Source organism: Coffea arabica, chromosome 7c, assembly GCF_036785885.1.
Source record: "Coffea arabica cultivar ET-39 chromosome 7c, Coffea Arabica ET-39 HiFi, whole genome shotgun sequence".
NCBI classification, from domain to species: Eukaryota; Viridiplantae; Streptophyta; class Magnoliopsida; order Gentianales; family Rubiaceae; genus Coffea; species Coffea arabica.
In genome coordinates, this window is record NC_092322.1 from 35,565,412 (window position 1) to 35,709,590 (window position 144,179).

The window sequence follows — 144,179 nt, forward strand, 5'->3', positions numbered from 1 at the left end:
CCCAGTTCATATAACCTGGTTCCAACTATTATGCTAATCAACCGTACTGAATTCAAATGACCATATCTCAGTCTACCAAGGTCCATTTGAGACGTTCTTGGTAGCGTTGAAAAGCTAAGACAAGGTAATAAAACTTTCATGTTTTGGAAAAAGGCTAAATCAGTACGGATCCTAGTGAATAAACATGATAAACTGGATAAACTGACCAAACGGACTATTGGAAAAAACCTTAAAATAGTGAGGGTATTTTGGTCTTTTCACAGGCTACATTGCTCCGATTGATCTGAAATTTTATAGGCACCTATAAAATATCATTCTCTACAACTTTCATGTTTTATGCCAAGCCCAATTCGGCCTCTAACATGGTGCAACAAAAACGGACAGAAGTGAAACATGAAATTCCAGAAATCTGGAAATTTTGGTTTTCAATTGAACTCTCTTCAATTCCTTGTTCCAATCACTACCAAAGCCCCTTGTATAATCTTATTTTCAACATATAGTAACCATATAGCAAGTTTGGGCAGAAATGTATCAAATCCTAACTCACTTATATCATCTAAAAAACATCACAACAACTTGTATAACTTGTAATCTAACCCAAAACATGAACTATTTAACATCTTAAACAAGAGTAAAATGATCAAAGCCATAGATCAGATTTTATACCTCAAAAAAGAAGGCTTGCAAGAGTGATCCTCTACTATTTCTTGAAGTTTTTGGTTCCCTTAGCTTCCCAAGCTTCCAAACTTACAATCAATCGGTTTAGAATTCGATTTTAGCACTTGGTTGGTGTAAATCAAGAAGAAATTTGTTTTCTCTTGCTCTCCCTTTCTCCCTCTCTTGCTCAGCCAAGATGAAGAATAAAATGAAGGAGATTAAGCTAAGTTTGTCTTATAAGAAGGTAGGAGAGATAAGGTTTAATTTAGGCCACATGTTGGCCAACACTTGGCTCAACCTCAACCACACAATTTTCTCTTTCTTTCCTTGCATTTTGGGCCACATATTTTGGTCAATAGGTAATCATGAGAGGGAAGATATTTTGCTCAATTAGTGATAAGCTTGTATGGCAAGAAAGTGGTGGTCAAGTGGTGGTTAAATCGGTAGTACCCGGTACACGTCGGTTCGCACTGTTTTTCCTTAAATCCCCCGTACTAGGATTTTTACTTCCTATTCACCAACTTTATATCATTGCTCCTAATCACATATTATTTCTGACTTAAAAGTCACTTTTAATCACCAAATTTAGTCCTTGCTTCGTACCAAAAATTCATCCGGCTGAAAATCGCGAAAACCCTAATTTTGCTCCAACTTGAAAACGAAAAGTGAAACCCTACTTTCTAGGTTCATTTGCACTTATTAAGGGATGATTGGATAGTAGGGCCATATTAAATGAATAATTTCCAAATAAAAAGAATTTTAAGAAAAATGTGATGAATTTCACAATTCCATAGAATAAAATTAGGGTTTTGAGTCAATTATGAGGGATTTAAACATAGTCACAAGTAAACCAGGGTTTTTGATTAAAATTTTAGGGTTTCTAGTCTGTTAAAACAAAATAAGGTTTTAAATCAAACCCAAAGAAATAACTTTAGTATCTTCCTTGAAACAAAATAATATTTTAAAATAAAATGAACTAAAGAAACCGTAAAACAATAGCATCTCAAAAGTTGGGGTGTCACACAATGTCTTGATCAAATTCCACTCCGTCAACCATATAAGTATCAAATCTATAGAAATACCACTTTCTTCAAATCCCGTCACCGTTACACCCCCTTACCGGGCCTGCTCATCAAGGTTTTGATATTACTCGAGTATATCATGACAATACTATGAGAGTATGCCAAACAAAATCTCTCCAATAGATCAAGCTTTACGAATATCTCATGGTTTACTAAGCTCCTCGACCAAGCCCATGCTGGCTCGATTCGCAGAGTTAGCCAACGAGTTTGGGCATCTCCCGAATACGAATATAAGTCGAGGAGGTTCACTCCACTCGACAACACAACATACATAACAATTATGAGTATAATAGTCAATGAGATTCACTCCAATCGACTTTAAAACCAAGTTTAATACAAGTTGAGTTCGAATAATCACATAACAAGTCAAGTAGCAAGTTGAGTAAAGGAGAGCAAGTGCGGTAAAGTAAACACTCATCTCATCAAATAATATTCACGTATTTAAGCAAGGTAAATCAAGTAGACACAATGATTCATGCAATTGACACTCACCAAGTCAAAAGTGAGCAAGTGATCAAACAGGCTTTTAGGCGTCCGCTCCGAGATTCTCTTGAAGATCCTCTTAAGCGCCTGAGCAAATAACGAGTAACTTTTACTCATAACCATGCGTTAATCAAGAAAGAGTGTACATGTTTTTAGACTAAGTCAATGCCTTAAAAGAGAACCTTAATCTCTTAAAAATCGAGATTCAAAAGTGAAGAGTTAAAGTCCCAAAAGAAACTTGCCTCTTCCACGAAATCAAGTTTAAAACGGTCTATCGATATCAAAAGAAAGTAATGAATTCTTAAAACTCATTCCCTAAGAAATCGGGAAATTTCAGATTTGTGTGACAATCTTTGGAAAATCAAATCTTGAGTTTCGCATGCTCAAAAATAGAAAACTCTATATCGTTGAAAACCAGGTTCGAAGTACTAAAAGTTCTTAGAAGACACTTTTCCAAGATTCTAGACAGAACGCACTCATTTTTCAGCTCAAAATTTCAGTTCCAAGAAGACAGATTTGAACTAGTCTTGGTTTTTCAGTCATCTTTGGAAATTCGGCATAATTCACAGAAAGTGAATCAGCCCTTGAAATTCATAACGCAACAAAAGTTCTAAACAAGATTTCAAACACAATAAACGAAACTAAATTCAGAGTTTTGAGCATCAAGATATAGTAGTTTAAAGTTGGCTGACTTTTGTACACTGATAAAAAATTTCCAGATTTGAAGAGCAAACTTTGGGACGTTATTTGAGTATTGAAACGGTGTTGAATTTACACCAAATTTAGTACATTTAAACTTATATATGTGTACTACCACTCTATCAATTTATACACAAAAACTTATGTGGTAAGACAGTTAACAAAACTACCAAAATTCCGGAAATTCTCAAGGCTAATCTGTTACTCGCCCCTTTCTTTCCTTTCAAAAGTTTGGTACAATGAAAACAGCCCCAAATCGATTCATTTTTGAAACCAAGGGTTCAGAAACATTTAATAAGCAATTGAAACCAAAATTTCAAAACAAAACATCCCAAAACAACCCTGACCATTCGGCTAGCAAGAAGGGAAAAACTTTCCAGTTTTCCAGCTTTGTTGCACTTTCGAAATCAGACCACATCTCACTCAGTATAAACTAAAATTGAAAATGGTTTGTGGCATTGGAAACTAGGTTCAAAATAATACATTTCATTAGAAAGAGTCATTTTCAAAATCAGTTCACAAGTAAGAGAAAATCAAGCCACAAGATGCAGCTTCTCCATTTCTCTCAAACAGACAGTCACAACAGGTCAGTCAAATGTGTTAAATCACAACGGTTCACTCAGTCTAAACTAATAGGTGATTTTTATACCATTAGAAAGCTACGAATGTCTAGTTTTGAATGCCACTAATGGCACTCAATTTTGACTTTTGTACAAAGAGTTATGTTCAAACAAAGAGCTACTGTCCGGACCTCCTGATCACAAATTCCAGATTTTTTCCATTTTCGAAAACTCTAGTTTTGAGCAACCAAATCAAATGATTTTCACAAGGCACTTTGTACACCCAATATACAACATATATCCATCCATTTCATAGTCAAATAACTAACAAAAATTCGAAATACAACCAAGATAATAACAGGACTGTTTCAGCCAGCTCTAACCTCACACCTTTCTCAACTTTCTCACCATATTTTAACCATAATCCTCTCATACAATATATAAACAACCATAATCAAACAATTACACCCCATGTCAGCTACCTACAATCCACCTCAAGACCGCTAGCCTAGAGATAATTGCAAGAAAAGATATTGCTCAAGTCCTCTAACCTATTTCATGCTTAGGGTTTCAAACCCATGCAAAACCAACTACTAAACTTTGATTAAATGGAAGATTTAGAGGAGATGAGGGTTACCTCTTGAACCCTAGATGAAACCAAAAATTTTCACCACAAAACCTCCAAGAAATTCCACAAGATGAAGCCTTTCCCCTAGCTATAACTAATCTCCAAGTCGTATGTGATTTGGGTAAAGATTTGTAAGGGAAATGGAACAAGTTTTGGAGCAAGACGAAGAGCTTTCTTCCTTCCTTTTTTGAGAGAGAGAGTCGGCCGAGAGAGGTATGAGAGAGGGAAGGGTTTGTGTGTTGTGAATCTTGTCTTGGAAGCTTGAAGAATTTGTGGCCAAAAGCTTTGCAAAAGTCAACTCTAAATAGTGCTCGAATAGTATCCCGTACTATCACTTTTCTCTTTTGTTTGTTTCACTTGTGCACTAATCCTCAAATGTAATTTCTTTAACACTGTATTTACTCACTCTTACAAGTCTAGTATAACTTTCTCAAATTTTCACTTAGCCGTTCCTACATGAGATACGCAAACTTCCGATTCGCGCGTGATAAAGTGAAATTTACGAGCAATTCATGTAACGATAATATAATTAACTAATACTAGGGTAAATAATTATAAAAATAATTATTTTAAGAATAAAAAATATGAGTCCTCACAGAGAAATTACGCGAAAAAGATATCACCCTTGTCACATGAGCTCTAACTCTCCATCTTTGCTCTTCAATTCTTCATCCAAATCTAGCTACAAATACAAGAAGAATAAACTACTCTACCTATACTATACTAATGAACTAGCCATCCAAAGTTATGAAAATTGTCTCCAAAGGTTGCAATTTATAGAGAATTCAAGAGCCAAATGAGTTGTTTCTAGTTGTTATTTTTGACTTTTGAAATTCTTTTGATTTATCTTTCCAACTTTCCAGCCTTTTCTTGGTCAAATACAGCCAGAATTGCTAGCTAGAATTGAGTTGAAAATATTGGGTGAAAGCAGGACAAGTTGATGAGCAAGTTGTAGAAAACGGAAGAGAATACGCGACCTTCTGGTCACATATTGCATGGTCGCATATTGAGTTCTACACACTTCAACTGCCATTTTCGCAATGATATAGGCCGAACTAACTCTTGTTCAAAACATGAAGGTTGTAGCCCTTTGAGTTAGCTTTCCAATGCCTTAATAATCATTCAATTTAGTGCTCTGTGGACCGAGATATGATCAACATAATGCAGACTGGTCAAAGCTCTGTTTCTAGCTTTCGACCAATCAAATAATTTTATTGTATTTCGACTTTTTGACTAGGAAAATGGTTAAATTGGACTTTGATGTCTTCACACCAAATGTAGATACATCTCTTAATTTCAAAATGGTTTAGGAAACATCTCAATCCAATATATGTAACTCAAGATATAGCCAAAATACCACAAGTTTCCAAAGCTGACTTTTCTTGCATTCTTTTGTCCTTAAATTGCATTTTCTCTTTTACACTTCATATTTTATTTTCATCGCTTTAAATCATCATCAATCATCCAATTATCTTTTCAATGCACTCCATTTGATGACTGAATCATTAAATCTATAAAAACATGAAATTTTTACCATAAAAATCAATAGAAATGCAATTTTCACACTTTAAACCATAAAATGGGTATTTTCACTAGAATCCTAGTTAATTAGCTATAAAACTAAATAAAACACACCAAGATTAACCAATAGAGTACACTAAAAATACGTAAAATATATTCTTATTAAACACCCCACACTTGAACCATTGCTTGTTCTCAAACAATACGAAATACAAACCAACAATGATCCAAAGTTTGAAAATAAACATATGTGCACCATTCAACTTCATTTCCTCAAAACAAAGTGAGTAACAATTATACAATCATTCAATTAACCTCAGGTACTCATACTATCAAGTAAAGGAGAGCCAATTATACCGCCATTATAACAAATTCAAATCAATTTTTTATCCTTACCCAATTTCACAAGCAAGTAACTCATATGGTCAATAATAATGCTTCCTAAACTCATGATCATCTTCTTATTCCAATTTAAAGAGGGATTTATTCATATAATATAGCTAAATATTAGTTAAGTTGTGAAAGTACCTTTTTACGTGAAGATCGATATTTCTAAATGAAGATCGCCTGTTACTCAACACTTCACATATTCAACTTGCTTTGCATACTCTTAATTCAAGTACTGTTTTACGTGAAAGTCAACATCGGTAGATGAAGACTCGCGGTTACTTAGTGCAAGAACTATTGGAGTAGAGCAATTTTTATTCTTTTTTTTATTTTTTCTCTTTTCTTTTATTTTTCTTTTTTCAGTGAAGAAATAATAAAAATTCCCTCTAAAGAATAATCATGAGAAAAGTATTGCACTTATTGACCATATTTATCACTTAACTTATAAATTTATATAAAGAGAAGAAATTTCATCAAATATGCAAAAAAATAGGCATAATTTTCTCCACTTTAAAACATATACTTTCCTACAAATGCAAAATTATAATCACATAATAGTCATTTCCAAGTTAAATAAGAAAAGAAATTTCCAAATCACATATATTTATCTCAAATATGGAAGGAATTTGAAATACTAACGGTATGGAACTTGTTACCTCTTGGATAAAATTGAAAATTTTGAAACTTTTTCGGGTAATTTTGCAATTTTAGACAAGATGTTGAAAAAATTCTGAATTTTTAACACAAGTCCAATATTTGCAACCAACAAGTCAATCACATACAATGTATATAATCTCAATTCTCTCTCCACACTTAACATGCACATTGTTCTCAATATGTAAAAAAGGAAATCAAGATAAAGAAAGTAATACTCCCCTATGTTGCGATTGAAATGCCAAAGCATGAAGTTCACAATCCATTGTTCGCTTATCCCCAATGCTTCATGCGTTCCATTTGATAACCATTAGTATTATTAACCTAAAGATGGAAAATGAGAAACAAAGGTGATAACAAAGGCTTAATAAAACAAAAAGGCAATCCGTAACTTCAAGCCTTTGTTTTGGTGATATACATATATAAAATACACAATAAGCAACTCAAGGTACAAGGAAATAGATGAGAAAAAGAAGAAGAATGAAGAACGAATGCCGCGTATTCCATTTTTATTGTTGATGAACCAATACGCCACCAGAATATGCGACTACCAGATTGCGTATTCTTGGTCGCGTGTTCTTCTTTGTGGCTACGCATTGTAATATGCAACCACATGATACGCGGCCTTGAGGTCCCGTATTCATGGTCACGTTCAATGCTTTGGGGGTGCAAAATGTAATACATGACCTTCAATACGATACCTTGTGGTCGTGTATTGTGGTCGCGTATTGTGTGTTTTTGCAGTTTTCTGCGTAAATTCATACTTAACCATATTTTTTACTACTATCCCAAGTACTCAAAATGCATTTTACATCACTCTTTTGCTAATTTTAACATTGCACGTACATGTAAAATGATAAACACATTCATTTTACCCCTTTAAATAGATAAAATACACCTTTAAAGCAAATCAAAGGTTTGAGTTTTTTTTTTATCAAACTTTGCCTTTTTCATCTCATTTGGTCACTTTTGCTTCCATTTCCAAACCTACAAATGAAAAATAACAAAATAATTCAAACACATAATTTAAACATAAAATCACACCAAAATAACGTAAATAACCATAACGTTGATTTGCCTCTTAATAAGCGCTTTTGTTTATAGTCGTTGGCTCGACTAATTGGCCTCATTTTTCAAGGAGGCTTTGTTAATGAACAATCCACCATTTTTTGTCGTGGTGGATCATTAAAAGGTGACTTAATAGCAAAAGCCACATATTCTAATGATGTAAGAGATGGAAGTGGCTTACCTATCTCAAGTATTTTTATAAATATTACCTTAAAAATGCACCACCTGAAAACTTACCAAAGGAAATGCTATGAGGGTTTCTTGAGCAACAATACCTTCAAAACCTATGCTTTCAATACACTCCTCAAGAGGGGTGAAAAATGAGTTATTAAAACTCACCTCTTGAGGTTTAAAGTTAGCTTCAAATGTATTATCATGTGAAATGGATATTTGGTCATTGAAACACAATTGAGATTCATCATTTTCATCAAAATACAATCCATTTTCACATACAACACCCCCACCATTCTTGTTAGGGTCATTTCGAATATCAGTAGAAGAAATAATTTCACACAATGCATGCAATTGCTCTTGTATTCTACCAAAGTGAGAAGTTAATTCATCTATTCTTTCCTTAATCCTATCAAAACGGTCGGAAGTTGCATTAGCTAATTTTTCTAAAACTAACTCCCAAGATGGTTTGGTATCATTAGTTACCATTTCTATTGCCAACTCCCAAGATGGTTTTGATTCATATTGGACACATTCGGATTAGTAATCAAAAGAACGTTAAGAACCACTATATGTACATTGATTATCCCAACCATAAGCATATGAATTACTCCAATTATGTCCATATTGATCAAAAAAAGGATTGTAATGCCCTAATTCATCATAATAATCTATATTTTGTGCTTGTCTACATGTATTAGTAGCATGATAGTCTCCACGCAAATCACAAATCATATGATAAGAATTATAAGCATTAACATTTTTCCTTTGCTCAATTTCATGCATAATTGTGTCCATTTGAATTTGTAACATTATGACATCAAATTTAGCTTTTAAGCACTTCAAACCATTTTCAAAAGATATACCTACGATAATTTCTTGATTACCTCTATTGAAGGAGTTTTGCATGTAGTAACCATCCCTTGCCGATCTTCCACTTCTCAAGCATTGTCATCCCATATTTTCTACTCTCCTTGATTCCCTAAACATGTCTTCAAAGTTGCCCAAAAACAAGTTTAGTCAAGAAGAATAAATGACTCTGAACATACGAAAAACATGAACAAAAACTCAAAAAGACACTAAAAACAACGTTTAAGACACTAGACACAACAAACACTGTGACGACCCCACCTCCCCCTAAGGCGTACCAAAGGGTTTGGCGGACTGCCTGCCCAACTCTCGCCAAGACTCACTCACTCGTATCACGTGCATTCATTCATAGACCATAAATAACATCGCAATTCAAGTTTAGAATTTACATTGATGAAAATCAAGGTACAAAGCCTCAATATACCCAAACTGGTTCAAAGCGGATACAATCCAAATACAAAACATTCTATTCGAAGAATAGCGCGAGTACAAGACAAAAGTCAAAAGTCAAACAACTAGACTACGCTAGTCTTTACACATCTCACGCCTCGCTTGTACCCCCTGTAAGGAAAACAAATATCGTGGAATGAGTTAAAAATCCAGTGAGGTTCCAAATAACAAATTGACCATATTAAAAGTAGCAAAAGATAGCAAGCTTAACAAGTCCAGGAAGGTGAACACCAACACTTCAAGTAGCAAATTTCCAAATGAACTAGCGTAAAATGCTTTTGGTTTTCAAAAGAAACAACAATCCGATAAGCAATAATCATTTTCAAGTATAAGGATACGGAAGGCTCTCAGGAGCCAAATTCCCATTGCATCTCCAGAGCTTGATCAAGTAACAGTTGACACTCCGTCAACTTTCAAGTAAGTAACCAATCCAGTAGAACACCACTTAAACGACTCTCCGTCCACCGTTCAACCCCCAGCTGGGCCCAAAATCCTCAAGAACACGGGTGGTAATACTCGAGTATACCGTTTAGTCGAGGAGATAGCACTCCACTCGACATTACTAGTGACCCAGGGTTCGTTATCTAATCGACCAGGCCCTTGCCGGCTCGACTCAATTAACTAGCCACGGGGTTTCTGGAATTCCAGGAAGTGCGCGCATCATAACAAGTATGTCAAGTCAATTGCAACAATAAACAAGTATATATCATGTAAGGGCAAGTGCGATAAAGTACACTCTTACCCTAACAATTCACGCATGTGGCATGTAATCATATTGGTCACGTATCAAGTACAAGTATCAAGTTCAATTCAGTATTTGAAAGCACTCACCAAAAGATATAGTACCTTTACTGGTCACTTTCAGGTTATACTCCGGGTTCGGAGTCTAAATCTGCGATAAAACTCAGTTTGAGAACTTTGAAACATGACTAGAATTCGAAACTTATACGTTTCGTTCAATAAGAATCAAGAAATGGAAATTCACTTGGAGAATACTCGTGAAATACTCGCTCACTTTTTAAACGATAAAACTTTGTGACATTTATACTTGAAATGGTCATGCGAGTCGAAAGTACAAGGAAAACGTACTTCGAGCAATCATTATTTCATTTCTCAAGGGTATAAGTTCGGCCAAGTCCTTATTTATATACCTTGGAACAAGAAGACTTAAGTACCCTAGACGGTTCAAGTAATAATCACTCTTAACTCTTACTCAAGTTGCAAGTATAGTTGTCTAGTCTTCGAGCGTAAATTTGGGCAGCATGCCCTTTGTGTTTACCTAATTTCCAGCCATTTAGGCTTCAATCCTTACTCAATCCAACCCAACATCATCCATAACATAATTTCAGTTCATTAGCCATTCCATAGGCTCAAAACAACATAAGAACAAAAATCAAAGTAATAACAAGTGCGGAAAGATAACCTAGCAAAAGACAGATTTGCCGGGTTTTTGCGGAACGGCCACATCTGAAGCTACACTTATCGGATTGAAGCGCAACTTATACCAATTCGAAGCTAAGACAAAAGCCTACAGTTTTCATGAAGAGAACTCAATCAAATTTTCAGTGTAACCTGATCAAATTCCCAACTCACATAACCTGGTTTCAACTATTCGGCTAATCAACCGCACTGTACTCAAATGACCATATCTCAGTCTACCGAAGTCCGTTTAAGACGTTCTTGAAGGCGTTACAAAGCTAAGACAGGGCACTAAAACTTTCACATTTTAACAAATGGCTAATTCTAAACGGATTATAGTGAATAAATGCAATCAAATAGACTAAACTGTCCACGCGGAACTCTGGAAAGTGACCTAAATCAGCGAGGGTATTTTCATCTTTTCACAAGCTACGTTGCTCCGATTGAGCTGAAATTTTGTCAGCAACTATAAAATACTATTCTCTACAACTTTCATGTTTTGACCTAAGGCCAATTCGGCCTCTAACATGAAGCTACAAAACCGGACAGAAAAGGGGGGAAAATTTTCCAGAGTCTGGAATTTTTGTTCTTCAATGAAACTTTCTCAAATTTCTTGTTCCAATCACTACCAAAGCCCCTTATATAAACTTATATTCAACATGTGCAACTATACAACAAGTGTAGACAGAAATTAATCAAACCCTAACTTGTTTATTTCATCCAATAATCATCACAACCACTTGCACATCTTGAAATCAAGCCAAAACTTAAACTAAATAACATCTTAAACCAAAATTTAAATGGACAACAACCATGATCAGATTCCATACCTCAAAACAAAGCTTGGAAGAATGATACTCCACCTCCTTTGGAAATTTTTGTTTGCCCTAGCTTCTTAAGACCACAACTAGTACTTTAATCGGTTTGGAAGTTGATTTTCCCACTTGGATAGCTAAAATTAAGAAGAAGGAAATTGTTTTCTTGCTCTCACTTTCTCTCTCTCTTTGGTCGGCTCTTCAGCAGAAAAATGAAGAGAAAAGGTGCAATTTGGGGGATAAGAAGGAAGACTAATGTCTTGGTCAAGAAACCCTTAGGTGGCGACACTTGGCGCCACCACCTCCTCTTATTTTTCTCTTTCTTTTTCTTGCTATTTTGAGCCCTAAATTTCGGTCAAAATAGCTGGCAAATGGAAGATATTTTGCTCAAGTATTAATGAGCTTGTATGGTAAGAAAGTGGTGGTCAAGTGGTGCGTTCAATCGGTATTGCGCGGGACCCGCCGGTTCGCGCCGTTTTTCTTAAAACACACGTACTAGGGTTTTTTTCTTCCTATTCACCAACCTTATCTCATTGCTCCTAATCATATTTTATTTCTCACTTAAAAGTCACTTTTAATCACCAAATATGATCCTTGCTCAGTACCGAAAATTCATCCGGCGGAAAACGCGAAAACCCTAATTTTGCTCAAATCTTGAAACCGAAGAGTAAAACCCTACTTTCTAGGTCCATTTGCACTTATTGTGGAATAGTTGGATATTAGGGCTTTAATAAATAATAATTTTCAAATAAAAGAAAATTTTTAAGAAAACGTGAGGGATTTTACAATTCCAATGATTAAAATTAGGGTTTCAATTAAAATGCGAAAGATTTAAGAAAACCGATTAGTCACAAGTAAACTAGAGTTTTTGACTACAATATTAGGGTTTCTAGTCTTTTAAAACAAAATAAGGTTTTAATCAAACCCAAAGAAATACACTTTAGTATCTTCTTTACCAACAACCTCCTTATTTTATTTTTTTTTTCCGGGGTGTTACAAACACAAGAAAAACAAGTAAAAATGTTTAAACTAATAAAGTCGCTCTTCATGCCGATATTGCCAAATCTTCCCCGGCAATGGCGCCAAAAACTTGATGTGCGCGGGGTATGCATATACAATAAGTTCATCCACAATCAAATTTTATTTTTATAAATTCTAAATACCCCGTACGCGATTTATCGCAAGTATGCAAATCGTTAGCAAGTATTGGATATTAAAAGTCGATCTCACAGGGAAGATTTCCAATTGCAATTACCGGTGATTTTCGAACTCCATTATTATCTAGACTACCATAAACATAATACTACTAAAAATAATACTAGAAATCTCCTAGAGATGTTTGGATCCCTTGTTTTTGGGGCTGTTTTTGAAAAACTGTTTTTCACATTCCAAATGCTACAGTAAATGTGTATTTCCAAAACAACTCCAAAAACACCATATCCAAACATTATATCAAAAACAACTACATATGTATATTTCAATTATGTATATTTTATATATATATTAATATAAATTGAAATATACAAATTGAAAATTATATATATTATATATTATATAAATTAATATTATACATAATATAATATAATATACATAATATGTAATATTGTATACATAAATGTGTAAATATTTATACATAATATATTATGTACATTATATTATAATATATACATTATTAATGTATAATATTATTATGTACATTATTGTGTATAATAATGTATAATAATGTTGTGTATAATATATAATATACATAATATGTAATAATGTAATAATGTATATTATGTATAATATATTATATTATGTATATTATATTATATATATACAATATTATGTATATTATACAAAGTTAAAATTATATATTATATATTTATATATTATATATTATATGAATATTTATATAATGAAATATACAATAAATATTACAAATTGAAATATTATATAAATACCATATTTATAATATTATAATATTTATAATTAATATTAATGTATATTATATATATTAAATATTTATATATTTATTTATACATATTATAAATATTTTTATATATTTATATGAATATTATATATTATATAAATTATATATAATATAACATATATTATATATTATATATATTATACATTTATAAAAATGTACATATATACATAATATATATATTAATGTATATTTATAATATACATTTATATTATGTATTATATATAATATAATACATTTATACATTTATATTAATATACATAATATTAATTTTATATTTATACATAATATTAATACATTTGTACATTTATATTAATTATATTAATACTTTTATACTTAATATTAATATATATTAATAAAATTATAATTTATACATTTATATAATATTCATTTGTAATCCAAACGTAGCCTATAACTTTTGCCTGAGTTCTTGAGTATTCGAGTAGTGGAGCTGTATGTCAATTTCAAGAGGACGATTAGATGCAGTAATAACTCTCGGGGAAGAATAAATGACGAATTTATTTGAGAATAATATTTGTATGTGTTTCGTAGGCTCGTAGCTAAGAATAGGGTCTAATGTATTGTACTAACATCGTATGATAACTTAAGATTTTGTTACATTGGTTAATAATAGGCTAATGGGATCTGATTGGAAAAAATGATGAAGGGTTCCGGCATTCAAGTATGGAGTTATCGAAGAATTAAGTGGGCATGTACATTATCTCTATTTAAACAGAAACTAATTATTGTGATCACTAAAGAATAGATTTGCCGGTCTTGATTGACCGAAAGAAAACGGTCTGAGCCACAGACCCTTGTAGTTGGTGGGATCCACCAGTCAGAAAACGGGAAGGTGAGAACCGAGGAGATGAAATAGTTTCAACACTTTCAAGTCGTCCCCCCTCCACAACACAACCCACCAAAAGTGCGAGAGGAGTAAGAATTTAAGAAGCTGGGAGGGAGAGGGAATTTAAACCCAAAATCATATGTAATTTCGAGTCTTCCATTTGCAGATATATTTTTTGTCCAAGTTATTTATATTAAAATGATTCACATGTGTGTCAGTGTCCAAAAATTTTGAAACCACCACTTCACCCTAAATTTATTAAACTGCCAAAACCTAAAAGGGCCAAAAAGAAAGAGAAGAAAATGTTATCCTACACAATCGTAGGTATTTGCTAGATAAACTCCATGAAGGGATGCTGACGAATGTATACATACGGCCAAAAAGTACATGTTATGCCAGTAGAAAACAACAGTTTCAACAACTCTGGTCAAAGGTCCATGTCCGGCCTGGCCACAAAACAGTGCTGAGGATGAGGGAGATGAAATTCTCCGTAAATGGACCACTGATTCACAGGTTTTCAATGTTATCCTTATCTTAGCCTTGGATAAATAGAACCTGAAAAGCAATGACATAAATTAACAAAACAAGAAATTGCTCTCTCCAGCTGAATACATTAAGGAGGGACATGTTAGCTTAATCCAAATAGAATAAGGGAAGGAAAAAGGAATGGAAATATTACCTCCAACTGAATAAATAACCGAATAAATTCAAAACGGAAAAGCTCGGCACCATTGCAATAAATTAAGAGAGACAAAATGAAGACCACCATATGCACTTATCCTAAAAGTTACTAACATATTCTAGCCTCTAGAATGATAACATGCAATACTGGAAAGTCTTCGGCTCAAAGACATGAGAATTACAAAATAATTCATATGATTAATTAAACATGAGGCTTGTAGATTGATTGATACGTTTTAAGCATAGTCCATCAATCCAAAATTGTGTTACTCATCTAGTCCCAAAGGTCTTTATGCTTTTCCATGTTATGGATAATAGTGGTTTTAAAGCAACTTAATCTAAGTTCACAAAATCCACAAATGGAAAAGCCAGAGCCAAGAATAAATCCAGCATTGTTATTTGAAACGAGAAAAGTTCTACAAACCATCTCAACAATCAGATGACCAAATCAGGAATGCAAACCCACAAATGTCAGAAGGATCAAGTAGTCCAAGCAGTTAAATTCAAGTTCCCCATGGTGTTAGAATGGGAATTGAATAATAACTAATCCTATGTCATCTCCAGGCAGTCCCAAAAAACTAACTCTCTAAGAATCCAAAAACCACACCCTGAGAATACCAATGAAGATCACAAAGACCGAAGAATTATGCATATTAGAAACACATAAGACTTGCATATACTATCTATCTGTAAATTATGCATAACGGCTTTGAATTCAACCACACCCTGAGAACTTTATTTCTAATTTGAACAAACCCTCTTCTGATGTATAAAACCTCTGCCCTAACCAAAAACAATTGCACCAAGATTCATCCTTCTCAACACACTACTTGATGAAATTTAACAAAGACAATACATACTTCAACCTAGACTTCTTAATCAAGCACAGAAAAATAAAGGGCTCTAATCAGATAAAACCCAAAACTGCAAGTTTTACATATGAAACCATCTACAAACAAGACATGCAACAACAAAATAACAAATTAAAAGACAAAAACCAACCCAATTAGTCAGGGAACCACCAACTCAAAGACTTTAGGAAAAAAAAAAACACAGAACATGATTAATAAATTTTGAGCCACTTCGGATACCAAAAAATAAAAGCCAAAAGCTATAAAAAACACAACCCAACCTAACAGTAAAATACTCACCTTCAGAAAACAACCACCAAGAACAAATGCAAAAATTAACTCAATTAGAACAGCCCACAACTCCCAACCCCAATTACAACTACTACCACAAAATAATCAGTCCAATCAGGAAACAAATAAGTGGACCAAATCAATGGAACTCAATTAGAATCTCAATTGCAAACTCCCAGCTCTAGTATAGGTAAGATTCACACGGTAAAACTTTAAGCAAGTACACTCACCCTTGATAATCTCTTTCTTGATCAGCTTATCCAAGAAGCACAGTACCAATCTTGTTTGATGAGACGTATCCTGAAAAAGATAAATTCAAACATTATCGAGTTCACCAACTCTCAAAGGAAGGGAAGAGAGCTTAAAAAAATAGACACAGTAAATAAGTAAATGATCACCGTGGCTGTGGATGGCAAACAGCTTCTTATGAAATTCCGAATGCATTCAGGTGGGGGTGTAAAACGTTGCAAACGCTTATCGATCATATCTGGATTAACAAGCCTGGTCAATTGCCTAGATTTAGACAATTTTGTCACATTAGCATAGACAACTTCAGGTTCTAATTTTCATATGATGAGATGAATTTAAACCATACTCTCCCATGCCGGGGAATTCTGCAAGCTTAAAGAGAAGGTCAAATGCTTTTTCAGGATCACCATCCTGCAATAGATTATATAAGAAACACGATGTGAAGAGCTAATTATACACATATAAGGGATAGACGAAAAGGTGGAAATACATTAGATAGTTGAGTAAGGACCTTGATGCCTTCCCAGAAAGTTGAACCACGTTTTATCCACGGCTTTAATAATCCAAGTTTAGGTTGTTTAACAGCTTTAGGAAGCTTGTTAACCATTTCTGTCAAGTTAGAGTTCACATCCATACCAGCATGGTAATGATGATTTTGTTTTGGACCATTTCTATCAAGTTAGAGTTCACATCTATACCAGCATGGTAATGATGATTTTATTTTGGATCCAAAACAAAACAACCTAAAGCTGTTAACTCTAACTGGTATGGATGTGAACTCTAACTTGATAGAAACGGTTAACAAGCTTCCTAAAGCTGTTAAACAACCTAAACTTGGATTATTAAAGCCATGGATAAAACGTGGTTCAACTTTCTGGGAAGACATCAAGGTCCTTACTCAACTATCTAATGTATTTACACATTTTCCTCTATTCCTTATATGTGTATAATTAGCTCTTCACATCGTGTTTCTTATATAATCTGTTGCAGGATGGTGATCCTGAAACAGCATTTGACCTTCTCTTTAAGCTTGCAGAATTCCCCGGCATGGGAGAGTATGGTTTAAATTCATCTCATCATATGAAAATTAGAACCTGAAGTTGTCTATGCTAATGTGACAAAATTGTCTAAATCTAGGCGAAGTTGTCTATACCATAAAGAACAGCATAATACCTGCATTCCAAAACAGAAAATTAATTTTATAAGCATGGTAAAATTTTCAAACAAACCATGAACATACTCCGAAATTTTAGGTAACTCAAACTTAATGAGAACTTCAACAGCAAGGTTAGGATAATCTTCACCAGTTCCTGATAACAAATAGAAAAGCTCTTAGGTAGAAAAAAAAACAGAAGACATTAATAGGCCCATAAAACAACATACTAGCAGATATCCTTTTGGCAGCTAGTCTTTTAGCTCATTTGCTGTCAACCCCAATAAGATTTGCTGGATAACAGTACGGATATGAAGTTTTAGCAATCACTTGCCACAGCATATAATAGTTTTCAATTTTAAACACCACATAAATTGATAAAACAGTATAAACACCTTTTCTTCAGCAGGTTAAAGAGGCCCCTTCAAACCTTAGCAATCAAATCCTCAACAGTTGAAACTTTAGTATTGTAGTGAAGCTGGTCCAGAGTCATTTGAACCTACTAAAGTTTCAACTGTTGACTTCACTACAATACTGCTGCCCCAGCTGCTCTCTAGGAGGAAAAGTCTGACAAATTCATATTAGGACATATTAGTTGAGAAAATGTAAAGTCTGATGTTATGATAAAATACGACTCACGTGTGATGAAGGATCAAAGTTTCTTATGTAGTCTGCAGTAGACAATTTCAGGAACTGCATCAAAAAAAGCCAACAGAAAAATTATTTAAGCCTAGAATAAAAAATAAACACTCCATGGATAACTAGAGGATGATGATATTTCAATAGATGGATTAGCTCCAGTTGCACAGTCAATGCACAGATCTTCAATTGTCCAAATAGAGGAACGAAATATTTGTCCAAGAAAAAAGAAAAAAGCAGGGGAAAAAAAACAAAAGAAACTGTAAGGGATATTCCTCTCAACAGAGGAGGAATTTTCTGCTTTGCATCGCTTAATAAAAAGCATTTGTAGGAGGAAGATCTACAAAATTGATATGATATGCTTGAAGTATGTGCAGGCAATAAACCATTTGTCGCTACAGGGGTAGCTAGAGACTTTTAGTCTCTTCTCACATGAGCTTGTAAGTTGGCGTGGACAATGCCAAAGATTACAAAAAATCTAAGCTAAAACAAGAAAAGAGAGAAGAAATACAATTGAAACACTTCCCAATTTTATCTTATGTGGGTAACAGCAAGAGAGAGAGAGAGAGAGAGAGAGAAGGGGGGGGGGAGAGAGTCATTGTTCAGAGTATCACTTATTTATTCCCTCTAAAAACATGAACAGTTCTAAATCATCATCCACGCTAAACACATCCACTGTGCTACTTGTTTGTTGAAATCATCATCCTGAGTGCAAAAAAGTTCCCTAAGGCTCTATTTGATTAGCAGGAAATTTATGGGAAACTAAAATGAAGGAAAGTAAAGAGAAACCACTTTCTTGTGCAAGTTTGTTTAACAAGAAAAACTTTTAGAGAAAACGGGCAGTTAATGAGGAGTTATTGAGAATATTCTGTGCAACCAACTTTTTTCCTGCAAATTTTGAGGGACACGAGATCCAGGAATGCAAGAATTCAATAACCGCCTCATCTAAAAAGTGTACCCATAAAAACCAGCCAGTAATCTGTTCTTTTTTTTTTCTTAATGTACTTCAACTGCTTCTGGTCAACCTACTAAATCAATACCTTATGCTTCTGACTGTCCAACAAAGACAAATATGCTACAAGTTTTAGGCAGATTTTCCTAAAATATACGTTTGCCAACACCCTAGATTTAAATGAAAAATACACTCTAAATGTGGCTGGAACAGACAATTTATAGTCCAAAATTTCCAAATAACCTAGAATTTGAAGCATTAGAAGCCAGAAAAGCCACTAGCACATGCCTTCCTATATCAACTTGAGCAATAATGATTAGAAGCTGACAAAGACAGAATCATTAGAGCTTCTCAACCCCATAAAGCTAGACACACAAGTTGGATCCTTAAGCAATACCTCTGCTGCATTTGTAGAGCTGGTGGAGCCTAACTACTGAAGAATAAAACCTCTTTCAAAATTTTCAGCTTCTTCATTGGATGCTGCCTACAAACCCACAATAGCAGGAGGAAATATGAAAGTCAACCATCACCAATAACATTCCATAGCAGACAGTTATTGAAACAGTCAAAAGTTCTGCAGCATTAAATGGATAACAAAAATGTCATATCAGAAAATATAAACATCTCTCTTAACGCAAATTTCCAATTTATTGTCTCTTCTCTGTTTGCTTTTCTTTCAGTGTACGGGGAAAGGGGGAACCAGATACAAGTCCAGCAACTACACATCCATTTTATACTAAACTTAGTATATAAACCATATGTGATAATGCAAGATGAGATATCACAAGCCAACACGAGAAAGGTCATGTTAAGCCTCAGAAATTCACAAAGGCCAACATCACATAGCCTATATGAGAGGATTTGTTACTATTAATTTGTCAACAATTTCTTATTCTAGAAGCAAAAATAGGTTTTGAAAAGCAGTCTTTCCTACAGTAATGAATAGGCCTCCAGATCAGGTTCATGTTATTATGTAAATTCACCAGACTATCAGTGTTTCATACAGCAGACAGTCCAATGACTCTTAGCACTCCATAAAAAACGTTAATTGAAATACTACTGTCAGCTTTTCTACAATCGCTGAATAAAAAAGTAAAAAATGCATTTGATGTGCACACTGCACAGCTGAACCATCTTACATAGTGCATGATTATTAAAAATTGACCATTAAAAGAGCATAAACAAATCCCTGAGAATAAAAAATACAATGAGGAGAAGACATGTGCATACTTACTTCCACAAGCAGAGAAATGCGCGGGTGCAAACTAGTCTGCTGGGAAGAATATGCCTGGTGGAGAATTGCAAATCCAACCAGATGTTCTGTTGGACTAAGGTCTATATTCTGCAATAACAGAACATGCAACCATTGATGATTAGAATTCCCCATATTAAGAGAATAAAAACTGCTAGGAGAAGAAAAATTTAACCTTCTTATTTTCGTTTTTATTCACAAGCAAAAAGAGTACTGAGAGTAAATATATTGCTAAATTATAAAATCATCAACTATAGCACACATAAACAAACAAAGAGTTAGAAGACATTTTATCTATTCCACTGAATTTATTCTCAAAGTCAACTTCCATTGCCCCAAACTTTGAACTGCTTATCCAATCACCAATTACTTGATTACCTTCATGATGGCAACAACTTCCACTAACAGACTCCTGACTGTCAATGTTGCATGAATTAAACGCAAATTAGCAATGAGCTTTCTAGACTGTACACATGAATGCGTTCCAAGACAATAGTTTTCATCAGAATGTCAACTCCTAATTTCACAAAATATCCATCCTCACATAAATCGTAACTGAAAACAGTGACATGCGAAAAAGATCAAACAGAACTCCAACAATCTGGCCACAGAAAGCAAAAGCAAATGTAATCATCCATTTACCTACTGAATAAGATCCTAATTGGCAATCAAATGTCTATCAATCACAATTCACCAGATATTTGAGCATACAAAGAGCTAATAAAAAAATAGTGCAAAATTTTCTAAATAAATCCTATCGAACTAACTCTTCATTAAAATCATTAAAACTGAATTCCTTTTTCCCAACTACGAAGCTTACTATACCACTACTCTCAATTTTGCTTATAGAAAACCAAATCAATAACACGGCCAATTACCAGATTTGACCGGCTCTTAACGAACAAGGAAAAAAATGAAAAGAATAAACCGAATTGAGAAAGAGATTAGGAACAAAGAAAAACTTGCCCCGGTGAGAAGAACAGCGATGCCGGCGCAGGAATCGAAGATGTGAGAAGGCTGGACTTTGGACATGAATTCGGAGATGAGTTCATCAAACGGCCGCGAATTGCCTCGGCGCAGTAATTCCGCCTCTAGAACTGCTTCCTCGATTACTAACATTCTTTTTCCTCTTCGATTCCTTTTGGCTTTCTACTCTGCGTTGAGTTGATCTGGCGACGAACGAGAGAAGATATGAGAGAAATTAGGGTTCTTAGTAGGAGGATTTGGTTCTTGATTATGAGTTGGTAACTTGAAAAGCAAGAATTATGCGAATGAATATGGAGAGAAAAGGAAATGAAATTATATAATTCATCAACTGCCTATGTCTATTCTGTTACAAATTGGATGTTCGTAAAAGGAATAATTAGTTTTGGGATTAGATAGAGGTAAAATGGCCAATTTAGTTTCTAAACTTTTTTTTTATTATCAATTTAGTTTTTATTTAATTTTTTTGATTAATTTAATCTTTATATTTATTTATCGATTTCAATTGAGCAACGTTGCGGCAACACCTTATAATTTTAATCAAGTTTCTAATTGAGCACTTAAATAGGGATATTTTGGATACTTTACTGATGGGGCAGTAAGATAAAAAGTAAAATAGAAGAAAAACACAAATCCAGTGGAAAAAGCCGGTGAGTTTGGAGCCGAAACAACATTCACCTTCGACCTTGTATAGAAATTGTCAGGCTGCTAAGTATAAGGACTGCAGCATAATAAAGGTTCAATTTGAGCATTAGGCTGCTAATTCAATAGAATTGTATAAACGATGCTGTTTTGGTCTTGCTTAAGTACTAGTAAACGATGTCGTTTCATGTAATGAGCCATTAGTTAGGTAATTCAGTTGTAATCGTCTGACACAAACCGTTAGAATTGGTTATATTAAGCGGGGCCCACATGAATGAGAATAACATAAAAGATTTGATCATTTCTTCCACTTCCTCTCTTCTGAATCCTCTTCCTTCTCTCTCTCTACCTTCAATTCCCTGCTCCTTCTCCATTTCCCCCAACTTCTACCAATTCATCCTGGATCAATCAACATAATTCCAGAAACAACCTTGAGTTCGTGACAAAGTGGCATCAGAGCAGTAGATCCTTGGAATTTGCAACACAATCATGGCAGAGAGCACAAGATTTCGCACCATCGAAGAGCAAGTCAGGAAACAAGAAATCAAGCTACAGGAATTGATAGAATCCCTACACACTTCCAAATCTGAACACCAGCAAATCAAGAAAGACTTGAGGGTGGAGCTTGAAGAGAACAACAGGCGGATGGAAGGCCTGTTATCAGGAATGGAGCAGAACTTCACTCAGATGTTTGAGCAGAAATTCAATGATCTGCTATTGAAGCTGAACTCTGGCAGGGAACAAGCAAACGAGGGGAGTGGCAGAATGATAGACCAGCCGCCACTCCTACCAACTCCACCAGCTCATCAGAGGTTAACCACAGACTGCGAGGCTCAGAGATCCTTCAGGAAGGATTGGAGTAAGTTTCACATTCCAAATCCTCCTAAGATTGATTTACAGATGTTTGCTGGAGAAAATCCTAGAGAATGGTTACGTAAATGCAACAAATATTTTTTGAACTATCAAGTTCCAGAAGAACATAAAGTAGATGTTATTGAAATGTATTTAGAAGGCAGGGCTGATAAATGGTTCCAGGGAGTAAAAATTGAGAAACCTAAGCTGAGTTGGGAAGAATTTGCGAATCTGCTATGCTGCAGGTTTAATGATAGGACCTGTCGAGATATAGTGGAAGAATTTAATAAACTACAGCAGATAGGCAATGTTGAAGAATATCAGGAGAAGTTTGAGGAGTTAAAGGCCTTGATGATGATAAGAAATCGAAATCTGGATGAGACTTATTTCATTTCTAGTTTCATAAGTGGACTGAAAGAAGAGATCAAACCTATGATCAAGATGTTGAAACCTGCTACTCTGGCTGAAGCATTTGAACTGTCTCAGTGGCAAGAGTATGCATTGAAACTGCAGAATAAGAGTTCTAAGGAGAATGTCAAACCACTAGGAGAAAACAGGCTTGGATTGTCAAGAAACACTAGTACAGCATTGGGGATTAACTCGTATAGGATTCCAAACCCCTGCAGCCTCCAATTTACTACAGGAAAGAAACAGGATATCCAATTGCATCAGAGACAACCTGGCCAAGGCTCAGCAAAGGATGAAATATTTTGCTGATCAACACAGAAGTGAGAGGGAATTTTCAGTAGGGGATTGGGTTTTTCTGAAACTTCAACCATATAGGCAACAAACAGTGGCAGTAAGGAAGTGCCTCAAGCTGTCTGCCAAATATTATGGACCCTTCCAGATAGAGGAGAAAGTCGGTTCAGTGGCTTATAAACTGAAGTTGCCAGCAGACACTAGAATACATCCTGTGTTCCATGTTTCGCTACTTAAGAAGAAACTGGGACTGGTGCAAGGAAGTTCTACTAAGTTACCAGAATTTGACGCACAGGACCAATGTCCATTACAACCAGAGTCAGTCATGCGCAGAAGAGTCATCTTGAGAAATGGACAACCTGTTATTCAGTTCTTGATCAAGTGGAATCAACTAAAGCCTGAGGAAGCTTCTTGGGAGGACAAGTCTTTCATTGAACGACAATTTCCTGCTTTTCAGACTTGAGGACAAGTCTTTTGTTAAGAGGAGGGGATTGTCAGGCTGCTAAGTATAAGGACTGCAGCATAATAAAGGTTCAATTTGAGCATTAGGCTGCTAATTCAATAGAATTGTATAAACGATGCTGTTTTGGTCTTGCTTAAGTACTAGTAAACGATGTCGTTTCATGTAATGAGCCATTAGTTAGGTAATTCAGTTGTAATCGTCTGACACAAACCGTTAGAATTGGTTATATTAAGCGGGGCCCACATGAATGAGAATAACATAAAAGATTTGATCATTTCTTCCACTTCCTCTCTTCTGAATCCTCTTCCTTCTCTCTCTCTACCTTCAATTCCCTGCTCCTTCTCCATTTCCCCCAACTTCTACCAATTCATCCTGGATCAATCAACATAATTCCAGAAACAACCTTGAGTTCGTGACAAAGTGGCATCAGAGCAGTAGATCCTTGGAATTTGCAACACAATCATGGCAGAGAGCACAAGATTTCGCACCATCGAAGAGCAAGTCAGGAAACAAGAAATCAAGCTACAGGAATTGATAGAATCCCTACACACTTCCAAATCTGAACACCAGCAAATCAAGAAAGACTTGAGGGTGGAGCTTGAAGAGAACAACAGGCGGATGGAAGGCCTGTTATCAGGAATGGAGCAGAACTTCACTCAGATGTTTGAGCAGAAATTCAATGATCTGCTATTGAAGCTGAACTCTGGCAGGGAACAAGCAAACGAGGGGAGTGGCAGAATGATAGACCAGCCGCCACTCCTACCAACTCCACCAGCTCATCAGAGGTTAACCACAGACTGCGAGGCTCAGAGATCCTTCAGGAAGGATTGGAGTAAGTTTCACATTCCAAATCCTCCTAAGATTGATTTACAGATGTTTGCTGGAGAAAATCCTAGAGAATGGTTACGTAAATGCAACAAATATTTTTTGAACTATCAAGTTCCAGAAGAACATAAAGTAGATGTTATTGAAATGTATTTAGAAGGCAGGGCTGATAAATGGTTCCAGGGAGTAAAAATTGAGAAACCTAAGCTGAGTTGGGAAGAATTTGCGAATCTGCTATGCTGCAGGTTTAATGATAGGACCTGTCGAGATATAGTGGAAGAATTTAATAAACTACAGCAGATAGGCAATGTTGAAGAATATCAGGAGAAGTTTGAGGAGTTAAAGGCCTTGATGATGATAAGAAATCGAAATCTGGATGAGACTTATTTCATTTCTAGTTTCATAAGTGGACTGAAAGAAGAGATCAAACCTATGATCAAGATGTTGAAACCTGCTACTCTGGCTGAAGCATTTGAACTGTCTCAGTGGCAAGAGTATGCATTGAAACTGCAGAATAAGAGTTCTAAGGAGAATGTCAAACCACTAGGAGAAAACAGGCTTGGATTGTCAAGAAACACTAGTACAGCATTGGGGATTAACTCGTATAGGATTCCAAACCCCTGCAGCCTCCAATTTACTACAGGAAAGAAACAGGATATCCAATTGCATCAGAGACAACCTGGCCAAGGCTCAGCAAAGGATGAAATATTTTGCTGATCAACACAGAAGTGAGAGGGAATTTTCAGTAGGGGATTGGGTTTTTCTGAAACTTCAACCATATAGGCAACAAACAGTGGCAGTAAGGAAGTGCCTCAAGCTGTCTGCCAAATATTATGGACCCTTCCAGATAGAGGAGAAAGTCGGTTCAGTGGCTTATAAACTGAAGTTGCCAGCAGACACTAGAATACATCCTGTGTTCCATGTTTCGCTACTTAAGAAGAAACTGGGACTGGTGCAAGGAAGTTCTACTAAGTTACCAGAATTTGACGCACAGGACCAATGTCCATTACAACCAGAGTCAGTCATGCGCAGAAGAGTCATCTTGAGAAATGGACAACCTGTTATTCAGTTCTTGATCAAGTGGAATCAACTAAAGCCTGAGGAAGCTTCTTGGGAGGACAAGTCTTTCATTGAACGACAATTTCCTGCTTTTCAGACTTGAGGACAAGTCTTTTGTTAAGAGGAGGGGATTGTCAGGCTGCTAAGTATAAGGACTGCAGCATAATAAAGGTTCAATTTGAGCATTAGGCTGCTAATTCAATAGAATTGTATAAACGATGCTGTTTTGGTCTTGCTTAAGTACTAGTAAACGATGTCGTTTCATGTAATGAGCCATTAGTTAGGTAATTCAGTTGTAATCGTCTGACACAAGCTGTTAGAATTGGTTATATTAAGCGGGGCCCACATGAATGAGAATAACAGAAAAGATTTGATCATTTCTTCCACTTCCTCTCTTCTGAATCCTCTTCCTTCTCTCTCTCTACCTTCAATTCCCTGCTCCTTCTCCATTTCCCCCAACTTCTACCAATTCATCCTGGATCAATCAACATAATTCCAGAAACAACCTTGAGTTCGTGACAAACCCGTCCAATGCCAACAAGAAAAAGTCCGAGCAGAAACAACAAAAACCATCTCCCAAGAAACGCAAAACCACTACCCCCACCATCACTTCCCAAAATTCTGCTCCGATTTCAATGAATGAACCTAATTCAGCTCAAATTAAAGAAGCCCAGTTGGAAAAAGATATGAAAAATGACTATTCGAGCAAGATTAAGGATGCCTACCTGGGGAAAAGTGAGGAAGCAGTGGTTAAGAAACCTAAGGTGTTAATTACTCCTGAGGAGGGTCTTCTTGAGTTGAAGGATAAGCCGGCAAGTTTTGATCCCAAGAAAGCGGCATATTGGGGAAAGGGACAAAGGGTGCCGTTTATGTTTGTAGCGAAGGAGTTGGATGCTATTTGTAAAGAATCAGGGCGGATAGCGATAACTGCAATTGTTTGTAACATGTTGAGGACTATGATGGAAATGACGCCAGAAGATTTGGTGGCTGTTGTTTACCTTTTGGCGAACCGGATTGCTCCAACTCATGAAGGATTGGAGCTTGAGATTGGGGATGCTTCGATTATTAAGGCTCTGTCCGAGGCATGCGGAACAAAAGAAGCACAAATTAAGAAGCAGTACAAGGTGAAACTCTACTAATTCCAGTCACTCGTGTTTATCAAATCTTGGGTGTGGTTTAGAAATGATTGAATTTCTTTTCTTAACTCTGAAGTTGGCTTTTCTTATCTCCACCACCTATCCCTTAATATTATAATTCACCACCACCTCCGCCACCAAACTCACCCCCACCTCCACCACCAGTGTACATTTACTCATCGCCGCCCCTCACTACTTGTACACTCGCCACCTCCACCGCCAGTTGTACACTCCCCGCCTCCACCTCATTCACCTTCACCACCACCTTGTATAGAACCCGTCCACCACCATCATTACCGCCTTGTACAGAACCCCCTGATCACCACCTCTTGATTAAATCTCTTTGATTTGTTATGTTAATAGGTTAACGAAGTTCGGTGGGTTTTTTTCACTATAAAAATGTGTTGGTAAATTTTCCCTCCTATTTTACTTTTTATCTTACTGCTCCATCAGTAAAGTACCTGAAATACCCTGTTGAAGTGCCCAATTAGAAGTTTGATCGAAATTACAAGGTGACGCTGCCGCGACGTTCCTTAATTGAACCGATACATAAGTATAGGGATTAAATTGGCCAAAGAAATTAAGTGAGAACTAAATTGACATTAAAAAAAAGTTTAGGAACTAAATTGGTCGTTTTTCCTTAGATAATTGTATTAGAATTGTCATTGTCGTGAAGTAGAATTGCGTTACTTGTTGGTATGGAGCATATGTAATCGTCCAATTTCTATTCAAGAGTTTCTTGGATAGCTTTGATAAAATTGTAATACATGGCCATATGCCAATCGTGGCAGCATGAAAATTAGATGATAAGACTAATTCTATTGATCAAATCCAGAATTAGAGCTTAATTCTTGATACAGATATGATTAATTTTGGCCATAGATGCATTCTAATCACTTTCCAATAGAAGTTTCTTCAATGTAAGTTTCACCTATGCTACTTTTGCAAGATACATGCTACTCTAAGCTTTAACATTTCTTTGAAAGGGCATCTCATGGACTGACTGATTAATATGGTTCTAAGGTAAACCTAAAACATGAAATTGATCAGATTTTAAAAAAAAAATTCAAATAAAAGTAAGGATTTTTCAACTACATGGCTTTACTTAATAATAGGATTCTCAAGAGTGAAATTCAAAACCAACAACAACAAATATATGATCAACTTATGGTAGAGAAAATACAAATTTCTATGAATACTCTCTTTTACAAAAAAAAAAAACTAATTTAATTATTACTACATATATTTGTATCTTCATTGCTATGGAGGAAAGAACTACGTGGAGGCCATAGTCCCCAATTCTCCAGATGACTAAGTAATTAGTGTATAAGGGAAAAACTGAAAACAAGATAAAAGTACCAATTTGGACAATAAGATGTAGTTAGCAAAATAGAACTACTTTAAGTTAGTATAAGCACAAATTTAAATGGAAGAAACATACAATTGCAAGAGTCTAACCCGTGAAAGATTGTCAAAGTTTAAAGATTGCAAAGAGAGGTTGCTAACAGGAGCATAAGATTGCAAGAGGACCAATATATATTTTATAATTGATCATATCAACAAGTTTTGCTAGAAGCACGTGTATCTTCCAAGTTTAATTCAACTTAATAGTCTGTTTTTAAGAGAAGGTGTTAAGATACGAGCTATTAAAATGAAGTGATAGTTCTCAATCAATTGGTATTAATTGATGATATTAAGGAATTTTTTTTAAAAAAAATGCACTTATTTTCTTTCCCATTGCTTAGATGTTAATATTTAGTTGATAATTATGCTTTTTTGGAGTGTAATTTATTTGAATGAATAATGAGATTTTACATTCTTTGTTGTTCAAAAATACCAATATATATTTTATAATTCAATAATACTAGATTTACGTAATCATTTGCTAAGTTTATTTGTTGCATCTTAGTTATAAGTTCATTCCAATGCCTTAAATTTAAAAGAAAGGATTAGAATGGTTTCTATTCAGGTAAGTAAAAATAAATAAATAATTTGAGATGCAACAATTAAAAATAGTAATTATGCACATTATTGAATCATTCTTTATTAACCAAATTAGGTTCAAAGATTTAAGGAGACATGTTCAATGTAATTTTTTTTTTATGTACAATGGTGCTTGAATCATCTTCTCCAATCTACATATAATAATCATTCATTGGTTATGAAAATATGTGCTTTTTAGAATAGTAATCTTTCAATAAAAGAATCTTTAATATTTACAATATGTTACCTTCCTTCGCTTTATAACTCTTGATTTACTTCTTGTCTATTTTTCTTTGTGAGTACTCTTAGGAACCTGCTAATGTGAAATTCTAATAGGTTGATAAAATTTTCAATAGATAAAAATAAAATAAGACAATCATGATAACTAGTGTATTAACAAACCTTTTCTCATGCCTTTAATTTTGTCTTTCTCACTATTTCATTAACCTTAAACTATTTTTCCTAATTTTGTTGAAAGCCTTATTGTAATATATGTCAAATACATAATCAATGATAGAAACTGCGATTGCAGTTTTTATAGTTTGGCATTGGTCTACAACTATGGCCATTAGAGTTTGTCCTAGTATGTCCAACCCCATGCCTCAAATTGCCGAGTTTGTGGTTTTGTGTTGCTACATTTTTTTCATTAAACAAGAAATTTTCATGCTAGTAGCTTCTACCATACAAGAATGAAAACTCTTATTTAAAGTTAGCATTCTCATTGTTCTCTTTGGGTATAAGAGTCTAATATTTTATTAAATCTGGAATGTCATAATTTTTTTTGGATTCAAATCATGATTGTGCTCTAAGCACACATGGGTGATCACCAAAAGTTTTATTACGTTGAATTGTCATATTAATCTTGGATGGTCTTGGATAGAAAGGATTTCTTGAAGTAGATATCATCCAGCCATTTTTGGGGCATCCAAAAGAAAAGTACTTATATTTTCTATCATTTTTAGTCTTTCATTCATTCTGAAAATGCCGAATTCAACGCTTTGAGCAGTGGAATTACATAATTTGTGAACTTATTCTTCAGATGAAAAAATCGTTCTAACCTCAAGAATCTTCTTAGTTTCTACAACACTTGATGATCTTTTAAAAACTTGTTTGGTGCTTCATGTATACTTACTACAACTTTCTTTGTGACATTGCCCATCCTTTCACTTCTAGGTTTAAAATTACATAAATTTTTAAATATTCAATAGATATAAAATTGGGTTAAAAATAATAATATTTGCAAATCTCAAATTTTGGGTTAGTAAAACAAAAAGTTAAGTAAAAAAAGATTGATAAACATTACAAACATATGCGGGTCTTTTGTACTTAAGAAATAAAAAATCACATCTGTAAAGAAGATGAACGATGTAAGGGATTTTCTCATCACTTGATGATCAATTGCGAATTTTACCTTTCCCAAAGAATCAAAGTTCTGCTCAACCATTTTACTACACAAGAAGCAAAGGTGAAAGCGAAAAGGACCCCGTGCTCTTTTCATGTGGGGCTAAAAATTTGATGTCAAAATTTTGTTAGGCAATATTAGATTAGTTTGAAAAAAATATATATATTAGATTAGTTTTCCAGACCTTTGAAAGGGATATTTGTGCTTAGCCTATTTTTAAAAAACTGGGTGTCCTCAAAATGTAATCTTTTATTTTATTTTATTTTTTACAATAAAATAAGGTGCTGACAAGCCCCCACTCCTCGGAGGCCTTTGCTCAAGGAAGAAGTTGATAATTCCTTATGTTCTTTGATGCAGATTAGATATGAACAATGTAAGAGTCTCTGTACTTGATGAGATTAAAATTCAATATAGGTCGGTGAATCAGTCACTTGCACTGCATAAAATGACTATACTTTAATTGTTAAATTTTTTTATTTATTGTCATATGAAATGTATCATATATATATATATATATATATATATATATATGATACATTCATATACATTTCTTAAAAGTTGTTCACTTCTAGACATTGCTCTCATTCACAAAGCTGCACAATTTTTGTACAATTACTCATGACAGATTCAATTAGGAAATTTCCTTTTTTTTTTTGGTCATGATTGGTGCATTAATTTAATCTCCTCAATAGTTAGTCATCATTGGCGCATTTATTCTTCAATTAGTTTTCCTAACAAAACTAGACATTGTTAATTTCGGTAAGTCTTCAACCAACTTTCTTTCACAATTGGATTGGCATTTCTTTTATTTTTTTTTACCATGATCGGTGAATTAATTTTATGTCCCTGATAATTTTTTTGCAAGTTTTCAATTAGCTTTTCTACCAAAACTACATAGTCACTCATATTTTTAGTTCCACAATAATTTCGGTAAGTCTTCAATTAGCTTTATTTGATCCCCAATATTGTTTCTTTTTTTTTTTTTAATGATTGGTGCATTAAGATACAAATATATTCCATAATGAAATTACCCTTTCAAATATCCTTCCATAATGAAATTATCCTATCACAAAATGCCCCAGATAAACTCATATATATAGCCATCTCAAATATGTCAGTTTCCTAGGTATGCTTTGATCCCCAAGTAGAGGTATGCATTGTTCATATGTTTTATATATTTTACTCTTTTTTAGCATTATTAAAGTATACAAAATATTTTTACATATGTGTAAGAGATAAGTTTCATGTATTTCATATTGTTCATACCATTCATTGAAATTTATATTAGCAACAAGAAGTTTCTTTATTAAAAAAAAAGTTTGATAAAATGATATAATCTCCACTAGCAATTGTTTCCAAACTATTTGACTGCAATGAGAATTTTTGCTTTTTTTTTTTTTTGGCGTGGGGAGGTGAAAGATTACCTCTAATAATACTACTTCTGCAAAATGAGTTGTGGCAAACTTTTGTAACTTCTCTCGCTTCTCTCTGCAAGAATGATTACTAGTATCAACAATTACTTTGGTTGGACAAAATAAAGATGGTGCATTAATTTCCTAAGACATCTACAAATCTGCATCTTTAACTTACCAAGCACGATTCTTCATCCGGGATATGTTTGAAATCCGTTGTATGGGGTTTTGCTTTATTTTGATGAAGAACGTATGGATTTAATCAAATTGATTTGGGCCAGTTGATTGAAATCATACTAAGGACTTGTTTGATCATAGTTATTAAACCTGATCCAAGGAAGAACCCGGTAAAAGAGGTGGGTCAATGGGTCATTGGTTTAATCAAAAGATGAGTGGTTCAATTTGTGGATCACTAAATATATTTAAATATTATATCTCGTAATTTTTTATATGATTGAAACTATAATAAACTTGCTATAGTAAATGCTCAATTAGTCCAATTTATTATAGAATTATTAATTCTTATAAAAATTAACAAAATCCAAATTTAATTAGTAATCCACCAAATTTCAAGTATAAAATTTTATCTAAGTGTAATTATGTAGTTTATTTATGAATTTTAAGTGCAAAAGGTTATTAAGAATTATATTTGCCTTTAAAATGAATAGTGTAATATGTTATTTTTTAAATCCATTTCATAACTTATAGAATTTGGGGAATAATAAATTATTAAAAGATTCCAAACAAATTTTGTTTTGGAGAAATAAAATAAGAATCAAAGTCTAATATATAATATAAAAAGGATCAAACAGGCACCTAATGGATTGTTGGTCCAGTAGTGATTATACTTTACTTCTATATGTGAGGTTCCAAGTTCAAATTAGCACTTCAACATCTTCTAAAAATTTAAACCGGGTTCCTTACAAAATGGTCCAATTCAGCTGAGCTGACCAGTTGAACTGCTAGTCCGTTGACAAGTCAACAGGTTAATTTGTCAAACGATCCAATTAGCAACCTAGCCCGGTTTCATGGCCAGTTTATCGGGTTGACTAGTTGAACTGTCAAGCTGGGCTAGGTTTAATAACAATGTGTTTGATAGCCTAATTCAACATTTAAATTTAATGGATTCAAATCCGTTGACGAGCCAACGAGTTTAGTGGTGAAACGATCCAATTAATAACCCAGTCCGGTTTCATGGCCGATTCACGGGGTTGATCAATTGAATCGTCGGGTTTAGGGCTGGAGCTGAACCAAGTAGCTCGGCTTGAGCTCGCGAGCTACTTGGTCAACAGCTCGAGCTCGAGCTCGGTTGACCAAGCTCGAGCTCGAGCTCGAGCTGCTCGTTAGAGCTATCGAGTCGAGCTCGAGTTTGGAAATATAATACTCTAGAGCTCGACGAGTTCTATCGAGCTTTCTATAATATATTTTTTTATTTTTATTATTGTGAAATGTCATTAATATCCTTTATTTAAAATTATATATAAAATATTAATTTTTATTACTTGAACTTGATTAGGCTTGATTGAGCTCGAATAAGCTCGATTGAGCTTGATTTGAATTAATTACATTTAATTAAACTCGAGTTCGAGTTCGAGCTCGAGCTCCATAAATTGATGTCGAGCTCGAGCTCGAGCTCGAATTTTAAAAGCTTGACGAGCTCGAGCTCGAGCTCGAGCCTAGTTATTTTGCCTCGAGTCGAGCTCGAGTAGTGCACTACTCGAGCTCGACTCGACTCGATATCACCCCTAGTCGGGTTAGGTTGGGTTTAATAACAATGTGTTTGATAACCCAATTCAATATTTAAATTTAATAGATTCAAATCTTAACATATTCGGATGCATTTGATAACCAAAAATTAAACATCTAAATTAATTAAGTACCATTGAATTTTCTAGACAAAACTTGCTCCTAAAAATAAGTAATAAGCTATACAATTATTACTGAATGTGATATACACTTAAATTATTTGATTTAATACTTAACAATCCAATAATTTAATAAATTTAGACTTCGTATTTCAGTTTTTTTATTTCAATTTTATCAGATGCAACCTAAGTATTTTTCTTGTTATGTTATATCAGTCGGAACAAGTGGCGAACTTTGCTGATTTGACTTACTTCCATGATATTTACAAGTTACTCAACACTGCAGTCGTTACGGAACTTTCGGGTTTTTCGAGAGCTTATTGGTAGGTGCGCTGATTTTTTCTTTTGTTAGTTTGTTGTTTTTTCTCCTCAACCACTAAATTGTCATTTTAAATAAGGACTTTTTTTTAGCTTTTCTCTTTTTGGGCCAAAGAAAAATAAGCAAAATTGAAGAATTTCACTTATACTTTATATAGATTAAAAATTAATTGCAATGGTATACCTTTTATAATTTAATAGGTAGCCAACATTCAAGTTTATTTTGGCAAATAGCAACCAATGATTCCTCCCATGATGCTTGCAATAACAGAGTCTCAGGTACCACTAATACTAAAGCATAAAATGGATGCACTTTGTTAAGCATAATTTGTCTATTTCCGTTCAGGTAATGGGTTTTTAAAAGAGTGTGTGTGTATACATACATATATATATATATATATATATTATGCTTGACTTTAATGAATTAAAATAATGGAAAAACATAAAAAATGCATCTTTTCTTTTTCATTGTATTAATTTTAGAGTGATGACATTTTTTTTTTCTTTTACTGCTAATTAATGTAGTTTGCTAACATGGTTATGACTAAATTTAAGACAGGTAAAAGTGTACTTATCACAACTGGATATATCAATAATCACAGATCAACTTATATAGAGAGGGAGAAAATCCTCCAAGTGAAAATTTTAGTCAAAAAGAAAAAGAGAAAGTAGTTTAGAGAAAAGGGGAAGGAAGATTAATTAAAGCAAAATACTAATTAATATGACAAATTGAGAGGTCAATTAAAAAGGGGAAGGAAGGCCAGTTAAAGCAAAATACTAATTAATATGACAGATTGAAAGGTTAATTATATTAATCTTGACTTTTATAATATGGATCCCATTGACAATATTAAAATAAAGTATTGAGGTCAAACGAAAAAACTTCTCAAATTGCAGAATGGGTCAAAACAAGAAAAAAAATGTAAAACTAAGGAACTAAGTTGCAATTAAAAAAAAATTCATCTTCTTTGTCTAACCAAATACTGACTGCATCAACGTCTCTGTTGGCTGGCTAGTGGCGTTGGATCACCCTCCCTACAAGACATACATACCAATACCCATAGAATAAAATAACCACCAGCCTTTGGCCGGTAACCACCACCTAGCTTGGTGGGGTGGGAGGCAAGGGTTATGAAAATGCCACATTTAAGTGATTTGGTTCAAAAAAATTTAGGCGGGCGTGCTGTGCATCCGTTTGGTCCGGTGGTGGTTCAGTCCCCTTCGGATTATCCCTGGGCCTCCTTAGGTCCGCCCCCTCCCCCTTAGTGTAGAATAAATTAGGTTATACAATTGTTGTCGTCTCCGGAAAAAAAATACCCATAGAATAAAACACTGACAAATGTGAGGAGGAGGGGAAAGGGAATTATTTTCGTCTTGATTTATTCTCAATTTATGCATTTTTATAAACACCTAGAGGCATTTACAGAATCAAAAGTTTCATGTTTTGATTTAACATACTTGAACATAAAGTTGTTTATATTAACAACATAAGATTCACAAAAATGTCAACGAGACTGGACCCAGAATTTCAACACAATGCCCAGAATTTCGACATATGTATATGCATAAAGAAACAAATATACATTTTCATAGATTTTAGCCTTTATCTTTCTCAACAAGATTAGCTTGCAGCAAAGGGAAAGCTGGCAATGTGTCACTAGTGGACCACAATCTCAAGCAAAAAATTTTGCCTCATAACATGTTACACTGATATCAGTGGGCAAGGCCGGTGCAAAGCAGCACGCTCAGACCCAATTTCTAGTCAATTTCCTCCAATGTCATCTCATCTCCAGCCAATCTTGTCTGTGGCAAGAAGGCAAGAAGATTGGTGCTGCTTTTTTCGATGCCCTTGTACCATTTGCAAGTCTTGCATCCTCCAAAAGCGGTGTTTGAAAGATTAGGGAAGATTTGTAATGGTTTCTTATGGGATCCAAACACTGAGAAGGGGATCCCTTGGGCTTGCTGGGAGAAACTGCGTTTTCCTTTGCAAGAAGGAGGTCTTGGTTTTCATAAGTTTGAGGATATATATAAAGCATTTTCATGTACATTGTGGTGGAAATTGCGAGCTAAAGATAGTATTTGGGCTAAGTTTATGCATGCGAAATATGTCAAGGGGTTTCATCTGACTGGAGTCTCAGTTATGAGACCCCCAGTAGCATGGAGAAGATTGGAAAATATTAGGGATTTTGCTGAATCATGGATTAGATGGTGCATTGGCAGAAGCTTTGTTGATTTTTGGTGGGATAAGTGGCTGTTGGATGTTCCATTGGCAGACTTTTTGGGTCTAGTTGATCTGCCTCAAATGCTTGTAGTGGAGTTTTGCACTTCTTTAGCTTGGAATGTACATCGTTTACGGAGTATCTTCCTAACAATTTGGTAGGAAAAGTCTTTGACATAGAGTTGGATCCTTCAGCTCTCGATCGAGTAGTGTGATTGCCATCGTCTTCTAGTTCATTCTCGGTAAAATCTGCTTGGATGGAACTAAGACATAGGAGGAAGATTTCTTTGGTGGATAGGACTAATTGGTCTCCTATTCTACCTCTCAAAATTTCCTTCTTTGTTTGGCAGCTGCTTAGAAATTTTCTTCCTTTGGATGAGACTCCAAAGTGTAAAGGGTTTATAAGTCATTGCACCATCTATTTTTGAGTGGTCTGATTGGCCTTCAGGTATGGTCTCATTTTGCAAGACAATTTGGATTGTTGCAACTTATGCAATCTTCTGTATCTGTCGTGGTCAGCTCCTGGCTATTGTCAATTCCATCTAATTCTCTTGATCATATTCGAGCAGTCTTGCCCGTGATTGTAATTTAGTTTTTAAGGATGGCAACAGGGGTGGGTGCCCGCGCGGGGCTATTGGAGCACTCGTTTAGAAAAAAGAGAGATATATATATATATATATGTACATAATTATATATATAATGATATTATAATTATACTACTAATTATATATGTTTATTAGTAAAATTATTAATTATTTATACTAAATTTATTAATGCATTTATATTAAATTCCTAACTACACTTAATACAATAACACTTTTTTCTAAAAAAAACACAATAATAATTTAATGATTGTATTTGTATCAAAAGTAAAAACTTGATTGGTTTAGTTATATTTGTTTAATCACATTAGATTGTATTCAAATAACTTTTGTTTAATTATTTTTATGAGTTTTAATTGTGAAGTTACAATGAATAATAATGTGGTGATGTATTGATATTTTAATATTTGATTATTTGCTCAAATTTAATTATAATAAAATTATATAATAAATTCTTTTAACCCCATGGGTGCCCCCAGGGGAAGCATGGCGGGGCGGGGCAAGCCGGGGGCAATGGACGGGATGGGGGCGGAGGGAATTAATAGGCAACGGCGCGGAAGCGGTGGGGGAGGGGTCCCCTGCCCCACCCCTAGTTTTTATGGAAGTCTAGAAATAATGCACGATTTGGAGGAGAGGAGCTTAATGCGACAAGGGTAATCTTCTTGGTGAACAACTTTTTGGACCAACTTGGTGGTGCGAAAGTATTTAGGAAGTTGCATTTTAGGGGAGATTCAGATTGTATATGGGGGCTTGTATGTTGGTGGATCAGCCGCGTTCCATTCGTTGGCGTCCTGTCAGATATGGATAAATCCAGTCTTCTCTCAGCTTAAATTAAACACAGATGCGAGTGTTCATAATGGCCGAGCATTTGGTGGTGGGATTTTTCGCGATCATGAAGGGCAAATGGTCTTTGTCAATCGAGGAGTGTTTATCGCTACTTCACGGACTTCAGTTATGCCTCGCGAGAAAGTTGGAGTGTTAATCATAATCAATTAAACCTCATCATCATAACCCTTATGATTTAATTGAATAGATTTATTCTAAGAACTTTATCATACAAATATAAGGAGTTTATTTCCACAATAACCTCATTCTTTAAAACTATTCCCAAACTAACTAATGCACTTTCAAAATATATTCCCTTGTTAACTTACTTGTTGCCATGTGGACTTTGAGTATGGAAAGTATTCACATTTTCATCTTATATTAAGAGGTAGAATCCACATCAATGGATTTTTAATAACGTTTCAATAGTTCAAATTTTGCTACTTATGTACAATCTTAAAGATAAATAAAAATATTTCTCTATCTATTATTGAGTTAATTAGTGTTTCTCACATTAAATTGGCTCATATAGTGTGTTAATTTTGATACTATTACTGACTTAGTTATATTTTCTCTCTCCTATTTTTTTGGAATGTATTCTCTTTTGATAAGTCAAAAAATGCAAGAGAATTTCTTTTCGAATTTTCTTTCCCCTTATAGTGGAATTTTTATAGTTCGCGTAAACTATGTTCATTATGTATCTTGAAATGTTTACTTGGACTTCAAACAATTTGAGTTTTTGAAAACTTCTTAAAATTTTCAAAGTTAGGAGACTACTATATATAAAATTGCAAGTAACAAGAAAAAAAGAAAGGAACTTGTGATTTAATAATCAAGAATAAAGCTAGGGAGAAATAATGGCAGCAAAAAAAAAAAAAGGTTCTTCGGCAAAATCATTGCAATTTGGAGGGTGATCAACAATTTTAAAAACACTAATTATGGATCCACTTTCCCTTTTTAATTTGTTTACAGAATGTCCTTGAGGCACTAAATAAAGAAAAACTATGTAATATCTAAACAAAAGTTTTACAAGTAATTTTTTTCCGTTGATGGAGAGTCTACGTGGCAATAACTAGATTAATAAGGGAATAAAAACTGAAAGAGCATTACTTTGGAATTATTTTTTGAAAAGTAGATTATTTTAGCCAAAAACTCCAAATATAAGCATATAAACAATCAATATGATAAAGATGTCATTTATTCTACTATAAATAGCTCGAGTATATATTAAACCCAAAAATGTTGATTGACTTTGGGGCATATATACTTTCAGTTACGTCTCAGTGGCATTCCTTATGCTAGTCCGCTTCCGCATCTCCTCATTTTAGGTGAATTTTGACGCCTCTGTCTCTAGCCGCAGTAAAAGCTTGGAAATTGGGGTGGTCATCCATGATCATGAAGGTCCTTTCATTGCTGGTTTTGTGAAGAGTGTTACAGGCACAAAAGTGCGGAATTAGCTAAAGCTTGTGCTGCTAGAGAAGCTGTTAGACTTGCTAAGGTTCTACTGATACCAAGTTTTTTCTTGGAGGGAGACGCACTCAATTATCAAGCTTCTATGTTATACAGAGGACATTCTTTTAGACATAGGTCCGATAATAGGGGTTGTTCGTCTCGCTTTATTAGACCAAATTTGTGTTAATATTAGTTGGATTCCTAGAGATACAAATAAGGTTGCACGCAACTTAGTTCACTATGCTAAAACTATCAACTTTGATGAATGTCTTTGGAGCTCCCCTCTAAATTTTGTAAAGCAAATCATGCTATACGTATTTCCAACGACTATATTAATAAATCTTGCTTTTATTCCAAATTAAAAAAAAATCAGCCTTTCCTACACAAATCTAGCAAAACATGGGATTACCGGATTAGGCTTCTTAATGGAATTATGGTAATAGCACTGCGATGACATAATAACCAAAATGGGATCTAACGAGATAAATAATTATATCCCACCTAGTACAACGCATCAATAGCATTTCTTACAAACAGGCAATTGTTAAATGTGAAATTCATTTCTATTGCAGATAAAGATTTCCACCTACTAGTTCCCACATCTACAAAGATTTCGTTCAAGGTGGAGTCGGAATTGTCATAAGGAATCTTGGTGCTTTGCTAGTTTAAAGATGTTCTGTCTGTTTATTCCTTATTTATTTATTATTGGTCCTTAGTTAAATTTAGAAAAAATCGTTCAAAATGTCTCACATTTTATAAAATGACTTTTTTCGTCCCTCACTTTTAAAAGTATAATTTTACGTCCCTTATAAATCCATATTGGTCAAATTTGGTCTCTAACTAGGTTTTCGACTAGTTTTTTGCCAAAATCCACCACATGTTTTGCACGTGATCATTTTTAAGGGCAAATTTGTCAAATCAAATTTCACATAATTTGATTTTTTTCGTCCCCCACATTTTATAAAATGAATTTTTTCATCTCTCATATTTCAAAAAATGAATTTTTCCATCTCTCAAATTTCACAAAATGAATTTTTGCATCTCTCATTGATCATGTGTATGAATAGTTTCGTTTTTTTTAACTCATGTATATATCTATTTGATTTCACCTAAACAAAACGAATAACATGTAATATATCTGTATTTGATTTCATCTACAACTATAATTAGCTTATTCAGGTGAAATTAAATAAAGATATATTACATGCAATTTGTACTGTTCAGGTGAAATCAAATAAACATATATATGAGTTTTCAAAAATAAGAAAAGACTGTCGCACATATGATCAATGAGGGATGAAAATTTTTATTTTGCAAATGTGAGGAATGAAAAAAAATTTATTTTGTGAAATGTGAGAGTCGAAAAATTTTTTTTTTTGAAATGTGAGAGACTATGAATCAGAATATGTGAAATGTGTTTGACAATTTTACCCTTAAAAATGATCATGTGCAAGACATGTGGTAAATTCCGGCCAAAAACTAGTCGAAAATTTAGATAAGGGACAAAATTAACCAATGTGAATTTGTAAAGGATGTGAAATTACACTTCTAAAAGTAAAAGATGAAAAAAATTATTTTACAAAATATGAGAGACGTTTTGAATGATTTCCCCTTAAATTTTTAGTGTATCCTAAGTTTGACTAGACATAGCTCCCAAAGAACTTGCAAAATGTCTCGACTTCCTCTTGACCCACCTCACCTCCAAAACATATCCAAAGTTTTTTTTTTTTTTTTTATAGATCATTGAGGCAAATCATATACGTAAGTCAAGTTAAACAAAATTATAGTAATGAACTTAACTCAAGGAAGTCTTAAGAAAAGATGAATATTAATATTTATGACTTACTTTTTTTATATAAAAATTTCGACAGAGTTTCCCCTTATAAAGGGACGAAACTCCCTGCCAGCAACCCACAATTTAACAACAAATTTACATCATAGTGAAAATTTTTAAGCATTTAAGATCTGAAACTAAGATTAAATCTTCCCTTTTCAACTTCAACTCTTCCAGTTAATCTGAAGGATTATCCTTGAATATTAGTAGGGGTGTGCAAAATCGAAAATTCCGATTTACCGACTGAATTCGAATTGGATTCAGAATTTTCGAAATCGGTAAATCAGAAATCGGAATCGAATTCGGGTTTTCCAAATTCATATATTTCAAATTTGGTTCGAATTCGGTAATGGAGTTTTTCAAATCGGAATTCAAATTCCGATTTTGATTTCAAATTCGTTTTTAATATATAAATATATTTTTTATACATGTGATATAAAATTTATACTATATAATATTATATAAAATTTATATAATATAATATAATATAATATAATATAATATTATAAATTTTATATTATATAATAATATATAAATTTTTCTGAATTTGATGAAATCGGAATTTACCGAATTCCGAATTGAATTCGGTATAAATTCGAATTCGAAATTGGTGAATTCGAAATCGAATTCGGTCAAATTATCGGATACCAAAATTTCGAATTCAAACTTCCGAATTACTGATTTCGAATTCGATGCACACCCTTAAATATTAGCGGTCAATCTCCCCCCTTGATGTCCTCCTAACAGCTGACATGCCTAGCCTATTTAGGCGGGATTCCCCCTAGCTAGTTTTGGATAATTGTGGATATGCTCATAGACAGTACAGACACATTATTGATGATAAACACTCTCGTTAGCCAGAATGTCTGCCACACGATTAGCCTTTCGGAAACAATGAAAAACCCGCGTCACATCTCCCACCATTTGCCAGATCTGCTCTATTTCTCGACGAATCTGCCACGGGCATCGAAAGCGACGTTGTACAATCCCCATCAATACCTGAGAATCCGATTGGATGTCAAACTATAATAATAAATTTATCACTATGATAGGATACTTTTGATGATATTTTATCATGGATTTTGATTTATAAGATAGAAAATAAAATATTGAAATAATTCATTTAGAATTTATAAATTTTTCGAGTAATGGGATTATCATAATTTAGTAATAGTTTTGGGCCATTCTTTTTTATTTATTGTTAATTTTAATACCACAACATAAAAAATAAAAATCAGCAAAACATTGGATTATATATAAAATTAACTCATAAAAAATATTACTAGTTCGACATTTGGTTACGATATAAACTAGAGGCAATAGTGATATTTCTACAGTTTTATTGGCAAAAAATTAAAAAAAAGGATTAAGAAAAAAATAATGAAAAAATAATTTTAAGACTCATTCTAAGTATAAGCATACCAAATAAGAGAATTTCATTTTGTCATTTTAAATTACAAGAGAGGTATGTGTAATTTTTTAAATCACAAGAGAGTTCAATAAAATTATGAAATTATCCCAACAAATCAAGCCCACCTCACATTATTCCTTTAATCAATCAACCCACATGCTTGATAATCACTTTCAAATACTAAAACAAAAGTTTCATTTCAGCTACATAAGGTATAACGAAAGTTTATAGTACATCGCTACTGTGTCCAAGTTGCAAACGAGTTGAGCCAAGTTTCGCTTTAGTCGAGTTGAGTCTCAACATAATTTAGTAAAATTTGAACTCGAGTCAAGCTTAAAAAAAATAATAATTATTTTATTTTAAAAAATGAAATAAATAATAAATTTTCTTAACAAATAATAAAATATTAAAAATATATATGTAATTATATATATATATATATATATAAAATCAAGGTCGAACCGACTCGCCAACTAATGAATTTAGTATTTTTGAGTTCGAACTTGATTCGAGTTCAACGTTGACACTCGAGCCACTTGCGAGCCGATCGTGAACATTTTGATTCGTTTACAGACTTTACTGCATCCATTTCCTTTTTGCTATTGTTGTCGCTTTTTGCTTCATCCATCATCAGGGGTCCACCTTTGGTCACTAGATTTTATTTCCTAACTGAGGATTATAATTTAATCAAGGGTTAATCACATTTTATCCCCTTAAAGAATACCCCATTTTTCAGTTTACCCCATAACCTTTAATTTTGCTCACATAACTCCTTTTAGGACAAAATTGCCCTTGTATTATTTTGACTTTTCATTTACCTTGTTTTCCTTTCTTTTATTTCTTTTTCTCTTTCTTCTTTATTTAATTCTTCCTCTTTCCCACAAAAATCTTCATCTTAATGATTGAAATTAAAAAAGAGGAATTGCAGAGATCTATCTTCTCCTTAAATGATTAAAAAAATATTCAAATCAGTTTCCTAAAATATAATTTTTTTAGCCTTTCAATTCTTTTAATTTTGGATTTTTCTCTTTCCTTCTAGTTTCCTAATTTATTCTCAAGAAAATATCATAAGATGAAATTTTTTTCTTTTCTTTTATTTTCTTTTCTCTTTCTTCTCTCTTTCATCCTTCCCAACAGAAATTCATTTCAACAAAAATTTTTGTTTTGAATTTGTAATTGCATATTTCTAGATGAAGGTTTAAAAGGTATCAAAAACTAATTTTGATTTTTTATATGATGCCACGTGTCACAAATTTCAATTGATGATTATTAATCAGGTCATAATTTCATCTTAAGATATTTTTTTGGGAATAAAATGAGAAACTAGAAAGGAAAGAGGAAAACCCAAAATTAAAAGAATTGAAAGGCTAAAAAAATTATATTTTAGGAAAGTGATTTGAATATTTTTTTAATCATTTAAGGAGAAGATAGATCTCTGCAATTCCTCTTTTTTAATTTCAATCATTAAGGTGAAGATTTTTGTGGGAAAGAGAAAGAACTAAATAAAGAAGAAAGAGAAAAGGAAATAAAAGAAAGGAAAACAAGGTAAATGAAAAGTCAAAATAATGCAAGAACAATTTTGTCATAGAGGGGGTTAAGTGAGTAAAATTAAAGGTTAGGGGGTAAATTGAAAAATGGGATATTCTTTAAGAGGATAAAATGTGATTAACCCTTTAATCAAGCACGATTTCCAATTCTAAACCCTAATGGTAATTTGTGAGATTTTGAGGGTAAACCAACAGGATCCGTTCTAATCCCAAAAATTAGAGATTTAGATGTGAGCTTCCTATTTTGCCCCTTTCCCGACTTCCTCGACATGCAAAATCTGGTAGCGCCGTGAGAGCCCAACATTGGAACAAGAAAAATTGTTTGAGGATTAAATTGGCGAATAAAATAATAAAGGACTAAATCGATTTTAGTGAAAAATTTAGGGACAAAAAAGGTGAATTTCCCAATGTCTAATCTGCTTCCAAGAGCTCAACTCGGAGTAGAAAAAGGAATCGAAGAACAGAACGGACTCCTTCGTCGAGGAGCTCAACTCAAAGTGAAAACCAAAAGGAATCGAAGAACAGCTCAACTTAGAGTCGAAAACCAAAGCAGAATCGAATAAGAATAGAAATGGAGGAACTAACTCACGGTATAAAACCAAAAGGAATCGAAGGAGAGAGCTCAACTCAGAGTAGAAAACCGAAAGGAATCGAAGAAAACAAAGGAGTAGGAATGGAGGAACCAATTTTACTGCTGAAATTACTCAGAGGAAGCGATTCGCGGCCGTTGGATGAACTCATCTCGGAATTCAAGTCCAAAGTCCAGCCTTCTCGCATCTTCGCCTTCTGCTCCTCCGTCGCCATTTTACTCACGAAGGCATTTTTTTTTAACAATTTTAACTCTTAATCTCTCTCAATTCTGCTTTTTCTTTTATATTTTTTTTTCTTCTTCGATGATATACTGAAATCTGGTAATTGGACGCTCTGGTCGTGTTGTCGATTAGGTTTTCTGTAAGCAAAATTGAGAGTAGTAGTGTAATAAGCTTTGTAGTTGGGAAAAGGAATTCAGTTTTAATTATATTAATCGAAAATTTGTTTAGTTCGAAATGGATTTATTTAGAAATTTTTTAAAAATCCTTTTATTTGATTAGCTCTGTGTATGCTCAAATGTCTTGTAGACTGTGAATTAGTAGAAAATTTTTGTTTTTTTTAGTATCTCTTTATTTGATTAGGGCTGTGGATACTGAAATATTGGTGAATTGTGAATTAATGGACATTTGATTGCTAATTAGGATATTATTTAGTAGGTAAATAGATGATTACGTCTGCTCTCTCTAGTACGGTTTTTTTCGGGTAGATTGCTGGAGTTCTATTTGATCTTTTTCCTCACGTCTGAGGATGGAAATTTTGTAAATTAGGAGTTGACATTCTGATAAAAATTGTTGACTTGGAAAACATTGATTTAGACGATTTAGAAATCTCATCGCTAATTTGGGTTTAATTTGTGCAACATAGACAATCAGGAGTCTGTTTAGTGGATGTTGTTGCAGCTATGAAGGAAATCAAGTAATTGGTGAATGGATAAGTAGTTCAAAGTTTGGGACAAAGGAAGTTGACTTATTCAGTCGGATAGATAATATGTCTTCTACTTGAAATATGGTTTTAAAATTCAACAGTATACTTATTCTCCATAAAAGATATCTGTTATTACATGGGTGTCAGGGATTGTTAACAAATATAGAAGAATGATATTTGGTTATATTTTTCTTCTTCTTTTGCTTGTGAATAAAAACGAAAAAAAGAAGGTTAAATTTTTTTCTAGTCTTTTTTAATCTTCTAATATGGGGAGTTCCAATCATCAATGGTTGAATGTTCTGTTATTGCAGAGTAAAGTGTTAAGACCAACACAGCGTCTAGTTGGATTTGCAATTCTCCACCAGGCATATTATTCCCAGCAGCCTAGTTCTAACCCGTTCAGTTTTGTGCTTGTGGATGTAAGTATGCGTATGTCTTCTCCTCATTGTATTTGTTGTTCTCAGGAATTTGTTTGTGCTCTATTAATGGTCAATTTTTAATAATCATGCACTGTGTAAGATTGTTCAGCTATGCAGTATGCACATCAAGTGCATTTTTGACTTGTTTATTCAGTGATAGTAGAAAGCTGACAGTATTTTCAGTTAACTTTTATACAGAGTGCTAAGAATCATTGGACTGTCTGCTGTATGAAATACCGAGTCTAGTGAATTTAGATAACCACATGAACCTGATGTGGAGGCCTATTCATTACTGTGGGAAAGACTTATTTTCAGAGCCTATTTTTGCTTCTAGAATAAGAAATCATTGACAAATTAATAGTAACAAATCCTCTCATATAGGCTATGGCGAATTTCTGAGGCATAAAATGACTTTTGTCTTGTTGGCTTGTGATATCTCATCTTGCACTTACTTTTATTGGTATCTGCAGATTATTTGAGCTCCTTTGTATTAAGTCTTGCCAAAAATCATGCTCAATGATTTTAAATCGTGAGACCATCCTAGGAAGGGCATTGTTGTGACGAAGTTCTACAGAAACTACCATTCATCCAAAGGCAGAAAGACCAAATGTTTTCTAAGTTTGAATTTACACGTTAACTTGTCAACAGTGGTAAAGCATTCATATATGGCTTATATACTAAGTTTAGTACAAAGTAGATGTGTAGTTGCAGGACTAGTATCTGGTTCCCTTCTCCCCACGTACACTGAAAGAAAAGCAAACAGAAAAGAGACAATAAATTGGAAATTTGCTTTAAAGGAGATGTTTATATTTTCTGATATATGACATTTTTGTTATCCATCTAATGCTCCAGAACTTTTGCCTCTTGCAAATAACTTTTCTGTCTGCTATGGAATATTATTGGTGATGGTTGACTTTCATATTTCCTCCTGCTATTGTGGGTATGTAGGCTGCATCCAATGAAGAAGCTGAAAATTTTGAAAGAGGTTTTGTTCTTCAATTGTTAGGCTCCACCAGCTCTACAAATACAGCAGAGGTATAGTTTAACAATCCAATTTGCATGTCTAGATTTTTGGGCTTAAGAAATTCTTATGATTCAGGTGTCATTAGCTTCTAGTCATTATTGCTCAAGCTAATGTAGGAAGGTAGATGCTATTGGGTTTTCTGGCTTCTAAGTAACGCTTCTAATGCTGGGTAATCTTAGAAATTTGGGGCTATGAGCTGTCTATTCCAATCACATTTAGTATGTTCTTTTTATTTAAATCTTGGGCTCCGTTTGGATTAGCTGTTTTTGGGGTTGTTTTTCAAAAACACCACTGTAGCATTTCGAATCTGAAAAACAAGTCCGTTTGGATTTGGGGTTGTTTTTCAAAAACTATATGAAAAACTTTTACTGTAGATTTTTTTGGATTATTTTTAGAGGTATTTTTGAAACATATTTTTGAGTATTTTTAGAATATTATAATTTTTATATTTTTATATAAATATACATTTATGCATTTATAATACATTTATATTTACAAATGTATAAATGTATATTATTATAAATTATAAATTATAAATGAATATTATATAAATGTATAAATTATAAATGATATTTTTTATATAAATATGCATTTATGCATTTATAATACATTTATAAATAAATATATTTATATATTCATATAAAAATATATAAATGTATTATATTCTATATAATACATAATATAAATATATTTATAAATGTATAAGTGTATATTATTATAAATGTATAAATTATAAATTAATATTATAAATATATTATAAATTATAAGTGTATATTATTATAAATGTATAAATTAATATATTATAAATATATATTAATATTATGTAAAAATGTATTTATATAATTAATATAAATGTATATATGCATTAATATTATGTATAAATGTAAAATTAATATTATGTATATTAATATAAATGTATAAATGTGTTATATTATATATAATATAACATAATATAAATGTATAAGTGTATGTTATTAAAAATGTATAAATTATAAATGAATATTATATAAATGTATAAATTAATATATTATAAATATGTTTTAATATTATGTTGAAATGTATTAATATAATTAATATAAATGTATGCATGTATTAATATTATGTATAAATGTAAAATTAATATTATGTATATTAATATAAATGTATAAATTTATTATAAATGTATTATATTATATATAATATATAATATAAATGTATATTATAAATATACATAAATATTTATATATTATGTATAAATGTGCATTTATATAAATGTATAATAAATTATATATTATATTATATATAATTTATATAACATATAATATTTATGTAAATATATTATAAATATATAAAAATATATTTTAAATAAAATAAAATATTTATGATATGTATATGTAAATATATAATATTAGAAATGTATAATATATATAATATACATTAATATTAATATAATTTATATATAATATACATAATTGAAATATACATATTAATATATATTATAAAACAAAATTGCATAAATATATTTATAAATTTATATATAAATAAATGTATTTATATAAATATATAATATTTATTTCAATTGACATAATATATATAATATTATACATAATTGAAATAAATATATTTATATTAATATAATATATATATAATATACATAATTGAATATACATATTAAAATACATAATTGAAATATACATATTAAAATATATAATTAAAATATATTAAAATATAATTGAAATATACATATAAAATACATAATTAAAATATACAGATTGAAATATACTTATTAAAATATACAAATTAAATATGCATAATTGAAATATATTTGGAGTTGTTTTTGATATATTGTTTGGATTGGTGTTTTTGAAGTTGTTTTTGAAATACACATTTACTGTAGCATTTGGAATGTGAAAAACAGTTTTTCAAAAACAGGCTCAAAAACACCAATCCAAACGTACCCTTGGTTCTCAGGAAAAGTGTATTTTAGGAAATCTGCCTAAAACTTATAGTAGTCTTTGTTGAACTGTCAAAAGCATAAGAACTTCTTAAGTAGGTTGACCAGAATCAGTTTAAGTATATTAAAAAAAAAAGGAGAACGGATTACTAGCTGGTTTAACAGGTAGAATTTTTAGATGAGGTGACTGTTGAATTTCCATGCATTCCTGGATTTTGTGTCCTGCAAAATTTGCAGGATTTGGAGGGAAAAAGTTGGTTGCACCGAATAATCCCAATAACTAATTGGCTGCAATTTTCTGTAAATTTTTCTTGTCAAACAAACTTGCACAAGAAAGTGATTTGCTCCATACTTTCCAATAAGTTTCCTTCTAATTAAATAGGGCCTTAGGGAACTTTATAGAGGTAAAAATTAAATAAGTGATACTCTGGACTTGAACTATGGAGAAACTCAAGGCCACAGTAAACACTGAAATTTGTTAAAGAGGTAATAAATTTTTATCTTTTATTGGTTCTCTCTCTCTCTCTCTCTCCCTCCCTGGGTGTTGTTACCCACATTAGATAAAATTGGGAAGTGTTTCAATTATATTTTTCTCTTTTGTTGATTTATCTGAGATTTATTATAATCTTTGGCGTTGTCCTAGCCATTTTACTAGCTCACATGAGAAGAGACAAGAAGTCACTAGCTACCCCGTAGCGACAAATGGTTTATTGCTTGCATGTACTTTAAGCACATCAGATCAATTTTGTAGATCTTCCTCCTGCAAATGTTTTTTGTTAAGCAAAATGCAAAGCAGAAAATTCCTCCTTTATTTTGAGGGAAATATCCCTTACAGTTTCTTCTTTTTTCTTTTTTCTTGTACAAATATTTCGTTCCTCTTTCTGGATAATTGAAGATTTTTGTGTTGACTCTGCAACTGGAGCTAATCCATCTATAGAAATATCATCATCCTTTAGTTATCCATGGAATGTTAATGCAGGTCCTGAAATTGTCTGCTGCAGATTACATAAGAAGCTTTGATCCTTCATCACACGTGAGTCATATGTTTTGTCATAGCATCAAATGTGATATTTTCTTGAATAACATGTTCTAATATGCATTCATCAGGCTTTTCCTTCTAGCGAGCAGCTGCAGCAGCAGTATTGTAGTAAAGTTGGTCCAGAACCATTTGGTAGCTTGTTCAGGAATCGTGTGATAAATATCTTGCCAGATCCTGATGTTCCACATGGCTGTGATCCCAATTCAACAGAGTAGGCTTCCTTCTAGTAATTTGAGTAGTCCATTTCTTTTGTGGTCTAAATACTTTAGGCATATCCTGCTTGCCCACTCGCATGCTTATTTGCTTATTGCTTCCCGACACAATCTGTTTTGTTTTATTCTCATAGCCTTGTGCTCAAATGTCAGGTTTGACTGGCAACCTGGAGTCACACCCAAGATTGGATCTGGAGATAGGGATGAGAGCATAAGTGGATTGCTGCAAAATTTATCATTGGAAGGTTTAGGTCCTCAATGGATCAGACCACGACCACCGAGGCTTCCGGTGCTAGAGGGGGAAGTAAGGGCACCAACATTAAGTTAAATACCCAGAAAGAGTAATCTAGAGTACTCTTGTTTCACTAAAATCTTATTACTTGTACAGCTGGTGTGGTTAAATCCGGATAACACTCATGAGCTGATGTGGGATCATGGTATGTGTGCTGATACTAGCAGAGGAGCAGCAGTTCGAGATTTGATTGCAAAAGCTTTGAAAGCGCCACTTGCACCTGCTCAACAAGAGGTGTTTATACCTTATCTTTCCTGAGGTGTTTAAGATTTGAAACTTATTTTTTTGCTGTCAGATGTTGCTGAATTCCTTATTTGCACTGTTGTCCAGCAAGTCTTATTGGAGCTGGCCAATGACCCGAAGCTTGTATATCACTGTGGGCTGACACCAAGAAAGCTGCCAGTATGTTATTTTATAGGCATATCAATGTGTTCTATGTGTTAATTTCCTGAATGTGAGTATTCTTTTGTTTGGTTATCAGGAACTTGTGGAGAATAATCCTGTCATAGCAGTTGAAGTTCTCATTAAGCTTGCAAATTCACCTGAAATTGAAGAGTATGTTCATCTTTTTATGTTATAGTATAAGAAACTTAATCTTATTAGTGTTCCGACAACAAATTTTTTTTTTATGAAATGCAGGTATTTTACTGTTCTTGTCAATATGGATATGAGCCTTCATTCAATGGAAGTGGTTAACAGGCTTACTACAGCTGTCGAACTACCAACTGAATTTATTCACTTGTATATAACGAACTGTATATCTTCGTGTGAGAACACCAAGGTTCTTAGTCCTCTCTACTCTTTGATGTGCTTCCCCATTTTTGCAACCCCGTGTTGAAACCCTTAACTTTTGACCTATTCATCATGATTCTGTTTTAGCTCTCTCTCTCTCTCTCTCATTTTTAATTGTTTTGCATGTGCATGTATTTTTTTTTTTGTGTTTTTTTTGGGGGGGGGGGGGCTTCATGTATTCAGTGGTAATAACATGATGCGATCTATTAGAAATCTTTGGTAGGTCATCCCCATGACATGATTTTAAGTGAATAGTTTCATTGAACTTGATAAAGAGAATGTACGCCTGTTGTGGTATAGTTCTTTCTCCTAATTATGTTTATCCATTGAAAAGCCCTAATTTCCTGCTTCCATCAAGACAGACACGTACTGCAGTAGTTGACAATTCCAGAAGCTGAAGGTTATAATCCTTGTATGAGGCTCTTTTTGTTATGGCTTTCTATTTGAAAATAATTATTGTTCGAGTTACATTCACTCAAATGAAATGAAGATCTGATACATGTCAATTTTTGAGGGAAATGATGGTTGAATTGGAGTATGAAATTAAGTTAGTCTAAAGCCATGGAAGCTAATTGAGAGCTGCAATCCTTATTTAACTGAAGCAAGGATTTTTTGCAATGATAGGCAATGGAGATGGCTTGAAAATGCTTTTGAGTAACTTTCATTAGATATTAGTATGATAGGTTCAGTTTGATATATTTGGCACATGAAGGTAATTAATGCTAACACAACATTTTAACTTGTCAAATTTTCAGGAACAAAACTCATGTTTTCCATTAAATTATAAACATGATTTTTTTTTAATGCTTAAAATCCTTGGGATGAAATTTGGATGCAATTTGTAGGCTTTATCATCTCTCTCTCTCTCTCTCACCTGCCTGTGTTTGCATATGTGTATAATATAGACACACACAATAACAGATGTGGCTATCTGAGTCTGCGTGTGTACATTAATTAGATGAACCCTGAAGATCTAACCAAATACTAGAGTTGGTATCAGCTAATCCTTTATTTACCATTTCTCAGGATAGGTACATGCAGAATAGACTCGTCAGACTTGTGTGTGTCTTCCTGCAGAGCCTGATCCGGAATAAAATAATCAATGGTGAGTCTACTGTTCAACATGTAGTTGACACTATTCTTGGGTGACTGGATGCTACTGCTGACCGATTATGTCTGCGATGGATATTGTGTTGACAACGAATGCCTTGTTGAATGATATCATGGGCAAGTGAATTCTGATCTCATATGTATGAGAATGTTATATTTTGCTTTTCATGTTCTTGGCTTGTTATTCGTAGGTGTTGCCAGTTGCCTGGTTTAATGTTGATTCATAGAAAATAAGCAAGTAGGTGCAAAGAAATAGCTATCAGATGGAGTGTTCTTTTTGCATGAAAATTAAAGCATCTTGGTAGGTACTATGATGGTCCAAAATAGATTTTCAGTAAAGCCTCATCTGCAATACCTGCAATCGTGGACAGTTCGAGACCTAGGATGTCCAGTCATCAATCTGTTGTGTAGAATTAAAGTTCAGCATATATTTTGTTTATGCGAGGAAAGCCGCAGGCATATAAGCATTTTCAGTAGGTTCACTTGTAGTAAACCGCAATAATGAACACTCAAAGAAAGAGAGGACTAAGCTGTGCATGTCATGGATGGTTCATGTACAAGTTGATTCACAAATGCTAATGAAAATCATGAATGGTTAGTTCATAATCGATGAAATTATCTGCCAAATTAAGAGGCAGATTACAGAACATAGATTCACCTTCAGCTGTGTCTGTAGAGAATGCAATCTACTTGCAGAGTTTTTGGCCAATTTAGGCTGTGACTCACAATGCAATTAGGCTAAAGATTAACTTTATTCCAAAATTTCAAATTTGCTGAATCTTACATTGGATAGATTGCATATGAGCTATGTTATTCTTTCTTCTTGATGTGCTCAAATGTCTATAATAAAATGAAAGATCTATTTCTGAACCCCCAACCTACTCTTGGTGGTTTGTTAAAAAAGAGAGAGAACCTGCAGTCATGAATACGTTGGAGTTGTTTCCTTTTAAATAAAAAAATGTATGATTTGGGAAGTTAAAATGTTTGCAGAAGGTTTCTGAAGGGTAATGTGTTTCAAGTCTTGCTTCTATCTCGTATTATGTATACCTCTCAAGCTTACGTTTAAAAAGAAATGAGTGAGGAGAAATATGGAATGTGTGATGCCTTTTGCCTTTTCAATATAGAGCTAGTGAGCCTCTAGTAATGATCTATATATTCCTAGAAATGCATGCTTGGGGGATTGAGTTGAGATTGGCTTCTGATTGTCTCAGCTTTGATATTTGAACTGCTAGGCATACTTGTGAAAATTTTGATAACATAACTGATGTTTCTTCTTGGTTTTGGTTTTCTTCTTTTTGTTGGCATTTCTTGTCCATCTTTTTTGCACATCTGTGTCTTTGAGTGTGCGTGTTCTTTGCCCTCAAGGATTGGCTAGTGACTTGGTGTGTTCCGTTGGGGGGGTGCATTGGTCGCTGCTATTTGCTGCTATTGGGTTTTGTCAACATGTTTTTAGTTTGAATAGACTTGTAATCTGAAGGCAGTTAATTTGTTCAAATCATCATTGAGCCAAACCTAAGAACTAGAACAGTGAAATTATGGTTAAAAGCCTGAACTAACGCCCGATGTACCGTGAAACACATCAATTGCATTAAACTTGGAAGGATCATTGACAGCTGTGGGACAAGAAAACAATAGAGGATGATGCATAAGTTAATATTATGAAGAAACTTTCTAGTGACGACCTAATAATGCAACCAAAAGCTGAAAAGGATATTTGGTGTAAGCACTTAATGGAGTTAAATTTGGTGTAACCTTTAACTACATCTCTGTATTGTAGTATTAGCTGTACCTGCATATGAAGTATGTATTGAATGATGGTTCTGCTCCTATTCTAACTCGTTGTCATTATTTCTTGACTACTTTTTTTGTATCAGCAGGACACTATGCATGTTTTGTTTTTGTGTACAACCTTTAGACAGTGGAAGATGAACTTAGTCGCCCAACCATCTTTGTGACTAACATGATTGGATAACTAATAAGAATAATTGCATTACTTAGACAACATGAAATGGATTGGCAAATTATTAGATGGAGCAATGCTAGAACCTTACGTGGTTGTAAAGATAATTAATTCAGTTAATTATGGTCTAGTCACTAGTGGCTCTTTCGGCAACAGGTAAAATTTTAATGACACCATTGCTGAGTCAAAAAGTTCTTGGATAAAACTTAACTCTATGGAAGATAATTTATTTCATCTGTTGATTTTGATTTATAGGGGGTTTTGTTGTACGTCGAAATTCTTTCCTTTCTGAACATTTCCTCGCTTGAGTAACTTGCGCTTCCTTGCGCATAAGTCAAAATTTACATTAGATATCTTATTAGAATTATTTTCCGTACTAGTCAACAAATGTATAAGGTGATTTAAAGGCAAAAATTTCATTGGTGTTAGAATACCAGGTAAGCAGTGATCCTGCAAGCTAAATTTTCAGTCACCTGAAATAACATATGACTTGGAATTAGAATTCCAGGTAACTCTGGACCGTAACAGGTTGTTGTGATTCGAATATTTTCAATGGCACACGAAGTTTCCTCTTCCATTTTCAGTTTAAGACTCGATGAATATGAAAGTTCAATTCAAATTTTATGCACCCAAACAGATCTGTTTTAAATATAAAGTGTTAACTACCTGGTGCATATGGCAGCTTTCATCTTTCAAACCTTGATTTATTCTCATTGATCTAATTTTACTAAATGTTGTCGAACCTTTGCAATGCAGTTCAGGATCTATTTATTGAAGTCCAAGCCTTTTGTATAGAGTTTTCAAGGATGAGAGAAGCAGCTACGTTGTTTAGGCTCCTTAAAAGCTTAGAATAAGATAGTCTGGTTTAATTTTACTTAGTTCTCTTTGTGTAAGATGATCCTGCCCTGTTGCTATGACGTTCTATTTTGAGGATAGCATCATGGCTTGTAATGTGAGGGGTAAAAGATAAAGCACTGCTGTGTATACTGAGGATTTTACATCCATCTGGCGCTATCCCAGATAATGGGCATATCTTTTTGTTTCAAAATGCAAAAATGGCAGCAAGAAAGAAATCAACATGCAATTTGAAATTGATTGGAAGATTTCATTTTTGAAACTCCTTTAGTCCTTTACTTCATTAAGGGACAGACGAGGAGATAAAAAGTGTCAGTACAATGCTCTATTTGACTTGCATGTATTCATTGGCTAGAGCTTGAAGTGAGCTTGAAGAAACATGCTGATGCTACTAAGTTGTTACAACTTGATTTTTTTGTTTTTCAAATTAGTAGCTGTTGAAACTTTATATACCCGTGTTACTCTGGGTTCTCTCATTTGTCACCAGATGATAGCTATCTAGGAAATTTTTCCATACATCATTTTTATGCTACTGCTGAGGTTCACTTTTGACTTTGCAACAAATGGACATAGTGAAGCACAAGACAATGAGCAGCAACTCTGAGGCTCAAACCTCTAAGACACCAAAACTATGAGTTACTTTGGCTAGTTGTAGGATCTATTTAACAGGAACTCACAAATTTTTACTTACATAAAACTGTGTGCCTTTCAAGCATCATTGTATTTGTGTAGTTAGCCTCTTTCTTTCTTCAATCATTTTTATCTCCTGACAATCAGCTGAAAGAAAACGAAGATTTTCAGCTGAAACAGCCTCTTGCAACTTCACTCTAATAGAACAAGGTGCTTGTCCGGGATTCTATTCAACTCCAAATGCACTCTAGCATTGTTTGTTCAAGAAAATGCTGCTAGAAGCATATTAGGTGAATTGGAGTATGTAGATGTCCTCCAATTGAGCTTGGATTGGCAGGGGATCACTTTATATTTGCCTGAGAATCATTGACAAGAGAGTTGTCCTCCCGTTTTCTGTACAAATTTTCAAAAAGCCACAAAACACAAAAACAACAACTGTTATTCAGTACATGGGGCTTAGTTCAATGTTAAGTTGCAGGAGCATAACTGTATTGAGCACGTTACATTTGTGAATGAAACGTACTGTCCTTCACCAATTTAAGGGATAAAGGTTAGATTCATGAATAAAACCTATTGTCCTTCACGAATTGAGGAGGAGAAAAAGGATCATCACAATGTCCTGTATAACTTGATGTGTCCAATCACTTAGATTGTGAACTAAGCCTTCAGCATGAAGTAATAGGTTTCAATCCTCATACAGGCTACTGAACCGTCTTTTTGACATTTTTGGTTAAAAGCTTTATTAGACTCTATTTATTTATTTCAGCATAATCTTGGTTTTTATCTCAAAACTTTAAAGGATTTTCTATATAATTTAATTATAACTTTTCTTTTATGTCTTTCAGGGTAGTAGATATGATTTTTAATTGTAGTTGTTTTAAATGTAATCGTCTTTCAAATTTTAACATAGAACTTCCATATGAATATTTTGAATTACAATTGGTGGATGCAAGCTGGCCTAAGCTAGGCCACAAGAAATTTGTCTTCTTTTTCTTACGCTTAATCATATACTTGTAACATAGCATTAACAAGTGAAATATCCGAATCAAAGTATACCATTAAGATGTGATTTCTCCTCCACTCACAAAAATAGGAGGGAGGATACGTGAAAGATACAAAGGGCTAACATTTTTCAGAGTCAGATGAGCAGGACATATGGTTCAGGGCAAATCTCTCGCCACCTTCTTAAAGATCCAAAATTTGCCTTTGGATGACTAAAGCAGCTGAATTTCACTGAAATCAAATTAAGCAAACATTACGTTTATTTTCAGGGATTGTTCAGCTGTTTTAGACCCCTTTTTGGGTAATAAACTATCCAACAAGATCCAAAATTATCTTACCCTTGTAATTTTTGGATGTGTTAATAATACGAACCATTATTTACGAGAAGAAACTGAGTGGAGAAAATCTTTGCCATAAATTGTTCATCATGGCAAAATATATAATCACCTAAAAGTTTTACATGCACAGCCAACATTTATGCCAAATACATTGTCACTAAATGGGAGTTGATGAGGCTTTGATTGACCCCATGCTAATGGATTACGCGAAACTTTATATAAAAAGAAACTAATTTGTGATAGTATATGATTAGAAGCAAAAGGTCACAACCATCAGCAAGAAAAATCACATAGTTTTTAAACATATTGACTAGCAAATAAAAATGCTAATGACAATAGATAAGCAAAAAACTTTATTTGGAGAGTCAAATTGAACAACCGCCTAGTTATGCAATCTAGGCATTGATAGCAACTAGTTACTATTATTTTATCAACTCAATTATGTTTCATGGACCGGAATGCCGATTATTTAGGATTTTTTATCCACAAATGGCCCTAATGGTGGTGGCGGCGGTGGATTATTTGGCGGAACTGATGGAGGGACAGGCACCCCCCTTTAAAGCCTAGGAAATACGCAACCCTGGGGTAAAGCATGTGGCTCATGTGGCTCTATCAGTGGAGGTGGTGGAGGATCCTTTGTAGGACCTGATGGAGGGATCAGCCCCCTTTTAAAAGCTTAGGAAACCAATGTTTTGAAAATTAGACCGGATCGGTCAATTCGACTGATCAGACCGCAAATCGGTCAAATCTTCGATTCATTTCATTACTAGTATTGACTTTTTGTAAAAATCGATCAAAATTACAAAAAATCAATCATATCGTTCAACTCGAATTGAACTGTGAACTGTGATTTTTTTTTATTTTTTCCATCTTTTTTTTTAAAATTGAACCTAATGTTTTAACATAATAAAACTTATTAGTAGAATCTTTTGTTCCCAACCCTAATTTCTAAAAAAGTAATCAAACTCTCTATATTTCTCAGCCTCAAACTCAAAGATTGTCGTTTTCTTTTGTAGTTCTATTAGGTTTTGTTTAATTTCAAAAATCTCAATGCATTTTGTTTAATTTTAAAATATGGTTGTGGTTTGTGTGGGATTTAAGATTTTTACCAAGTAGGTACAATTGAGATAAATTTATTTGTTTGAATTTACAATTTAAAAAATTTATTTGTGTTTTAAAATATTTAATTTTTTATCAAGTGATGTCTTAAATTAGTCTATGAGATAACAGTCTGGAACAATTGAAACAATTATTCTATGCACAAGTGTGTGTATTTATGTGTATGTATGTATATATATATATATATATGTATGTATGTGTGTGTGTGTATATATATATATATATATAAAATATCATCGAACCGGGGTTGAATCGGTTTGACCTATTGAATCTCGATCCAGTTACTTTACCGGTTTAATTAACAGTCCAAGTTTCAAAATATTGTGGGGAACACCTGATTCTGAAGTGAAACATATTGCTCAAAACTCAACTCTTGTCTGCTCGCACCGTGGAGTTGAGGAGGGTAAAAATAAAAAAAGAGAGCAATATTATGAGCCATAAATGATATACGATTTTTGATGAAGAAATTAAAGTAGCCATTGAGAACCTTTATTTTCTTCTTTTTTGGGATGATCAATAACAGAGGTTAGCATATATATATATATATATATATATATATTTACATGAAGACAAGGAACCACTTAGATGCTTTTTGTGCTGTCATGGTAAGTCAATTATTAACCGTTTTGTAGATGCTCTTTAATGCTGAAAATCTTTCACTATTGTTTTCTAGAAAATGATAGGTGAAATGTATTTTGTAGTTTGATGCTTCATTCATTGGACTGGCAATGAAAAGTTAAACGAGTATGTTTAGTAATACACCAAAAGGGACTAAGTCCCTCTTTGACCTGTATGACAAAGGTTTCAATTTTACCTGCAGTGAAAAAAAAATATGAAGGAAGTGTCAGAGCACTACTTTACTCTAGTCAGGTCTGTATATCTGCTAGTTCCTTACACAATAGATTAGGTTATATAAATGTTATCATTGTCCGACAAAAAAGAGAGTATGTTGAGTAATACAAGCCTAAGTTTTTATAATTGAACATTGAATTAAAGGTAATTTTGAAATAAAGAAAGAATTTTTAGAAGCAAGAAAATAAAGAAAGATTAGATGAGAGTCAGAAAAGTAGTCTTCGTATTGGACAGGCTTTGGAAGGAGGATTCGGGGGATCATAGCTAAATAAGTCGACTAATATATAAAGAAAGATTCTAGTAGGAAAAGATGTTCTCAATGTAGTTTTACACCAAGATTTTAAAGGAATAGATAAAAGTGTTTGTCCAAAAATTGACCAGAAAATCAATTAACAGTTGTTTACAACCGGTAATATTTACTTTGATGATTTGGCTAACGAGCTTAAGTTGTTTTTGTAGGTTGACTACATTTGTTGCCACCTTTTGGGCTTCTTTTTTTTTTTTTTACGACACATCGGGTATTCAAACCTTTGGCCCGACTAATTCCCCTACCGCTCGAGAGAGGGCGCCCCAACCTACTTTGAGCACGGTAACCACGGAACTCGAACACTGGTCAATGTCTTAAAGAAGGGCTACATGACAGGCCGAGTTACCCCGTAGGGGCTTCACTTTCTGGGCTTCAGCTAGGCTATAACTAGAGGAAGCACAAAGTGAAGTGAATTTTACATGAGTAATCTAAGTTATTCCAGAAAATTCTTTTACACAATTGTTAAATTGCTTATAGTTTACGTTAAGTGATTGGGGTTTTCTGTCCTAATTTCTATATGAAAATATTAAATTGTTTATCGTGTACCTTAAATAAATTGATTAATATGCTATCCAAAAAAAAAAACCAAAAAGATGATCAAATCTCTCTCTCTCTCTCTCTCTCATTTTTTTTAAACGTTTCATCTTTACACAGGAACAAGCTTTTTCATTGTCCAACTTAGCAATGTTTTCACAAGTCTAATGAATGTAAACTGTCTAAACTTTTTGTTTGCTGTTCATCTTATCTTTTCCCTGCTAAGTGCTACAAGTAATAGTTTAGGATGGTGCAAACCAAAAATTGATGACACTTCGAGGGTGAAAATTGCAAATCCCTTCTAATTTTTTGTCCACCCTAATAGATGAGCTTGGAAATTTTCGCTTTACTCAGATTGATTCAATGCAAGAAACTAATTTTGTTATGCTGAGTTCAATAACTTTAAACGATATATTTGACGTCTTAATAGTGTAACTTTAAATTCTAACTAAATACTTTCAAGTCTGCATGTCTGTGAGCCCTTCCTGAGTTTTATCTTTATAGTAAGCTAACTATTTGGAAGTTGGCACTGGAAGAAAACAATGAAACACAGAAATAATTGAGCTTGACTATGTAAGTATCTTGTTGGAATATATTTAGACCATAAGTATTGATCCAAATCCTGTGCTGCAGGCTCCAGATAAGCAAGAGCTAATATGTTCAGCAAAATTGAGAAGCGAAAAGAAAAAACTATTGAAGATAAAAAGCTCACATTGAAGACCACAGCCATTTGTTTTTTGATTGCTCTATTACTAATAGTATTTGGATTCATTTCGAATCCAAATGTGCTGTATGATGGTACCAATAGGAGCAATTTGATTGATTGGATTGGAATTAATTTGAAAGACAAATCTCTTGCTAAAACAAGGAAGAGTTTTTGTTGGCAGCTGCTATTTAGTGCATTTGGAAAGAAAGGAATGCAACACAATTTAGGAATGAAGGTAGGGATGCAAAAGTTATTCAACAAGAGATCCTTGAGGTAATTAGATGTAGATTGTCCTCTTTCAAGAAAGTCAAGAAGACGGATACTAATAGATGATTTGTTTTCACTTGCAAGAGTAGTTAGGGATTCCATAATTTTAGACACATTTTTGTTGTTATTTTGCTACTTTTATTACATGTTAGTAGAGTAAATTTAAGTGCTTTATTTGTGATCATCTAAACAATAGAGGAGTTCGAAAACTATCAGTAATTGACAATCTTTTTTGTGGGATTGACACCTAATATCCTGTACTCAATAAATCATCTGACATTCAAGTCGGGGGTTAGAGTAAACTTGTCAACCGATTATTATCGGTTTATTTGAGTTTGAATTATTAAAAAGTTGGAGACACGTGGCAGTTGTATAAAGAAGGGACAGAGGGGATAGAGACTAATTTAGGGATAGAAGATTCGAAGCCAAAAGTAGGATACTTTAGTTTATATATTGAAATAACACTTGAGTGAGATATACCCCTAAAATACATTATATTTTCATCCTAAAATAAAAAAGTTTTCAAAAATATCATTGAGATTTTGTAAGATCTTGGCAAGCTAACTTCGTTACTGTGTCAGAAAGACTTAGTTACTTACTTAGCAATTAGTTGGAGTTAATTGAATGCTGACTCCGCAAGACAAGTTAGCTACTTTGCTGTAAATTAGTTACAATTAGTTACTGTTAATTGTCGGCAGCCAGGTAGAGTAGTAAGTTACAATTGGTTTGAAACGGGGGTTGGACGAATAAATGATGCATCAATACTGGGGTTACTGAGTGAGGAAGTGGGTCTAAATTGCTGTTACAATTTCTCAAGTTCTTCTTGCGCAATTTTCTCTCAGTTCACCATCTTTTCCTCTGGTTTCTGAATTGTATTGTCCATTTCAATTTACAAAGTCATGAGCTAAAATAGTTTCTGTAAGGCCTGGTCCCAGGAAATTGATGAAAAGGTTTTTTGACAACTCCGAAAGACAATAATAAAGCAAAAATAAATATAGAAGAGAGACATAAGAATTACGTGGCTTGGCCAACTAACCTACATTCGCAGGCAAAAGAGTAGCAAATTCACTATAAAAAAGAGAGTACAAAAGAAAGAGTATAAAACGCTAGAAAAGAAATGCTAGGTCTAAAAGCACTAAATTCTAAAAATACAAGAGAATCTAAATATAACAAAAGGCCCAACAACCTAAAAGGTACTTCTCTCTTGAATTGGGGCTTAGGGTCCTTCACTGGTGCTTTGATGTATTTGAACTCATTTAAACCCATCATATTTATAACCACTAAAGGAGAGATGCCTTTTAAAAATTTTTGATATATTTTACAAAGACAAAGACAACAAATCTCTATCTTATATATCCAACATCGACAAGCAGCAACCATGCTTCACCTTCTGTACGAAAGTTTCAACGGATCCTAATAGATCAAGATCATAAAAGCCACAATGAATTCTAATGGGTCAAAGCCACAAAAGCCCCAACAGTTTCCAATCGGCCAAAATCACAAAAGTCTCAGCAGATCTCAACAGGTTGAAATCATGAATATAGTAATCTTGTTTCATCTTTTCCACAAAACCCTCAATGGACTTTTTTTCAATTCCCTGTAGCACTAAATTAATTCCAGCATGAACTAAAAATAGCTTCCATCTTGAGTTGTCATCCGGAAAATTGATGAAAGAGTTTTTGGCAACTTCAAAATACAATAATAAAGCAATATATATATATATAGACAAGAATTATGTTGTTTGGACAATTGACCTATGTCACAAGTAAAAGAGCAACAAATTCACTATAAAGAAGAGAGTACAAAATCATAAGTTTTAGAGTACTAAATACTAAAAACACAAAAAAGCCTTAATAAAACAAAAGGCTCAACAGCCTAAAAGGTCCAAATAAGCTACTAACTAGTTCTTTTGGGTGGCCGTGGCACTTCTTAAAAATCTCTCTTAAATTGGGGCCTAGGGCCTCCCAAATCTCTGTTGATATACTAAGGCCCAGCTGTTGGATAATTTAATTTAGTACTTAAATTTAATGGATTCGGATCTTGACATGTTTAGATGCGTTTGATAACTAAAAATTGAATATTTGAATTAATTATGTGGCACTAAATTTTCTAGAGAAAATCTACTTAAAAAAATAAGTAATAAACTATTCACTTATCACTGACTATGATATACACTCAAATATATTAAATTTAATATTTAACAATTTAATAACTTAATGAATTCAGACTTCAGATTTTAGATTTCAGTTTTTCAGACTTCAGTTTTATCAAACGCACCCTAACTAATGGTTCAAGCTTGCTATTTGTATCTCTTCACAAGAAAGTCCAGCAAAGAGTTTGGTTAGTGGAGACTTCCTAGCAATAATATCTTTTCTTTTGCATTTTTAGATCATCTTAAGCTGGCCGTTCAGTCCCAGTAGAGTTTGGATTTGGTTTGGTCAATTAGCTGTATTTTCTTGTTGAGGGTTGAAGACTAGAAGAGTTGTCCAAATTAGCTAGAGGAAAAAGGGGAAAAGAAAGCGAAACCAAGAGATGAAGAAATAGGATGGAGGACTCAAATTTATGACCAAACGGGTGGGAATCCTAAGTTTGACAGATTTTTATCAGATGTGGTCATAAAGTTAACAGCACCAGGATGGTCTATACCTTTCTTTGTTCCTTTGATAAAGTAACATCCATTGTCTTGGTTGCTGGAAACTGTGGTCTAACTTATTTAGCCTTTTTGGTTTTTTTTTTTTGCCCAAAGCACTACTGCACTTTATCTTTTGTGGAAAGAGAACAAGATAGGCTATAAACAAGATGACAACTTGAATTTTCTTGTTCTTTTCCTCTATTCCAAAAGAGTATTCAAATATGCCAATATAGTTGAGCGTGAACTAGTTGATTTGGTGGTTACTGCTCGTGGGAATATTATATCTAACCCAAAAAAACAAAGGTAAAAGGAAAAAAAACCTGTGTAACAAGTAGGCATAACCTTGTTGATTCTCAGCTAGAACAATCCTATTACTTCTAAGATTGGATAATCTCTCTGTTTGCCTACAAATTTTTAAGTATTTTAAAAACAATACAGTTTTTACAAAAAAAAGGAGCAAATGGACGGTTAAAACTTTTATCACGGTTGAAACTCCTTTAGATTTTCACTTAGAATGAGCCAAATTAAATGAACATCCTAACACAGCAAATTTGGCAATTGAAATACATATTTTCTTTTTTATTTTAAATTCAAAAACAGATGAAAGATATAATAGGAAAGAAAAGGTCACATTGAGTGCCTAAATGTCTGAAAAATGTAAGGACGTATTTAGTATTGGATTTCCTTTAACAAAAAATAAATAAAAGAATGAAAACTTTTTTTTACAAATAGCTAGATAGATAAATATACCAATGTTTTGCTCCAAATCAATTTCTTTTCTATAAAGAAATTTATGTCAACAACACTCTATTACTAAATATAACCTCAAGGTTAATTTTTTAGCTATCTTTTGTTTAGTTCTACAAAGTTTAAGCAATTGGAAAATTGAGCTTTTCCTAAAGGCATGAGTTTAATTTCTTTATTATGCCTTCACAGTATGGGGCTCCAAGAATCACATTACTTGGTGTAATTGGGTTCCAAAGGAGCCAGTTGATTTTGAGTTCTCACGTTGATCTAGCATGGCAAGAAATTTTCTTCTAAATGTAGCTTCAGTAAACTTCTAAAATCCATCCATAATAACTCATTTTTAATAAATGACAATTATGCAAAATTTGAATTTGAAATTCAACTTTTACACATATGTCAGAGATCTAACAATGATAGTTTATACACTATAAGTATATATAAGATTTACTCCTTTTGTAAAACGTTTAATTTTAATCCCTTTCCTCAAGTATTTCCTTCATTCACAATTTTATTGATATGCTAATCTTTAGTTTCCGAAAGTTTCCAAAAGTTCTTTAGTTTCCAAAAGTATTGTCAAAGAAATTTGTTAAACTTCTTTCCGAACAATGTTTTTTGCACTATTGCTCAAGGAAATCTGCTTGCTTGCTCCAAAATTAATTGATTGCCAAAGAAATTTCTAAAACTTCTTTACAAACAATTTCTTTCCAACTATTGCTCAACAAAGTTAACAAAATCTGAGTTTAATATATTTATATTTCTAAAGAAAAAACTCATTCTTGCTGTTACATTGAATTACATAAATAGCCACAATTATCATAAATAATGCAGAGCTAAAAAAACAACATTGCATACAGAGGGTATTATCGGAATACGAGATCTAATGCACTAATCCGCTAATTTAGGCTCTTGCTCTTAATATATTATAGATAAGTTGTACCTCTATAAGCGTTTAATTAGAGCTACACGCTAGCCACAATATTGTAGCAGGAAGACTAATGCAAAGCTATTTCTTGATTGATTTACAATATGATTCAAATTAGACAATTAGTTTGAAAACTTGAAAGCCATAAGCCAGCAATTGTTTAAGAACAATATTGAAATTAATGCAGAAACCATTACATGAATGTTGTAATCTAATTACTGATGTGACTGCAAAAAGTGTCCAATTTGGTACATGCATGGCCCACCAATAATGCATCAGATTGGGAGGAATCTTTGTTTGGCGCTACACTGAAGTTGCCGGCAAAGTTCTGAAGCACCATATCTTCTGTGAACAAGATAGTACAGTGTCTTGCAATATTTACACAAAAAGTGGGAAAAAAAAAGTCCAGCCTATTGTTTGTTGGCTATTCTTAGATGAGAAAGTTTTGGATCCTGAACTGATTTTATTGAGCAGCTGCTAAACCAGATAAATATCTAATATCAGAGTGAAAAGAAGATATTATAATGGAGATCCCCTCCAGCAGTAACGCCAATTGCTTTGATTTTGCTTCTTATGATTATCTGCAGTCGCATCTCGTCTCCTCCAGCACTAGCACTAGTTGCTTTGATCTTGCTTTAGATACTCTAGCCGAGCTTGAAAAAGAGCCCTACTATGGCTGGTACTTCAAGTACCTGAAGGAGAAGGCAAGATTAATGAAAACCTGTTTTCTGTATGTCAAAAAGTGTAGGAGGAGGAGGAACCACGAAGCGCTTTTGGAGCCCGATCGCGAGGACAGGTGTAATATTATGTCTGAAAATTTGAGACGTAGTATTATTTGCTTCAGAATTCAAGAAGTGGCTATCAGGATGATTCATGATCTTCAGCCTGCTTATTTTCAATATATTCATTCTGGTCGTTACTTAGATCATGCCAACATTGAAAGTGCGATTACCAGATCCAAGGAAAAGATCAAAATGTTTCTTGAGACGGATCTCAAGAAATCATGCGCCGCCATCTTCATTGACTATTACGCACCGGGAGATCCACGACTAGTTATGGATCTTATTATGTGCCTTTTAGAGACTCTGGATACAATTAGAAATAGGCTAAAACTCTTAAGGAATCTCATTGACTTTGTGACAATGCAAGGTTTTGAATGTTCGCAACTGACAGATCTCTTGACTTACACTGTAGTTGCAGCTGGACGCCTGATTTCTGTATGTCTGTTTTACCATGATGAACAAGTGGCCAATCGATTGGAATCTGAAATTTATAAGCTGATACACGAGAAGATCAATCTTTTTGATCTCCAAGTCCGAGAAACTTTTGTCCATGTCCTGACAGCTTCAAAGAAACAACCGAGACCATCATATGCTTTTGCCCTTCAGAAGAATGAGGATCATGTGGTAGGCCAGTTTGTTGGTTCTCTCCGTGATTATCTTATAGATCTACTAGGATCTTATGCCAGTTTTCAGGTTCCAGTGAAGGATCAAATACTCAGACTCCATGAGGAAATAAGATGCCTGGGTATCCTTCTTAAACAGGAGGAGAAACTAGCTGATGAAATGAAGGATCTTATTGGAGCTGTGGTCTCTGATGCAGCAATTTTGACCTTCTCCCTTTCTGTCAATGAAATCAAAGAAGGCTTGCCTAAGGAAATAGATCTTGCGGTGTTTCATTTGCACAAAGTTCTCAAATATATGGTGGCAGAGGTTGCACACAATTATCCACTAAAATCACCATATTCATCATCCTAGACCCAATGAGTTGGGCTGTATGGATTCTTTCCTAGAAAATCTCAAGGAACTAGCAAGGTGTGATGAGGCTGACGATTCAATTGGTTTTCAACAGGATAGAATCCAAATGATCCAAAAAGATCTCGTAATTTTAAGATCTTTCCTGAAAAATATCAAGGAGCAGCGCCATCAGAATGGAAAACTTCAAGCTTTCTGGAGTCATGTTATGGAAGCTGCTTACAAGGCAGAGTTACTGATTGACTTGGCACTTGTTGGTGATAAATGTGAAGATTCTTTGGATGCTGTTTCTAGAGATATCAATCTTTTGAAGATTGATGCCCCTGAGATCCATAATGGTCAAACCCAAAGAGTTAACAAGACTTCCCTTCAAATACCATCACAACTTGCTGCCGCCATGCACGACGAAGATCTGGTAGGTCTTGACGATGAGGTGGAAACTCTTAGTCATCGGCTTACGAGAGGATCAAAGCAATTGGATGTTGTTCCCATTGTGGGTATGCCAGGCCTTGGTAAGACCACATTAGCCAATAAAGTTTATAATGCTCCTTCAGTTAGGTCACATTTCCATGTTCGTCGTTGGTGTCGTGTTTCTCAAACATATAGCATACGCAGTTTGTTAGTTGAGCTTTTGTGTAGTAGTTCTTCTGAGAGTTCTGATGAATATCATAAGATGGATGAAAATGATTTGGCCATGAAGCTAAGGCAGGTTTTGCTGAGAAGTAGGTATCTCCTTTTTTTGGATGACTTGTGGGACGTTGAGGCATGGAATTTGTTGAAAAAATCACTGCCGAATGATGCCAATGGAAGCAGAATTCTCTTCACCAGCAGATGCCAGGATTTATCTTTGCATTTCGAACCTAATAGCGAGCCTCACCATCTCCGTCATCTTACTGACGAAGAGAGTTGGACATTGCTGCAGAGAAAGCTATTTGGCACGGAAGATTGTCCTGCAGCACTAAGTGAAGTTGGATCTCAAATAGCAAAACTTTGTCGGGGCTTACCCCTTGCAGTTGTCCTTGTTGCTGGAATTCTTGCTACTACTGCAAAAGATAGGTGGGAAGAAGTTGCAAAAAGTCTAAGTTCTATTGTCCTTGGGGATGAATACTGCATGAAGACACTTGAGCTGAGTTATAGTCATTTACCAGATTATTTGAAGCCATGCCTTCTGTACTTTGCTGCATTTAAAGAAGATGAGGTTATTAATGTGCGAAGGTTGTTACGGCTTTGGATCTCTGAAAGATTCGTGCAACAGGCTGAAGGAAAGAGAGTAGAGGAAGCAGCTCATGACTACTTTGTGGCTCTAGTTAATAGAAGTTTAGTTAAGGGTGTCGGACAAAGAACTGTGGGTGGTGCCAAAGCCTGTCTACTTCATGATTTGGTACACGAGTTTTGTGTGAAAAAAGCCAAAGAAGAAAGTTTTCTATATGATGTTCATACTTGGAACCCTCTTGGGCTTACTGGACCAAGCAACCCCCACCGAGTTTGTGTCCGCAATACCAGAGAATTGAAGATTTGGGAGTTAACGCTTATATTTCCCAATTTACGCTCTTTGATCTTGTTTAGACAAGATTATTTTAAACATGAAGAGGAGGATTTGGGTATTTTGTTACCTAAACTTCTCAGAGTGTTGGATTTTCGGAGTTTGCACTTTCGTTACAATTCTTTCCCAATCGAAGTAGTATTGCTTGTTCACTTGAGGTACCTGGCGCTCAAAGGAGTAACATACATCCCATCTGCGATAGCCAACCTCTTAAGGTTAGAAACTCTTATCGTAGATTATCCGAGTTTGGGTATTGAGCTGCCAAGTACTATTTGGAACATTAAGACATTGAGTCATCTACTTGTTATAAATTATCATGGAGTATGGCGAAGGGGTTTTATTTTTCCAGTTGAAAATCTTGAAGTATCCCCAGATTTAGATCGTTTGGACACTTTAAACCTTGCAGTTGATCCCTCTCCTCAAAGCTTGCAAAAGATACTGAGAAAGTTACCAAGCATTCGCAGGTTAAAATGTATGGAACACCGGGGCGGATCAAGAGAAGCTACCAGAAATTGCAACGAGATTCTTGAGTTTGACAGTTTGAGTCAACTGGAATCACTTTATTTGTATGGTTTTCACGGATGTGGATTCAAATTCCCATTGAATTTGAAAAAGTTGACTCTCTCATATAATGCTCAGCCATGGAGTGAAATTTCAACAATTGGAAAGTTGCCCAATCTTGAAGTGCTTAAATTACTTGATCACAGCTTTCCCTAACCTCCGAGTCTTAAAATTGTCAAGGTTGAAATTTCGCAACTGGACTGCATTTTCTGATAATTTTTCCCGCCTTGTGAAATTGGTCTTGCACCGATGTAAGGAGCTGGAAAAGGTCCCTTCCTGTTTAGGGGAGTGTGAGACTCTTGAAATGATTGTGGTGGAAAATTGTCCTGAGTCTGTTGTAGATTCTGTAAAGCAAATTCAACAAGAGCAGATGGACATGGGAAATGAGGTTCTAAAGATCGAAATTCATTCCATTCCTTAGAAGAAGAGTCTAAAGAAGCAGAGTCAATTCCCTCAGAAGCAGAGGAGGTTTCTTCAGAAAGAGAGTCTGTATCCTCTCATCACGCAGTTGGCAATTGTGAGAGTGAATGTACAGTGGGATTCCACTCATCAGGTCAGATAAAACTATATTTGCATATGTTGAATCAGTTCAATTATATAATGATTCATGCTTCTCTTAACAGTTTACGACGGCAAACCATTCATGTCTCTTTTTCATTTGTTTATATGTTGAATCAGTCCAATGATGTGTTAATTCATGTGTATTTTGAAGCAATTTCTGCTGCATAACTTTCTGATAAATTTCTGATTGATGCACAATCTGTTTCTAAAATCTGCTTCTTGTCATTTTCTCGTTCAGTGTTGAGTAATTTTTATGTCCCAATTTCCGAAATCTTCTTCCTTGTTGCTACATAACCAGATACACTTATCTGTTCCCAATTTGTGCATGTAAATAAGAGTAATACAGAAAAGTGTGACTTACTTCTAGTTTTCCTCAATAAAAACCATAATTCAATTGACTGATATGTTGAAACCTACAATCACAGTTTTGCAACAAATATTAAGTGGAGACCAAAACCCAAAAAAAAAAAACAACAAACTATGGTTGTGTTACTTTTCAACAGAGGAAGGGCATAGGACTTAATATGTGTTTTTCTTCACTACAACATGCTGAAATACAAACATTTTCATTCTTTAATAGGCAATATTTTCGGAAATAAAAAAGGAAGCAATTTTTTCTTAAACTTTTTTTGTGTGTGGTTTCATGTTTTATTTTGCTATTTTAAGTGGTTAATTGCTCAAACTTATCAAAATGACAATCAAAGAAACCAGATGACCTATTTTGTCGGGTAATCTGTATACCTCTTCATTCAACTGATGTACTGCAATTTTTCCTTCTTCCAGAGCAGGTTTCCTCAGAAGGTGAAGACTGAAACATTTATGTCTCTCCTTGATTTGGTGTGGTCATTCCTTCCACTCATCAGGTTAGATATAATTGTATGTGTATGTTAATTCAGTTCAATGACATATAATTACTGATCATGTCCCTTCTTCATCTGTACCAAATTATTTGGTTTGAACTTTGATGCAGCTGCATTACTTTGTCATTGCAGGGGCAAGCACAGTCATGCATTCTATCAAGCCAACATTATCCATCATAATCTGTTTGTAAAATGTTCTCCATGTTCTTTTCTGGTTTGATGTTTAATAGTGTTTATGATCCATCACAATCTTGTTTGTAAAATATTCTCCAAGTTCTTTTCTGATTTGATGTTTAATAGTGTTCTTGATCCCAATTCTTCAAACATTCTCATTGCTATATAGTAGCCACTCGCATTTCTTTGCATTCTTCAACTTAGCAAAAGTCTAAAGGGTGTAACTTTACTTAAACTTTTTCTATGCTATTTCATCTTTTATTTTCTGATCACTGTGATTAATTGTTCAATGTTCAACCTGGTAAAATTGACAAATTAAAGAAGCTGAATGACATTTTTGCTGAACAATCTATGTACTTCTTCATTTAACTTGACATCTAATTGTGATATTCTATACCATGTAACTTATTTAATACAAGAATATTTAAAAAATAGAGAAAACCATTACATTGACGATCATTTAAGACCAATATTAACGTTGATGAGAAACCATTACATGAAAAAAAAAAATATATTTTTTTTGGTTGCTATGACTTATGAGGCTAAAAAGTACAGAATGCTGACTTTAACTTTCTTCTATCCAAATGATTGTAATCCAAAATTCCAAATATCATTTCCTCCGCTTTATTTTTCAACTTTCTTTCTTTCTTTGGGCCTTTGTTTCATTTTTGTTTTTCGGAATTTGGGCTGTAGCTTACTGGGTATATATATTATTTCTTCTGGTTTATTTTTTTTCCTTATTTTTCTTTTTTCCCCTTTCTTGGGTTCCCTAAAAGAAACCTACATAACTAACAACCATTGTATTAAAAAACTAAATTTATTAATTTACATACACATGTATAGATGCAGTTTACAAACTCACGGAGTCCTCATGGATGGACCGCTACTGAAGCATCACAAAACATAATTAGTTCTTTTAATACCCATTTAATTACTCTATCAAATCTCGTCCCAATGATCAAGAAAGGGTTCTTAGATTCTTTTTCATACCAAGTTCAAGGTTTGAATTATGTACCTGACAATTGGAGTTAAAAAGCAGTTCGAATTATGTACTTGACAGTAGAGAGTAAAATGCATATGAGAAGGGATGGGAGGATTACAAAAAAAAAATGGAAGAGTCTCCTCTTGTCTATATACAATAGTGTCCCTCTATGTGGCTTGTATAATTGACTAGACAGCAAAGGCAAGACTTCTAATGATCAAATCACTCTACGTTAACCTAGGTTTATTCCACTTGCACCTTTAAAGTTCTTTCTATTTTCACTTTGCTTAATATTAGTTACAAAACTTTACATCTTATCTTTCAAAACAAATTCTAAATCTTACAAAGGGCTTAAAATTGAATGAAAAACCTTATATTCACCTTTTTTTTTTTTTTGTCAAATATTCACCTAGTTAATACTGCTCTAAGTTGAACTAGGGCATGAGAGCATAATCTACTATTGTTAATGCCATGCATCCAAGGGGTGCTGAGCGGGGCTGTGTTTTGAAAGTTTTAATTCACAGTGTGTAAATATGGGTGTGAAACAGAGTTAGCCCCCTAATTGATTGAATTGATGGTTCAGATGTTTGAACTGATAAAGTCAATACCAATCACTCATTTTGTTCATCACTGGTCCACCTTTCAAAATATTTTTAACTGCTAAAGTTGTTCAAAAAGTTGAATACTTTGAAAAAAAAAAAAAATCCTATCTGAAGTTTCTAGTAATATCATTTACCACCCCTATTGTTCTAAAAGTATCACTTACCTTCCCCACAAGTGATGTGGCAAAAATTCACTATCGCAGCATGCAAAGTGAAAGTATTACCCTCACAACTTAAGATTATTTGTTCTAAAAGATTTTGAAGGAAAAATAAATAAATTGATAAATTAGAATATCTATCTTAACAATTTTTGGCACTTAAACCTTCATACTTTTTTAGTCCTTCTATGCCACCCATATATTACATTGTCCTCAATATTCTAATAATAATTTAGACAAAAAATGTAAAAAAAAAAAAAAATTAGATCAATAAAGATAATTCCCATTTAGGAGTTAATTTTGCACTTAAACCCCCTTCCAACACTCCAATTTTTTTTTAAAGTCCTTCTATACCAACTTTATATTAGAATACCCTCCCTACTCTAACAATTATTCGAAAAAATTTTAGTAGACTAAGTACCAAAATTTTATACAACTAAAAATTTGATATTCTAAAAATTATATTTCACTTAAACACCCCTTTGATCCACTTTGAATACTCTAATGACAATCGTATATTAAATAGCCCTTGCTATTCTAACAACTTTTGAGGCAAAAAAGTTTAGAAGGGAAAAAAAACCAAAATCCATCAAAGAACGGTCATCTTAACAATTATTTTTTACTTAAACTATCCCTTCCCCCAACTTTTAGTTCTCCTGTGCCAACTTTATATTAACTGAACTCTCCTATTCTAACAATTGTTTGTGCAAAAAGAATCAAATGCACTTGAGCATCTTCTGAATTAAATGCAAATCCAGGAATTCGATCACCTAAAATACAAACTATATAATAAAGACTTTAAGGTAATATTACACACCCTAATAGAATGACATGTATCATTATTAGTAGTGCATTTAATCCAGAAGCTGCTCAAGAGCACTCTTCTTGCCTCCCATTTCCCATGGTACCTTCACTCCAGTGGATCTAATCCCCTAGCTTGCATTTAATTTAAAAAGTGCTCAACTATACTTTTTTTGGCCACACCTTACTTCACATAGTGTTGGATTAGGATTAGAGTAGATTAGCAAATATTGTATCAACAAAATAAAAAAAAAAGGAAAAAAGACAAGGCAGTATACGACTAGCAGTAGAGTGCACTTTTTTAATAACTCCTTTTCCATAATATAGGTACAGATTAACCAATATCATATTTGGTAAAAAACAAAAAAAAAAAGACAAAGACAACCCTGAGATACATCTATCCCACAGTGTAAGAGTAAGCATAGGAGTAAATTAGCAAACATAGTACTGATTGAAAAAAAAAAAAAAACACATTCATTTAACCATCACCCCATGTCAAACGTTTATGACTATCCATTTTTTGTTTTTTCTAGAATTTTAAATTCTTAGAACCTGATGTTCCTAAAATGGTCTTTGATTGCTGTAAAGGGTTTACTACACTTGCCCACCTTAAAATTCCTTTTAGTTTCATTTTGCTCATTAAATATTTAGCTGGAAAACTTTACAGGATTTTCTTTTTAAAGTTGGCTTACAAAAGGAAAAGAAAAGAAGGGAAGGTTAGAAAGTTGAATTAAAAACCTTATGATTTTTATTAATGTCTTCCAATTGGATCGAAGGCTTGAGATTCCAATCTATTAATGTTCACATTGTAAGGCTTTTTCTATATAAAAATGGACAGTGGATCCACCCCTGCATTACAATACTATCGAAGAAGAAATTTATTAAACCCTTTTCTCAAGAGTTATCTAACTTATAAAAAAAATATTGGACACATAAACCTAAGGTCTCTAATTTCTAGAGCCTTAAACTTATCCATTAAACTAAGGTTTCTAGGCAAAACTTGGCAATACTTGAATACTTCTAAACTAGAAATAGAAAACATCAACTATTAGGAAGTTAGGTTTAATTATATCAACATTGCCTCTTTAAATTAAACTTTTCACGAATATAGCTCTATACTATTGCCAACCAAAAAAAAAAATCTTCTAAGATATTTTTTCATTATGAATCAATTCTTGCCAATCACTTCACTTTCAATTTATTAGCCTCACTAGCTGATTGCTGATATCAAGATTCTCAATTTTGCAAGTCCGTCACGAAAAAAAAAAAGTTGACAAGAATTTTTTTCAACTCTTTCACATTACCAAATTAAATATCAACAACTATAGTAGAATCTTTTTCTCTAATCACTGTCTAACACAAATAACACGATACGATGCTTCTTCTCACATGTCTATCCAATTAGGATCAATTTTTTCCTAATTGTCAAGTAACTCGAGTACCCCCAAGATCAATTTAGTGGCCCAATTTTTTCTAATGTTCGAGTACTCTGACTCATAAAAAAATTCACATTTCAAAATCTATGAACATAAACCTAGTAATCTTAAGTTTACAAACATCCCAAGATCAAAAGGCAGGGTTCTAATACCACTTTAGTGTATAAAAGATGCGTACAAGAGGATATTGGCACATGTAAAAATATGTAGAAGAAAAGGAGTTTAATAGCCATAAATACACAAAGCACATCTGATTCACATATTGAGATTGGCACAAATTCTAGGCAGAATTGCTTTCACAACAACCGCAACTCTCTTTAATTTTTTTTCTCGCCCTTTTCAACTCAGTATACTGCTAAAATACCCCATATAGAGTTAACATAACTGAGTAATTAAGAAACTACTGCAACAAGAAACTACCACATAATTACTCCGTACCCTAAACAACTAAATTACTGAAACTTGGCTATACTTGAATACGTCTAACCTAGAAATAGGAAACATCAACTATTAGGAAGTTTGGTTTAATTATGCCAATAAAAAGGCATATTCTTCTGACCATCACACTATGTCAAAACGTGCATGGGTTTCGTTGATTTTAGCAATGATAACTGTTCCACATAAAGCAACGGCAACATGCATGGATTTAGGATAATTTCATAAGCTAATTTTGTATATAATGATAGTGCATATAGTAACAACAATGAATGAATGCCACCTAAACTTGATATAATGGTAGTGTATAATTTGAATTTTGTTTCTTGATATAATGGTAGCTTGCAATATTATGGAATAATTTCAGAAATCTCCACTAAGGTTATTGACAATTTCACTTATCTCTCCTCAACTTTAGGAAATCTCACATACTCTAGCAGACAATTGGGACCTATTGATGTCGAAAGGCGCAGCAAAATACTTATATCTTTAGTCTTTGGTGATATTAACTAAACGATTTCTCACCTTCAAAGGTAATTTGCAAAAAATCAAGTCAAGTCTTATTTCCACAACCTTGTAATACGATGCAAAAAGAAAATATTAAACAAACAAAAATTATTCTCACCCTTGATTCCACTGCACCTTTCACAAGGAAAAAAAAGCTGTTCTCTAATTTTTTATGGTTACTTTCTCTTATAAGCTTTAATTGACGCTCATCAAGCCTTATATATTTTAGTATAAACTTCCAAGCTTTTAATAAGAAACTTGTAACATCACCAATTTCTCATAATCAATAGCACATAAATTTCAAAAAAGCTCTCATAATCACCATTTTATTCTTGCTTTTCTGGATAAGATTGACATTAATTCAATAATCGAGTTCTAGGAATCCCTCATACTTATTACTCATTTTTTTGTTTAACCTTCAACTTATCAATCACAAAGAATGACGAAAATATTTAAAAGAAAAATTAAACAAAAAAAGACCAAGTCTAATAAACAAGTCATACTTGTTGCAATTCTAGTGACTAGTTTCTTTCTCCAATTTTAAACATAAGAAGGACATTGGGAGGATGAAGGAAGTGTACTGGCCTATGTTATTTCAACAAGTGGTTTACTGGGCGTGGTCTGCACGAAATGAAGTTATGCACTAGGGTGTGCTAAGAAAGGTCAGAGTTCGGATTGAGACTCTTTTACAGCAATCATTGATAGTACAGGTGTGACGGCCCCACCTCCCCCTAAGGCGAACCAGAGGGTTCGGCGGGTCGCCTGCCCAACTCTCGCCGGGACTCAGTCGTTCACTACAATCCTCAAATGAATTACAATATAAATCTCAAATGTACATCACATGGTCCACAAACATACATCTAAGTCTCCAATAATTACATGTCATAAGCGAAGCGGAAACGATTCTCAACTATACATAAAATGATTCCAAATCCAAATTATACAAGATATATGCCATCCAGTCACGTGAACAAGTACTACAAGTCCTTCCTTCGCCACGAGCCCTGTGGAGGGGAATAAAATATTTTTGGGGTGAACTAGAAGCTCAGCGAGTAACCATTAAAATCAGTATTCAAAGCGGTTTCACAATAGTTCATTTCAATGATGTCATAAATCAATGATGTCAAGAATCAAATGATAAGTCCAGAAACAATTACAACATTTACAATACATTAAAATGGAGTATCAATAATTCAAGGAATATTTACAATGGAAAGCGATAGTAATATTCATTAAAAGGATACGGGTTCACATGGAGCTATTCGTTTGTTCGTTCGTTCCCCTGACATTTCCCCTTATTCCTCCAATCGTTTGAAAATACATTTTTTTTGTAAGTAGAATCCCTCGTTCATCCTTTTGTTCGTTCATCCCCTTTTCCGGACGTTGACCGGACTCCACCCATCCGACCATTGGCCGGACTCCACCCATCCGGACGTAGCCGGACTACAAGGTAATACTCGAATATACCAAATTCACCCAGGGTCACCATATCGCCCGACCGAGTCCGCTTCTGGCTCGAGTCGATCGGCAACAAAGGGCAGTGGCCAATTCAGCCAAACGGCTTACATTCATGCGCAACTAGCATTTCAATAATTAAATCCTTGAAAATTGCACAGTTATTTAAGTCGAGTGCGATAAAGTACACACTCGCCTAGAAAGCTCGTTTTGGAAATCATTCAAAGCACTTAACACGTTATCAATTAATAATACAAGTCATGAAGTCAAGAAAATATAGCAAATAAGGAACACTCACATGCAAGCACGCACGATATGCAATAAAACAGTTCAAAAGTAATTTTGGAAACAGTTTAAAGGTAAATAATGCAAGAAAACGGTACAAAAGTAACTTTGGAAACAGCTCAAAAGTAAATAATGCAGGAAACGGTTCATAAATAACTTCAGAAATAGTTTGAGGTCACTCACCTCCATGGCTCAGAAATCATCCATCATATAACATTGCCTTGCTCAAATCCAAGTCTTAGATCACAAACTCAATGCAAACAAGTCCCTTCAAAGTTCGGACAGCACTTCCCCTGAATTTGCTAACTTTTCCAGCCATCATGGCTTCATTATTTCCTCAGCCAGTCCCAAAAGTACACACACAACAACAAGTTCATCCAATAGCCATTCAGTAAGCTTCAAGTAGTACTAGTACAAGTCAAGCTAGGTAAAAGTTCGGAAATGAAAGTTAAGCTCAAAACCGGAAAAATAGCTTTTGACATCCTTTTACGGTAATGGCACCAAAGGCACTACGATTATCGGATGAGGGTGCAAGACCCACCATATCGAAACTAAAAGACAGGGCTACAACATCATAGAAGGTCACTCAACCCAGTTTTGAGTGCAAACAGGTCAAAAATGCAAGATACTACATCAAAAACGTAAAACCGATTCACCAAAACGCATTCTAGCAGAAACATCATAACTCAGGCTCTACAAGTCCAAATCCAGAAATTCCAAAACCAGCGGAAAGCTAAGAAACAGGGTTACAATTCATCAGAAGACCTCAACAACCAATTCGGAAGCATTCCTGACCATAACAACCAATTACAGAAGCAATTCCCAAATTCGGGTAAAACCAGAACAGCAATAGTAATTTCGACTTATCTCATTCTACACTACTCCGATTGACCTGAAATTTTGTAGGCACCTATAAAATATCATTCCCTACAATTTTCATGTTTTAAGTCAAGGCCAATTCGGCCTCTATCTAGGACCTAAAATTTCAGACAGAATGCTCCCTCAAGAACCCTAGTTTTCTGAAATTTCTTCCAAACCAGAAATTGGTTGCAATTAATCACTTTTCCCACCTCCTAGAGTCCTTAAACATTATTTCCAATCATCATAGATGACCACATACTCATATTCATATGAAAATAGAAAAATCCCCAATAATTATAAAACTTCACCAATTCAACCAAAATCAAGATATCTTTCACCCAATCACACATTTAATCAACACAACTCATTACTTTGACATTATCAAGACCAAAGGAAGCATTCACTAGTTACTCACCCTGAAACCAAAGAAAAGAGACCACTGAGCACCATAAGTTTCCAAACAACTTCAGCAATCACCTCAAGACCACTTAGCAAAGAGATTTTATGGAATTGATTTGGAGTTTTATTGGTTGGATTTGAAGATTGAGCAAGAAATAGAAGGAAGAAATTGATAGCTTTTCTTTCTTTTCCTTTGAGAGAGAGAGCCGGCTATGAAGCTTTAGAAATAAGGATGATTTTTGGCAATTTTTTGATTTATTTGGTAAAGTAGGGAATAGTGTAGTCAAAGTCCAAGACTTAATCTTATGGTGACACTTGTCACCTTTTGGTTCAAAACTTATCTTTTTGTCTCTCCAATACAAATATCTTAACACTTTGTAAAATAATATCACTTAATACAAAATTCCAACAAGTTGTCAAAAATATAATGCATTTACCGCACTTGCGGGTCCCACGTTCAAAATACGCTCTTAATTTCTCAAAAACTAACCGATACTAGAAAAATCATTTTAAAACTATCTTTGCTCATAAACTTTATCTGGGGAATTTTTCTAATCAAGAAAATGTAGAAAAGGCGGGCGATTAAAAAAAATAAACCCTAGAAAATTAGAAAATTTCCGGGTTCTCAAACACATTTTTGTTTTTCGGGGCGTCACAACAGGAGTTACATGCTAGCCGCAAATTGGTGGGTGGACGACAAATGAAGTTCATCAATTGGAGAAAACCGCCACTGGGATGGGTTAAACTCAATGTAGATGGCGCAGCCACGAGAAACCCAGGTGAATCAAGTGCCGGAGGTCTTATAAGGAATGATCAAGGATGTTGGCTCAAGTGGTTTAGTGCAAATTTGGGGTGCTCAAGTAATGTAGCAGCCGAGCTCTGGGCGATTCTGTTGGGACTGAGACTAGCTTGGGAGCAAGGGTATAGGAGGGTGGTTATTGAGTCAGACGCGCAGGTGGCATTGATATTGATTAACAATGCATCTGAAGAGAGTCCATATTGGAACATGGTAGCGGGAATCCGAGAGTTGTTAGGCTATGATTGGGAATGCTGTTTGGAACATTCGTGGCGAGAAGGAAACTGTTGTGCAGATTACTTAGCAAAGCTAGGAAAGAGTCTAGCTCCGGGGATGACTGTTTTCTAGGATCCTCCACAAGCATTACGAACACTTCTGGACCGTGATGTTTGTGGAGTGACAATATCTCGTCTAATTAATATGTAACGGGCTTACATCCTCCTTTGTACCGAAAAAAAAAGCTGAGATTTCTAGGCAAAACTTGGCTATACTTGAATACTTCTAAACTAGAAATAGAAAACATCAACTATTAGGAAGTTCGGTTTAATTATGTCAACATTGCCTCCTTTAAACCAAACTTTTCACGAATATAGCTCTATACTATTGCCAACCCAAAAAAAAACTTGTAATAAGAAACTTAGTATTAGCTTCCAAGCTTTTAATAAGAAACTTGTAACATCACCGTTTTCTCATAATCAATAGCACATAAATTTCAAAAAAGTCTTCAACTTTGCTGGCATTTTATTCTTGCTTTTCTGGATAAGATTGACATTAATTCAATAATTGAATTCTAGGAATCCCTCATACTTATTACTAATTTTTTTTAACCTTCAACTTATCAATTACAAAGAATGACGAAAATCTTTAAAAGAAAAATTAAACAAAAAAACACCAAGTCTAATAAACAAGTCATACTTATTGCAATTCTAATGACTAGTTTCCTTCTCCAATTTTAAACATAAGAATTAGTTCTTCCGAATATATAGCAATTGATTAAATCAAGTTTGTCAATTCCTATACTTAATTTGGTCTTTTCATCAATTAGCAAATGATTGCGTTACTCTAGTTTTTATAATTCTAGGAGAGAACTCTTTGATAATACACTCTAGTTATGGTAACTATGGTATTAGAAAAAAACCAATGTACTAGTAATATCATTTTTGCAAAAATGAAATTTGTATTTAAAACTTGAAACATCTTAAATTTATATAACTAAATAAATGTTAAAAAAAATACAGGGTGTCACATCTAGTCTTTTGCTTTTGGTCTCCAACTTTTAATCCAATTAAAAATTTCTTATTTATTGGCTTGGATTGAGGGATTTGAAGAAAAATTTGAAATCTTCTCAAACACTTCTAAATATTTTGGATTACTTAGGTTGTATATGATTTTGGAATTCACTACTCATTGAATGCATTCAAGCACTAAAATAAATGGTGGATTTTAAAACAAAAGGCCTCCGAAGTAATTCAAATGACCTAGAAGAATTTGAGAGGATATCAAATTTTCATCAAATCTCTCAAATCCATCATAAAACAAATTGTTGCAACACAAAAGGGCATTATGGTACAAAATTCTATTCTCTCTCTTGAAATTGTTTATCCTTTATTGATTTGGGTTGACATGGCGTACAAAAATGCCAGATAATGGATGCATGTGAAACTTTCAAAAGTTTAGGGGAGGTAAGCGAACTTCTTATTGTCCCACTCCGGTTAGGGGAACCTAGCTACCACAAAGAGCAGTCAATAATTAATCCTAGGTACTGGAGCAGGGACTCTAGTAGTGCAATGGGTTACTTGATTCACCCTGTTCCCGAAGAGTTTGTTTAATCCGATATACCAGAATTAATTAATTGACAAAAATTACTAAATAGTAGACAGTGGCAAGTAGGGTCGTCTCCTCAGGGACTGGAGATATTTGTCTCTTTTTAAAGTCCAATTGATAAGGGGAGATTTTACCGGAATGAAACTAAAAATAATCAGACAATTTAATTAAAAATGAATAAATCACTAGCACAAATATAGCAGGAATTTAATCAGGAATAAATAAATTCTAGCCAAAGATACAACTACTCAAGCACAGTCCATTTATCTGATCATTGATGCAGCAGAGGTTCACTTAATTTATTAATAGGCTAGTTATAGTCCGACGACCAATTTTTCCTTAAATTATTGATAACCAAGGTACGACCGTTGATTACCCCTAATCAGCAAATACTCCTAGGTACGACCATAGGAATTAATTTTCCAATTGCATTAATAACTAGAAAAACCTAGCCCTAATCAATAACACGCTACGAGGGTTATTTAAATTAGATCGCACGTTCCCCTAATGTGTAAACACACCAGTTGCCACTAATATTAATCAATCAAACAATTACGGATTTAATTGACTAAATTGGCACGAGATTAATATATCACATTGAACATCGGGCCCTGGACATCCAATTAATAAAATAATCCCATGAAAATAAAATCAGACAACATGCAAATATTAATAGATAAAGGAACACGTGAAAACTAATTAGATCTCACAGATTTTCGGGACTGCGCCGTCGAGTTGACCCTTGACTAGATGGAAGACTTAGCCACGCCGCATAATTAAATCACCACACGAGTTAATAAATTGCGAAGGCATTGTTTTGTACTAAAAAGTAAGGAATGAAGGATGTTTTCCCCGTTGGGGAATATTGTCAAACACCTGGCGTGTGTCAGAGGCCAGTCCCAGGAAAAAGGAAGAAAAAAACTAAAAACTGAACTAAAGCAAGGAAACTAAAAGCTGGCCGTCCGTCTTCTGTACGTTAGCTCCCTATTTAAAGCCAAAGGAAAGATATCCAGTGGTCCCCACCAATTGGCCACAAGCTGCCCCATTTCTTCTTAGTTTCCTTAGGCTTTGTATGTTGCTTTTTCTTTAAGAACCAAAGGACCAAAGCCCTTTTCCTTTCCTCCGTGGTCCCCACCGAAGTCAAAGGCCCAAGCCTTCAAGTTCTCTCTGCCAAAGTCTCCGGTTGTAATCCTCTTGGTCAACAAGAATAAAGGGATGGGAGTCCAGTTCTTTTCAGCACTGTGGCCCTGGCCTGTGACTCGCTTGAAGACTCAATTTTCTCCAGGAAATCCCTCATGTTTGGTAGTTTTCCGTTCTATCCCTGAAATAAAGGCCACAAACCAAATATAAGTAGATATCTGCAATTAACACAATATTTATCAGGGATGAAAGGGGAAATTAATAATAAAATTACTAACAAATTATACCCTAAAATTCTGTGCTATGCCGGCGACATTGGCGTCAACGTTGACCTTCCGAGCCTGCATAGTCTGAACCTGCTCCCGGAGTTGCTGCCATTCAGTAGTCCCATGCGGTGGAGGTGGCGCAGAAGAAGATGGCCCAACTGTGTCCTCGGCTGATCCAGGAAAGGAGGAGGGCCCTGCCCGGGACGAATGATGCGCACCCGGAGCTCTAGGTGGTCCAGGAGGAATGAACTGGTAGGAACCATCAGGCAGGCGCTCGATGACTCCCATCCTCTCCAAGCAGTCTACGTCCAAGAGCTCCATCTCGCATGCCAAATGTAAGTCGTGGTCCTCCAGGTCAAGAACCCCCAACTGGATCGCCAAGTGAGTGATATAGGACCCAAGGATAAGGGGCTTGTTCTTTTTGGCCAAGACGGTCTTGAACTGTGCGGCCAACCAACACCCCAAGTTAACCTTGATATTGTTCTTCATACACCAGAGGAAGAAGAACTCAGGACGAGAGAGTATGCCAGAGCTGTCCTTGCGCCCCGAGTAGCTATAGGCTAAGAACCGCTGAACATAGCGGGCACTAGGGTCCTTAAGAAAGGAGCTCCTAGACCGGGAAGGATCGTAGCGCTGCTGATCGACGGACATGTCCTCCCATACATCATGGTAGTGGGAGAGGAACGGCTCTATGTAGTCACAGGCACTCTCTGCATACGCCCTAAACCCAGCATACTCTCTAGTGATAAACCCAAATGCCCGATTGAATTGGGTAATGGAGAAATTGAACTCTCGACCCATGAGCCGGAAATGAATGACCTGTGGTGTGTCAACGGTGTATCTCGTAGGTAACTCGAACTCAAAGGTGGAGTAAAACTCCCGAGTCAGCTCGACAAAGGCGGGGCATAAGATATCGAGATATGAGCGCCACCCGATGGCTGTAAACATCTGCTCGACCTCCTCTCGTATGCCTAGACTCATGACGGTTAATTTTTCCCAAGTCTTGCTTGGTGTAATACGCCGCTCGCAGACCTTAGCATATCTCTGCTGATCGGCGGGTCTAGTGAAGGTTAGGTGCCCCCCAAAGTGAGTAGGGGTATCTACCTGAGCACCCCGACCCCTACCCAAACGGGTTCGCACATTAGAAGAAGAGGGGAGGTTGGTAGGTGAGTTGACAGGAATAGATGCTTGTGGAGGGGGTTGAGACTGAGAGGCCCTAGACCTAGAGGATGATTTCGGCCTCACCATGATTTGGAGTAATCAGCTTAACCAACAAAAGTCCCAACAAATATGACAACTCGCCAATGCCAACAAGAAATAAAGGAATGCCAACAAACCAAAGGCCCAGCAATTGCAACCCAGCAATATCAGTTCAGAAACTACGCCAAGCAACACAATCACAAGTCCTCGGCAGTTGAATAATTATCCAACCAACCAGAGTGAACAAGTTCCTGATAAAACACTGCAATAATAGCACCTACAGACGCAACAAATGGCTCCAGGTGGCCAGGTAACGCACACTTGCAAGACCAGCAAATGCAACGACGACAACTGAGAACTTTGGCAAGAATAAAACAGCCAACCAACTAGCAGTAACAAATTTAATTAGAAATATGTTCACCAGTAAGAACTGCATGTGGAAATGCCCCCTTGTTCGCTCCCCTTTTTTTTTCAATGTCCAATCTCTCAGGTCCCAATTAATCAGCCAATAGAGAGAACGAATCTATAGCAGCAAGAAGAAAATGACGCCCAACAGGTATACCACACAAGTGAAGAAGTGAACTCCAACAGCCGACAAAACCAAATTTTTAAAACCCCAAACAATTGAACTCAAAGCCAATAAAAAACACAATCAATAATTCCAAGAATATGGCCGACCCGTGATCAAAATCAAGACAAATAGCACACCCAGCACCACTGGCTTATCCCCAACTGGAGAAACAACCCCCACGGCCAACAATTTCCACAGTTGACGAACCCAGATAGTACCAATTTATTTGGAGAAATTTGGGAGCAGGATTCAAATACCTCCACTGGTGCTGCGGAGTGGCGTCGGCTCGGCCTGGTGAAGCTCGCGGAAAGGCCGTTTGAAGTGGAGGTGCAGCGGCGGCGTGAGCAGGAGAGGCGGCCGTGGACTGGAGATATGGGTTGCGGCTGGCGTGCGTCCGTGGCTTTGGCAGGCAGCGGCGGCGCGAGCAGGAGAGGCGGCCGTGGACTGCCGCGAGCTTCGGGCAGCAGCGGCGGACGGCGCGCCTGTGGCTTCTGGCCGCTGCGGAGGTAGCGGCGTGGTAAGGCTGCCGCGCCTCTCTGATGAGGCTCCAGCCGCGGAACAGATCTGGTGGCTTTGCGCAGGGCAGCGGCGGCGGGTGGCGCGGTTTGAGCGCAGGCGACGGCGGGCGCAGCGCACGACGGCTGAGCAGCGTCTGCGGCAGGCCGGGCGCGCGCGCAAGAGGAGTGGATGAGGGCGGCGCGTGGTGGAGTTGGAGATGGCGGTGAGCACGGGCGGCGAGCAGAGCAAAACAGCGGGGAAGAAAGAAAGAAAGAAAAGAGAAAGAAGAAGAAAGAAAGAAAAGAAAAAGAAAGAAAAGAAAGAAATTTTTTTTTCTTTTTCTTTGTATTCAAAACCTTGTTTCTTCTTTTCTCCGAATTTATATTTCGACATTCTGAAATTTTTTCTTTTTTTTTCTTTTTTTTTCAATAATCCGTTCTTCTTCTTTGAATGAAAGGCATAATAATAATAATAATAATAAAAGAATTTTTTCAAATCCTTACCTTTCCCGTGAACGTGACGCGGGCACGTCAAGAGGTCAAGAGAGCTCCCAGAAGTTTCAGAATTTCCTGATCGTGAGCGTCCTGCACATCACCACGCGGGCACGTCATGAGGGCAGGAGAGCTCCCAGAAGTTTCAGAATTTCCTGATCGTGAGCGTCCTGCACATCACCACGCGGGCACGTCATGACTGAAGGTCGCCTACAAACCAGCAAAAACGAAAACGAACACCTAAAATCAGTCAAATTTAAGGAAAACAGATTCAAACAATGACAGGAAACCAATAAACAATTAAAATGAATAATTGGATTGCCTCCCAATGAGCGCCTTTCTTTAATGTCTTCGGCTAGACATCGTCCAAAAATTTGCTTAAACTAAGCAAGTAGGGTCCTCCAAGTGCATCACCTCCACCCGTTCAGTTGGAACCCCTTCATAATACGGCTTGAGACGATGACCATTCACTACAAATTTCTTCTCAGCTTTCAAACTTTGGATCTCGACTGCACCATAATGGAAGACATTAGTCACAACAAAAGGGCCAATCCAACGAGAACGTAATTTACTTGGAAATAACTGCAATTTGGAGTGGTATAGCAGAACTTTTTGCCCACACTCGAATGTCTTCCTTGAGATCTGTTGGTCATGAAAAATTTTATTTTTCTCCTTATAAATTACCGCATTCTCATAAGCTTCATTGCGTATCTCCTCCAACTCCTGTAATTGTAACTTCCTTTGGATTCCGCCCTCCTCAATATCCATATTGCATTGCTTAACCGCCCAAAATGCTTTATGCTCGAACTCTACTGGAAGATGACACGGCTTACCAAATACCAACCTATAGGGAGACATCCCTATAGGTGTCTTGTATGCCGTCCGATAGGCCCAGAGTGCATCTTCCAACCGTTGACTCCAATCTTTTCTATCGGGGCGCACCATTTTCTCCAAGATGGACTTTATCTCCCGATTCGACACCTCCGCTTGACCATTGGTCTGAGGGTGGTATGACGTTGAGACCCTGTGGAGTACACCATACTTGCGGAACAACGCAGCTATGGTTTTGTTGCAAAAGTGCGTTCCCCTATCACTGACAATAGCTCTAGGCATTCCAAATCGCACAAAAATATTAGACCTGATAAAATCTGTAACTACTTTCGAGTCATTAGTTCGAGTGGCCTTAGCCTCCACCCATTTAGACACATAATCAACTGCCAGCAAAATATATAAAAAACCAAATGAAGTAGGAAAAGGCCCCATAAAATCTATACCTCAGACATCAAAAATTTCAACAAAAATCAACGGGACTTGGGGCATTTGATCTCTACGGGCTATATTACCTACCCTTTGACAGCGATCACATGACTTGCAAAACACATAGGCATCCTTAAACAATGAAGGCCAATAAAATCCACTTTCTAAAACCTTATGAGCCGTTCTCTTGGGTCCAAAATGGCCTCCACAGGCAAAAGTATGACAAAAAGCTAAAATTGATTGAAATTCCACTTCACTTACACATCTCCGCATCACTTGATCTGCACACCTCTTCCACAGGTACGGGTCATCCCAGATAAAATACTTGGCATCGCTCTTCAATTTATCCCTCTTCGATTTCGGCCAACCTGCAGGAAAATTACCAGTTACCAAATAATTGACCAAATCAGCATACCAAGGCAACTGAGAATTTAAGGAAAATAAATGCTCTTCAGGGAATGCATCCTTCAATGGCTCGCTATCCTCTTCAACTAGTATGCGACTCAAATGGTCCGCTACTAGATTTTCTGAGCTTTTTTTGTCCCTTATCTCCAAGTCAAATTCCTGTAGGAGCAGTATCCACCGTATGAGCCTCGGTTTTGCATCTTTCTTGGTCATCAGGTACCTCAATGCTGCATGATCAGAAAATACGATCACTTTAGCACCTAACAAGTACGACCTAAATTTTTCCAAAGCAAAAATAACTGCAAGAAACTCATTCTCAGTGGTGGAATAATTCAACTGGGCTCCATTCAAGGCCCGAGATGCGTAATAGATGACATGAGCCGCCTTTCCTACTCTTTGCCCCAGTACAGCCCCAACAGCATGATCACTGGCATCGCACATGATCTCAAATGGCAAGTTCCAATCGGGGGGTTGGATGATTGGGGGTGAAGTCAACAATTCCTTCAGCTTGTTAAAGGCTCTCTCACACTTATCATCAAACTCGAAGGCTATATCTTTTTGTAGGAGTTGGAACAACGGGGCTCCAATTTTTGAGAAATTCCTGATGAACCTTCGATAAAAACCTGCATGTCCAAGAAAAGAGCGCACCTCCCGCACACTCGCGGGGTAAGGTAATGCAGAAATAATGTCTATTTTAGCCTTGTCAACTTCTATGCCCTTAGACGATACAATATGACCCAGGACTATCCCGTACTCAACCATAAAATGACATTTTTCCCAATTAAGCACAAGATTAGTCTCTATACACCTTATCAGGATTAATTTCAGGTTATCTAGACACGTATCAAAACTATCACCATACACACTGAAATCATCCATGAAAACTTCTATTATTTTCTCAACATACTCAGAAAAGATGCTCACCATACATCTTTGGAAAGTCGCAGGTGCATTGCACAACCCAAATGGCATTCGTCTGTAGGCAAAGGTCCCGAACGGGCACGTGAAGGTTGTCTTCTCTTGATCCTCCGGGGCAATTGCTATCTGAAAGTATCCTGAAAATCCATCCAAAAAATAATAATAAGCCCTACAAGCTAAACGTTCAACCATTTGGTCAATGAAAGGGAGAGGGAAATGGTCCTTTTTGGTGACGGCGTTTAGCCTACGGTAGTCTATACATTGCCTCCATCCAGTGGGCTTACGCACTGGCACAAGTTCACCCGTTTGGTTGGCCTCTACCGTCACTCCTACCTTCTTTGGGACTACCTGGACCGGACTCACCCAAGGGCTATCAGATATTGCAAAGATGATCCCTACATCTAACAATTTTAAAATCTCTTTCTTTACAACTTCCATCATGAGGGGATTGAGCCTCCTTTGAGCCTGCCGTACAGGTTTGGCATCCTCTTCTAGTCTAATCCGATGCATACAGACGGCCGGGCTGATTCCCTTAATGTCTGCAATTGTCCAACCTATCGCCTCTTTATGCTCTCTAAGGACCCGGATCAATTTCTCCTCCTGGATTTTTGACAGTGCCGATGAGATAATCACCGGGAGTGTCTCATTATCACCTAGATATGCATATTTCAGGTGCTCTGGTAGAGGTTTCAACTCCAGTACAGGTGCCTGCACCACAGATGGCAATACCCTCTGGTGAGGCTCGGGAGTAAAAATAGGTAAGACTTCATACCTTTTCGTGGTGGTCTGCAACGAGTGTAATGCCCCTATTGTGCATTTTAAATGCTCACTCCACTCCACCTGAGGAGTTGTCTCCAACTCGAGGTGCTTGGTTAAAGCCACCTCCAGCTCATCCCTGCCATCAGTTTCAAACACTTCCTGCACTACAGGATCAATAGCACTCACAGAGAAAATTGAGCTAAAGTTGGAGTTTGAGGGATATTTCATAGTATCAAAGATATTGAAATGCACAATTTCCCCATCAAACTCCATGGACAGAATACCCTTACTAACATCAATTTTCGTCTGTGCTGTGCTCATAAAAGGTCTACCCAATAACAGAGGTGAGGGATCAGGGGAGTGATCATCATCCATATCAAGTACATAAAAATCAGCTGGAAACACCAAATCATTAACTTTTACCAACACATCTTCAACCAACCCATCAGGATATACATTAGTTCGGTCAGCTAATTGAATGATTATTCCAGTTTCTTTTAATGGACCTAATTTTAGAGAAGCATAGATAGATTTAGGCATGACATTTATTGATGCTCCCAGATCCAACATGGCCCTTCTGATCACAGTATTACCTATCTTACAGGGAATAGTAAACATACCTGGGTCCCCGCACTTTGGTGGGAGCTTCCTCTGCAGGACCGCAGACACATTTTCCCCAACTATGACCCGTTCATCTCCCCTCAATCGCCTTCGGTTGACACACAAGTCCCTTAGGAACTTGGCATATTTTGGTACTTGTTTGATGGCGTCTAAGAGGGGGATATTTATCTCAACCTTGCGAAAAACCTCCAAAATCTCCTTCTCCTTCTCCTTATCCTGTTTCTTTGATTTTTCCAACCTGCTAGGAAAAGGAGGCGGGTTAGTTTTAACTGTAATTATTGGGTCAGGAAGTACCTTTTGATCTGCACCATTGCTGTCCTCCCTTTCGAGCTCATTTTCGATCTTCTCTTCATCCTTATCCTTGGGAATCACAGGTTCAGGCCCCTGAATTTCTTTCCCACTCCTTAGGGTCATTGCGCTCACGTTCTTCGGATTCAACTCCGGTTGAGATGGCAGCTTCCCTTGGTTCTGGGACTCCAAACGGTTGATTCTGGTGGGCATTTGACCTATCTGATTCTTTATGTCCTGCATTTAGGAGTCCGTCTTTTGCTGATTTTGCATAATAGCTGCCTCCGTCCTTTGCTGATTTTGCGCCATGGTTGTCATCATTTGTTTCAGCATCTCCTCCGTAGATGAACCAGATTGAGGGGGCGGAGGTGGTCGGGGTTGGTATTGCTGCTGGTACCCTGGTGGCTTATTTGGCACAAAGTTAGACTGCCTGTTCGGCGTGAAGTTGGGTTGCCTATTCCCACCATAACTGAGGTTGGGATGATCTCTCCACCCGGGGTTGTAGGTGCTTGAGTCAGGGTCGTACTGCTTCCTTGGCGCGGGCGCGTGGTCAGCCATGTTCACCTGTTCTGCAGTTTCTTCCTGAATCATTGGGCACATGTCTGCAGAGTGACCTATACCAGTGCAAATCCCGCATACCCTGGCTTGTGATGCATTTCTCACAGCCTGTTGCCTAACAAACGCAGTCAACTCATTTAACTGCTGCTGTATAAAGGGTGTCTCTACCTCATTCACCCTACGTATTGGGACATCCTCTCTTGTACTGAATTGCTGTGAATTCTCTGCCATCCCTTCTATTAACTCCCGTGCTTCCTGAGGGGTTTTGTTCACCAGTGCCCCTCCACTTGCAGCATCAATGATGCTCCTGTCTCTAAAATGAGCCCCTCATAAAAATATTGTATGATCAACTGCTCACTTATTTGGTGTTGGGGCCACCTGCGCAACAAGTTCTTATATCGTTCCCAATACTCGTAAAGTGATTCCCCTGGATGCTGTTTGATCCCACAAATTTCCTACCTTAGACTTGCAGCCCTGGACGCAGGAAAATATTTATCCAGAAATTTTTTCTTCAATTGGCCCCACGTGGTGATGCTACCTGGTGACAGGTAGTACAGCCAGTCCTTCGCAGAATCTTTCAAGGAGAAGGGGAATGCCCTCATTTTTATCTGCTCTTCTGTGATTCCCGGGGGTTTCATACTATTGCACACGACATCAAACTCCTACAGATGCTTATACGGCTCTTCACCTGGTAAACCATGAAAAGAAGGTAAAAGCTGAATCAGACCAGATTTTAGTTCAAATGGAATGTTGTCATTTAAAGCGGGGAAAGTAATGCACAAAGGCTGTTGAGTTAAATCAGGAGCAGCCAACTCCCTTATTGTTTGTGCATTAGCCATGGTGAACTCCTCCTGGTCAGAGTCACTCGAAGTGTTACCAAACGAATCTGTTGGTTCAACTTCTGACTCGGGTTTTTGAGATATAGCACTACAGTGCTCTTCTCTGAGCTGTCTGGTTTCCTTTCTCGTTCTACGCGCGGTCTTCTCTACCTCAGGGTCAAAAACCAAATCACCTGTGCGAGAAGATCGAGGCATACACTAGAAGAAAACCAGAAAATTAGGACAAAAATTGAATCTAAAAAGAAACAAATAATAACGCCAGTCCCCGGCAACGGCGCCAAAAATTGACAGGTCGTCAACCTGTGCAATAATAATAATAAATATAGAACCTAGCTACCACTAAGAGCAGTCAATAATTAATCCTAGGTACTGGAGCAGGGACTCTAGGTGTGCAATGGGTTACTTGATTCACCCTGTTCCCGAAGAGTTTGCTTAATCCGATATACCAGAATTAATTAATTGACAAAAATTACTAAATAGTAGACAGTGGCAAGTAGGGTCGTCTCCTCAGGGACTGGAGATATTTGTCTCTTTTTAAAGTCCAATTGATAAGGGGGGATTTTACCGGAATGAAACTAAAAATAATCAGACAATTTAATTAAAAATGAATAAATCACTAGCACAAATATAGCAGAAATTTAATTAGGAATAAATAAATTCTAGCCAAGGATACAACTACTCAAGCACAGTCCATTTATCTGATCATTGATGCAGCAGAGGTTCACTTAATTTATTAATAGGCTAGTTATAGTCCGACGACCAATTTTTCCTTAAATTATTGATAACCAAGGTACGACCGTTCATTACCCCTAATCAGCAAATACTCCTAGGTACGACCATAGGAATTAATTTTCCAATTGCATTAATAACTAGAAAAATCTAGCCCTAATCAATAACACGCTACGAGGGTTATTTAAATTAGATCGTACGTTCCCCTAACGTTTAAACACACCAGTTGCCACTAATATTAATCAATCAAACAATTACGGATTTAATTGACTAAATTGGCACGAGATTAATATATCACACTGAACATCGGGCCCTGAACATCCAATTAATAAAATAATCCCATGAAAATTAAATCAGACAACATGCAAATATTAATAGATAAAGGAACACGTGAAAACTAATTAGATCTCACAGATTTTCGGGACTGCGCCGTCGAGTTGACCCTTGACTAGATGGAAGACTTAGCCACGCCGCATAATTAAATCACCACACGAGTTAATAAATTGCGAAGGCATTGTTTTGTACTAAAAAGTAAGGAATGAAGGATGTTTTCCCCGTTGGGGAATATTGTCAAACACCTGGCGTGTGTCAGAGGCCAGTCCCAGGAAAAAGGAAGAAAAAAACTAAAAATTGAACTAAAGCAAGGAAACTAAAAGCTGGCCGTCCGTCTTCTGTACGTTAGCTCCCTATTTAAAGCCAAAGGAAAGATATCCAGTGGTCCCCACCAATTGGCCGCAAGCTGCCCCATTTCTTCTTAGTTTCCTTAGGCTTTGTACGTTGCTTTTTCTTTAAGAACCAAAGGACCAAAGCCCTTTTCCTTTCCTCGTGGTCCCCACCGAAGTCAAAGGCCCAAGCCTTCAAGTTCTCTCTGCCAAAGTCTCCGGTTGTAATCCTCTTGGTCAACAAGAATAAAGGGATGGGAGTCCAGTTCTTTTCAGCACTGTGGCCCTGGCCTGTGACTCGCTTGAAGACTCAATTTTCTCCAGGAAATCCCTCATGTTTGGTAGTTTTCCGTTCTATCCCTGAAATAAAGGCCACAAACAAAATATAAGTAGATATCTGCAATTAACACAATATTTATCAGGGATGAAAGGGGAAATTAATAATAAAATAACTAACAAATTATACCCTATCAATTCCCCCCACACCTGAATCATGCTTGCCCTCAAGCATGGGGAAAGTATACAGACACCAAAATTTGATAATGGTCATTGCTCTATCTACCAAATTGCCAAGATACCAAGAAAAATAATAATCAAGCATCAATGGTCAAGATCCAAGAAACATCACTCCGGTTAGCTTCTAAACCACAAACTCCTCCAATTTCAGGTTAACTAATCTAAGAAAAAGGAATGACGCATAACATTTATCAGCAAATGGTCCAACTATTAACCAAAATCTCAACATTAAATCCATAATTCGGCAAGCTGACTTTTATTACACACTAACACAACCTTCACTTTTTTTTCACACATTTTTTTTCTACTTTTCTCTCTTTCTTTTTTTTTCTTTTTTTTTTTTGAATCTTCTTTCTTCAATAGTAACAAAAGACTTAGTCGCTGGCCATTTGAGCCTTTTGACGCGAACTCCAACATTGGCCAGATGAAGGAGCCCGGTTACTCAGCTTCTATCGTCACGTGACCACGTACTCATAGCAATTACTACTTTTTGACGCGAGAATCGACACTTTTAGGTGCAGATCCCCGGTTACTCAGTAGTAACTAATAGCGGAGTACATTCAAGTTTATTTATAGTTAAAAATCACAAAAACTCAATATAACACAATAACCAAAAAGAAAACTAGTATCAGCTAGCCTCATTTTCAAACATGGAGAACTAAAGTTAATAACCGGACCAATTCACATGAAAATGCCAATAATCATTGCCTATGCCTAGAAATGTTAACCAAAAATTATAAGAGTAAAACAATCATCGATATTCACCAAAGAGATATTTTTGGATTCAACCACATTAACTTGATATCCTTTTATTATTAAAATTGGCAATAGTAGAAATAGAGGCAATTATCCAACATCAAACCTTGGCATGCACTTACGAGCTAATCACTAAAAAGAAGAAAAAAAAATGAACGAAAACACCAAAAACCATAACTGCTCCCCCCACACCTAAATCCTACATTGTCCTCAATGGAGGTAATAAAGTAATGAAAGCGAAGAGAACAATGAAATTTCCCTGTTGAACAGCTAAGGGATAGGAGGGAACAATGGAGGGGAGCCGAGTTCTGAGACATCCTTGCCACTTGACGGGTGATGTTCGTCATTCGCTCTTCTACGTTGTGAACCTGTGCTTGTAAGTGGCGCCACTCACCATTGTCGCCAATTATCACCCCAAACAACAAAAGACAGAATATCCAACAAAGATAGCAACCAACAAATGCAAATCCATAGTCACTGGTGTTCCCCAACTCAATAGTCAAATGCAAAAGCAAACATGGGCGCCCAAGCCCAAATATGGTCAACAAAGCAACAGTTTCACTCCAAAACCAACAATCAGAAACTATTATCAACAACTGGAAACTAGCAAAGATACGTCAATAAGCACAGGGACTACCCAATTCAGTCAGGCGGCTGGTGGATGGCGGCTAGTCAGCAGCTGCCGCAGGCTGGAGATGGCGATGGAGCTGCTGGAGTGGAGGCGAGCTGGCGGTGCGCTGGTCTCGGTCGAAGAAGAAAAGAAAAGAAGAAGAAGAAGGAAGCGGGGAAGAAGAGGAAGAAAAGGGAAAGAAAGGAAAGAAAGAAAAGAAAAAGAAAGAAAGAAAAAACAAAGAAAGAAAGAAAGAAAAAGAAAAAGAAGAAAAAGAAAAGAGAAAAGGGGAATTGTTTTTTTTTTTTTTTTTTGTAAAAACTTACGCTAATGTAAATCGTCCCAATTGGAAATTGCTGAATTTTTTTTTTGTAATAATAAAATTTTTAAAATTTTTTTTTAGAGGGACTCCTGTCTTAGGCGTGGGCACGCTCAACTGCTATAGAGTCCGCAGATCCTGAACGAGAATTTCTTTCCCTCAGGCGTGACCACCTGGTGTGGGCACGTCTAATTGCTATAGAGTCCGCAGATCCTGAACGAGAATTTCTTTCCCTCAGGCGTGACCACCTGGCGAGGGCACGTCTAACTGTCAGCTTCCTACCACAAAAGCAACAAATCACTAAATGCAACTAACACTTAACAAAAATTCCAAAAAGCATAAGAAAACTAAAATAAAGAGCCTTGGGTTGCCTCCCAAGCAGCGCCTTTCTTTAATGTTTTTGGCTAGACATTGCCATATTTATTCATGGAGGATAAAATCGTGTAACTCGCTTCAGTGCTTCATCTTCTATGTAATCCTGATAGCCCTCGTAAATAGAGTAATTCTTGAGCACACGAGTTACGGTCTTCCATGGGCTAGTAGATGGCACCAAACAAACAAGTGATGATCTTAAATCTTCACTCACTCCTCCATCAAGAGCACTTATTGGTTCGAGATATTTTGCCATCATAACTCTTAATTTATTCCTGGCATGAAATTCAAAATCGTCTGGTATAATAAAATCAATCTCACTAACAGGAATTAAAGAATAAGAGTCAGGAAAATATTGATCAAGGAATGGAGAAGATGTCACCGCATTTGGAGATTGTTCACTGGATTCATTCACTTGAACCATTTGATGTTGGGGTCTCAATTCTTGCTCTTCAACTTTCTTTTCAACTACATCTTTAGATTCTTCTTCTTGAAACTCTTGCAGTACCATGTTATTTGTCAGAATAATTGCACTCTCATCTTCCTCATGGTCAATAATAGTCGGTGAAGGCAATTCTTCATAAACTGGAGAAATCAATTTGCTCATTTTAGATGCCCATTCACGCCTTCCTTCTTTCATCTCTTCACTCATCTTTTGTGTCTCCTGCTGAAGTTGATGTACCTCCTGTTGAATTTGATATGTGTTAATAGCTATTAATTCAACTATTTCTTCAAGAGACATACCTGACATGGATGACGGTTCTTGAGACTCATATTGCTGAAAATTCATTGGCTGCTGAAAATTCATTGGCCCTGTCGTATAATTATAACTGGAGTTATCCCACCATCCTTGATCATACCCGTTTGGATTAGGGTTATGCCACGTTTGAGACCATGGTGAAAAATCTCCATAATTATCGAGTAGGACACTCAGATTATCTCGATATTCGGGGCACATACCGGTCGAATGATCCCTGGCATAACAAATTTTACAAGTTGCAGCAGCCATTCTTTCTCTAATAGAGTTTAGTGCCTCTAAATATGCAAATTTAGCAAAACAACTAGTCTCATCGCCTTCCCCGGAAACAAAATCCATTATATCACCAAAATACGGAGTGTTAGAAGCCATAAGTTATATAAAAAAAGAAAATAAGAGAAAAATAAATTAAAAATGAAAACAAGGTGAACTCAAAAAGAAACAAATTAATCTGACACCAGTCCCCGGCAACGGCGCCAAAAGTTGACAGGTGCCGAGCCTGTGCAATAATAAATACCTACTCGAGAAAAATACAGATTTTGTATATAGCGGTGAGCAGGGTCGAATCCACAGGGACTGGGGATAATTCGTTTCTTCTAGAGTCCAAGGTATGGGGGGTTTTGGATTAAATGCTAACTAAATAAATTAACTGCAGAAAATAATTGATTAAGAGAAATAATTAAGGGAAAACTCTAGCCAAGGGTACACTTCAGAAATGGTTCAGGCACTGAACATTGATTCACAGATAATTCCACATTTATTAATAGACCAGTTATAGTTGTCATGCACGCGATAAACAGCCAACCTTTCCTTAATTTCTCGATAGTTAAGGTACGACCGTTAACTATTTCTCTAACCCAAAAACAACCTTAGGTACGACCGTAGGATTTAATTTCTAGATTGCATTAATAATTAGAAAGACCCAATCTTAACTAACAAACACGCTACGAGGGTTTGTTTAAATTAGATCGTATGCTCCCCTGACATAAACCCAATTACGCCAGTTGCTACTGAGATAAAGATAACGAACAATTACGGATTCAATTATCCCTATTTAGCAAAATAGCCTATGTGAATAATTAAATATTGCGTATCTATTCAATCACTCACACGAGCTATAGCAATTAAAAGTAGGAAACATATAAATACCAATAAATTAAGGAAGCAATTAAAATAAATTAGATCTCACAGTAATTGTTGAACCAAATCTTCAGTTGTCCCCTTGACTTGAATTAAGAGGTTAGTTCTCCATTAATGGAGAACAAACATGCGAAAGAGCTAAGAAAAGAAAACTAAAACTATGCTAAAAGTCTAAACTAAAACTATTGATTGATAAACCTCTCGTACGTTTCTCCATTTTTAAAGCCAAAAGGAAGTCTAATGCTATCTCTAGTGGTCCCCACACCAAATTCAAAGTCTTGTACGTTTCTTTTCCTAGAGTCCAAATGACTCATGCTTCTTATCCGTGGTCCCCGCATATGTGGACAAAACCTCCAAAGTACTTGTTGTTCCAAGTCTCTCTACGTTGCTTTCTTTGAAAAGCCCAAATGACTAAATGCCTTGCACTAGCTTGTGGTCCCCACCAATTCAAGGACCTAAAGGTTGAAGCCCTTAGAAGTCTGCATTTTTCCATACAAATCCCTCTTTTTTGGTAATTTTCTGCTTCACTCCTGAAATTGATTCCAAATACCAAATATGAGTAAATATCAGCAATTAACACAATATTTGTCAGGAATAGAAGGGGAAAACAATAATAAATTTACTAACAAATTATACCCTATCAATGTGAGACTTTCAAAAGTTTAGGGGAGGTAAGCGAACTTCTTATTGTCCCCAGTGTTATTGAAGTTATTCAAATTTGGAAGCAGGCAGGACTTTAAGATTCAAATAATGAAGTGTCCAAAGTAAAAAGTCTACATTTAAAGTGTCATATTACAAAATGAGACATGATGGTGCAACATTAATTTCGTACTAATGCTGAATTTCTAATGCATATCAAATGTAATTCCAATTTCCAAACCTTTCTTTCTTGATGGAACTGCTAGCCATTTTTTATATCTTTGTTTTTTTTGAGGTAATAGTTAACAGCCAAAAAGGGCACAAAAATATCAAAAAGGGCCTTGGGAGGAGGGGGAACATAAAACGTGAAATCCTTGGAAAACCACAGGTTTAGCATCTTTACGGTATATCGCTTTGCAATCACAGCTTTCCTCCTCTTAAAGCACTTTGATCTTCACCCTGTTCTCAAGGTTTTCAAATCCGGATCAGATCGATCGGTTCAATCGATCGAATCGCGAATCGATCATGTGTTCGATCCGGTTCATAGCTTGTGTTGATTTGATTAAAAAATCGGTCAAATTCTAAAAAAATCGTTCAAATCGTTAAATTTGGATCGAACCGTGAACGGCATTTTTTTTTCCGGAAAAATTTGACTGAATTTTGAGTCTTTGACCGAAAAGGACTAAACGCCTAAACCGAACGTCATCTAATTTCTAAACCTAATCAGCTAATCTTCAGTCTACTCTTCACAGTTCAGTGAGTTCACTCCACTACTCCAGTATTTGGCTCTTCGCCTCCTCGCCGTCTTCAGTCTTCCTGCTTGGCTGCTGCCGCTGCTTTTGCCGACTGCTCGGCTTCCTGCTTTTGCCGACTCCTTGGCTTCTCAGTCAACTACTCCAGTCTTTGGCGTCTTCGGTCTTCCTGCTTGGCTGCTCTTGCGGACTTGCCGATTTGCCGTCGGTGCTCAGCACGAAGTTTTATCTTAACAAGTAAACTTGATCCCTTCGGCCCTCTGTTTATATGTATCATCAATTTCTTTTTCGGCCCTCTGTATATCTGTCTCATCAATTTCTTTTTTTTTTTAATTTTGTTAGTATATTTCTGATCTTGCTGTACTTATTTTTTTGGGTTTTTTGAAATTTTTAAATACTACCCAAAAAATAAGTTGCCAGATTATCTTGACGGGAAAATGTTGGAATTTATGGAGGAAAATAGCGGTGGAATTTTTATTAGTTGGGTAGTTTTGTTCTCTGTTTCAGTTTACTAGAATAATCTCGAGACTAGCTATTCAGTTTTGTTCTTTGTTCTCTGTTTCAGTACACAGGTTATGTCATTGGATGATTGCACGCATGATTACTTATTTGTTGACCATGATCAGGGTTTATCTTGCATGATCATGAGGATGTGACAAATTTTATTCAAATAAGAAGTCGATCTTGATGGGGGCCTAGTAAGGTTGCTGATTTACTGATCTTGTTGAGCTAAGTTAATCATCTAAAGCAAATGATTAGGTACAGAACATTCTAAAAAATAAGACTTGATACCACCAAAGATTAATCTAGCCATAAATTACTTAGGCACTATAGCGTGGATATGATTAATGTGCATGAACCACATTTAATTGGCTGCCATCTACTGCTGATAATATGCTAAGACCTGGGAATTTCCTTCGTATACATATGTCTGTACGAGAGAAATCAGTGGGATATCTTACATATTGTGATGTAATGGTGGAATCTTAAACTCCAAACTTTGTATAATTTCCCTGAAATTACCGCTCAACTTTCCCCCCACCTCCTTCCTCTATCTCCACGACTATCAAGGTGCTGGAAAGCAACGTTTTGAGATTCTTGATTCATGCAAGTTATCTTTGTTCTTTTTCTGACTCTTATATTTTTTTTCCCTCGTTTATCTGATCTTTAATATTGCCTCATGGCAGATGTTTTAGTAGCACAATCTAAGGGGACTTTTAAAAAAATGGTGGATTATGTAATATACGCAATGAATTAAGGGGACTCTTATCAACGAATTAAGGATGTGAATTTGAGCTGAGTAACCTTTTATATAGTCTCGTTCATTTTTTTTTTGATATGCAGATGGTTAGTTGATTTTGTAGTATGTTTTACAATTTTTAGTTTCCCTCTAGTGATCATGGACTGGTTTTTGCACTATGAATTGGTTTACGGTATTAGTATGAATTTTATACTTTTATCACTTGCCAGTGATTCATATAATGGTCTTGGATGGTGGTAACGACTTGTCAAGGTGGCTTTTTTTAAAGCTTTGTTGTCCTAGAATGACGAAGAAGATTATAGAAGCCTCAGAAATTGAACTTGTTTGGACCTTTTGAGTGTTTTTTAGACTTATATTTTTTTTGTTAATTCTAATATTTAGACAATTGGACATGTAAGTTGGATAACTACAATATTGCTGTTATGTTAATTATGATATAACATTTATATTTTATTCTGTGCACAGGTATGTATGTATGTATGAGTGTGTGTGTGTATATATATATATATAGTTATTTATTTATTTATTTATTGAACCACAGTTGAACCGGTCCGATCGGTTGAACCTCGACCCTTTCACTTCACCGGTTCAATTAACGGTCCGAGTTTTAAAACATTTGCCTGTTCTCAGGGATTTCCGATACTAATTCCATTGATGGCTTAAAAAATCATTCTATAGAATATACATCAATAACGCTGTTAAATAAGTGTTTGTAATTATCATGCGTTAAAGTAATACTTGTCATATATCATCTCAATTCTGAAATCTTCTCCAATACTTGTCATATATAAAACACTTGTTATGCAGTAAATACCATGTAGAGACAGACTTAGGAAAAGAATTTAAAAGCATCATACCGGTCCAAGTAAGTTGCACAAACGTCAAATGTCAAACACAACAGTTTTATATGTTGCATGAAGGTTGTTATATTGAGTCCCTGTTTCATTTGAAAGAGACACCTTGAAATAGCTGCCGAAAGAAACAATCTGAAAACCTGTCAAAATATTTTTATGTTCATCTTTCTTGTTTCGCAGTAAGTACAAACAGGGGCGGACAGAAGGGGGGGGCCAGGGGGGGCAACCGCCCCCCCTCCAATTGTTAAAAAAAAATTTCTAAGTAAAAATTTTTTTATTATTATGTTTTACCCCTCAAAAATTGATCAAAAAATTCACTTTGTCCCCCCAAGGGCCCAAACAATAATGTTTGAAAGTTATTTGGACTTGGTCCAAATAATAGAGAATTGCCATTTTTCTTAACGGACTTCATACAAGTGCAAAGAAAAGATAGCCAGTTAACCTGGCAATTGACTCTGCTACAGTTCTTCTTCCTAGAAAGTAGAAACATCAAAATCTTCTCACCTTGTTCCGCAGAGATTTATTAAATCTGCTCAAACGATACATCATTAATTACTGGAATTGATCCTTGTGAGCTCACAAAGTCATGGCTTCTCATAATCTCATCGAGTAGAGACCATTAAAGGCTTGAAGAACTTTCTCCTGTGAAGACCTTCCCCCGCACATGGCTAAGGATTGTACCATTGCATTTTGCATGGTCTAGGTAATTTTTCTTTTAGCATTTGCTGAACGTGTCTTTTTTTTTTTTTTTCAGGAAGTAAAGGGGTTGTTTCATATTATTGTATCATCAGAGCAGGCTAATAAATTAGACATTGGTTGCTTAAATTGACCTGTAAGTTGCAATGCCAGATAAACTAACACTGATCATCAATACCATTTCAGACTATTGTAGCTATTACCATTTACCAGGTTAGTTTGACATTGCATTTATTTAGTGAAATGTGGGTGTAAAAAGTTCGCCCGCCAGTTATTTGATGAATTGCTCGAGGGGGACTTCTATAGTTTTTCGTACTTGACCTTTTGAATTTGGGTGATAAGCATTTATTTTAGTTGATTCTGAGACTGGTTTCCTTTTCCAATTTTCATACTAATTTTCATACTCAATTAGAGCTTTTCCAGATTCAGTTTTCCTGTAATTCTCAGGTTCAAAATTTGTCATCACTTCAGGAGTTGTGCCAAGTGTTAGCAAAGACAAGAAAGTGAATGTGCTATACTCTTGTTGATAGATTGATTCGTCTTATTTTGACTCTTCCTGTTTCAACAGCTACAACAGAGCATGCATTTTCTGCTATGAAAATCATCAAGACTTGTTTGCGTTCTAGGATGGAGGAAGACTTTCTTGCCAACTCTATGATAATGTATATTGAGAAAGAAATTGCTAGAACTTTTGATATAAATTCAATCATTGATGACTTTGATAAAATTAAAAGTCGTCGTGCACAATTTCATATGTCCCACACAATCAAATGGATTTGTAAATATGATGATATTTTTGTATATGTGAAGTGTATAAGTAATTTTCATTTTCTATAAGGTTGTTTCTAATCTTGTGATATATATGTTCACATTATTTTTTTTGTAAATATATTTACTTTCATTGCTATGGACTGCCCCCCCCCCCAAAGTTAATTCCTAGCTCTGCCACTGAGTACAAACTTTTCATTCTTCAACTTAGCAATATTTTTGGAAGTCCAACAAAAGTAATTTTCCCTAAACATTTTTCTTTGCTGTTTACTCTTTTCTTCTCCAGCTTTAGTGAATAACTGTCCCAAGCTAATGAAAATTACAAATGAAAGAAACTGCATGTATAGTTTTGTTAAGCAATCCAACTTTCCGTCCTCTAGAGAGATTAATTACAAACAAATTAAAAATCTCAGGAAAAAGACACAAAATTCTTGATTGAGTGCTTATTCTCTGTCCACGGACACTTGCAGCTGCTAGACAAACTAGGGGACGAAAGAGTGGTAGATGCTCCAAGTTAACTAAAAAGAAACCCATGAGGGCCAAAAGCAGGGTCTGTTTCTTAATCTAATTACTATGAGCTTGGTGATTCACCACACTCTTTTACAAATTGAAATTAAAATCATGAAAAGCTTAATAAATATCACATTGAATATATATATGTTTTTCATTCTGAATAATTCCTATTAATGTTCAAACATCAACTGATATTTTCTGATGAAATATTTTTAACTAACACGAATTCTTATGAAAACTAAAACATTTATTTAATAAAAGTAATTTATCTAATTTCAATTATTACAACTAAATTTATGTCATTATCTTTTACACACTACAATGCTCTTCAATAGAAACTTCAGAGCAACTTGTGAGTTAGAAACTTATTTCATCATATAACTGAGGACATGAATGTCTTTTAGACCTTTCATACATATAAATGCCAACTCATATGTTTGACCATTTTGTTTGTGGGGGGTAATTTGTGAGTTTTCAAATTATAGATATAATCTGCTACTCACTTCTTATTATAGGGGCAACTTGTAATTAAGCCAAATATTGCACTTAAATGTTGTTAGAATGGATAGCCCTCAGAGCGATAATCTTCTTGCCAGAGCAATTAAATTTGTATTTACTCTCAAATATTTAATTTTTGTTAAATACAAAATCTACCAGTTTCTCTTCCGTAAAAATATTAATTAATGTAACACTTTTTCAATTTTAGTACAAATATTTATGTATTTAACATAAATTAAATGATTCAAAATAAAATGCCCATAAAGAGCCAATACTTTACTCATATAATGGATGAAAGCCATAAAGAATTAATACTTTATGGGTCATTTCTTTTTTTAGAAATGTTTAATTTATATTAAATAGATAACCTAGCGATTTCTTTTTTGTAAAAATATTACTGTAACACTTTTTGAATTTTACTTACAAACATTGATATATTTATCATAAATTAAATGTTTGAGAGTAAAATGCCCATAAAGAACCGATACTTTAAATAGGTAATGCGTATTTGCCCATAAACTACACCCCTTAAAGTTTATTAATTGTTAATTGATTTGTAGTACTGTGTCATTCATTTGCTAATACTACTTGACATGTAGCACAAAGAGCAAATCTAGTACAAGCTTCTCATTTCACTCCCTAAAACAATATTTTAATCGTTTGAACTGAATTTGCAAAGAATTAGTAAGGTTAGGGGAGGTCAGTGCAATTTTTCAAATCACAGGGGAGGTCAGTGCAAGTGTCAGAATCCTCAAGAGAGGTTTCTGCAATTTTCCCTACATTAAAATGATTGAATTGATGGTTCAGATGTTTGAACTGATAAAGTCAAAACCAATCAGTCATTTTGTTCATCACTAGTCTGCGTTTCAAAATATTTTTAACTGTTAAAGTTGTTCAAAATGTGGAATACATTAAAAAAAAAATCCTCCCTGAATTTCTGGTAATATCATTTAGCGTCCCTATAGTTCTAAAAGTATCACTTACCTTCCCCCCGCAAGTGAAATGCAACAAAAATTCACGAATACAATAATCTTGTTTCATCTTCTCCACAAAACCGTCAATGGACTTTTTCTCAATTCCCTGTAGCATTAAATTAACTCCAGCAAGGACTAAAAATAGCCTCCATCTTGAGTTGTCATCTGGAAAATTGATGAAAGAGTTTTTGGCAACTTCAACATACAATAATAAAGCGAAAATAAATATAACATACAAGAATCTTGTTGTTTGGCCAATTGACGTATGCCACAAGTGAAAGAGCGGCAAGTTGACCGTAAAGAAGAGAGTACAAAATTATAAGTTTTAAAGTACTAAATACTAAAAATACAAAAAAAAAGTTTAGATATAGCAAAAGGCCCAACAACCTAAAAGAGGTCCAAATAAGCTTCTCTAGCTCTTTCGGTTGGGAGTTCTCAAAAATCTGTCTCTTAAATTGGGGCCTCCCGAATCTCTCTTGATATACTAACGGTCCAAGCTTGCTATTAGTCTCTTTTCACAAGAAAGTCCAACAAAGAGTTTGGCACGACCTTTTCTAACCTTTTCTATCTTATCAGGTCTTCCATTTGCAACGAGTTCTCTTTATTACACCCCATGACCAAATGGGTGAGAATCCTATGTTTGACAAATTTTTATCAGAAGTGGTCATGAAGTTAGCAACACCAGGATGATCTATACTTTTCTTTGTTCCTTTGATAAAGTAACATCCATTGTCTTGGTGGTAAGCGTAGATATCCTACATTTATATCAACAGGAAAAATATAAAACTAAAAAAAAAAAAAAGAATTTAACCAAACCGATTGACTAATAATTTTTTATATATACATATAAATTGTTTGCTCTATATTTTCTTAGCTTTCTTGTGTTTATTAATACTATTCTCAGTTAGATGCTAGATGCTTATATAACCATTAAGCATACTCAGAGATGTGGCAAAAGAAAAACTTCTATCACGGTTGAAACTCCTTTAGATTTTCACTTAGAATGAGCCAAATTAAATGAACATCCCAACACAGCAAATTTGGCAATTGAAATACATATTTACTTCAATTTACTCATAAAACAAGTGACCAAATTGGTACACGCATGGCCACCAACAAAGCAGCTGTCTTTTCTTTATTTTTTTTCTTTGCAGAATCGAATTTTCTGTCTCCTTCTTTCCTATCTCTTTTTCTTTTCTTAGTATTAATAAGTGTGAAAAAATTTGAGAAAATCCTTTTATTTTATATTTTTGATCTCTTAAAGTGAATAATCATTCTAACTTTTTTATTTTTAATTATATTTGCAAAAGGATAAATATATTTAAATTTTTTTGACCATATAAGTTAGATTAATGATGAAGTAAAATGCCTAAAAAATAATGTTAGAAATTAAATCAATTATATCACTATAATTTACAGGTATAAAGTAATAATAACAATGTAGTAATACTATCTAATAAAAAGGTATTTTTGTCCAAAATTTCTTAACATGTTGAGTTAAATTACTTATGGGGGTGAAGTGACTAAAAGATAACGTTAAGGGGTAAACTGATAGTGATGATATAGTTTAAGGGGGTAAAGTGATAATAACCTTATATATATATATATATATATATATGATTGAAACTCATGAAAATTGTCAATCTTCTTTTTTTTTTTTTGGGCCTTGACGAAGTCCAATCTAGACTTTCTGTAACACTTCATCGTTGGGGTTGTCCATTGCATGGTTAGTAAATGCACATATTATATCCATAAAATATACGTTCCTACGTATCATTCAAAAAAAATCATATTTCATGTATTTTAAAAATATTCTAAAAAATACTCGTACTTTTCAATTAATCGCATAATAGTATGTAATAAACTTTTAACACTTTATACTTCACAAATTATAGTTCAATTTTTTAAAAAACTTGAGTAAGGATAATGACATACTTTTTGAGTTATATGCAAAATAAGAGCGATGTATATGATAACAACTATAGATTTATACATATTAAATAACAAAGTGATAAAATTTTAATAGATTTAACGTCTCATACATGAAAATAAGTCTAAAATTGGAATAAGCATAGCATAGCCTGCAAAAAATATAGTAATTTTATCCATACTTTTAGTTCCATAACTTTCAAAGACGTTCATAGTATTCAAGTACAAATTTATGTGCGTAACACGTATTTTCATGCAGAACTTTTAATCGTATTTTTAAAAAATTTCATATAATATGCATACATATAATGTCTTATATTATACCGATAACGTATTTTACAAACTATGGCCCAACGTAGACTTTGGGGCTGAAGTCGTCGTTCTTTGAACCAAAGTCATTCCGGTTATTTTGGTTTTTTTTTTAAACTAAAGTCGTTCCAGTTATTTTGGTTTTTATTTTGGTTATTTAGTTCTTCTACCTACATAGTAAAAGCGCGAATGGAATTGTTAAGAATGGTGGTTGTTGTGCTGATGTGGCTGTGTTTTATTGGTTGAAGGGTGGTCGTCATTCACGTGGGAGTCGCGTGCTTTCGGTGGGAGAATAAGTGTGTGATTTTTTGTTGTTGTTGTCCGAGAATGAGGACCTTTGGTTTTGATTGAATTTGTTTCCAACAAGCACCGTTTCTCTGGTCAGCAAATGACCAGCTGAGTAAGCTAATGACGGTTGGTGATGGTTTGATTGATGACAAATGTTGGGTGGCTCTAGGGGTGCAGAGAATTCGAGTAGCTTGAATCGAGATCGCGAGTAGCTTGGTTAGCTACTCGAATCGAGCTCGAGCAAATTCGAGCTCGAGTTGATTTCAAGCTACTTGCTACAGTAAAACGAGTCGAGTTCGAGTAATTCATGGCAAGAAATTTTAGCTCGTTGAGTAGCTCGAGCTTGGTGGCCTATTTGTATATTTTATATATCAATTTACTCTTTTAGGTTTGTTAGTTAGAATATTTACGGGCTTAACCAGTTATGTTGTAATAATAATGAAGGGTGAATAAGTAATTTTGGCTTGTAAACTAAAAACGATGAAATGCATTGCAAACTCTGTCCTTCATTCGCCTTCTTCGTTCCTCTTCAGTCTTCAGTTCACTCTTCAGAGTTCAGCCTTCACTCTCAAATCCCAATCTCAGTCTTTGGCTCATCTTCTCAAATCTCAACTGTCACAACCCATAAGGCAGTCGAGACAGCAGAAGTTTTAAAAACTTCCGCAGTTGAAGAAGGCTTGAAGCTACTCTTTCTTCTTCCTTCTCCGTAGCAGTAGGTCGCACCGTAGCAGTAGCAGCGTGAGCAGCCCACCAATTTCAACAGCTGCATTTGACAAATTGAGGTACTTATTGTGCATTTGTGTAGTAAATATGTGCATTATGTGGTTAAATTTTATAACTCTAATATTAATTTTTAATCTCCAAACCCTAACCAAAAAAATTGGGGGCTGCAGCCTGTGATTCAATATATTCCATTTGCGTATCCCATTCCCTCTCCATTGCTATACTGGACCTTTGAGGAAATAAAGGACAGCTCGATTCCTTCAACAAGTGATTCGGTAGTTGGTGCGACAGCTTCAAGAATTGGTAAGTTTCTTGACATTGGCTCTAAACATCGAAAGGAGGAAAAAAAAATTGTATTGGAACGAATTTCTGGGGTTATAACATGTTCTTGAATCTTGATTAAGAATTCCATCACTATTAACGTGGGCCAATTCGATTAGTATTTGACAGTCCCTTTTTTATTTTTATTTGTGTATGTGCAAACTCAATCATGTTTATACTTGAACTGCGCCATTTTCTCATTTTAAACTCATTTTTTGGTTTCATTGAACGTAAGCATCGTATCCAGTTTCTGTATTTTCCCTTTTCTTTTGCTGCTGCTGTTGCCATAATTCACTGAGTTCCTTGAATCTCATTTGATTGAGAAGTACCTAATTAGCAGTTAGTTCATGTGAAAAACTTAAGATATAATTTGCAGTACCACAATTCTATGAAGGCTTCTGCTCTCCTTGCCCATTCCTCTATGGGCTAAGATATAATTCACTGAATTTTCTATGAACTTTAGCCCTGATATGAATGTTTTTTGGGAGCTGTTTTCAACTTTTGGGTACTTGTGTCATTTTCAATTTCTTGTAATGTCTGTTTGGTTTGAATTTAATGTTCCGTGTGAAATATTTGAAGTGGAACTCATTTTATCATTAAAATGTTTGTTTTTCTATTAAAGGCATGTCTATTAGTCCTCCCGAGGTTTCTTCAATACCACATGTGTCTGGGGCTGATTCATCCACACCAGTCATGATTGACAGCCCAGTATTTCATCATCGTGATAGCTGTGATCCCACACAGGAGGATGGTGACACACAACAAGAGGGAACTGAAGACACCAATAGGCAGCAAGGAGACGCAACTGAAGATGATGGTAAATTCCGAGTACCTAAAAGGAATAAAACATCTGAGGCATGGGAAGATTTCGACGATTTGGAAGAAAATGGCATATATTATGCCATTTATAAACATTGTGGCAAGAAACTAAATCGGGGAAAAACTAAACAAACCAGCAGCATGTGGAGGCATCGAGAAAACTGTTCTGTTAGAAAAACCAAGCTTAGAAAGGCTGAGCAACAAACAAAGATAAACTTTCAGCTGGCAGATGAGCGTTTTTCAACTGTACCACCATTGCACACGGGCAAATTCGATATGGAAGCAATGAGAGAGGCTGCTGCACATTGGATCTTGATGCACGAGCATCCTTTCACAATTTTGGAGGAAGAGGGTTTCAACATAATGATGAAACGCGGCTGATCGGAGTGGCAGAAGATCTCACGCATGACAATAAAAAAGGATTGTACACAGGTGTACGAGATAGAGAAAAAGAAGTTGAAGAACTTGCTGAGGCATGTACAGAAAGTCAGCTTGACCACCGATATGTGGAAATCAAAGAATAAAAAATTTGAATACATGGTGGTGACGGGGCATTGGATTGATGGAAATTGGAAGCTTCAGAAGAGGGTGTTAAATTTTGTTCATATTCGACCACCACGTCGAGGAGTTGAGATTTCAGATGCAGTTTTCAAGTGTGCAAAGGAATGGGGAATTGAGGGAAAAATTCACACTATTTCCGTAGACAATGCCTCAAACAATGATGTGGCCGTGAGATTATTGAAAGATGATTTTGGCAGATGCAAGAAGCTATTAGGTGGGGGAAAGCTATTTCATGTTCGTTGTTGTGCCCATGTCTTGAACCTTATGGTTCAAGATGGCTTGAAGGAGATAGTGGATATTTGTGAAAATATCCGAGATAGTGTGGATTTTGTGAACAAGTCTGACGGTAGGGCATTACTATTTACAGAAATTGCTCAACACCTGCAAATTCCTGGAAAAAAATTGCTCAATGATTGTAGGACGAGATGGAATTCAACATATGAAATGTTGAGTTGTGCTATAAAATATAAGGAGGTTTTTCCTCGTTTTCAAGTTCGAGAGCCCTTTTATGAGTCTTGTCCATCTTCAGAGGATTGGGAGAAAGTTGAGAAAGTTTGCAGGATTTTAGAGAAATTCTACACAGCCACACACATAATTTCGGGGAGTGAGTATCCAACTGGCAACCTATTCCTCCCTGAGGTTCTAAAGGTGAAGAAACTCTTGGATGCACGAGTGGATGATGAAGATGACTTTGTTCGGAGTATGATCACAAGAATGACGCTCAAGTTTGACAAATACTGGAAAGAGTGCAATTTATTGATGTCCATTGCAACTATCTTGGATCCAAGACAAAATGCGAGCAATAGAATTCGCCTTCCCTAAGATGTATTCCACATATGAAGCTCAAGAAAATATCACCTATGTTCGAAAAGCCATCTTTGAGCTTTATGACGAGTATGTTGCTATGGGTACAAGTGGAAGTGCAGGAACGGATAGTTCATTAAATGCTACATCTGAAATAGTGTGTGCACCTCGAGCAAGTGCTGACTATTGGGATGATTTGGATGAGTGTTGTGGTGAACTTGAATCTGATGAACCCCACAAGAGCGAGTTGGTGGATTACCTAGACAAGCCTCGCCAGCCTACTGGACAAAATCCAAAGGATTTCAACTGTTTAGATTGGTGAAAAATCAACCGGTCAGCATACCCGATACTCTCGCAGCTAGCAACTGATGTATTGGCCATTCCTATCACTACCGTCGCATTTGAGGCCACATTTAGTGCTGGAACTAGGGTGATTGATTCTTATCGTGCTTCACTTGCTCTAGAGACAGTCCAAACATTAATGTGTGCGGGCGATTGGTGTAGAAATTTACACGGGGTCAAAAAGAAATTAAAAGTAAGTTATACCTATATAAATTTGTTATTGCAGAGATAAATTAGTATTTATTAGTTTGTTTGTTGATTTTAAAGTATTATGTTTATTTGCATTTCTACCACCTAAATGTAGCCACAGAAAGCTCTCAAAGAATTTGAGCTGCCCAATGTTTGAAGTTGCACAAGGAGCAAATAATTTGCTGGAAATCAGGTCCATCTTTTATGTGAATTTTGAGTTTCTTGTTCTTAATTTGCTTTAAGTTGTGTTCAAATTTTAGATTTAAATTGCATATAAATTGGTTGATTTGTCATTTGTGTATGGCTAGGTGTTGTAGACTGTACACCAAAGTTTGAAGATGCATAAGGAGCAAACAAGCTATTGGATTTACCAGACGTTAATGGCTGTACTTTTGTTTTTCCAGACGTTAATGGTTACATTCTTGTTTTCCCTAAATTTTTCCTTTCAATTGGCTTCACTCTTGTTTCTATTTTTGTAAAATTCTGTTGAGAAGACCTAAAAACTAGCTAGTTATTGGTTGGAATCTGTTGAGAAGGCCTAAACACTAGTTATCGCTGTATCGCATGCCTTTGTTTCTGGTTATTGATCATGGCCATGAGGTGCTTGTCCTTCAAAGTTCAAAGAAGCAATGGTATGTTAAGATGAAATTGAAGTTTAGGCGTTTGATTGATTTCTTCATCCACGGAATGGTTTTCTTGCTTTCTGATTCTTTGTCAGATATTATGATGTGGTATTTCTCGTTGGAAATTTGATACAACTGAGGCAGGATTTTAAGCTCCTGTCTTCGTGTTGGAGGGATTTTCATTGATAATTGATTGTTCTTTCTTGATTCTGTCTATCGGTTTTGACTGAATTTAGTTTTAAACTTTTATTCTAATGTGCAACTAGGTGGGTTGAAATTCTCTTTTTCTAGAGAAGATATTACCTGTATAATTTTCATGGAATTTTGTTTATTTATGAGGGTGGTATGCTTTCAGTTCAGACTCTATCATTCATGTTTATTGCACAAACCTTTGGGAGTTGCTTATCTTTTGGTTTTTATTGAATGAATATACATCTTCAGGTATATGATTTTGTCCATTCAGTGGCTTTCAGTTTTTATTTTTGGAAATCTGCATAGAAGTACATGTTTTCCAATGCATTCAAGAATTTGCTTATGTGACTGAGAGTCCTATGTAAAGGTTTTAATTGGTTCTTGGCTGAGGGACGGAAATGTGTTGCCTTTCCCAAATATTGTTCAATAAGACATAGTTATCCCAATGGCCATTTCTGTGATGCTTGACTGCATGAATTGCTTTTATGTTGGCATCTTAATATAAGTGGGCAAATGCACCCAAATTCAAGGTCCAAGACTTTAATTGGCTACTAAGTTTTCTTTCTTTGCATTGCAATTAATCTTGTTCAATTGATATTAATGTACTTTAATTCGATTGAGTGCATGCTCTTGCATGGACACAGGCATGTCTGAGGTTCTTAATCACACGTTTAGGACGTTTTGACTGATTGCTATGGCTGCTAGCTTTAGTTTTTGTTCTGATTCTGATAAGAGTTTGTTCTTGTTTTGCTTGTTGTTGTTGTTGCTTTGATCAGAAACAACAACAAGCATTTGTTGTTGCTGTTGTTGTTGCTTTAATCAGAAACAATAGCCAGCTACTGTTGCTGCTGCAATACTTGTAATGGTTTCTGAGCTCTTGAGTCTTGACTTAGAGGAAGCTGATGTTGTTGTTGTTGCTGTTCTTGTTCTGATTCTGCCCGAGAGTTTGTTCTTGTTCTGCTTGCTGTTGTTGTTGCTTTGATCAGAAACAATAGCAAGCATTTGTTGTTGCTGTTGTTGTTGCTTTGATCACAAATTGCATGCCTTTCAATAATTGCATGCTGTTGCTACTGATGATAATTGCATGCCTTTCGAAGGACTGCTGGTGGGATTCAGGAGGCCTATTTTTGGACTTGCATTGAGTTGTTTCTTTCATGAAAGGGGGCGAACAAACAGGCTGACAAATTACAGGATCATTGAGCTCGAGTACTCGAGCACAGTACTGTGCTCAAGCTCAATCGGATGCATGTCAAGTTTGAGTACTCGACTTGAGCTCGATATGCATTTGTGACGGCCCCACCTCTCCCTAGGTCACACCCCAGGGTTCGGCAGGTCGCCTGCCCAACTCTCGCTGGGACTCAGTCGTTCACTACAGTTCTCAATTAAAAATCGGAATAAATCACAGGAATAAATAGGGCAACGATCCAAAACTTAAAGCGAAACTTATATACATTTCTATCTCAAAAGAAAGTACAAACATCAAATGTACAAAGGTTCTCACTTTACCATACAACCAGCCCGTGCCAAGCACTAGGGCGAAAACCCTTACAAAAACAAAGAGCTAGACCAAACTAGTCTATACCAAGCTCTCATCCTGCTCGTCGTCCCCTGTTAAGGAAAACAAAACTAAAGGGGTGAGTTAAAAGCTCAGTAAGGTCCTGAACACATAATCAAACAATCAATTCAATACATTAAACATGAAGTATCAATAATTCAAGAAACATTTACAATGGAAAGCGATAGTAACACATTCATTAAAAGGATACGGGCTCACATAGAGCTATTCGTTCGTTCGTTCGTTCTCCTGATATTTTCCCTTATTCCTCCAATCGTTTGAAAATGTATTTTTGTAAATAAAATCCCTCGTTCGTTCTTTCGTTCGTTCATTCACCCCCTTCCTGGACAATAGTCAGGCTCCACCAACCTACAAGGTAATACTCGAGTATACCAAACGTTCACACCCAGGATCACCATATCGCCCGACCGAGTCCGCTTCTGGCTCGAGTCGATCGATAACGAAGGGCAGGGCCCAGTTCAGCCAAAAGGCTTACATCATGCGCAACTAACGTTTCCATCATTAAATCATTGAAAAGTTCATACGTATTTAGGTCGAGTGCGATAAAGCACACACTCGCCCAGAAAACTCGTTTTGAAAATCATTGAAAGCACTTAACACGTTATCAAACAATAACACAAGTCATGGAGTCAAGAATAATATAGCAAACAAGGAACACTCACCTATGTACGCAAAATAACGTCCAAAATTTCCTTCCGGATACACCCTCAATCACCAAGGTATCCTAATATAATCAAATGAACATATTATGCTTCAACCATCAAAGATTTAAGTGAGTCAAGTACAAGTCGAATACGTACTAGTACAAAGTATAAATATGATTTTGGTAGTGAAAAGAGTACATTGAAACCAAAGGACATGAGTAAAATATTTGTAAACTTAGACTCACTTGTAAAACTTTAAAATCGCTAGTTGAGTCAAAGTGGCAAAGAAAACATAAACAACCTAGATGGTTCGCGTGGTATTCGCTCTCAAGTCTTACTCAAGTCGCAAGTATATCAACCTAGTTCTCGAGCGTAAATTTGGGCAGCATGCCCTTTGTATTTACCTATTTTCTAGCCATTTATGGCTTCATTCTTCTCCTCAATAAATCCCAAAGTCATACACAAAATAATTTCTGTGGCGGCCCCACCTCCCCCTAAGGCGAACCAGAGGGTTCGGCGAGTCGCCTACCCAATTCTCGCCGGGACTCACTCACTCAATCATCTAACATCATCAAATATAATTCGTAAATAAACTTTACTTCTCGCATAAGCCAAGTACTTAAACAAACCGTTCCATTCAACTTTCTGTGTCCAAAAGTACAATTTCAAGCATCAAAGAAAATGTCGAACTTAAAATACTTAAATTCAACTTAATTTACAATTTAAAATTCCTAATTCAGGGTACAGAAGCACCACAGGATTCACATTTTTCCCAAAGACACAAAGTCATCCAAAAGATACTAAAGTTTTCCCAAAGTACAAATACAAAAGTGGGCATTCAAAATATAACATTTCTTTTCTAGTTCTCCAAGACTTCATGCAATTCAGAACCTGTCAAGGAAAACAAATTGGAAGGGATGAGCCAATAGCTCAGTGGTGCCTCGAAACATGCAATTCACATAGAGCAATTTAACAAGTACAAATGGACAAGTAAACAATTAACAATTTAGGAAAACGAAATAACATGACAAGAAAAGGATACGGGGCTCTCAGGAGCCAAAGTCCTCGCGTCTGATCAGGTAATTTATAGTAGTTGATACTCCGTCAACTTTCACTACCTAATCTCCATGTAGACATTTTCCCTAATCTACACGTCTCCTAGCAACGACTTCCCCCTTATTTTCGGGCCCAACTCCAACACGAATTTTGCAAGCACTTTTACAAAGACGGCAGAGAGGTACCTCCCACTCTAATAGAGCGTGGTACGTGCATCCGTTTGGTTTATTTAGTCGACGAGACCACGCTCCAATCGACATTGCAACACTTGTACTTGTGGCATTTCACGCAATCACATAGCATATAATATTTCATGATATCTCTAGCAAGTACTTTTAACAAGTAGTTCAACTAGCAGTTAAACACGATTCATGCAAGAGACACTCACCTCAAGTGAAGTGTCTAGAATTCCAAACTTTGATCGAGATTGTGCTCTTCACCAACTCCTAAAATCATACAAATAATTCACATAAATTTCCACTTTTGAGTTGGCGAATTTAACTCGAGTCAACTAGCATTTAATTTCACTCAAAAAAAAAATTCCAAACTAGCATTAATCGTTCTCTCAAAGTGAAATTCACAAATTTCGAGTGAAATTAAATTTTGAGGTTTCTTTAAAACCAAAAACTTGATAAATTCGTCAAATATTCCAATAACCAAGTTCTAGAGTCATATAAGCAATTAACACCACTTTGGTATCACAAGTTGAGAAAAATCACATTTAACCATTTAGAGGAATTTTCCCTTCTAATTTTTCCCAAAAATATCTTGGGAAATTCCTTTAAGAGGAAATCATCTAAACCAAGTAAAACTAGTCGTTGGAATTTCTATAAAATAGAAACTCCTTAAGTTTGCCAAATTCCATTGACCAACTTGGTTCAAGGATTTTCATGAAGGCAAAAACTTGAGTTTTCAAGAAAATTTCCAAATTTGGCATATTTCTCGAAATAGGGCATTTGGTCTAATAAAATTCAAGGTTATTGACTCAAAGTGGATCTAGTAACAAAGGTTAATGCTAGAAAACATTTTTGGAACAAATTTAGTCCACATTTAACCAAAACGAAATCCAAACGTCAAAATCATTTCCAATTTCAAACAAAATTTCTGTTTTGGGTAGCCTCGTGAAGAATAAAATTTTGGTCCACTTTTTGGAAGTAAACTCTACTAGATTTTTGTCCCAAATAGAGCTATACACACCCCTTAACTAAACACAAGTCAAATTGGGTTCATGTTAACGTGAAAATCATTCAACATGTCTCATGCAAAGCAGGAAAAATTTTCAAGTGCATTCGGTACAAGCAGTCCATTTTCTCTTCAATTTGTCCAAAAATTTTCACCTACTCAAAGGCTACATTTTTACCCAAACAATACTTCACATATAGGTTAACATGTTTACAGCTCAAATGGTTCAAAAACGTGTCAAAACCAAACCCCATATTCGCCCAAAAATCTGGGAATTTCCAGAATTTTTCGGACAGCTCAAGGGCATTTTTCTCTTTGATTTTTCAATGAAATATCCCATTGTACCAAAGCTGCATTTTCACCAAAACTGCTCTACACATATAGGTGAACATATACACGATTTAAATAGCTCAATAACTTCACAAAATCCAGCTCAAAATTTCGGGTAAAAATGGAAGAAAAACAGGCCTGCTGGTTCGGTTTAGCAGAGCAGAATTTTCTCCTCTTTTTGCTCAACCATCTTCAACTTATAACTCATAATTTAAGTCCATAACAATCACAACTAATTAGTCTAACCTCCCAACAAGCAATCCAGTTCATTACCTAAGCAAAAATTGCAAAACAACAACCGGTAACAAAGTTGGAAAATTGCTCCCTCATCCGGCCAGCACCCCATTTTCATTCTTAAAATTTTCCCAACATTTAACCACCACAAAACACATATATAATCACATAAAATACCTCTAGCTTCATCAATCATTAGCTTAGAGGATCACCAACCCAACAAGTTTCACCAACGCAAGCTAACATTTCAAGAACCAAAAGCTGCAAAAATCTGAAATTTTTGGCTAAGGTGCTAAGCTGGAGTTTGTTACCTTCAAGTGGGTTGTTTAGTAGCTAAAGGTATTGTTTAGTTCCTCAAGTTGCTCCTAGAACCACAGAGGGTCAGCTGGCTCCCTTGCTCTCTGTTTCTCTCTCGGTCTGACCACCCACAGCAGCAACACAGTAGCAAACGTTAAGGTGAAGAGAAGCTTGGGTCTGGGGTTTTTGAGTCAGCTTGGAAGGTTCTGTGGTTGGAGGAAAGAAAAATGGCAACTGGTTTCTCCTTCTCCCCTGGTCCGACGCAACGCCGGCAGTAGCAGCAGCGATCTTCCTCCTCCTTGCTCGGTCGAGACAGCAGCCAAGAATGGAGGTGGAAGCTGGAAATGGAAGCTTGAAGATTGGGGTGTGAATGGCTGAGGATGGAAGGCTGTTAGAAGCTTGGAATGGCAGCGGCTTCTGCTTCTTCTTGCACCAGAGGATCGAGAGCTTGGAGGGAAAGAGAAGGGTTGATAGCTGGTGACAAGATGGGAAGAAAATTGGGGTAATCTAGTGAGTAGGCTAGTTGACTTTTTGGGCATGCCATTAATGGTGGGAAAATTTTGAATTGAATCGCGTTTACGCGCGAGAATTTTATCTATTGGTAGGAATTCCCCATTTAACATTTCCTCAACTTAGTTGTACATTTTTATAATCTCTACATACCCTACATTTCAACTTAGGGTTACATTGCGCGTCAGTGCACAAAAATTCACCCTAAAGCTTAGTCGAACGCGAACCGTCAGATAAATTTATAAAAATTCATGTAAATTAAAATAGGATATTTATACAAGTGAAAACATCATTAATAATAAAAATACACATTATTAAATATAAATACATATTATTTAATAATTTCAACATTTAAATAATATTTTGATTTTAATTTTCAGAAATTAATGCATCCTCACAATTTCATCATAATAGCCGTGCAATAGGCTCCATCAGAACGTATAAGTACTAAAGTAAGCTAGGGAAAGTCCAGAAATGAAAGTTAAGCCCTAAAACCCAAAGATACGTTTGACATCATTTAGCGTATTGGACACAACTAGTGCTACGATTATCGCATTGGGGTGTAATCTATACCGTTGCGAAGCTAAGATAGAGGGCTACAACTTTGATGAAGGGTACTCAGTCCAGTTTACAATGTTTCTAGGTCAAATGTACTAAAACAACCCCAGATTTTCCAATTCGAAGTTTACTGTGGCAGTCCTGATTCATTCAGCCATATCTCAGCATATACAACTCCAATTCAAGTGATTCCAAAGCCATTTGAAAGCTAAGATACAAGGCTATAAGTCTTTAGAAGACATCGAAAACCAAATCAGTAGTATTCCTAGTCAAAACAACCAATTATAGAAGCTGATTAGCATGTTCGGATAGAAAAAGGGCAGTAGGGGTATTTCAGTCTTTTCACAGGCCACATTGCTCCAATTGAGCTGAAATTTTTCAGGCTACTATAAAACATCATTCTCTACAATGTTCATGTTTTAACCCAAGACTAATTCAGCGTCTTACTAGGGGAAACAATACCGGGCAGAAGGGGGAAAAATGGAAACCCTAATCTGGAAATTTTTGCTTCAAACCAGAAATTTTCCACTAATCCTTACAATTATCATACCAAAGCTTCATTCTAACCCATACTAGACCATCATACATGGCCAAACAATATTAATCATATTAAAACAGAAAAATCATGAATAAATATAAAACTTCACCAAGTTCAACCAAAAATCATGAAGCAACACCTAAAATCATCACTTCATCTCACATAAGCCACTAATTAAGCATTATTGAGAAGAAAGAGAGGTCCCTTAGCTACTCACCTTAACAAACCAAGAAAAGAAGCAACTTGGCACCTTAATCTTCCAAACCACTTGACAACCAACCTTAATACCACTAAACTAAGAGGTTTTAGGGAATAATTTGAAGTTTTATCGGTTAAATTGTGAGATTGAGCAAGATTGAGTAGAAGAAATTTGATAGCTTTCTTTCGTTTGCTCTCCAAGAAATTCGGCCAAGAGAGGGCAAGAATGAAGAAGATTTGGGTCAATTTTGATTTTGGTAAAGTTAAATAAGAGTTGGTCAAGTCCAACTTCCAATGGATTCGCGACACGTGGCACCTTAGATGTCTCAAGCTTATTTTCTTTCTCCCAATGGTTAATATATCTAGTTAACCTCTAATAATCTCTTAGCACCTTGTAAAATAATAGTCCTTAACACAAACTTCAACTAGGGGTCAAAATGTTATCACACTAACCGCACTAGCGGGTCCCACATCCAAGACACACTACTAATGTCACATAAACTAACTTACACTAGAAAAATTATTTTAAAACTATACTTACTTATAAAATCTCTGGAAAAATTAATATAATAGGTATAATGAAGAAAATGCATGTGAAAGAATAAAATAAAATAATATAAAATATGAAAAATTTACGGGTCCTCACACTCTCTCCCCCTTAAGAAATTTCGTCCTCGAAATTTTACCTTCAGTTGCCTCAGACGAGTCCGGAAATTGTCGGTTGTCTAAAGCATAAACCTTTGCCGGTACACTGGTTCGTTTCCCTCTTTCATTCGCTTGTGATTTAGCTCCATCCAGTTGCAGAGTATTGCTTTCACGTGACTGTCTCCTCGGACAGTTGCTAACTTGATGATCGCCACTTCCGCAGATTAAACATTTCCGCCCTTTTCTCCAACAATCGCTTTCGGCATGATTTGCCTTTCCATAGTATCCACAGACCACGTGAGAAGCCATCTTTTGGCTTTCTTGAAAACTTTTTCCAGGTCTGATTTGGCTTCCTTTTGTAGATCGTTCATCTACCGCCCCTAATGTCCATGGTGGGCGGAGTAACGGGTTCACTTTCTGCACTTTAGGAGCTGCTATCGTTTCACTTAATTCCTCCACTACACTACCCGATGCACTCCTTTTCCGGTTCTGGGAGGCTTTTACCTGTGCCTTTGCAGTCTCGATTCTTTGAGCTTTCTCAAAGGCCTCCGTAAACGAATTGACTTATACCGCCGCTAATGCTTCTTGGATTTCCAAATTTAATCCCTGTATGAACCGTCTTACTCTTCGCCGCTCTGTGGCCACCAATTCAGAAGTAAACGTGGATAGTTTCGTAAATTTCGTTTCATATTCGGCCACACTTAGCGTTCCCTGGCGTAGCCCAATAAACTCCTCCTCTCTCCTCTCTTGAACTAAAGGAGGGAGGTATTTCTCGTTAAATTTTCTTATGAAATTCGCTCATATCCGTACGGTCTGTTCTCTTTTCCATTTTGCTTTAATAACGTTCCACCACGCTCAGGCTGGTCCTTCAAATTGGAACACCGCAAAGTTTCCTTGTCTTTGCTCGGTGTAGTTCAAGACTGTGAAAATATTAACCATGGCGTCTAACCATTGTTCGGCTATATTCGGATCAGATCCTCCAAGGAATTTTGGAGGAGTAAACTTCTGAAACCTCTCAAGAGCCTTATCTTCTCCGATTTCAGGGTTCTGGGGTTGAGTCATGGCCATTTGGCCTTGTTGATCCACCAGTCTTGCCAAGATGTCTGTCATTTGTTGCATTACCGTCGCCATTTGGTCTCCAGTCACAACTCTCGGTCCCTGCTCTTATTCAGCTCTTATTTCCCTCTCTTCTCTTGGCTCCTGGTCTCGTTTATTCCCACGGCCACGTCCACGTCCACGAATACGTCTCCCGTCCATATATATGTTTTCCCTCTCTCTTTTCTTTTCTTTTCTCCCAAAAAGGTAATTTAGTGAATAAACACAATAAGGTGACTAAAGTAACTAAAATTGAGGGCACCAAATACCCAAATAAACATATACCCACATAACACACCACATAAACATATCAAGGAAACAAATAATCTAATACACAAATACGTCTCAAGTCAGGCAGATATTCATATACACAAATACACAACTGACGGCATGTAGTCACAATATACGGGTGAATCAAAAGAAAAGGGATATATCGTCCCACACCCAACTAGAATAACCCCGTCCGGTCTCTCACGTCACTTTCTATCCGACTCGATGGCCATTGACCTCTTGTACTCATTCTAACCGGACAAAGCCTGTTCATGTTTCCAAAATGAAATTTTCAAGTACTTAAAGCCGCCTCAACTTTAGAGTACTCGGGCACGAAAATTCGAAATAAGATAATTCACATCTCGAGCGGGCCAGTCCCAAGAGTAAACTATCTACAATCGAAATTCCTATCCGACGTACCTATCTATGATCCTTAGATACCACAGAAAAGATTTAAGGCCTATAACATTTGCAATTCATAACTTACGCTCGAACGAGCACTTAATCCTTCATACCTATTCACCACTCAATCCAGGCTCACTCCGCGCCGAGACCACGTGAAGAGACCACGCGAAGCAACTATAGGTTATATCTCTCAATTGCTTAACTTTCAAATCAAATCGAATCCCATAGTCCGGTATCCTAAAATTTATCTTAGGATACACTACAAAGATCTGAAACCTTAGCTCTGATACCACCTGTGACGGCCCCACCTCCCCCTAGGTCGCACCCCAGTGTTCGGCGGGTCGCCTGCCCAACTTTCGCCGGGACTCAGTCGTTCACTACAGTCCTCAATTAAAAATTGGAATAAATCACAGGTACAATGAAGAAAAACGATCCAAAACTTAAAGTGAAACTTATATACATTTCTATCTCAAAAGGAAGTACAAACATCAAATGTACAAAGATTCTCAATTCACCATACAACTAGCCCGTGCCAAGCACTAGGGCGAGAACCCTTATAAAAACAAAGAGTTAGACCAAGCTAGTCTATACCAAGCTCTCATCCTGCACGCCGTCCCCTGTTAAGGAAAACAAAACTAAAGGGGTGAGCTAAAAGCTCAGTGAGGTCCCGAACACGTAATCAAACAATCAATTCAATACATTAAACATGAAGTATCAATAATTCAAGAAACATTTACGATGGAAAGCGATAGTAACACATTCATTAAAAGGATACGGGCTCACATGGATCTATTCGTTCATTCGTTCGTTCTCCTGACATTTCCCCTTATTCCTCCAATCGTTTGAAAATGCATTTTTGTAAGTAAAATCCCTCGTTCGTTCTTTCGTTCGTCCATTCACCCCCTTCTTGGACGTTGGTCAGGCTCCACCAACTTACAAGATAATATTCGAGTATACCAAACGTTCACACCCAATGTCACCATATCGCCCGACAGAGTCCTCTTCTGGTTCGAGTCGATCGGTAACGAAGGGCAGGGCCCAGTTCAGCCAAAAGGCTTACATCATGCGCACCTAATGTTTCCATCATTAAGTCATTGAAAAGTTCATACGTATTTAGGTCGAGTGCAATAAAGTACACACTCGCCCAGAAAACTCATTTTGAAAATCATTGAAAGCACTTAACACGTTATCAAACAATAACACAAGTCATGGAGTCAAGAATAATATAGCAAACAAGGAACACTCACCTATGTACGCAAAATAACGTCCAAAGTTTCCTTCCGGATACACCCTCAATTACCAAGGTATCCTAATATAATCAAATGAACACATTATGCTTCAACCATCAAAGATGTAAGTGAATCAAGTACAAGTCGATTACGTACTAGTACAAAGTATAAATATGATTTTGGTAGTGAAAAGAGTACATTGAAACCAAATGACATAAGTAAAATATTTGTAAACTTAGACTCACTTGTAAAACTTTAAAATCGCTATTTGAGTCGAAGTGGCAAAGAAAACATAAACAACCTAGATGGTTCGCGTGGTATTCGCTCTCAAGCCTTACTCAAGTCGCAAGTATATCGACCTAGTTCTCGAGCGTAAATTTGGGCAGCATGCCCTTTGTATTTACCTATTTTTCAGCCATTTATGGCTTCATTCTTCTCCTCAATCAATCCCAAAATCATACACAAAATAATCTCATCATAATAGCCGTTCAATAGGCTCCATCAAAACGTATAAGTACTAAAGTAAGCAAGGGAAAGTCCGGAAATGAAAATTAAGCCCTAAAACCCAAAGACAGATTTGACATCATTTAGCGTATTGGACACAACCAGTACTACGATTATCGGATTGGGGTGTAATCTATACCATTGCGAAGCTAAGATAGAGGGCTACAACTTTGACGAAGGGTACTCAGTCCAGTTTACAATGTTTCTAGGTCAAATGTACTAAAACAACCCCAAATTTTCCAATTCGAAGTTTACTGTGGCAGTCCTGATTCATTCAGCCATATCTCAGCATATACAACTCCAATTCAAGTGATTCTAAAGCCATTTGAAAGCTAAGATACAAGTCTATATGTCTTCAGAAGATATTGACAACTAAGTCAGTAGTATTCCTAGTCAAAACAACCAATTACAGAAGCTGATTAGCATGTTCAGATAGAAACAGGGCAGCAGGGGTATTTCAGTCTTTTCACAGGACACATTGCTCTGATTGAACTGAAATTTTGCAGGCTATTATAAAATATCATTCTCTACAGCTTTCATGTTTTAATCCAAGGCTAATTCTGTCTCTAACTAGGGGAAACAGTACCGGACAGAAGGGGGAAAAATGGAAACCCTAATCTGGAAATTTTTGCTTCAAACCAGAAATTTTCCACTAATCCTTACAATTATCATACCAAAGCTTCATTCTAACCCATACTAGACCATCATACATGGCAAACAATATTAATCATATTAAAACAGAAAAATCATGAATAAATATAAAACTTCACCAAGTTCAACGAAAAATCATGAAACAACACCTAAAATCATCACTTCATCTCACATAAGTCACTAATTAAACATTATTGAGAAGAAAGAGAGGTGCCTTAGCTACTCACCTTAACAAACCAAGAAAAGAAGCAACTTGGCACTTTAATCTTCCAAACCACTTGACAACAAACCTTAATACCACTAAACTGAGAGGTTTTAGGGAATAATTTGAAGTTTTATCGGTTAAGTTGTGAGATTGAGCAAGATTGAGTAGAAGAAATTTGATAGCTTTCTTTCTTTTGCTCTCCAAGAAATTCGGCCAAGAGAGGGCAAGAATGAAGAAGATTTGGGTCAATTTTGATTTTGGTAAAGTTAAATAAGAGTTGGTCAAGTCCAACTTCCAATGGATTCGCGACACGTGGCACCTTAGATGTCTCAAGCTTATCTTCTTTCTCCCAATGGTTAATATATCTAGTTAACCTCTAATAATCTCTTAGCACATTCTAAAATAATATCCCTTAACACAAACTTCAACTAGGGGTCAAAATTTTATCGCACTAACCGCACTAGCGGGTCCCACGTCCAAGATACACTACTAATGTCACATAAACTAACTTACACTAGAAAAATTATTTTAAAACTATACTTACTTATAAAATCTCTGGAAAAATTAATATAATAGGTATAATGAAGAAAATGCATGTGAAAGAATAAAATAAAATAATATAAAATACGAAAAATTTACGGGTCCTCACACTCTCTCCCCCTTAAGAAATTTCGTCCTCGATATTTTACCTTCAGTTGCCTCAGACGAGTCCGGAACTTGTCGGTTGTCTAAAGCATAAACCTTTGCCAGTACACTGGTTCGTTTCCCTCTTTCATTCGCTTGTGATTTAGCTCCATCCAGTTGCAGAGTATTGCTTTCACGTGACTGTCTCCTCGGACAGTTGCTAACTTGATGATCGCCACTTCCACAGATTAAACATTTCCGCCCTTTTTTCCAACAATCGCTTTCGGCATGATTTGCCTTTCCACAGTATCCACAGACCACGTGAGAAGCCATCTTTTGGCTTTCTTGAAAACTTTTCCCAGGTCTGATTTGGCTTCCTTTTGTAGATCGTTCATCTACCGCCCCTAATGTCCATGGTGGGCGGAGTAACGGGTTCACTTTCTGCACTTTAGGAACTGCTATCGTTTCACTTAATTCCTCCACTACACTACCCGATGCATTCCTTTTCCGGTTCTGGGAGGCTTTTATTTGTGCCTTTGCAGTCTCGATTCTTTGAGCTTTCTCAAGGGTCAACGTAAACGTATTCACTTGTACCGCCGTTAATGCTTCTTGGATTTTCAAATTTAATCCCTGTATGAACCGTCTTACTCTTCGCCGCTCTGTGGCCACCAATTCAGAAGCAAATTTGGATAGTTTCATAAATTTCATTTTTTATTCGGCCACACTTAGCGTTCCCTGGCGTAGCCCAATAAACTCCTCCTCTCTCCTCTCTTGGACTAAAGGAGAGAGGTATTTTTCGTTAAATTCCCTGATGAAATTCGCCCATGTCCATACGATCTGTTCTCTTTCCCATTTTGCTTTAATAACGTTCCACCACGCTCGGGCTGGTCCTTCAAATTGGAACACCGCAAAGTTTACTTGTCTTTGCTCGGTGTAGTTCAAGACTGTGAAAATATTAACCATGGCCTCTAACCATTGTTCGATTATATCCGGATCAGATCCTCCAAGGAATTTCGGAGGAGTAAACTTCTGAAACCTCTCAAGAGCCTTATCTTCTCCGATTTCAGGGTTCTGGGGTTGATTTACGGCCATTTTGCCTTGTTGATCCACTAGTCTTGACAAGATATCCGTCATTTGTTGCATTACCGTCGCCATTTGGTCTCCAGTCACAACTCTCGGTCCCTGCTCTTGTTCAGCTCTTATTTCCCTCTCTTCTCTTGGCTCCTGGCCTCGTTTATTCCCACGGCCACGGCTACGTCTCCCATCCATATATATGTTTTCCCTCTCTCTTTTCTTTTCTTTTCCCCCATAAAGGTAATTTAGTGAATAAATACAATAAGGTGACTAAAGTAATTAAAATTGAGGGCACCAAATACCCAAATAAACATATACCCACATAACACACCACATAAACATATCAAGGAAACAAATAATCTAATACACAAATACGTCTCAAGTCAGGCAGATATTCATATACACAAATACACAACTGACGGCATGTAGTGACAATATACGGGTGAATCAAAAGAAAAGGGATATATCGTCCCACACCCAGCTAGAATAACCCCGTCCGGTCTCTCACGTCACTTTCTATCCGACTCGATATCCATTGACTTTTTGTACTCATTCTAGCCAGACAAAGCCTGTTCATGTTTCCAAAATGAAATTTCCAAGTACTTAACGCCGCCTCAACTTTAGAGTACTCGGGTACGAGAATCCAAAATAAGATAATTCATATCTCGAGCTGGCCAGTCCCAAGAGAAAACTATCTACAATCGAAATTCCTACCCGACGTACCTATCTATGATCCTCAGATACCACGGAAAAGATTTAAGGCCTATAACATTTGCAATTCATAACTTACGCTCGAACGAGCACTTAATCCTTCATACCTATTCACCACTCAATCCAGACTCACTCCGCACAGAGACTACGGGAAAAGACCACACGAATCAACTATAGGTTATATCTCTCAATTGCTTAACTTTCAAATCAAATCGAATCCCACAGTCCAGTATCCTAAACTTTAGCCTAGAATACACTACAAAGATCTGAAACCTAAGCTCTGATACCACTTGTGACGGCCCCACCTCCCCCTAGGTCGCACCTCAGGGTTCGGCGGGTCGCCTGCCCAACTCTCGCCGGGACTCAGTCGTTCACTACAGTCCTTAATTAAAATTCGAAATAAATCACAGGAATAAATAGGGCAACGATCCAAAACTTAAAGCGAAACTTATATACATTTTTATCTCAAAAGGAAGTAGAAACATCAAATGTACAAAGGTCATCAATTCACCATACAACTAGCCCGTGCCAAGCACTAGGGCGAGAACCCTTACAAAAACAAAGAGCTAGACCAAACTAGCCTATACCAAGTTCTCATCCTGCTCGCCGTCCCCTGTTAAGGATAACAAAACTAAAGGGGTGAGTTAAAAGCTCAGTGAGGTCCCGAACATGTAATCAAACAATCAATTCAATACATTAAACATGAAGTATCAATAATTCAAGAAACATTTACAATGGAAAGCGATAGTAACACATTCATTAAAAGGATACGGGCTCACATGGATCTATTCGTTCATTCGTTCGTTCTCCTGACATTTCCCCTTATTCCTCCAATCGTTTGAAAATGCATTTTTGTAAGTAAAATCCCTCGTTCGTTCTTTCGTTCGTCCATTCACCCCCTTCTTGGACGTTGGTCAGGCTCCACCAACCTACAAGGTAATACTCGAGTATACCAAACGTTCACACCCAGGGTCACTATATCGCCCGACCAAGTTCGCTTCTGATTCGAGTCGATCGGTAACGAAGGGCAGGGCCCAATTCAGTCAAGAGGTTAACATCATGCGCAACTAACGTTTCCATCATTAAATCATTGAAAAGTTCATACGTATTTAGGTCGAGTGCGATAAAGTACACACTCGCCCAGAAAACTCGTTTTGAAAATCATTGAAAGCACTTAACACGTTATCAAACAATAACACAAGTCATGGAGTCAAGAATAATATAGCAAACAAGGAACACTCACCTATGTACGCAAAATAACGTCCAAAGTTTCCTTCCGGATAAACCCTCAATTACCAAGGTATCCTAATATAATCAAATGAACACATTATGCTTCAACCATCAAAGATGTAAGTGAGTCAAGTACAAGTCGAATACGTACTAGTACAAAGTATAAATATGGTTTTGGTAGTGAAAATAGTACATTGAAACCAGAGGACATAAGTAAAATATTTGTAAATTTAGACTCACTTGTAAAACTTTAAAATCGCTATTTGAGTCGAAGTGGCAAAGAAAACATAAACAACCTAGATGGTTCGCGTGGTATTCGCTCTCAAGCCTTACTCAAGTCGCAAGTATATTGACCTAGTTCTCGAGCGTAAATTTGGGCAGCATGCCCTTTGTATTTACCTATTTTTCAGCCATTTATGGCTTCATTCTTCTCCTCAATCAATCCCAAAGTCATACACAAAATAATCTCATCATAATAGCCGTTCAATAGACTCCATCAAAACGTATAAGTACTAAAGTAAGCTAGGGAAAGTCCGAAAATGAAAGTTAAGCCCTAAAACCCAAAGACAGATTTGGCATCATTTAGTGTATTGGACACAACCAGTACTACGATTATCGGATTGGGGTGTAATCTATACCGTTGCGAAGCTAAGATAGAGGGCTACAACTTTGAAGAAGGGTACTCAGTCTAGTTTACAATGTTTCTAGGTCAAATGTACTAAAACAACCCCAGATTTTCCAATTCGAAGTTTACTGTGGCAGTCCTGATTCATTCAGCCATATCTCAGCATATACAACTCCAATTCAAGTGATTCTAAAGCCATTTGAAAGCTAAGATACAAGTCTATATGTCTTCAGAAGATATCGACAACTAAATCAGTTGTATTCCTAGTCAAAACAACCAATTACAGAAGCTGATTAGCATGTTCAGATAGAAACAGGGCAGCAGGGGTATTTCAGTCTTTTCACAGGACACATTGCTCTGATTGAACTGAAATTTTGCAGGCTATTATAAAATATCATTCTCTACAGCTTTCATGTTTTAATCCAAGGCTAATTCTATCTCTAACTAGGGGAAACAGTACCGGGCAGAAGGGGGAAAAATGGAAACCCTAATCTGGAAATTTTTGCTTCAAACCAGAAATTTTCCACTAATCCTTACAATTATCATACCAAAGCTTCATTCTAACCCATACTAGACCATCATACATGGCCAAACAATATTAATCATATTAAAACAGAAAAATCATGAATAAATATAAAACTTCACCAAGTTCAACCAAAAATCATGAAACAACACCTAAAATCATCACTTCATCTCACATAAGTCACTAATTAAACATTATTGAGAAGAAAGAGAGGTTCCTTAGCTACTCACCTTAACAACCCAAGAAAAGAAGCAACTTGGCACTTTAATCTTCCAAACCACTTGACAACAAACCTTAATACCACTAAACTGAGAGGTTTTAGGGAATAATTTGAAGTTTTATCGGTTAAGTTGTGAGATTGAGCAAGATTGAGTAGAAGAAATTTGATAGCTTTCTTTCTTTTAAAACTATACTTACTTATAAAATCTCTGGAAAAATTAATATAATAGGTATAATGAAGAAAATGCATGTGAAAGAATAAAATAAAATAATATAAAATACGAAAAATTTACGGGTTCTCATAGCATTCGAGCTCGATCGAGTCGAGTACGATCTTACTCGTGCTTGTCTCGAGTCAATCCCAATCTTCATTGCTCGAGCTTGATCGAGCTCCTGATAGATGTTGTCGTGTTCGAACTCGAGTAGGCTACTACTCAAGCTCGACTCGGCTCGATTTCACCCCTAGGTGGCTCAATATGGGTTGGCCTTATTTTACGATATTGCCCTTCTTTAACAAATATGTGCTAAGCGGTGGTGTGCCAAAACATTGGCCATTTTGCTGATGTGTCACTCTTCTATTGGATGAATGGTAGTCTGGTCATGAGCATTGCACGTGCTTTTGCTTAAAAAACATGGCTGTTATCTTTGTGTTCAGTAGCCCTTAGGTCCTTCCTCAATCTGTAGCTTTCTTTGTACGTGTGGGTCCAGATCTTTTTCTTCTCAGAAGGTGATGGGATTTGATAAGAAGGTGATGGGATTTGGTGAGGGGCTAAAGGCGAAAGGTGCTCGTAATCTTCTCCTTTCTTGGTTTCTCCTCTCATTTTTCTCTTTTTCCTCGATCTCTATTTTCCCTCTTTCCTCTCTTGAGTGATAATATGGTTAATTTCTTCTGTTTTTCAGCCTGTTTTTCCTGTTCTTTTTTTTCCTTGCTAAAAGCAACAAATCATTTTCTCCTCTCCTCTGCGTCTCTATTTGTTATGCTATCAGATTTTTTGCTATTAAGAAAACTTCATTTTTTTTGGCTTTGTAATCACTGAATCTCCATTATAGTTAATTTTCTGATATGATTTATTTTTTTATTCTTTAAGGATTCACCTTGCATGTTTCATCAATAAATATTTTCATCATTTTAATCTGGACTCGGAGTGATGGCTACTTCTTTTTGGTCCATTTTTTTCCTTTTGTTAGGTGGGAAAGGATGATGGAGATTGAAGATGAACTGATGATGATTTTGATGGAGGTTTCGACATTCTTCCATGGTTCCAGATGTTTTACTGGAAACATTAACCTTTACCCACCATGTATGTGTGTGTTTTATTTTTTTTATGGTTTCCTTTTTCTTTTCTAAAACTCACTTTCTTCTTGGTGTGATTGCAGGTGTAAAGAGTTGGCATTTTTGCCAATTGGCATATTTTTCAAAGGTAAGGCTTTAATATTTTGCCAATTAATTATGCAAGGAAATTTGTGTTAGGTTGACCAGAGTAGTTGTCGGATCCGTAGATTAAAAAAATTGTAGGGACTTTATGTTATGGTAGTTGGAATTCTATTTCTCTTTCATAGTTTTTTGTACTAGAATTTATTCTTGACTTTTTGGTGAAAGAATTGCTTTTGATGGTTTACTCTGAAGAAGGTAGGAGTAATTGAAATTGATATTGTAAATCTGAGGAGTGGATGAAGCCATAGAGTTGGCACTGCAACCAGAGAAACTTATAACATGCTATTGTGGCTTCCACTTGAAATCTAGAAGTGGAAGAACTAAAATTGGACTGCAAATAACAAAATTCAAGGTTGGACGGCCACACCTTGTGTAAGTATGGAACATAAAATTGGAGGTACATAAGTGACACCAAATTTTGATGGTTTACACAATGACTTGGTTATTACTTTACTTGATAATTAGGATATTTTGTTACAGTATGTTGCGATCCAACAAGTTGTGCTGACATATTTCTTGCTCAATTAGACTTCATCCTCTATTTAAGGTTTTCTTACCTTAAATCATTAAAGATAGGGCATATTTTGTTCATAAATAACTCTGGTATACTTTACTTTTGTTGTTGTTGCAAGAGGAACCATGGAAATGACTGAGAGTTTCTCTTTGGCAGCCTGATATCTCTGATTTTTTATAGGTCTTTTTTTAGGAATTTCAGTATTTTTTAGATCCTTTTTTCATACTAATATGCGGAGAATACCTCTATTCAGTAAAAATTTTCTTTTTAAAGTATTTGTCATGTAATTAAGTATATGGTCTAGCTTCCTTTTTGTTTGTCATGTTTGAGTTTGTGGCCTAAAGAAACAGATAAAACAGAAAGTAAAATGGTGCTTGCATGGTAATTTATTGCATAGATTATATAGAAGTGGTAATTGAAAAAAGTAAATTTTTGGTGTTTTGGTTGAATAGACATTTATGATTGTTTCTTGTAGAGTTCTTATCTATGGGATAATGCACAAATTCTTTGCATGTTAAGGCTTGTCATTGTGCTTAGTAATTTAGCCAATTTCTTTTCCGTTTAGATCTTCATATCCCTATCTTCTTCATGTGATCAAGGTAAAATAGTCACCTACAAAAAGATTGTAGAAAATCTGTAAATTTGATTTTTCATCTAATTTAAACACTTTTTTTTCCGCTTTGAACACTCTTCAAAACTGATCTGATTTTTCCTCCTCCTGTTGGTATCTTCATGCAAGTGTATGGTCAACTCAACTTGTAAAAAGGCAATTTGTATTGTAAAACTTGAAATTGCCATTTATTAAGATTCATTCCTTGATCCTTGTATAATTGTTGGGTTGGGGTTTATATAATAAGTGGCTCAAATCATTAATTTGATATAATCGGAGGTTGGATAGCCACTTTTGGTGCAGCAATGGCTCAAGTGCAATTAATATCTTTGAAGTATCGCTAAGTTCCTTGCTATTATTTGCTTTTCTTCCCAAGCTAATGATCAAATTCATTGCATCCTTTCTGACACCTGTTTTGCTTTTAGGTGACTGTAGAAATTACTGCTAATTAGGAATGGTGGGTTTTATTTAGCATGCCATTGTATTGCAAAGCAGACTATAACTTTGGTATATGTTAGAGCTTTTTGATGCTTTTGTTTTTTGTATTTTATAACTCTTTTGTCACCTCTCAAATAGCGAGTATGGTTTGAAACCTTTTGTTTTTTCGAACTTAGTAATGGGTCCTCAGAACTTTGACAAATTGACGTGCTTACATGTATAATTTTATTGTTGCAGCATTTCAGGCTATGATCAATGGAAGATTTGTGAGACCTACGCACATTGTAACAGCTATGATCCTATGGATGAAAGACATTTATGTTTTTCGTTGGTTGCTCATTACCCGCTATGATTTGTGTAAGGATCCTTGCATCGTAATTGATTTATGCAATAGCCCATTGAACTACAATAAGAAGGTTTATTCACTAAATAAGGTTGAATACTCGGTGGCTGATCAGTAAATTACATAGTTAATGACCATGATTTTTATTTACCTCTTTGGGAAAGAAGGAATGATGTAGCTAATAGTACCTAGGGATAAAAACCCAGAGAAGACTTTAAATTCCTTTTTTTCTTATTCTTTGTAAATGCTTCTTTTTCCCCCTGTCTGCATTATACTTCTACATTTGTTGATGGGATTATAAGAGTCCGTGTTGTAGTTATAAGATGGTTGGTTTCTATCCTATTTGGGCTAACAAGCATGATTACAATTTGGCAAATGGTGTGCTTCTAGAAATTGACAAACATGGATGCTATTCAAGTTATTAGCTCTGGCTTTGCAGTATGGTGTAAACTAGACACAGTTCTTCAACTGGATATACTAACGAAAAGCACTGTAGACTTTTATTCTCCTTTCTTTTTCTTCTTAGTGTCTTTTTGTTCCTGCATATACATGATTTAAGCCGATTGTAAATTGTTAAATGGTGGTTAAGTTTTTGAATTCTTGTTGTATTTAAGATCTGATCTTTTGTCTAAGATACTCTACAATCTCCTTCAAAATTTAGCTTTGAAGAGAGAGTTTTTGGGAAAAAATTGTAGAGTGGATTCTAAGAAATTACTTTTCCTTTTTGGTTATTTCTTTTCCTTTTACTTGACCTTTAATTTTTTTTATACTTCTTTTATATGTTTATCCCTACTTTTATTGATTTATTTGTTCTATTTTGATAATCTAGAAATATATTTTTGTCAGACTTTCTTAAGACAATCTATCAAAGAAAGAGGGGATTACCTTCAAAAAGTCTGTTTAGAAAACTTTGTAAGTGGAGTTGGCTTTGTTTATATTTTGTATTCTTTTCTTTGAGTATTAGATTAATGCTTTTCGTGGGTGTTTTATTAATTGTTATTAATGTTGGTATTTTGGTTGTGGATTATCTCAAAAAAAGAATTTGATATTGTCACTAGGCTTCTGCACTAGAGGAAATGTTGGATACGCCACTGTACCAGAGCATTGCTCAATGAATAATGGTGTGCTGCCTATGATGTTAACAAGATTGTCATACTGACACTTTGTTCTGGAAAAGATATGTACACAAGGCTATTAATTTCTAACATACTCAAAGATTTGAGTGATCGAGAATGCAAATATTAGAGTCTTAGAAGCTGATTTAGTTCCGATCTGGACATTTAATTTTTTTTCTTCTTTTTATGTGTTTAGCAAATCGGATTGTGTACTTATGAATGTAATTTATATTCTATAATATGTTTCTTAATTCATGACATGTGATAAGCATTTAGGAAGATCATCTTAATTGTTGTACTAACTACTATTACCCCTTACTTCCAAGTTCTCGAACTAGAAAATACACAATATCTTACTCAAACATTGTACAATTTATTTTCGCGTACAACTGACATCGTTACTAAACAATGCTGGGCACAAAGAAATCTCAGGCATTAACTCCACACCGCGCCTCCTAGTTGAACTAAAGTCGTCTTTCTATGAAGTCGTCGTTCCCTAGTACTTTTTGTTGGGTATGAAGTCGTCGCTCTTTTGCTTTTTTTTTTATGAAATATTTTATTAATAAGGAATCATGAGTACACCAGGTGCCCTATCATACATAGCCCACCATCCGTCTACGGATCGAGGGAATTCCCAACTGATCCAACCTAATCGCCCCCCGAATCCATTGAGGTAAATCTAGCATCGACTGAAACAGTTGTGTGCCATTTAGATCTGCCCCTAAATTCGTCAACCGATCCGTAGGAACATTCGCCTCTCTGTAGCAGTGAGCTACTATCTGAAAGTGCTGCTTGAACTGAAGCAAGCCATCCAATTCCCCCTGCATCTCCCAAGGGAAATCACTCTTCCCTCTAACCATCCGAATCAGTGAAAGTGAGTCTGATTCCAAGTGTATCGCCAGGAATCCCCGGGCAATACAATGCTTAATCCCCACTAGTAGAGCACGCAATTCAGCCCGAAGGTTGGTTAGATAACCAAAACACTCTGAGAAACCGAAAACAAAGTCCCCATGGTAGTCCCTCACCAATCCAACCCCTCCACTCAAACCCGGATTCCCCCGAGAACATCCATCCGCATTCAACTTCTACCCACCCTGCGGCATTACCCAATGCACCGTCCGGATAATCCATCTTTCTTGCCGACAAGTCATCTCCCGCACTAATCCTTCCCACGAAGCATCCGCACACCTCAGCATTGGGAAGCGTGCCTGACAGATCTCTACTAGCACCTGGACGACTCGGTTCACCATATTCCGACCTCGAATCCGCTGTCCTTCAAACATCCCCTGATTCCTCGCCTTCCATAACTCCCAGCAAATTACCGACGGTATTATGCGAAACACGAACCGCAAAAACTCATTGCTCCCTCTCCTTAGCCACCATAGTCCAGCCATGTGTCGGAGTGTATGCACCCCTGCCATTTCTCCCGAGTGGATCTCAAAGTACCGCCAAAGTGTCCGCGCCCCTTCTCCAGAACAAAACACATGTTCCAGACTCTCCTCCTGTGGCTCCTGACAACACCAGCATCGGGACGGTCCACAGAGGCCGAACCTCGCCAGCTTATCCATGGTAGGAACCCTGCCCTGCATTAGCCTCAGCATGAAGAAAGAAATTTTAACCGGGAGACCTTGCTGCCAGACCGAGGCATAGATCCAAGAACGATTATCAACATGGCGGACGAGGGAATAGGCTGAGGATGTGGAAAAAACACCAGCCGTTGTGGGTCTCCAAATCATACGATCCGGTCCCCGGAAGGAAGGCGGGCCACCTGCAGAACCTGGCCCACTAGCCCAGCATCTAAGTACTGACGAAGCATATTGACATTCCATGCCCCCCCGTCCACAAAATTCGCAACCGAATGAGCGAAGAAAACCTCAAACTTACCACAAAGCGCTCCAGTCCCCAGCCAATTGTCATGCCAAAAGTCTATTGAACCCTGGCGTACTACCCAGCCGATGTTATCCTCCGCGACCTGCTGAACTGACACCATCCGTTTCCATGTAGAAGAACACAGCGGGCCATCATCCGCTAGACACAGGTGCAGACCCACGCAATACTTCCTAGTCATGAACTCCGCCCAGAGCGATTGCTGCTGCCTGAAGAGTTTAACCGATAGCGAATCATGCACACCCTTCAGGGTTCGCAACCCAACCCCTCCCTCCTCCCAAGGGCGACAAATGTCTTTCCACCCAATCCAATGGAGCTTTGAACCACCATCGGATGGCCCCCACAAGAAATCAGCGAACAATCTCTCCACGGCTCCCATCACCCCTTGAGGAGGGGACGCAGCCACAAGTAAATGTATCGGCATTGATGCTAAAACACTTTGAACCAACACAATACGGCCTCCTACAGATAATAGCTGGTTCTTCCACGATAGAATACGAGCTGCCACCGCATTGTACATATCCGCAAAATAGATCTTTTTCCTCCTGCCCACATATAACGGGCAACCAAGATACCGTATCGGAAATGCTCGTCTCTGGAAACCCAGAATCTGACCTGCCGCTGCTGCCTGCCTTGGCGGAAAACCCGAGTGGGTCAAAAAATAGCTTTTCTGGTAGTTGATCCGCTGCCCCGAAGCCCTGCTATACTCATCTAACACCTGCTTAAGCCGAGCTAGCGAGGCTCTCCCTCCACTGGAGAAGATGATCACGTCGTCGGCATATGCCAAGTGCGTGATAGCCGGGCACCTGGGGGGGAACTTTGAACGGAATGAATTGTTCTTGAGTAACCAGCGCATTTAGGGCACGCGATAATACTTCAGCACCAATAACAAAGAGAGCCGGAGAAATGGGATCCCTCTGCCGAAGACCCCTAGTCGACTTAAAAAACCCGTACGGAGCCCCATTTACAAGAATGGAGAACCATACATTAGAGATTAACCGCCACATCATGTCTATCCAAGTTTCGGAGAAACCAAAGCGACGGAGCACCTGCAACAGGAAAGGCCACGAAACCCTATCATAGGCCTTCATCATGTCTAACTTGATAACTACGTTCCCACCTCGATTCGGTTTCCTGATACCAGTCAATAGCTCCTGGGCTAGCAAAAAGTTATCCGCAATCTGTCTGCCCTTCACAAACCCGCTCTGCTGCGGGGAAATGAGTCGTGGTAGGACCTGCACCAATCGCTCTGCTAATAACTTCGAAATGATCTTCTTGGCAAAGTTACATAGGCTGATGGGCCGAAACTGCGTAAAATCCTGAGGGCTATCCACCTTCGGTAGCAAAACAACCGAGGTAGCCGTGATACTCCTTGGCATGTCCGCCCCACAGAAAAAACTCACCACTGCCCGATACACATCCTCCGTAATCACTTCCCAGGCGACCATGAAAAACTTCCCTGTGAAATCATCCGGGCCCGCCGCACTCTCCGCATCCATGCTAAACACTATACCCTTCACTTCCTCCAAAGTAGGTATCCCAGAGAGTATTTCGTTGTCTTGGGCAGTGACTAACCCCGGAATGAGGTCCTTGATCTGGTGGGGCGACTGACTACCGTCTGCTGAGAATAAACCCTGGAAAAAATTCACAGCCACCTCTCCTATTTGTGCCTCCTCCTCAACCCACTCCCCATCTATCCCTCTCACCCGATGGATCACAGCCCGCTGTCTTCTCTCAGTGACCACCGAGTGGAAAAACTTGGTATTCTTGTCTCCCTCCCGAAGCCACTTCACCCGTGCCTTCTGCCGCCAAAAACCTTCCTCTACATTCAGAGCGTACCTCAACCGTGTCTGTGCATGATGTAACTCACTCCTTAGCAAACCCGTCGGATCCAGGTCATACCTCCTCTCCGCCTCCATTACCTCCCGCTCGGCGCCCCGTACCGCTACAAAGATGTCCCCGAAAGTTTGCCTCGACCACTGCCTCAGAGCCTGTTTAGCTCCCCATAACTTCAGTGCCAATATCTGCATGGGAGGCCCACTAACCGGCAGCGTCCAGCAATCTCTAATTACCTCCAAGAAACCCTTGTGCATGGTCCAGAAATTCTGGAATCGAAAAGGCCTAGGTTTGTCATCCAGTCGCGTAACCACCGACAATAGCAATGGCGAGTGATCCGACGGATCACATCCCAAATGTTGGACAGTGACCTGGTGCCGCAGATGCAGAGCTGCCCCATTCACCAACAACCTATCCAGCCGTTTCCAAATTCGTGCTGTGTCCGGGCGATTGTTACACCAAGTAAATCGCGAGCCCGAGAAACTAACATCGCTTACCCCCGCCTCTGCCATGAACTGCAAGAAATCCAAGCCCTCTCGAGTTCTGAAAGGTAAACCGCCCCTTTTCTCCCTCTCACTAATAATCACATTGAAATCCCCCACCAGAAACTATGGTGCCGAGGCCGGCTTATCTCTTAATAGGTCAGCCCATAGAACTTGCCTTTCCTGCTCTGTGCACTTGGCATGAATACCAGAGAAAGTCACAGGAGAAGGAAACAACTGGGACTGAATCTGAACCGTTAAATGCTGGGGGGACTCCCCTATGCAAGCACAATTAAACACAAAGCGATAAAACAACCAAACAGTCCCCCATTGATTAGCCATGCCCCAATCCATCCCCAATTTCATTCTTATGGTCGTGATGTTTTGGATACTTGTCTTAGGTTCAACAACAACAACCAGCTGTATGGAATGCATCTTAATAATCTTTGTCAAACGTTTTAAATTAGGAGGACGAGCCATCCCATGAATATTCCAAAATAAAAATTTAATCATGGGATAAAGCAGAGAAAGCATTTTTGGAAACATTTACCCTAGGGCGCAAGGTTCTGTCAGAGGGAATTCCAGCCCGGAGGCCGCGAGTACGTACCTTCGAAGGACTACCGTGTCTTGCACCCACCTGAGTTCTGTCATGAGTAAGCCCCACTGGGTCCAAATTCAATGCCTCCATCTGCGACACCTCCTCCTGCGCTCGTAATCTGGGACTACCACTCCTGGGAGACAGGTTTCCTACCCTCCGCTGGACCTCCAGGAGCTCTACCTCCGCCCGCGAGGGCCATTCCTACCACGGCTCAGAGGGCACCACTCCATCCCGTTCGTGTTGCTCATCAACCAACCCGCCACTACCCAAGGCATCGCATCCCTTCTCGCATGGAACTTCCGCCATGACCCCTGCGCCTTGCTTCCCTGTCACCTCAGCTTGCAGCGTAGCAGCCCGACAGTACACTTGAGTGTTGGACTGCCCTCCCAAATCTGTGATCGTGCAACCTGTCACCTGCTCCTGCTTTTGCTGTGCCAAAGCTGCCCCTTGCGGCTGGAGTAACCCAGCGTCCTCCACCACGCGGTCCATTCGGCGGCCCTTCTCCTCCGAGTGACCCTCCTGTCTCACCAATGGGCCCTCAGGCTGCGCGACCAGTGGAGGCACTTGCTCAACCACCCCCATAGTTTCTTCTCCCCCAGCACTCCCAGCTGCCACAGACGGAACCAACACCCCTTGCCCAGCCTCTATCGTGCCCGTACAATCACCACTTGTATCTTCTCCTCCCACATCTGTAGCCAACACCTTCACCCGCTGCTGAAACGTCTGCTTCACCTTAAGCCTAGGTGGGTCTACTTTCAAACCAGGGTTCTTAACTCTACACTCCACCTCCCCATGGCCCTGATGAAAGCAATGCCCGCAATATCTGGGGAGATGTTCAGCTACCAACGGCTGCCAGAAGCCAACTCTATCACCGAACACTATCCACACCCGAGTGGGGAGTTCTCTCAGAAGATCAACTTCCACGCATACCCGTGCAGCATTAGGCCTTGTTCCCTGCGCCGTCGCAGCATCCACGCATAGAGGCTGTCCCAAGCAAGACACTATGGGGAACAAGCACTCCTTTTGGAACAGATGCACCGGCAATTTCGGCAACGAAAACCAGACTGGAACGATCGACGTCTCTCGATCCACATGGAAATCGATGGACCATTTAAACACTCTCATGGGCAATGCCCTGATATACCAGATTCCCCTTCCCCAAACTCTGTAGTAATCTGCTTCATCCGATAAACGAATTAAAACATGTCTCCTCTCCAGCAACCCAATAGAAAATTGAGCCGTCAAATCCATCGCCTGGAAGAATCTGCGCAACTCCTCTAGCAGTGGTCGCCCTCTGGAAAATTTTCCCACTAGAGCATATTGGAAGGGAAGGGCAACGCGCTCTATGTCCACCATGTCAAAAGACACTGCCGGTTCCCCGCGGTGAGTAGCCACCACCGGGTTCACCTTCGGACCTCCTGAATTGGAAGAAATAGACGAGAAAGATTTGGCATTGAAGCCCACCGCTTTGGACGCCACAACCTCAGCAAACGACCGCCCTACACCAGTCGGAGCCGTGGTCAGGCGGCCCCCTCCCCCGAAGAGGAGGAGATGGCGGCCATGGCGGCCAAGTCTGACAAAAACCCTAATATACTAAAAATAGAAACCTCGCCTCATGCACGGAACATGGTAGCTTACCGAATGTGATATTTATGTTATTCTAACTCCAGAAAAAGCAAATGATCGTTCTTTTGCTTTTGTTTGGTAAGAAGTCGTTGTTCTTTTGTGCGTGTCAATGCCTTTTCCTTTAAGAAATGAAACGCTTAATAACAAAAACGCGTGCACTTGCACGTGCTGTTTATGTTTGCTTTTTTTTAAAAAAAATATAATTGAAGCTCATGAAAATTGTCTAATAGCTATGGAATGGGGATTGTATGTTAAATTTTCTTAACTGATATGTCTATTTGTATCTCTTGTATCTAGTATAGGTTTTCTTATGTACTTGAGAGCTTTTTTTGTTCCGTTTGGATTGGGGATTTTTTGAAAAAACAAAATTTTCAACTACAATGTTACATTAATATACAAATAAAAATAACTTCAAAAATACCAAAAATAATTTCAAAAATACCAAAAAACAAAAAAAATCTCAAAAATATAAAAAAACAACTTCAAAAACACATAAAAAACAACATTAAAAAACACAAAAAATACAATGAAAACCTAAAAAATAACCTTATCTACAGTAAAAGTTTTTAAACTATATTGCTATAGTAAAATATTTCACAAATACCGCCCAAAAACAGCTAATCCAAACGGAGTGCATAAACAAGAAAAAAAAAACTTATAATAGCAAATTTAATATTTGTAAATTGAGGATTATCATATTTTCCTTTCTTAATCTGTTTAGCAACCATTTGTCTCCAAATCTTTTTCTTTATAATTCTTGAGATTTTTTCATGAATATTTTGTTTCTTCTAGCTGTTGATTTCTTATTCTGATGGTTGGCTATTATTTTATTTGTTCTGCCAGAGTGATTTTCTCAAAATGCCCAAGTTAGCCTTCGCTAATCAATCCCTTTTAACATTTCAACTAACTTTTTGTTCTGCCAGAGTCAAACTTGCAAGGCTGTTTCGGCTAACCATAGTCGGACAATCGAGTGGTCACGTAGAAATTCAGAATGCTAAATTTAATGAACACGAATACAAGTAGAACTTTTTAGATGTAAAGTTTGAAACAAAAGCTACAAAAAGGATTTCTTTTTTTGAATTAGACCAAGTTATGATTTTTATAGATAAATTTCTGCGCTGCTATGGATTCTGTGATCACCGACACTACCATCAAATAAACCGCAAACAAGGTAACTTTCATATTCTTCCTGCAGTTTAATAAGTGAATAAGGAAGAAAAGAATTTGTCAAAAAAACAAAGAATTAATTTTTACCATTTTTATTTAGATATTCAATAACCTCAAGAAATCTGTGAATACATGAATACCAAAGGTGAGATATATCATATAAGAGGAACTTGCGACATGGAGGATGGAGGAAAAGTAAAACGATGGAGGTGACAGAGTACTAATAAGTAAATTCACCGTCAATATTTTTCAATACTAAATAACATGCATTCTTTTTGGGTTAATATTTATTTTTAGGGAAATTCTATAGTACCTTTTAGATCCTATATTGATGAAATTAAATTTATTATTGAATGAGAGTTAGGAATTGTTAGATTATTTCAATAATTTGAATCATCTGATGATGTGGCAAAAATGTAATTGGATTAAAATCATGATACAATGTTCAATATTTTTAGCATTTTCAAGGATCCGCCGTCAATAGCTTTTTTTTTTCAATCCTATAGTAGTACGAATTCTTACTTAGGTTTCAAGGAAACATGGTAAGTTTTCTTTGGTTTCTCCTTTTTTTTATCTTTGTTCCTCTAAATTCCCTCTATTGTCTACATCTTACTAACCTTATAAATAATCGTATGCACTTTATCTCAGAGAAAATATTCTTTGCAATTACACTCTGTGTTGGTAATTTTCACAAGAGAAATCCAACAAGGCACTTATATGTTATCAAAGAATATTCTCGAGCAGAAAAAAAATTTTTTATTCCAACTTACAACTTACATGTGTGATGCACAGTTTGTTGAGACTTCTAAAATAGCATGGAAAATAATAGAATATCCAAGAACATTAGAGCACGGAAAATTAGAAATTATTTTCTCAAGAAAATAATTGCAAACATATGTTTCAAAAAGAAGCTAAAACATACTTTCTTTTCGACGAAAACATTCCATTTGGTTTTTCCACAGTTTTGTACATGTTTAAGGGTCTTAATTGGTCAGGGACTTTAGTGGAATAATTGATGTTTGTGAAGGCATTTTTGTACACGGAATTCGTAAGCAAAAGTCAATTATCTATAGAGATTTTCGAGTGACATGTAGTTTGTCGAATTATAGCAATGGTGACGTACCTGACCACTCCAATTAAACAACTATGGATTTCTTTAAATAATTGTATTAAATAGGATTTGATTAAACTATTAATTCTTTGAATCTAAGATTAGATTGAAACCATAGTTATTAAACCCGATCCGAAAAGGAACTCGGCGAGCATGATGGGTCAACGGGTCACTGATTCAACTAATGGATCATTAAATATATTTAAATATTGTGTTTCATAATTTTTGATAAAGAGTATATGATATAAAGTATAATAAACAATGTCATAGCAAATGCTCATTTAATTTAATTCGCTACAAAATAATTAATTCATATAAGAATCAACAAAACATAAATTTAATTAGTAATCCATGAAACTTCAAGTATAAAATTTTATCTATATTTAGTGTAATTAGCAAGGTTATTTTATGAATTTTTAAGTGCAAAAAATTTTTAAAAATAATATTTGTCTTTAAAATAAATTATGTAATATGTTATTTTTGAAATCCAATTTATAACTTATAGAATTTGGGGGGTCATAAGTTTTTATTAAAAGATTCCAAATAAATTTGTTTTAGAGAAATAAAAAAAATAAAGATAAAATTTACAAAATATTCATATAGCATAAGAAGGCCAATTAACTAGCATATGACAAAGTGGTCTAGTGGTAAGCATATCGTAGATACATGCTTAAAGTCTCGCATTCGAATCTTAGCAAGAGTTTGGTTAAATATTTCCCATAAAATCGGGTGGGTTCTTAGTTTAATCCGATTGAACCGTTGAGTCCTGTTACTCTTGATTTTGATGATCACAAAAGCACTTTGAAATGTTTATCTAATTTTCTTCAAATATAAAAATTTTGCTTTTTAGAGAATCAGGTACAAAGGAATCAAGGAAAGAAAATCAACCAAAAGAAGAAGTAAAAACAGGGTACTCATACCGAACGTCCAAAAGGAATCTGTCGGACGTCCGAAAGGATGAAGAACATCAAGAAAGAAACTCCATCGGACGCTCGTGAGGAAGCATCGGAATCGGACGCATGTTTCGGACGCACATCGATCGCATCGGACGTCCGAAAAATTTAGCAAAACCTTGATAACTCTCTGACGACGTTCGGACGCAGAAGCAGACGGGCGATGATATCCCATCGGACGTCCGAACGATAACCTGGCTGATTTTCGGACGATGGGATCAGACGATGATTATGCTGTCGGACGTCCGACAGTCCCAACGGCTAGTTGACTCTTCATCTACCTTCTATCCGTTGGATGTATTGATGAAACCCATTTTTGGTCCCCTTTAAATACAAATGATTCTGAACCTGAGAGGGACTTTTGCACACTTTGTTTACAAGATTTCAAGAGATATTTTAGTTAGAAAATAGTCTCCTAAGCAAGATTTGTTCTCCAAGTGGTGTTAATTTCTTGTTAGTTCTTCTCTTGTGTTTGAAATTGTCAATAGTGTAGCTTTGTTGAGGGTTATCTGAGTGATAGTAAAACTTCCTAACTTGACTAAGTGAGACTTGGGGCAAGGAGGAAGTGATCCCTCCATTGTACATTGAGTTGATTTTGTTCATCAAAGAGAAGGTGCTCATCATTGTGATTGGTCTTCAAGTTTGAGGAAAACTTGGTAGACAATCGGTTTGATACTCTATCTTAGTCTTTTTGTTTAATAAAATTCCCATTGCTTATATACTCTCTTATTTCTGATCAACATTGTTATTTTCTTTAAATTTACTTGGTTGATCATTACTTGAAAAGAAGGTAAATTTTTATTAAAGAAAAAGTGCATAAACTCAATTAAGTTTTTAATCAACCTAATTCACCCCCCTCTTAGGTTGTCTTTGGGCCTTACAATTGGTATCAGAACTTGGTCTCCTTGAGGCTAAGCTCAATCGGTTTGGAGTAAAGATGACAACCAATCATGCCATGTTTGTTGAGGAGCAATCTGTCACTAGGCCTCCCATGTTTAATGGTTCCAATTATGTTAGTTGGAAAGAAAGAATGATTATTTTTTTGTAATCCATTGATATTGAGCTATGGTTTATTGTGAATGAAGGACCGCATGATGCTAACATTCTTGATGCAGATGCAGGTTTGTTTCGGCCAAAAACAAGAGTTGAATTGAATGCTTAAGATAGAACAAATCTCACATTGAATGCCAAAGTCATGAATGTTCTTTATAGTGCCTTAGACTCAAATGAATCAATTAGAGTAAAAGGATGTAAATCTACCAAGAAAATGTGGGATACGCTAAGAGAAATTCATGAGCATAATGACAACGTGAGAGAACAGAAAAAGTCTATCTTGGTCACAAAGTATGAATCATTTAGAATAGAACCTCTTGAGGACATTGACAAAATGTATTGCAGGTTCAATGACTTGATCAAAGATCTCGAGGTGTTGGGCAAAGAGTACACCTTGGGTGGGAAAAACAGGAAAATTCTCAATACGTTGGGCAAAGAATGGGAAAGTAAAGTGACTGCAATAGAGGAGGCTAAGGATTTGAATTCTGTACCTATTGAATTCCTCATTAATTCTCTAACATCCTATGAGTTGAAATTGAAAACTAAAGTGCAGGAGAAAGAGGACGCGAGGGCAAAGAGAAACATAGCTCTAAAGATAGTTCAAGGTGAAGATGATCCAACTCTGTTGGATGATGAAGACTCGGATGGTGATGACAACGATCTTTCTCTCATCACAAAAAGTTTCAAGAGAATCTTGAATAAAAGAAAGTTTAGAAAGGGAGGACCTAGCAATCAATTCCAGAATCTGCCTTCAAATGCAAGGAACAAAGGAAAATAAAAATTCAACAAGAAACTACTGGACAAATGCTACGAATGTGGACAGCCTGAACACTACACAAATGAATGCTCCCTGAAGAAAAAGAAAGATGGAAAAGCTGATCGAAAACCAAGGTTCAACAACTTCCAGATTACATGGAATGAATGTAACTCTGAAGGCGAAGTTGAAGAAGAGGAAGAATCAGCTCAAATGGCCTTTATGGCTATTGGTGATAATGAGGTAAGTTCCATGCACTCTCAATCTGAAAGTGATGATAATCTTGAATCCTTTGTTGAAAAACTGTATAATGCCTTGA

The 144,179-nt window shown here is 36.1% G+C and overlaps 5 protein-coding genes across 17 annotated transcripts; 3 read left to right on the forward strand and 2 right to left on the reverse strand.

Annotated features, from left to right (window-relative positions):
* Positions 1 to 14,508: 14,508 nt before the first annotated feature.
* Positions 14,509 to 21,772, reverse strand: LOC113699148 (uncharacterized). 11 transcript variants are annotated; one of them, XM_072056749.1, is made up of 9 exons: positions 21,315 to 21,772; positions 20,331 to 20,438; positions 19,494 to 19,580; positions 18,145 to 18,198; positions 17,901 to 18,072; positions 17,593 to 17,662; positions 16,502 to 17,525; positions 16,334 to 16,403; positions 14,509 to 14,835 (listed from the first exon to the last, which is right to left on the reverse strand). In XM_072056749.1, exons 1-3 carry the CDS (start codon positions 21,465 to 21,467, stop codon positions 19,527 to 19,529), a joined length of 315 nt encoding a protein of 104 aa, XP_071912850.1. In that variant the 5' UTR covers positions 21,468 to 21,772; the 3' UTR covers positions 14,509 to 14,835; positions 16,334 to 16,403; positions 16,502 to 17,525; positions 17,593 to 17,662; positions 17,901 to 18,072; positions 18,145 to 18,198; positions 19,494 to 19,526. The 11 variants fall into 11 exon arrangements, with proteins under 11 accessions (XP_071912850.1, XP_071912848.1, XP_071912844.1 ...); XM_072056747.1 differs by lacking the exon at positions 17,593 to 17,662 and adding an exon at positions 17,736 to 17,798; XM_072056743.1 differs by adding an exon at positions 17,736 to 17,798 and having other exon boundaries at positions 16,502 to 17,662.
* Positions 21,773 to 44,298: 22,526 nt separating this feature from the next.
* Positions 44,299 to 55,274, forward strand: LOC113699269 (uncharacterized). 2 transcript variants are annotated; one of them, XR_011817497.1, is made up of 12 exons: positions 44,299 to 44,694; positions 45,704 to 45,811; positions 46,760 to 46,846; positions 49,748 to 49,801; positions 49,876 to 50,018; positions 50,173 to 50,323; positions 50,408 to 50,545; positions 50,642 to 50,713; positions 50,793 to 50,866; positions 50,951 to 51,092; positions 52,130 to 52,330; positions 54,930 to 55,066. XR_011817497.1 is itself a non-coding variant. In XM_027219510.2 (12 exons), exons 1-12 carry the CDS (start codon positions 44,449 to 44,451, stop codon positions 55,025 to 55,027), a joined length of 1,392 nt encoding a protein of 463 aa, XP_027075311.2. In that variant the 5' UTR covers positions 44,299 to 44,448; the 3' UTR covers positions 55,028 to 55,274. The 2 variants fall into 2 exon arrangements, 1 of the variants encoding a protein (XP_027075311.2); XM_027219510.2 differs by having other exon boundaries at positions 52,130 to 52,208; positions 54,930 to 55,274.
* Positions 55,275 to 66,860: 11,586 nt separating this feature from the next.
* On the forward strand, positions 66,861 to 70,730 carry LOC113699200 (putative late blight resistance protein homolog R1A-10). 2 transcript variants are annotated; one of them, XM_027219383.2, is made up of 3 exons: positions 66,861 to 69,495; positions 70,287 to 70,366; positions 70,496 to 70,730. In XM_027219383.2, the coding sequence occupies exon 1, from the start codon at positions 66,861 to 66,863 to the stop codon at positions 69,096 to 69,098; it is 2,238 nt and encodes a 745-aa protein (XP_027075184.1). In that variant the 3' UTR covers positions 69,099 to 69,495; positions 70,287 to 70,366; positions 70,496 to 70,730. The 2 variants fall into 2 exon arrangements, with proteins under 2 accessions (XP_027075184.1, XP_027075185.1); XM_027219384.2 differs by lacking the exon at positions 70,287 to 70,366.
* A 13,151-nt stretch (positions 70,731 to 83,881) lies between these two features.
* LOC113699833 (uncharacterized) lies at positions 83,882 to 89,735 on the reverse strand. The gene is made up of 5 exons (XM_072057977.1): positions 88,188 to 89,735; positions 86,592 to 87,623; positions 85,929 to 86,432; positions 85,659 to 85,826; positions 83,882 to 84,070 (listed from the first exon to the last, which is right to left on the reverse strand). The coding sequence occupies exons 1-5, from the start codon at positions 89,733 to 89,735 to the stop codon at positions 83,882 to 83,884; spliced, it is 3,441 nt and encodes a 1,146-aa protein (XP_071914078.1).
* Positions 89,736 to 108,499: 18,764 nt separating this feature from the next.
* LOC113699834 (zinc finger BED domain-containing protein RICESLEEPER 2-like) lies at positions 108,500 to 109,477 on the forward strand. Its single transcript, XM_027220187.2, has one exon. It carries the CDS (start codon positions 108,500 to 108,502, stop codon positions 109,475 to 109,477), a length of 978 nt encoding a protein of 325 aa, XP_027075988.1.
* Positions 109,478 to 144,179: the final 34,702 nt, after the last annotated feature.

Bases quoted from the DNA above. Each gene is read 5' to 3' on its own strand.
- LOC113699148 (XM_072056748.1), bottom strand. From the start codon at position 21,467: ATGTTAGTAATCGAGGAAGCAGTTCTAGAGGCGGAATTACTGCGCCGA. The intron at 20,439-21,314 runs GCAAGTTTTTCT...CTGTTATTGCAG, and splicing joins TCGCTGTTCTTCTCACCGGG to AATATAGACCTTAGTCCAAC. The intron at 19,581-20,330 runs GTAAGTATGCAC...GTGGGTTTGTAG, and splicing joins GCATTTCTCTGCTTGTGGAA to GCAGCATCCAATGAAGAAGC.
- LOC113699269 (XM_027219510.2), top strand. From the start codon at position 44,449: ATGGAGGAACTAACTCACGGTATAAAACCAAAAGGAATCGAAGGAGAG. The intron at 44,695-45,703 runs GCATTTTTTTTT...CTGTTATTGCAG, and splicing joins TCGCCATTTTACTCACGAAG to AGTAAAGTGTTAAGACCAAC. The intron at 50,324-50,407 runs GTAAGGGCACCA...TTACTTGTACAG, and splicing joins TTCCGGTGCTAGAGGGGGAA to CTGGTGTGGTTAAATCCGGA.
- LOC113699200 (XM_027219383.2), top strand. From the start codon at position 66,861: ATGGATTCTTTCCTAGAAAATCTCAAGGAACTAGCAAGGTGTGATGAG.
- LOC113699833 (XM_072057977.1), bottom strand. From the start codon at position 89,735: ATGCAGGACATAAAGAATCAGATAGGTCAAATGCCCACCAGAATCAAC. The intron at 86,433-86,591 runs GTAGGTAATATA...AAATGGGTGGAG, and splicing joins CATGTGATCGCTGTCAAAGG to GCTAAGGCCACTCGAACTAA. The intron at 84,071-85,658 runs GTGATGCACTTG...TGTTACTGCTAG, and splicing joins TTCCAACTGAACGGGTGGAG to TTGGTTGGCTGTTTTATTCT.
- LOC113699834 (XM_027220187.2), top strand. From the start codon at position 108,500: ATGACAATAAAAAAGGATTGTACACAGGTGTACGAGATAGAGAAAAAG.